Source organism: Leptidea sinapis, chromosome 7 (assembly GCF_905404315.1).
Source record: "Leptidea sinapis chromosome 7, ilLepSina1.1, whole genome shotgun sequence".
NCBI classification, from domain to species: Eukaryota; Metazoa; Arthropoda; class Insecta; order Lepidoptera; family Pieridae; genus Leptidea; species Leptidea sinapis.
Genome location: NC_066271.1, coordinates 12,315,066 through 12,459,244, shown reverse-complemented (window position 1 = coordinate 12,459,244; position 144,179 = coordinate 12,315,066). Strand labels below are relative to the sequence as shown.

The following is a 144,179-nucleotide window of genomic DNA, read 5'->3' as shown; positions in this document are numbered from 1 at the left end:
CATAACATCATCCAAAAGAGTGTTGTAATGTTGTATTGAATTTCATAACAACACTCCTATGTTTTTTTTTTATCCCTTCATGCGCAAAGAGTTTCAACAGACAGCCACATTCTTATTGCTTGATGCCTGGTATCTGTATGAATTTCAAAAAAAGAACATTTTCATTTACGCGCGTTCCACACTACTAAAACGTCGCGCACCGTAAAAAAAGTGTGTTATTCGAATCCCCGCCATTTTTCTTCGAAATTTTTATTGTTTTGTTTACAAAAAATGAGCGATTCATGTGCGTGCGAGTGAATTTTAATTATTGCACTATACAAAATGTAAATTACTATTGAAATAAATAATTGTTTCATTAATACTTACTTTATTTGTATATCATCAGAAATGAATGAAATATTAGGTTATTACTAGTAGGACTGGTGTTTTAATGTTAGCAGTAAGCTAACTGTTCCAGAATCTTTTAGAGTATTCATATTCTGGGTGTAGATAAAGTCTTGTATGCAACTGTTGATAATTAGGTATTAAAACACTCAATTTTAATAGCCCTTATTACACAACAGTTGCATAAATAACTATTACAGATTTAATTAGTATAATATACTTTTGTGGTGGTGGCCTGTGGTCTGGTCGTCGCGGCTGCCTGGTTGCTTCACGACGTGCTCGCAGCAAGGCGGGGTCCACACAGAACTCCCTTCGCTGCTGACTGCCCGATGGTCTCTCTTCCTCGCTCTCGGACTCCTCAGACACCTCCTGTTAAATATTTAGCATTAAAATAAAATTACTGATTTAAATGGGTATAATAATAACCACCTCAAAAAAAAAATTAATCTGTTAAAATACCAAAACTATATTTTTCATATTTAAATACCAGGCTCCGTGTTAGGAATGGGTGTCCCGCAGGGTTCAATTCTCGGACCATTTCTGTTCTTAGTTTATATCAATGTCCTACCCTATCTCATAAAGAACACACATGATATAGTATTGTTTGCGGATGATACATCACTATTACTCTATCGAAACAAACATAAACTCGCAATTCCATCTACTAGGCTCCGTAAAATTGCTAAATCTTTTAAAGTGGATTGTGTTGTATTTTATAATAAACTCCCAAATGAAATTAAAATGTTACCTATTAAAAAATTTAAATGTATCGTAAAAAATAAATTAACATCTAAGGCCTTTTATAGCGTGAAAGATTATTTTAATGATAAAGATAGTTGAAATTAATGTTCTAAATTTTGTTAATGAATATTGTTATACTCATTTGAATGCTATTGTAACTTTTGTACTTCATCCTGACTTGCACTAAATATATTATACAGTTTTACAGTGAATAAAAATTTTTTTGACTTTGACTTTGACTATTTAAAGTTAATCGACGTGCAACTACTATTGAAGATGTAAATAATGCTATTTCTAAGGAAGAACAATGGATCAATGTATTCGTTTCTATAACAAACTCCCCGAACAGATAGTAAATTTGTCTATAAATAAATTCAAAGCCTTCACAAAAAGTGAATTAAGCAGCAAAGGCTTTTACAAAATCCAAGATTATTAAAATGATAAAGCAGCCTGGAATTGAATTGATCTACTTAAGTGTGATTTGTTTTAATGTGATTTTAATTGTTTGATGTTTTTCATTTTATTTGATTAGTTTGATATTATTTATTTATTGTTATTAAATTATGACTTAAGCCATTGTTATTCAATGTTATGAGTTCAATAAACGTCTTCATTTCATTTCATATAGCAGTGGTATGCGGGCTCCTCCTCTATATATCTCTCTCTTTGATACTCATTTGAATTTATTTGAAGCCAGAAAAACATTTGAAATATTAGTGGAATTACCGCACAGTAATAACCCATACCGTAAAACTGAAGCAATATAGCCGCGGTATGCAGTAAGTGCAGCATTAAATGATACAGTTTGTCTGTGCCTTCTCAAAGCGAAAGTGAACTTTTTTATTTTGCCTGTCACTATGTCACATTGAGCGTTCCAGTTACAATTATTACCTAAGAATAAACCCAAAAATTTTATAACGTTTGTTTTTTTAATAGTTTGATCACTGCTAGTCTAGTTATATTTAGAGTTTTATGCTGCGTGTTATAATTAGAAAGTTGTATATATCATTCCCGACTCGTGGTAACACCAGTTTGTCACACCAGTGTGACTACGAGTAATTTTTTTTCCTCGTCGTCACACCAAGGGTTTTACTACACCCTGTTGGTAATTTATATTATAAGTGATGTGTTAATTCCTATTCTCATGATCTCGAAACTAACGAAACTTATTAATAATTATATATATTTAGGCCATTTTACGGAAATACTACTTTAAATAAGGTGCAGTTAAACCCCACGGGTTTGTGAAGACGAGGAAAAAAACATTTTCAATCCATAGTCATTCGTTACCTAAACTATCGAGAATGTCGAGATCATGAGAATAGAAATTGACACATCACTTATAATATCAATTACAACAGGGTGTAGTAAAACCCTTGGTGTGACGACGAGGAAAAAAATTTACTCGTAGTCACACTGGTGTGACCACGACTCGGAAATGGTATATATTCAGTTTTTGTCATATTACATGTCATCAGCAAATAATCATACATTTATAGTTAACAACATCAGCTAAATTATTAAAGTAAACTAAAAATAGTTAGGGTCCCATAAGACTACCTTGAGGAACTCCAAATTTACTTACTAAATAGAGTGACTTGTGTGTAGTCATCTCCAGTTTCTCATTTATTTTGTTTCTACAATTTGTTGTCTGTCGGCTAACTTTCAATCCATTTTAGAGCTTCTTCGATCCACAAAATCAAATTACACGGAATGGAAACTGTAAAGGTTTCCACAGCTTCCCGTATTACTTACGTCATTCTTAGCACGGGACTGCAAGACTCGCGGCGTGACGAACGGGCGGCGCACGTCGTCGGTCAAGTCCGTGTTCGGCACGATTCCATCCGAGTCGTAGGTGTCGTCGTACTCGTCGGAGTACATCGCCACGTCGTCGCACACCAAGCTGGAAACCCGGAAACGAATTATGATTAATTATTATTTATAATTTTTATATACATATAAAAGAAATTCGTTTCCGCGATATACTCGTAAACTACAGAATCGATTTAAACAAATTTTCACAGTTTAATCCAAATTGAGAGATAGGATAGTTTTTATTTCGATTCGTGAGATTATTTAATTTCTGTAAGTTATAACACACACACACACAAATGCTTACACATTACTGCGTCGCGGCAGAAATAGACGCCGTTGTGGTACCCATAATATAGTCGGCATCCCGTGCAAAGGAGCCTAGGCTCATAATCACGCTAAAAAAATGTCTGAAGCAAAACTCCGCCTACGCGTCTATGAGGCAGAGTTTTATACAATAGACTTTGAACATTACTGTCATGAAATAAGGTGTTAATTTGAATGAGTATTTTAATGTAAATGAATATTTTAATGTAAATATATAAGTTAATGTATACGTAATATATACGCCGCTCGGACATGTTTTGACGACTTTTAATAGGCGATTGGGAGTCTAGTTATTTATGGTACGTCAATGGTTTAGCTACATAGAGCCTCTTGATGTTTGGCAACGCATGACAACAGGCCAAGTTTATGACTTTAGCGTGCGGACAAGCTACGTCTTACACTCGCGATTTGTATGACACTTTGTGTTAGTGTGCGTGCATCCATGTGTCCTGGGTTTGGACTTAGTATCCCGTAGCATGAATTAAAAGGTAAATAATATTGTAGTTGATAGAGCTTTAGTCCACGATTATAATGATACCACTCTTATTACAAGGTAATGCACCGTTTTCAAGAAAGTAATGAAATAAAATTCTAGCCTAAAACGGGTAAATCACGTAAATCATGTAGATTAGCGCTGTCATGGCGCCAGGAGGCCTAAAAATTGCCAAAAACTTTCAATTATAAATGAAAAACAGTAAAATGAAACGTAAAAAATAGTCTGGGATAGACCAGACGGCTTCATCAATTATAATTTAGACTAAAAAGGCTAGAACCCAGGGTTGAAAATGCAGTAAAATAACAATAATTATTTTTCATCAGATTCCTATAGTGTTTATTCCGTTTTCGTATAATGTTTACACTTTATTCCATTTCTATCGGAATTGTGTGAATGTACCTGTGTTCTGTGTTTTATTTACGTGTTTTACCCGTTTAGTTTTTTTTTCGTTATTATCTTGAAAACTGTGCATTACCTTGTAAAAGGGATTAAGATTATTAGCACTAATGCTCTATCAACCACAATTTATAAAAATTGTTTAGGTTAGGTTGTTTTAGAACAGTTAAAAGAACGAAAGAAGAAAGCCAAGAACGTCAGTAACGAATTCTAGGCGTTTCCCTTTCTTTGCTCCCCATAAAAATGTCCCAATCCTTAAAAATTTCATAATTTGAGGTTGTAATAAGAGTGGTATCATTATAATCGTGGACTAAAGCTCTATCAACTACAATATTTTTTAACTCATAATTCGTGCTACGGGATACTAAGTTTTAACCTATTTCTGTATGTTGTTTTAGTGTGCGTGCTTAAAATAGAAGTTAGCAGTTCGCCGCTATCTCGTCTTATATTATCTAAGACTAGGACCAATTGTATTATTACTACTTACTTATATTTGCTATATATGTCTGCCCTGCTCTTCACATCCTTGTTGTCGTTCAGCATATCCTTCAGATCCTTATATTTGGACTTCCTCTTGCCCAGGTGTATCTTGCTGAGATCTACGTCGTCTCTGGTCATCAGGTCGAACTGGTCACCGTCGAACACGTTCAGTCTTTCCACTCCCGTCTCCAAGAACTTCTTGTCAAGTGGATCTTCAGGTACTACTGGTAGTGATTGGTCAATACCTAAAAAAATTTACAAATTAAGGTTTTGAGCTATTAACGGAATATTTCAAAGTCAAAGTAAAAATAAACTTTATTCAAGTAGGCTTAAACTAAGCGCTTTTGAATCGTCACTAGAAATATTTCTTTTATGTTCGGAAAAAGTAGAGCTCGTGAGAAGAACATACAAGAAACTCAACGACCACTCTTTTCAATCAATATTTTACAATGGCCGTAATATACAAAACAAATAAGTTTATAAGGTGCTGCGCTGCATATCCTATGTTGGATGTAACCTTTAGAGCTCGTTTTCATTGTTTGTGTAAGGATGCCTCGTGAACACGATGGTCGTGATTACTGTCATAAATAGTAGATAATCGCATCCAACAAATACATAATAATTCATGAATTTTTAAGTTACCGGATCATCAAAATTGCTTCAATAGTAATTATTAGGAGGTAATAATTATTTTGTTGATGAATCTTACACACACGCATATAATGCTAAAGCCTCATGTAGGTATACACTGCATTCTACGTCTCGAGAAAAAACCAACTCTATATAATGTCTTCTCAGCTGAGTCGCAATAGTAATTTTAGCATTTAAGCCTTCAATTCCTACCCTATTGAAATTGAATAATGTTTGTACACATTATTTTAAAGTCAAGTTATTATATAACACTCCCGTAAATATAATTGATTTTTGTAATAATGCAAATTATCTGCAATTATTTATTTTTTTAAGGACAATCAACAGGTTACAGTTAATCATCATTGAAGTAAACATAATTATTCTTAAATTGAAGACCCACTTAGAGATTGCGACACCATGCAAAACAGATAGTTAGAAGCAGAAAAATCGAGAAAGAAGGGGGGACAGTATTGTACTTAAAGCGGTGAGGGTAAGATTTTTTGTTTACAATGAGGTTGTCTCAATGATTATGCCCTGGACTTCATCTTTTTTGCGTGTAAACGAAATGAAATCAATATTTATAACTAAGCTTCTTTTTTTTATTTCTAACACAGTACTTATAACTAGCTGACCCGGAAAACGTTGTTTTGCCATACAAATTATTTTTAGAGTAAGACTGTTTCTTGGACATTGCAATATTATTTTTCTAAAATAAAAGATTTTTCTGACATAAGCGTAGCCTAACTTACTGCTTATTACAACAGCTAGCTGCCAATAAAAGTCCCGTCAAAATCGGTCCAGCCATTTCAGAGATTCGCCGGAACAAACAGAGAGACAAAAATTGTAAAAAATGCTATTTTGGTGTATATACCGTATATATATTCTCATACACATGTAGTAAAAAACGGTTATTTCAATATTACAAACAGACGCTAGTTTTATTTATATGTATCTATAGATTGTCATTCACCTGGAAAAGCTTTGATAATATTATGCACTTTCCAGTATTTATAACGTAAGCCAAATAAATACGTTCACGTTATCTTCTTATATGTTATTTTCATCTTTTTATAATTGAAAACAGTAATTGCTAATGATACGGTGATTATTTTAGTCTACATCTAATTAAGTCATTTGAATAACTCACCTCTCAATGATTCTGCTAAATTTCCCTCTAATACACTACTAATTACCCTCTCCACATTGAAATCATAATACTTTAAACATTTTAATATAAAACCGTCCCCCAAATGCGGTAAAATATCTTTCACTTCACTAATAAGAGATTGTTCTTTGATTTCATCGGGTAATTCATTGTCTGTGGATGGCCCAGGTCTACTGTCTCTTGTTTCAACATGGCCGTTTAATTGTCTATGCTCTTGTTTCTCTATGTGTGTTGGTTCAGGCTGATCTTCATGTAGGTTAGAGTAAATAGCTTGGAGAATGAAATCTGTTTTTACGGTATCTCTGATAATATACTTAAGAAAAATTATAAGCTTGAATATTAATTTCAGGTATATTAAAGATTTAAATTCCCATTTACTTAAATAGAAAATTGTTGACTATAGAATATTATTATTTAAATGATAATTCATACATTCCTCAATGAGTCCCGGCATGTACTGAGGAGGCCAGATCAAAACTGCGGCCAGATGCGAATGTTTCTTCACTAGTACCAACAAGCCAAAGCAATATATTACACCTGCTGTAGGACTAAATGGAGGACTGTAATCCCTCTGACAGACGAGAGTGACTGTATGATGATGACTTCCATGTTGTGATGCTATGCATACAACATGGAATACGCATATAGCATACGGGATCAAAACCCCTGCTATGTGACTATGTATGTGACTAAACTGCAGGTGTAGGGGGGGTTGACCCGCATTTGCTCATCAGGTCCTTACATAAATTAAATTTGAAACAAAAATTTATGATTGAATGATGAGGAACTCAAATCGTCTCGGGTTCCGTTTGAGCACTCTTACCAACCATGAAGCCACAACCTGAAAGTTGAACAAGACAAACAGTCATAAATTTTGGTTTCAAATATAATTTGTATAACTAACCCAGTTCCTTATAATTAAAGTATTTACATTATTTAACGGTAAAAGGATACATATCAGGGAAAGCTTGTTTCAACATCTCCAGGTCATCATGCACCGGATAACAAACATGGTAGTCTCTTATCAACAGATTTTCTGACAGTGCTTGCATCATCACAGAGAGGTAAGCTTCCATATTTTGGGATATGTTGCCCCTAAAAATATTAAATAATTTATTTAAGCTTAAGTTATATGAGTGAACACTGCACATGCAGTTGTTTCTACTGTTACTAAATAAAACTTACTCCCCACTAAGTATATAACTTTTGTAGACTGCCAGTATTTCTCTGATAACGTCGATGAGCTCGGACCTGCTGAGATCTATGTAGCCTTCTAGTTCGGTGTAGCTGGAACTCGACTGATCTCCAATCTCTTCTAGCTTCTCATACAAGTGTGGTATTCCATACTCGTAAAGTTGGGCTATACTGGAAAGAAAGTTTGCATTAAGAAATGTCAGTGTGTGTACTGGCTATTTGTTACATATTCTATTGTGATCGTTAGCGATAGTTGGGAACACACAATATCAAAATAATTAGTTAAGTATAAATACTAAAAAAAAATACTATAACTCAGAATAATTAATAGTGATTTGTCAGAGTATATATAGTTCGTTAAAAGGGTTAATTTTCTTCTATTCTTATTTTGATAATTGTTACAAAACAAATATCAGCTATAAGTGAAAATAACATCTTTTATAAACAGTTGACATTTAGCATTGAAAAATCTACTAAATATACGATAATCCTTAAACTACACATTCTTTTCAGACATTTAGCATTGAAAATCTACTAAATATACGATAATCCTTAAACTATACATTTTTTTCACTCTCACCTCAACACAAAATTCGTATTTCTAAAAATGTCAGCACTTTTGGGATAGACTTCCAAAAAAATCCTCAACGTCATAGCCGTATCTAACATATGTATTATCAAATCCTTCAATATATCAAGAGTGAGTTTTTCATGGTCCTTCGAGTCGGATGGCCGTCGTATCTCACCGAAACCTTTGTATGTCGCTGGTAAGTTTGGTGGCTCTTCACAATCGTAGTTGTTATTGACTTGAAGGATTATGAATTTGAAAGCCTGAGGATTATTAATAATTGAACTTGAGATTATTTTTATTTTATTTGATATTTCAACAAAACAGAATTATAAACAATGCACATAAAATAATATTGTAGGGTAAAAACGCGAAATGTCAGACAAACGTCCATCTCTCGGATTCCCCAATCTCGCGATTGGGAAGAAACATCTTGTTTCTCACAGCTACAGAGTCAGCTGTCGGTAAAATTTCAAATTTCCCTTCAAGCATAGAGTATACTCCCAGGTGTAAGTTATTCTGCGGCTTTAAGTATGACAACATACCTTCATTCAAGGCACCTTAGTTTTAATTTTCTAGCATTTCACTGCTACAATCTACGCGACGGCTGTTTTCTCTTCGGTCAAATTATGGAGTATCCATCTACTACGAAGCTTATACTAATGCAAATCTGCTGGCCTCTCTTATCAGCCTCAATCTTGCGCCGTACAGTTACGATGCTATTGCCACTTATTGCCGTTGCTGGTCATCCTCCTTGATCCAGTTCTATACAGTGGCATGTGATGGAACATCATCATAAAAGCCTTATCGAAGTCGTTCATAACTTGATGGCGAAAATTTTCTTGCGTTAGATACAATTAGACGCGCTATACTCACTTTTCAAATTGCCGCCAATTTAAAATCAGTTGAAATTCCGAAATTTAATTTTAATTTTGTTCTAACTAAATAACGAGAGCTTTGTCTGGTTTTTAGTAAGGACTTTAGAATGAATTTAGAACATAATATCAACCATAAAAAATCATAGGGTATAAGACCATAGTTCCAGAACATACCTCATGTGCAAACCGCAGCGCCCCTGCAGTTTCATCCATATATTTCGGCTGTAATGTGAACACGGCCTCCAGCATCCTTGAGACATGGCGATTGTTGTCACATCCGTATATCAGACAGATATCAAATAACAGTGGGATTGTGAAGATGAAATTGTCAAAAAATTGTTTTGACATGAACTCTTTGCTTAGCCATTGGGTCTGCAATTAAATAAAGATACCTAATTGAAATAAATTGATAGCAAAAATATTTCTTATAACAACTAAAAATTCCTATAAATAAAAACATTACATTCCTACAAAAGGGGTAGATAGAAACACGGCTAGATCTTAAGGTATTTCGTTAAATTTTTATCTTTGGTAACTGAGGCAAACAATCATCATTTAATTCGAGCCAATAGAGAATAATCCCTCCATAGTAAGAGGCTCATATCTAGTCATGTGGTAGGAAACACATGGCAACTTTCACAAAATTTTGTACCGTGTTTTTAGATAAACCATGTTGAAATAAAATTATCATTATGTGCAAAAAGTATTATAAAATCAAACACACATAAAAGGCCAACTGTGATTGTCTCAAGTCAAGTAGAGTCCAGAGTGTAGACATGAATTGCTCATCCCACCTCCAATTGCCGTTGACGAATAATAGAACATAATATATTGTAATATCAACTTGTCACTTTTCTGTTTGATATTCATGAATGAAGTAAGACATGCGCATGTCAAAATGTATTGTACGAAACTAAGTATCCATAATATTTTGTAATAAAGTATAGAAGCAGGCTATGTTTTTGAAAATAGAATGAATTTTTTTTAAATGAACTATTCATTGTTTGTTACCTTAAATTTTATTTATTTGCTCCTGATTAATCCTACTAATAACTTCCCTTTCTTGGTGTGTGTCCATGCAGAATGGGATGTTGCTATGCCAACTTAATGGCTGACAGGCAGTATTTAATAAAACCTTTAGTTGCAAATGCAACGGGCAACTACTAGTTTATAATAATATTGTAAATTAATTTACCTTACTCTCTTTATTTGTCACTAATCTGCTAAACACAACAAGCACAAGTCTCCGTATTTCCTCATACAAGCTCCTCACATCTTTCATTTCATAAGGTGTCATGTATGGAGGACGAGCCTCCTGTAGAAATGATATTATCATATCCATGCACTGGGAATGGTGCAGAACCGTACTCCAAAACCTGCAGATAAACATGATAATATCAAGTCATTATATAATATGGTAAAAATTTATGCACTTTGGTGAAACACTTTCATAGGTAGGCTGGAGAGTGATAGTGATAGTGGAAATAAATATTTTCTTCATTATTATATATTTCATGATTCGACAGATAACGAGTCTAACAGACAAGAGAATGTTAAATAAAATATTTTTAACTGAATTTTTACATTAAGTCTGTATTAAAAGTGAATCTCTTTATTAAATTATCAGTGGTTAATCATAAAAAAAAATATATTTAAATGGGTGATACTTGTGATAATCAAAGAAATTATCATTAATCTCATATCAAGTAATCTAAGCAGTAACTCTCCCCATTTCAAAACAGTACCCGTTATAAGCTGTACCATGTCTATTGGGCTTATTACCATCAGATTTAATAATGATAGGTTCAACTCCGTCAAACTTAATTACCACATTTCAGCAATTTCGGAGTTGGCTATCCAAACCCACTTGACTCGGTCATGTGGTGTCTCACCAGTATAGCACCACCCCATCTCCTCTTGTGGGTGTCTTAAGAGGCGACTAAGGGATTGAAAGAACGGAGCATGGGAAGCAGTATCTTTCCAAGAGAGCACCAACATCAACTGCAATTGCCAACCTGCCTGCCAAGCTTGGCGATTATGGCAAAATCCCCCCAAAATTAAATAAAAAAAAACAACAGATGCAGTGGTAGGCCCACCACAAGGTGGACCAATGATCTGGTCAAGATCTCTGGTATATATGTTGGATGAGGGCAGCGCAGGACCAATTATCATGGAGGCCTTTGTCCAGCAGTGAACGTCTTACAGCTGATGATAACCCACTTGACTTTATGTATATCTCCAAGTACATAAATGGTTTTATACAGCATCAGTAGAACGGGACATACACAAACATACAAAATTCACACTAATATATTGGTATAGATTAAGTACCTGTGATGCTCCAAACTTAACAACCACTTAAGATTTTCTAGATAAATTGATATTTTAGACTTCCAAGCTCCCACAGAACCGGGAATTAAATTACTGCCTGTTGGAGGCCCCTCATATAATATTAAATCTTTTTTCTCAACCCAGTACGGACTCTAAAATAAAAAAATAAAAGAAAAAGCATTACAAGAGAAACAATAGCAATTTGATGGGAGTTAGTAACACATTTATCATATTAATTTTTAATTTTAATAAAGGCAAGTTGGTACTGTATTGTTAGTATATTTTTTTAACAGTTTTCTTAATATGTATTTAAAATATAATTCTGTACAAAGTGAGCTATTTGAACTGAGATATTAAGAAGTAGAATTGTAAATGATGGAATCTCTTTAGACAATGTTAAGTTTAAATTTGTATTTTGAAGCTATCTATTACTTTCCATTTACTTGATTAAAGCAAGTCATACATATTCAAAATATTGTTAAATTTTATAACTAAATAATATTATGATCTATTATTTAGTTAAATTTAATTATAATATATTCTCTGATTAGAGATATAATGTTTTATGCGGATGAAATAACAATTTATGTAACAATTATTTATATAATTAAGTTTGTATTTTCATGGCATTTATATAATTACGTTATCGTAATACGATTAAAAGATAATATTAATAAATCTAAAATATTAATGCTGCGTTTATGTATACTTCTAACTTCTCATTAGTAAACTTACCAAAGCCTTAATTTCTTGTAAAATACCTCCATTTCTAACTGATATGGTAAGTTTTTCAGCCGGTAAATTTTCAGGATTCTTAAAAGATAAAAGATGATTACTTTTCAATTCAGAAGTTATTTAGGAAAACAAAATTCTCAACATATTTATTATATATAAAATTCACAACATACCGAAACCATAACGTAGCTAAGACTCATATACCTTTCCAATTTAATACTATGATGAATGTATAATTTATCACAAACAATTTAAAATAAAGCGCATAAATTCAAATATTCCTAATTAATTAGTACAAGAATACTTATTCAGTTTCCACGTAAACCAATGTACGTATAAAATTAAATTCTTTTTGATCCAATCAGTGAATATAATATTAAATCAATCAACACTCAACAATGCAGTATTCAGTTTTGAGCGTTTAGTTTACAGTTTACATGAAATGATGTAAAAACTAAAAATCACAATTTCTTTACTGTTCGCGAACAACCTCATCAAACACCTCATCCAATAGCCATCACGTCACGTCCTCAACTCACAAATAGGGACTGGCAGACGTCAATCTGTCTAGTGTCAAGTATGTACTATAACAGACAGATGGAACAAAACGAGAATAGACTCGAAACGACTGTCAAAAAGTATTCTGTATTTTGTTGTTTTGTTGAGTCGAGAATCAACAATTTTTTGGCGGTTGAATAGGTAGTCGTTGAGCACAAGATAGTATTATTTAACTACTCTTGTGTCATTTTGAGGTGATTTAAATAATTTATATTAAGTATTAGTAATGTTTTTGAGTTTTACTTTGGAAATAGCTAAGTCCATTGACACGACTAGGTACAACAGCGCCGCGATCAAATGCGTAGACAAATATTATGTGATCCTTATTAAAAGCCCGAAACAGATGTTTTTGTATTATCACTCACCAAAAGTCTACAACAGGCTATCAGACGTTACAGAGGATATTCTTGAAAAAGGGCGAAGAGACGTCCTGCTGAAAGAAAAGGTAAATAATAATTAAATTCAAATTCAGATATTTTTTTATTTCAAATAGGATTTAAAATCAATTATCGAAATTCAAAACTACCAACCATTCGAAAATTAACGCCAAAGAGTTGAGAAGAGCGGAGCAAGAAACCCAGCGAGTTTCTTCTTTCTTTTTAATAATATTTTGTGACAATATAACTAATTTCGTACAATAAATTTAGTATTAAATAGCCTGAGGGCAGTCGCCCCATTCTTTATCTTTTTTATTTATTTATTTGTATGGATATCCAACAGTTGTACATATTAACTTACATCTAACACATGCCTTTTAACTAAACATTTGTATGTACTACCAATTATAGGAGAACACATCATTCCATAAAAATAACAGTGGTTAGTTTGCATTTAAGGTGACTAAAAACTACTTAAGTATTTTAAAAATAAGTAATATAATAAGTATTAGTTGGAAGAATATGGTTTTCTGAACAATAACAAATGTTGAATATAATAGAATGTTAAAAACTAATTAATTGGCCAGAGCGTCGCTACATTTCTTTAGAAAAAGTGGGAGCCTATCACAACCAATGTCCAGTGTTGCTATGTTTTTTACACATTCGTTGTATACGCGTGACATACGGGCTGTAGGAGCGTCCTGTCCAAGTTTCGTTCGAGCATTATTAGTTTTAAAGAAAGGACATGGGTTGAGAGGAGGTCTCCGAGGTACGTTTATATTGAATCTACTCAACAGTTCATTGTCATCTATTTTTCCATTGAAAACTTTATAGAGAAGTTTCATATCTTGAAGAGATCTACGAACTGCCAGTGGTTTCATCAAGGTAATCGAGTTTGATTTTGTAGCACTCTCTATCTTCTATAGAATGATTAAGAAAGCCACTTATGTTATAGTAATTATTACCACATAAACGTCTTTTAAATTTCATAACACATTTGTTTTGTACATTTTCTGAGATAGCGTTATAAAACATATTTATCGCCCAACAAAAGACTTACTATACTAGCGGCACGCTATGATGGCCGTTTTGACATATTGTAATAGTTATTTGAAATATCAATGTATTCTCGAAAAAAATATAATCAAATCTATTAGTTTTTGTTGCAAGTAGTACCTGATTAAAAAGGTTTAATAAAACAAAAATATAAATGTTTACCTCATATTGGAATGAAAATGAATATACATATTTTATATGTACATAAGAAACATATGAATACAAAAAGAGACCAAAAAAAGGTGTAACAAAAGGCCAGATTTAATCAGATCGTCCATACTGCTATTTTCACTGACGTCACTGCTATCATCACCTACATTAATGATAAGTTCATTTTCTAAAATATTATCTATTTTTACATCTCTTTCATAATCTTCCCTTATTAATTTAACAGTTTATTCACAACCCCAAGGTTGTGAATAAACTGTGAGTAAACTTGCAACACACATTGTCTTTAAGCACACTTTTGCCGTTCCACTATCAGACTGCGAATGATATGTCCATATGTATAGAACGTCATTGATTAGAACAATTTTCACTTATGTCGAAAGAAATTTCTTTTTAAAAGAAAACCCCAATAAGAATAATTTTACGTGTACATAAACCAAGGAAGCATGTGAAACATTTAGATCACATCATAGAGATATTTTCGAAACAACTGTCTGATAGATGAAGAAATGTACTAAATGGACTGGTTTATTATACTATCTACTGAAAGCGAAGGTGAATCAGGGTTTGATCATCATCATCATTGTGAGGAAATTCAGATGTATATGATGTTTTATAAATCGCAGTGAGTGCAAAGGGTAGGAACCCTGAACATTTATACGCAAAATGGGCGCACAGTATACGTAGGGATACGACAAATAGCCGCACACGTTTTACCGATGTATTTCTATGATCGAAGTCGTATATCAAAAGAAAAGTGGAATTTCCACGAATCTATGTATAGGGTTATTCGCACAATATAGAAGAGTACGATAACAGTCCTTATTCATAGCTATATCATACAAATCTTCACCTTTCTCAAATATATAAGTGTCGTATTTATTTGGTCATTTGTTACTTTGGTCTCCGACTATATGTTCAGTTTAGATGATGAAGACTCTTTTCGAAGATACTTGCGCATTGTATATGTACGGCTGCAATAATTATTTAAAGCGTGGCACCGTGCTTAAGCTTGCATGTTTGCGTGCTTAGCTTATTTGTACAACTTGCGCAATTAAATCGCTGTGTGTGGATGACATTAGTTTCAATTGAGGCAGCGGCGTGTTCTCAAAGATTGTTTTACGTGCACTCTATGTTTAATTTATTTATTTTTAAATATATTGGACACAAGTTTACCACCTTAAACTTTTAGTTGAAGTATTTTAGGAATGAATTTGAAATTCATTCCTTTAATGAATCCAGCTGAGCCGACGAGCTGTGTAATGTGTTTAGTCTATGCTTATTTGTACTATTATATAAATCTGTGGTTACTTTTAAACCGAAATCATTTTCAAAGTTATACGCAGTAACGAAAGACTAGGCGGTATGGTCTATAGACTATAACCTGCCCTTGGGGCGAATTAAGAAAAAAAAAATTGTTTTTAAAATACCTACGAGATAACGACTTCGAGTAACGACCAAAGAGAATTTAAACAGTGAGTTCACGACTGTGTAGTGTGTTTACTATTTAGTATTTAGCAAATTAGCACAGGATTTTACTTTTTTTTAGTGAATTTAGACTTTAGTATTTATCGTTTACTATGTTTACATTACATTAGCTTAAAATAAATTTAGTAAATACTAATTTCTAAACAATATAACAGTCGGTATTCAAGGAATTCGCACAATGAACTATGATTTAAATAAGCCTACTTAGATTCCAAGTGAATCTATAATGATGAAGAAAACGGATCCAAGTATTAAGAAAACGTTTGTCCGTACTAGTCAGCAAAGAATACTAGGACATAATTCAAAAGTTATTTATGATGTTGAAGTTCATGCCAAGACACAAACTAGCCAACCAACTGCTACGAAGGAAGAACTGAATACACCAAAGTTATGTAGCAGTGAAGCACTGGCCACTTACTTAACAGATGCCAAGAAATCTTTACCCCAAATCTTATTAAGTGAAGTTTCTAAAGTCGACAAAATTCAACTTAGTAATAAAGTAATTTAATTTTTAATATTATTGTTAGATCAGGACTATAGACCATTAGAGAATTGTTATTACTCAAACAAAAATTTTATCTAAGTATATATAATTGTAATCCAGATAGGTAAAAAAGATATGATTTATGTGGATTACTAACTTAAGTTTCTTTACTAAATTATAAAATTAAAGGCAAGCAAGACCTAAAACTGTACATGACATGTATTGTAAATGAGTTTGTGATCTGGCATTGAAAATAAAGAACTTTCTCATATCTCCACAAAAATCTATGTTTCATAAACCTATGTAGAAATCTTCTTCTAAAGTGGGATTAACTGATTTCTTCAGAGTTTTTCTAGACTGGGATGATATATTAAGCTAACAAACTTTAAGATTTATCATTATTATTAGTAAGGTATAACACCTACACAGTTGACCTGCCTATACCAAATTTCTAAGCAATAGCATGATGTCAGTCACCTTTATCTAACTGTTTTATAATATGTCAATATTGAATGAGTAAAATATGTGAATATCATATTTGCAAACAACTTTATATACAATGACAATTGAACGAAGACTGCTAATATATAAGCTTATGATGAGTGAAACCTACTGATACCCCCACAGACTGCATCACCAGCCCTGATTACAGTAATCACAGAATAAGTAATAATGCATACAATATTAATTAGTTATTTAAAAAACAAGCCTCTTCTGTAGAGTTCTGTTTGAGTTTCAACTCAAACTTAAGCTATTCAAATTGTGCAATGCATAACTGTTAATGAATATAAATAGAAATATATTGTATTGGCCTGCACCTACATAATACTATTTTGTTTACACAATATTAAAATAAATTTATTTATTTTAATGTTGATGAAAAAAAATGATTCTATGCTTTCTATGTTTTTTAGATTTGTTACTAGATAATGTATACATAATTATATTATATTAATTAAAATGAATGTCAGTAGATTAGGATAATTTAGAGTTTGAGTTAATTAAAGGTTGTCTTTTTTTCCAGGTGACCAAAAAACTCAATTTTCACTTTGATGACCGGATTTATAAAAATTTGGTGCAACTTAATGCAGATGTTGCCAATGTCAAAAATAAAAAAGAACCTCGTTCTAAAGTGGCTGCAGTTAAAAAGGACTTAGAACCAAATATAGAAGACTTCTATCATGATGAAAAAGAAGAAGATTTGTGCCCCAAAATTCCTGTAATAAAACCAAAATTTAGACCAATAAGGAAATTTGAATCTGGAGAATTACATGAACTGACTAGATCTTTTGAATTATTATAAAGTTTAACTGTCAATTGAAAAGCACAAGTAGTGACAACGGTTTTACTATAACTTAACATTCATATTTATCTTCTTTCAGTACCTATTTTGTCAATTTTATCATCAGTGCTTCTTTATTAAATTTATTTTATGTTGTAGCTGCCAATATCCTCGGCCACTAATACTGAAAAGATTCAATCTGCAGCAATTGCAAGAAAGACTATAAAGAAGAGACTGTTATCATATAGCAGATATCACATATATTATGTGATATCTGCTACTACCTCTGGGCATCTGAATATATGCTTAAACTATATATTTTTGTTTTATTGTCTGTTAGTATCACAGTGGAGTGTTGGTAGTGTCCACAGGCGCTGTTGTTCCAAGTGGCGCCTACTAAATCCCCGCCTGTAACATAGAATGAGTTTCCGATTTTCTGCATTCATAATATGTCGATGATAACATGTGAGGAAATTCAGATTTATGTGATGTCGCATTGGTTTCAAAGGACTGAAACCCAGGAAATATATACGCAAAATGGGCGCACAGTAAATGATGGATCGCGCCAAAACCACCATTGTTTTGGGTGCGTTGATTACTATGCATGTTTAACCAATGTATCTTTATAATATCGATATCAAAATAGAAGTGGTATTTCCAGGAATATGCGCATAAAAGCACGAAATCTATCCATATCATACATATATTCGTCTTTCTCATATGATATCGAGATAATAAAAATACATAGCCCTTTGAACCCAGTACAAATTTGACAACATCACATAAATCTTGAGCTTCCTCACGATGTTATCATCGACGAGCGCCAAATAAACGTACACAAAGCGAGGGTTACACGCTAGTGGGAGCTATAAGCGAGATTAAAAATAATTAAGTAATAAAATATTCAATAGCAGCATACAGTATATTTTGTTAATCTGTGCTGCATACATCTGTAAGAAAATTCAATAAAGATAGAATTTGATAAAGTTACGTAATTGGTACTTATGCTAATAGATAACCGCAAATTGATCTCTGAAATCTTTTAAATTGCCATTTATAAAAAGCAAATTGGATAAAATTAATTAATCAGAAAAGATAATTTAGATTATGTCCTAAACTTCTTTGATAGTTGGCAGTTTTTATATTATTTATGAAACTGCAAGTGATACTAAACTAATAACTTGCTAGAAATAAGAAAACCCTACTTATCAGTAACTTGCACTGCGACCAATAACAATATGAATATATTATATAAATCTGCTTAAGTACTTATCAATTAGTCAGTTTCGTTGAACACTCGATCGAGGACGGTTTGAAAACACGCGCCGTTGCGCCGCCGACAATTTGCTCGCTTTGAAGAAAGAGAAACCATCATTACTCAGGAATAAGCCAATCACAAACGGGTCTATCCTATAATTTTGGTTTATTCATTCTGAAATTTTCCTCTTCAGTCAATTTCTGACGCCAGTTACAGTGGTTGCGAGTCCGTGGGTTATTTTTTATTTGTTATAAATTATTCAAACAAAATATAATAGACTTTCGCTATGGCTGAAACAGAAATAATACCGAATAGTGAGAATAATGAGCAATTTTTTGAAGGGGTTGAAAAGTTAATTGAAATATGGTTTACGCCGGTGAAGCATGCGGATCTGAGAAAAATCACTCGGTAAATATAAATTATTATTTAAAAATATTCTTGTTATGACAAGTAATATTATGATTGATTTTGTGTACTTCTAGTTGATTTAATAAAATTCTACTTTGTTTAAGTTACCGGTACCTTTGAACGAATAATAATCACTAAAATTACCCACATTTAAAATAAATTAAGTAGATTTGGTAAATAATCCTTATTGATCGAAACGCAAGAAGTTGGCTCACATGAGTTATATAATTCTCTTTTCTCTAGAGGTGATAAATCTGAATGGATTAAAAAAGATGAAAAATTACCTGTATTCGGAAGCTTCTAGAATCAGCTGTTTGAGATGGTTAACTGTTAGCATTACCGGATATATTATTTAACTTGGTTGGTTCACAAATCGCAAAGTACAAACTGTTTTGCATTGATTTAATTGTAGCCCGAGATTTGACAAAACATGCATTGATTTGCAGCCTTTTTTTGTTTAAAAAACAAGCATATCTCTGTGTAGATTCCTAGCTTGTAAAATAGTTTTGAAAAATGAGCTTTTGATCCGAGGTATTCCAGCAAAATCAACAGTTGTTAATTATCTTAGTAATCTCAGTGAGAATAATCAATTAATTAAAATATTTGTATACTCATGTGTATCTCTTTAACTTGATTGTATAAAAGTACATAACAGTTAAGTAACAGTATTTTCCACAAATTGCTTTGAGGAATCATTTTGCAAAAAACCACCGAAACAGCCAATTATGGGCAGAGCCAGTTCTTGTAACTGTTGACAACTGGTTTATGTTCTTAATAACTTCTGAACATGTACAATGATAATTAATTTGATTTTCTTATGTACCTGCATATTAAATATTGTTCTTTAAATTCAGTCTTATAATTCCTATCTTAAATTATTGATATATTTTGAATTATTGTACCAAAATTCATAGTAAGTGTATTCCACAATATAAAACTATATCAATTATAAAAAAATATATTATTATAAAATATACTTATTACTATAACTAAAAATTAACATTTTAGCATATTTATTGTGTGCTTATTAAAGAGTATGGCAATAGTTTTTTTAAATGTTTTCTTAAAATGAAAGCTTTTTCAATTTAAAAAATTATTTTGTGGCCCCATTTTCTTATAATCAACTTCATTGACATTTACTTCATTGTATTTTGGTTCACAATTATGGTTGTGTTACCACCACCCTAAATAAATAAAACAACAAGAATTGTTTTGCTTAAAATTAATCTAGAATGAAGAATAGAAGAAAAGTAGGCCTAGGACGTATGTACAGTTGGATACTATTGTTGGATTGTGTATTTTTCTAATACTGATACTTGAAACCTGGTAAGCATGATATGTGTCTCACAAATATGTGGACAAGAATAGGGGACAAATAGTAGGGCAGTAATGGTCACACTATGTGATATAATCAGCTACAATTAATATCAATCAATGCATCTCAAAACTAATAAAATGATGTCAATTGATTCTTCTACATTGGTAGATTGTGATTATTGAATCACAAGAAATGGTACACAAAATATTTACTTTCTTCTTCAAAATGGCAGTTAAATTATGGTACTTACTGATTATTTTTTTTGTTTACAGCCAGCAGTGGGAGAATGTTCTCAAAATAGTCCGCTGTGAGATTATCTCTTTCACTCAGAGCGAGCAAGTTGATGCCTATGTGCTGAGGTAAGTAATATTATGTTCTGTATTGGCATGTATGTTACATCTCATTCAAAAGGTATCTGAAAAGGAAATGGTAACTTTGTACCAGTAACACCCTCCCTCTATAACACAGTAGAGGAAAACACGTTATAGTGCAAATAACGTATAACGCGGTTTTACGACCTTGTAATTCGTAGTAATAATAATAATTAATCACAATTCGTTACAATATTTCCAATTGTTTGCCTAGTTTTACTATTTTATTAATGTTTTTATACACAATTTTTATAAAATAATTTTATTTTGTGATAACACAATTGACACACATGCAAAGGTATGCGAAGCTAATTATGAACTGTACAACTCATTATAAATTTCACAGTACACAAAGGTGTGTTATATGCAGTTGTTGTTAAATCCCCGCGTTATATGCAGCAATGCACATGATATATGGGTGATTGAAAACGCGTTATAATGGTTCGGATTATAGGGACAGTTGTGGTATCTAGTATATTGCCTATTATTGTTTACATGTCACACGTAGTATCCGAAATATTAAGTGTTTTCCTAGGCGCTGCAGAACGGGATCACTCACCGTTGTGACGTTACAACACAACACATTAATTATGGTGAGAGAAGTTATGACGTAACTCGGGCATTTCGAGCCGTAAATATTCGCGGGGCATTTTAATAATACGAATGCGAAAATTATCGTTACTTTAACAATAATCGCTTGATTTTGTTGAAACAAGCCTATATTATAATCTAATCTCTCCTGAGTTTCAACTGATTTGACGGACTTTATCTCTATTATCATTACCATCGAGCAAATTTGATTTAGTTAATGTTATAGCAACTCAATGATGTCTTAATTATCAGAGCATTCTATGGGAGAATAAACGAAAATTGTCTTATTTTGAAAACTTCAAACAAAATGTAGTAAAAGTTACATAAAATGAAGAAAATATTTTTTTCTTTATAAACTGGATTTAAATGTATTGTAACACTGAAGCAGGATTTTTAAATTTACGTTTTATCATGGTGAAAAAATTTCGGAATGTGACTATATATTAATTTCTTATGTCGAGCTAGCTCCATACTGAATAATTATATTGATATAAAACTAACGTCATTATTTAAAAACAAATTCTAATAATTTTTAAAACACGCTATAACTAAAAAAATCTCCATATAACACCGCTCGATCTCGATAAAACGAATTATGAATATTATGAATGAAAAAAAAACTTAAGGCCCGCCCAATATATAAACTACGTACTTAAATAACACTATATACTTACTTTATGTGTGCATATAATATTAACGAAACTTTTTAAATTTCGGGCTTTTAATTCTTATACTAGTAGTTATAGCGACAATTCTGTCCAATAGACGATATGTTCACAGGCAGGCGTAGTCGCAAAGTGCGGCAACTAATCCAACGCCCAATCGGGCTTACTGGAGCCAGTCTCGAACAATGTGTGACGTTGTCGTGCCACATGTTCTCTTTGAAACTAAAATGCCGGGTTGCGTAGTAAAAATAATACGTTATGAAATAAGAAAGACACTGGGATCACATAATATTTAAATTTAATTTGAATAATAGTATTTATCTATAGTTAATAACATCTTGAATAGCTAGAACTTAGCTAGAAAAAGCCTAGCGATAGCTTTATGTGAATGACGTAGAATACCGGCGGTTTCGCATAGGTTAGTGTCGAGGACCGGAGGGCCCCCCCACAAAATATGAGAGTGGTCCGAAAAAAGATATTACCCCAGGAGGGTACCGGCTCTGCCAGAGCCGGAGAATCTCTACCCGAGCACTCTCGCTCGGGCTGCCCTTCGTATTCCGGGGTGGTCCTTAAAGGCCGGCAACGCTCTTGTGATTCCTCTGGTGTTGCAAGAGAATGTGGGCGGCGGTGATCACTTAACACCAGGTGACCCATACGCTCGTTTGTCCTCCTATTCCATAAAAAAAGACATACAAACTTTGCTGTGCGTAAGTCATACCAGATAAGAATAATTATTAGTAGCACTTATCACTATATTTACACATTTCGCATCGTTATCTTACCATGTCTACTATTCGTGATACTAAAAATATAACGATAACATTTCTGACCTACCATTTACGAATATCTCATTATAAAACTAGTATTAACGAACCCCTGATAACTACTGAACAGATAAGCGTTCAATTTATATAAATTGAATAGTGCGGTTTTCAAGGAGCTTTCATCCTCTTACTACTAAGCTGTGGAATGAGCTTCCTAGTGCGGTGATTGCGGGACGATACGACATGGGTACCTTCAAAAAAAGCGCGTACACCTTCCTTAAAGGCCGGCAACGCTCTTGTGATTCCTCTGGTGTTGCAAGAGAATGTGGGCGGCGGTGATCACTTAACACCAGGTAACCCGTACGCTCGTTTGTCCTCCTATTCCATGAAAAAAAAAAATAAAAAAAAATTGTGTAACCAGTTGTCAGTCTGTGAAACACAGGTTTAAATAACTAAAATTCTTACTTTCATAACAGATGCCTACGATACTATGATGATGAAAAATATTACAAATCTTTACACTTAGATTGTGGATTGGTCTCCGCTGCGATCCAACTAGATACCGCACTACCTATGAAGAATAGCTTTTTTATTATGGCAACTATTAGATGCTTGTGTGCGTGACATCTTGACACTCAATGGCATCCATTCAAATTTTGTAACATACGCTTCGTGTTATTTTATATTGAAATTAATAAAATACAAAATACTTACTGATGATATTATGTAATCCCAGTGTCTTTCTTATTTCTTTCACGTCACACATTGTTCGAGACTGGCTCGAGTACGCCCAATAGGGCGTATAGGTAAAGGTATAGTATCAATTATTGATTTTTTGCCTTCTGTAACCTATTTTGATTGACAGGGCGTAAGCATTCAGCCACGCTTGGAGTTAGCTCTATAGTATTTTATTATCTAGCTAAAGCCCACATTGACAAATCAAAATTGTTCACCCTTTATCGGGCTGTCGAGTTGTCTAAACACTGGTTGGTATGTTCAGTTAAGTCTATTATATTATATTAATATATAAAATTCTCATGTCGCGGTGTTTGTAGTTAAACTCCTTCAAAACGGCTTGACCGATTCTCGTGAAATTTTGATTGCATATTGGGTAGGTCTGAGGTGGTCCACGACAATTTTTTTTTAAATTTTTTGAAGTTTTCACCCATCTACGATCAACAATTACTTTTGTATCGCGATTTTAATATCGGCAATACAACGTTTGCTGGGTCAGCAAGTAATAATATAATATTGACACATTCTTACACAAATTGTCTTGCCCCAAACTTGGCATAGCCTGGTTTAGGCAACTATATATTTAATACAATATACTTACTTAAACATACATAAATACAAATAAACATACATGACTCGGAAACAAACATTCATTTTCATCATATAAATGATTGCACCTACCGGGATTCGAACCCGGGACCTCTAGCTAAGTAGGCAGGGTCACTAAACACTGGGCTAAAGAGGTCGTCTAAGTAAGTTAAGTCGATGCTTTTGACAGATGAAACGGGAATTAAATAATCGAAAGGGAGATTCTATTTGTCTTTCTCTAGCCTCGCCAGTCGCCACACTAACTCTTTTCTTTCTTTCTTACGTTATCACTTCTTAATCTGCAATAGAGGAAGACAAATTTAAAAATTGACAAATTACTTATTAAGTAACCGCTTAGCACAATACGAAAGGTTTTTAAATGTAATTATTGTTATTATAACTTGTGCGAGCTCCGCTTGCGCGCGACTGGTTTTTCGTTTTTTTTTAATGAAAATAAGGGACGAGATGAGCCGGAGCCCATTACAATGCAGTGCCGCTCAGAATTTTTTAAAGAACCAAAAATTCTGAGCGGCACTACAACTGCGCTCGTCACCTCCAGACATAAGTTGTTAAGTCCCATTTGCCCAGTAATTTCACTAGCTACGGCGCCATTCAGACCGAAACATAGTAATGCTACCACATTACTGCTTCACGGCAGATATATGCGCCGTTGGTACCCATAATTTAGCCGGTATGTGTGCAAAGGAGCCTCCCACTGGGATTGATTAGATAGTGAACTGGTACCTTGTTAGCTTCAGGGATCCACGAGCCAATATACTTACGTATAAGTGAGATAATAAGGTTATCGAAGCTTATCATCATAGTACTACGTATTCGTTACGACATTGTTGCCGGGTGGAAGGGGTCATCCCGATATCATCCGTGTCACCTTGATAATAGAGTTTAAACTACAATGATACGGACCGTTTTTTTATCAAATAGGAGGAAAACCTAATGGTGAAGTGTAACAGACAAAGAATTACAAATGCTTTGCCGGTTTCTGGAAAGTGTAGACGCTTTTTTTGTTGAAGGTAGCCATTTTGTTATGTTTTTAAAGTGATAACGCTCACTTCTAGGATTAATGCACAAATAAAACTTAAAAAACTCGAACTCACGACGTCTCGCGTTCCGTGCGATTGCTCTTCTAACTGAGCTTACCGTTCGAGCGACGTATCGTCACAAAATCTTGTATGCTTTGTTCAATTTTGAGGTTGTGGCTTCATTTACAGGATCTACTTTACAGTTGATAACCTGCTCAACTCCAGTATTTACATATTAGGAAATTCATTTGAGATGTCGCTCTTGCAAATCTAAACAATTTTTTATGTTTTTAAAGTGATAACCCTCACTTCTAGTTGTAGATACTGGGTTGAGCAGGTTATCAACTGTAAAGTCGATCCTGTAGATGAAGCCACCACCTGAGAGTTGGACAAAGCATACAAGATTTTGTGACGATACGTCACTCGAACGGTTAGCTCAGTTGTAAGAGCACTCGCACGGAACGCAAGAGGTCGTGAGTTCGAGTCCCGCATTGTTCATAGAAAATTTTTTTCAAGTTTTATTTGTGAAGGTAGCCATGTCCTGGTCATGGCTGGCTTGTCGATTTCACCTCGCCAATTTCAAGTCCACCGTCCATATTATTCAATTTATGTGAAGTTCGAGTCAAAAAGTCAAACATTCAAATGGTGACAGTCATATTAAAAGTGGTAGTCAATGACGTTTCCATGCAACGCCAAAGGATAACAAAACAGGACTCCACTATAAAACATATACACACATCTTAAAATAAATAAAAAATACCCACAAACAGTACAGAAGACCGACAATTTTTTTTAATGAAAATAAGGGATGAGACGAGCAGGACGTTCAGCTGATTGTAATTGATACACCCTACCCATTACAATACTATGCCGCTCAGAATTCTTGAAAAACCCAGTAATTCTGAGCGACACTACAATTCCCCTCGTCACCTTGAGACATATGATTTTAATTACACACACACACACACACAGTAATGCTTATACATAACTGCTTCACGGCAGAAAAAGGCGCCGTTGTGGTACGCATAATCTAGCCGGCATCCTGTGCAAAGGTGCCTCCCACTGGTACCGACAAAAGATAAATCCTCCGTTAGTTATAGCATTTATTTCCATTTCAAAGTGTGCAAATATAGCGAAAAGTGGAGCCAATTTCCAAGGTTATTTGAATGTTTATAAACAGCCGACGCGATCGTCTGAAATACGGGAAACCTCCGTGTCCCCTCTGTAGACATCGCTGTCGGCGGTGACGTATATCCGAGGGCATAGTGCCAATCTTGAATTCGAGGTTCACGAACTTAACGAAATTATACCTTACGAACGGCCGCCTGAGACTTCGCATGCGTAGATTTTGGTAATCTATATATATAAAAATGAATTGCTGTTCGTTAGTCTCGCTAAAACTCGAGAACGGCTGGACCGATTTGTCTAATTTTGGTCTTGAATTATTTGTGGAAGTCCAGAGAAGGTTTAAAAGGTCAATAAATAGGAAAATGCTGCTAAATTAAATAAAAACAACAAATTTGTTTTTAGTTTGATGTGTCCATACATAATTTCTATGAGAGAATTTATTGACGCACGGTTTGACAGTTCTGCTGTGAAACAAAATTCGCACGGAACGCGAGACGTCGTGAGTTAGGAGTCCGAGTTCGAGTTTTTTAAGTTTTACTTGTGTATTAATCCTAGAAGTGAGGGTCATCACTTTAAAAACATAACAAAATGGCTACCTTCTACAAAAAAAGCCTCTACACTTTCCAGACAGCAGGGTGCATATTTTACGAAGTAATTTTTGATGTTATGATATATTATTGACAAATTCATATAAAAACATTGGTAACAATAAAGAGTATTGGGAACCAATCACCCCATGTAAACTGTATATCTATATATATATGAAAAAGATTTGAAAGTATTCAAAAGTATTCAAATTTCATCATTTTTAATCCTTTTCAATCAATATTTTTAACCAGAGCTAAGAGACAAGGTTCAATAAACATATTAGTTGGTGACTTAGTCTACTTTTATTATTTCCCATTATGATTCCAATTTTCCAAATATAAAATTAAGATTGATAAAGCTATTTTTATACCCTTAATGGAATATTATTCCAAAAAATTTTCGTAAAATGTCTATAATGTGAAAAAAAGTTTCACTTTTACCGTGGTTTCATAAAACCACACAATCCTTTTTTATTTATTATATACAGAACAACGTCTGTCGGGTCAGCTAGTTTATTAATAATAATTGAATCATATTTTGTGCATAATTTCATAGATTTATTGTTTCACAAGTCCTATAATATGAGCCAGTCCCTTCAAAATTAGTCCTGCTGTTTCGGGGAATAGGCGGAACGATAAAAAGAGTTTTCTAAAATATTAAATTGGTTCCACTCTAAGCATGGGGTATAAGAACGGTTTTATGTTGGGAATGACGCATGGCGGTCTATCCAGAGTAGAGCTCAAGATGTGAATTTGTTTTTCCTATGATAGGCAGGGGCGTAGCTACCGCCGTATTTGCCGCATCGATAATACGTGCGTAAGCAAAAATCAATAAAAACTTTTGCGGCTTGCCTAGGAATTTGAATTGGAATATTATGAATAAATATTTCTTTTAATTATATGCAAACACTTTTTTGCCTTTGTGAGAAATGTTTACCCTTCATAAGGGACCCCAGCAAATTTTTATAAAGGGCCCTGCCAAGCCACGCTACGCCACTGATGATAGGTATAGGTATAAGGTACCTAATACCTATCGTGTTAACATTCGTATGAATTAAAAAAAAAAGTTTTAACTGAGAATTGAGACTGTTTGTTGAAGTTAAAAGGGTCTCTAAATAAAATTAACCTACCTACATTGGTATTTCAACGTTTTCTATTCGCTTTCTGTACTGTACTTTTGATTTTAGTTTCTCTAAGTAGGCTTTCGTAACATTGTGGTTGGTCTTTAGGCCATATTTTTTAATAACCTGAGATACCTAATACTAAGACTCCGTTGCAAGTTCGTCCGTCAGTATGTCAAAAGCCTGCATATTCTTATAAACTGCAATAGGAAATCGGTTGATATCGAAAGACATATAAAATCAAGACGGATTTTGCCGCGCACTACGAGCGCAAATTCGCAGTGCTAGACAAGACACGACCGCAAACTCGCTACTCTCACCCTGAAGAAGGACCTCCGATTAGTCCGAAACTACTCGGTACCGAGACCGATTTATCGTGAGTAAAGCCGTATTTGCTGGGCACATAGTTCGACGGACAGATGGCCGTTGGGGCTGTAAAGTCCTCGAATGGCGACCACGTACCGAAAGACGCAGTGTTAGTAGGCCCCCCACAAGATGGACTGACGATCTGGTCAAGATCGCCGGAATACGTTGGATGAGGGCAGCGCAGGACCGATCGTCGTGGAAATCTTTGGGGGAGGCCTTTATCCAACAGTGGAAGTCTTCCGGCTGATGCAGATGATGATGAAAGCCGATTTGAATAAATAAAGAACAGAGTGTAATATCTCTTAACGCTTCTCGAAACCAGATGGAACACTGACACGCACTTTACCGCTTTTTTCGGCGTTCCTTATTGAATTGCTCGGCATTTCAACAAAGTGAGTTTTTCCAATAACACATACCAACTGTGTTATATGAAATATGTAATTCGCTTTATAGCGTTCTTCATAATTTTTAATGTTGCGTAATACGTTATTACCATTTCCTCATTCAATCGCTCGAATAAGTAACATCCAATAATTGAAGTGATAATCTGTACCTACGCGACGTAATGAGAACATTACCAGTTATCGTGCGTATTTATTTGAGGGTACGATGTCGTGACTACAATAAGCCTGTTTGTTCTTAGGCTCCAAACACACGAGCGATTAACAATAGTGTATTTGACTATTTTCTATACTGAGAACTATATGATTCCTTATACTTATTATAATTTGTGCATGAAACGTATTCGACGTCGATATTTTTAATATGACATAAATATTAAAATTATAATTTATAATATGGACACTAGTAATACGATTGCTTCAAAAGTTGCATGTTTCATCACAAATAAATTAACAATCCTCATCTGTCACACTAAAGTTTTAACGGTTCTATTTTTTTTTGTGATTTTTAATACAGAATGTCATCGCTTTAAGTATTACTTGTACATTTTATTCACTAGTTGCGACCGCGAAATAACTAACTTTTAAGCTATTGCATAGCTTCTATCGCGGGCCTTGAGCGTAGGCACCGAATCCAAAAATTCCGTGACGAAAATAACCTAACACTAACTTACGAGATGTATATAGATATTTCGACACGCTTTTTACAGTTGCCGTGGAACAGCGGTTATCACATATGCTCGTTGTGGTCCCAGGTTCGAGCCTGGGGTGCAACTTGTTTTGTTTTTTTTGATTTCTTTATTTTTTTTATCACGTTTTTTTAATTTTTATTATTATGACAAGCATTTTTGTCCCGTTGTCTGTCTGTAATCAAATCTTGCAAGTTAAGTTTTACTCAGTTCCCGTTTGCTTTTTTTTAAAATTAATTTTATTAAAAAAATACTGCATAAATAAAATAAATAAATAATTATAATTGCATAAGTTGATAAAAAATGCTATGCAATAGCTTCACCGCGGCAGTCCCCGAGTGCCACACGTCTTTTTCCGCAAGCTCAAGCTTGCCGAAATACATCAGTTAAAATCGCACAACAGATAGTCTAATATTCTAATAACTACTTTTTTTGCCTCAGTTTCGAATGTACAACCAGTATATTTAGTTTTTAATAATTAATTCTCATTATACTAATTGCAAAAATTGTTCTTCAGTTAAACATGCGAATGAAAATAGTTTGAAAATAATTATTGCCATCAATTGGGATTTCGGAGGAATAGCCTAGGTACATATTTTTGTTCACGTTCGTTGACGATGTTTGGTCTACTTTGGTTTGCTTTTGTATTTATCGAGAATATTTATCTAATCGTATCTTGGATCAAGGAATATTTTAAAAAAATGTTGTCAACAGACTACATAGTGAAAGTAAGTAGAAGAAGTAGTAAGTAAAGTAGAAGCAGAAAAAAGCAGCATTTTTTTATCTTCTTGAAACACTTGTGTAATACCACGCATGTTGTAGCTAAGTGCTACTCGATCCTTAATTATCACCATGCTCGTAACGTATTTAAATTTTCACATCGCTGTTTCCGAATTCCGGTACACTCTACAAAAAGTGGACCTGCAAGTCTGACATTCTATACCCCCCTCTAAAAGTCCCTGAAGGTAATACATAATTCAAGTTTCACTCGCTTTTTGATCCACCTCATGCGTTTCTGATAATACAGCCAACGTGATCGATGCCATAACGCATCATTAAAGGACCCCGGAGAGTATAAATGTAATGTCTCATTTGCATGTAAAAACATCACCACCCACAAACTTCAAAAGGCATTTACTTTTTAAAATGTATTCCTTCGAAATTCTTTTCTTAATTATTAATTAAAATACTACTATCTGTTTAGATTTAGAGAGAGAAGGAAGGGCGCTATTAGAAACTAATAGGCCAAAAAATATACTTCAGAAAAGGTTAGGTTTCATGAAAAGAAGTGGCAAGAAACTCATTGCCATTCTTTTAAATAAGTATTTACAGTTTTATCATTTTACAAATTATTTTAATTACATTCTATGTGAAGCGATGCAACAAAAAATCTCAAGCGCCATAGCTTTAATTTAAAAAATAAAAAGATGTGAATTCATTAAAAAAACCTAACATTAAAATTTACAATATAGAGCAGAGTTCTCGGTGAACAGGTTGCAAGTTGACCGATGGTTTAAATATTCTGCTCTTTAGTAGTAAAATTTACAGCAATGATTTTCTTTAATGAAACATTTTTTATTTTTTTTAAACAAATATACACATTTTATTATATACTAACTGACCCGGCAAACGTTGTTTTGCTATATAAATTATTATTTTTTTTGCAACGTTATTTTTTTTCTAAAATAAAAGAATTTTTCTAAAATAATCGTAGCCTAAGTTACTCCTTATTACATCAGCTATCTGCCAATAAAAGTGCCGTTAAAATCGGTCCAGCCATTCAGAGATTAGCCGGCACAAACAGACAGACAAAAATTGTAAAAAAGATTATTTTGGTGTATGTACCGTATATATATTCATATAGATGTTGTAAAATACGGCTATTTACATATTACAAACAGACACTCCAATTTTATTTATATGTATAGATTAATATCACCTTTTATTATTTGTTTACATACGACCGTAGTCGCTCGTCTCCCGTGAGCCTACGCTCGTAAAAAGAGGTGTGAGCGTCTTATGAAGTGTGTCTACACGCGCCTAGACTTGCGCACGCGCCGATTGCATGTTATTGGCCGCGCATGGCCACATGTGTCAAGTATCACGACTATCTATGATGATGCTACCATACTAGCCACGGGTGCATTGTTATTGGATACATAAATATAACTTAAGTATATATCGCTTATAATTTGTTCAATTCGCACGTGTTGAGAGCTAGTATAGCTCATTGTCTCAAATAAGCCTTAGTTAGTCTTTTAGCTCCTGCTAAATCGGTTGAGCTTTTTCGGAGCTTAGCCGGAATAGAAACACAAAAACCGGAGTATAATTCGCAATATTTGTCGGAGTAATTTTATAATTGCTATTGTAAATCTCACGGAACATTGTTTTTTTTTTAAACAAACAGATCGCATTTTTTACCTGTATTTGAATTTATATAATACAGTGTCCTGATGTTTGTTTCCAGTGAACTACTAAGCTAATGAACGGATTTTAATTGGGGTTACTACATGGAGTGCTGTTTAGTCCAACTTGAGAGATAGGATAGTTTTTATTTCGATTTGGGACCCATTATTATTTTTATTTCCAATGTTTCTTTTTCCGGTCATATTTTCTATGAGAGAATTTATTGACGCACGGTTTAACAGTTCTGCTGTGAAACAATTTCATTATAACAACAAGGAGCATATTTTGCGATATAATTCTTGATGGTATGAAATATTATTGACAAATTCAACTTGGCTTAAACGACCAAAAAATATGTATGGAATCGCTGCAATTTTGTTCTCTTAAAGACCACATTCCATTATGCATTTGTCTGTATAATAAAACGAGTGCTGTTAAATTTAAAGTTAAAGTGAGTTCTAATAAGGAGTTCTAATGCCCACCTTTCGGCACCGTCAACTGATTAGTTGGAAACTATTTTCATTTACTTCGAATACGTTGAATGTGATGGTTAGTGTAATTGTTCAACTTGTCAACACACGTGAAATACTTTTAAAAAGTTCCGTTAGCCACTTGCGGTCTTCATCATGACTTCCACTTCACCAAATGATACTTTTTGTTTTTTCTGTCAAATTTACTATAGCGGTACGTAAACATTCATAAATGTGTCGGGGACCCAGTGCTCTGTGAACGGCTGGATCACTTGGCGTTGCGTAGAGACGTGCGTCGCTTCATTGTGTGTCTTCTACCGCATTTATCACGGGGAGAGTGTTCCGAAGAGCTGTTTAACCTGATTCCTGCCGCCGATATCCACCTTCGCATGACACGCCACAAGTTAGGATACCATCCCCACCATCTGGATATGTGGCGATCCTCCACAGTGCGGTTTTCAAGGAGCTTTCTTCCTCGTCCTACAAAGCTGTGGAATGAGCTTCCTTGTGCGGTGTTCCCGGGACGATACGACATGAGTACCTTCAAAAAAAGCGCGTACACCTTGCTTAAACGCCAGCAACGCTCTTGTGTTCCCTAAGGTATTGCAAGAGAATGTGGGCGGCGGCGATAAAAAAAGAAGTCCATTCAATGAAAAAATACAATCACACGTTACTATCACTATACGGTTGTTATCTCAGTGCATTGATTCATCATTTTTATCGGATTTGACACGATTACGTTTAATTCGTATATTTTGCAACTTATCATGCATGCTTATCAGGTCCTCTGAAGTTTTACATATATATACATTTTACTATACTATCTCCACAAATACCAGTGTCTGAAAACGAAGGCTTTCAACCATGGGCTATGCTCGGAGTTTCCCTGCGAGATCCAACAGAAATGAGGAGATCCGTAGGAGAATGAAAGTCATCGACTGAAAACTTAAGTGGCAGTGGATAGTTCGACGACCACGTACTGGTAAACGCAGTACTACCAACAGTAGGCCCCCTACAAGATGGATCTGGTCAAGATCGCCGAAATACGTTTGATGAGGGCAGCGCGCAGGACCGATTATCGTGGAGATCTTTGTGGGAGGCCCGGTGTCCAACAGTGGACGTCTTTCGGCTGATATGATGATGATGCTTTCTCAGCATCTAAAGTTCGTGTATTCTTATTTCCGATTATGTTATCATTCATTACAGGGAAGCTTCTTGGCACAGAATGGCTTTACGAACCTTTTCTGCGGCAAAGCAGTAATATGCAAAGATTATTGTGTTTCGGCTCGAAGGGCGCCGTAGCTTGAGAGTTACTCAAGTAATGAGACTTAACACTGCCTACTGCACATGTATTCGAATTTGATACATGTGAATGAGGCGAGCAAAGGTAATTAATGTAAACTTTTACCCCCTTATTCATAATGGTCCGCTAACTTTTAAACAGCCGCTAAGGAGTGTTTTTTCTCATTCTGAGTAAGGTCAATAGAAGAAGACAGAGTGAGAATTAGCAATGCTTTAAGTTAGCAGACTAATATGAATAAGGGGGTTAGGCGATGCGGTATTCAGAGATTTGAACAACCATATTATCAAGATGTATGGATAATGCGTCATTCGGACGGCCCTAGCACTATAAATTATCTTTGGAGACTTTAATTGAAATGATTTTTTGCGTCTTTAAGAGCTAGGGCGTATTAGGCGCAGTTTTGAAGAAACCATTTTGTCAAGTAAATTGTGTAATAAAGTGAGGGAAGTCATGTGAAAAACCACTTAAAGCCCTATGAATATTACAGTATCGATAATCGCGATCCCTGCTTGTAACCCTTGGAGTTGTTCTCAGGTTACAGCGGTGGAAGTAATACCTAGGTATATTATAGGGGTGGCGTGGGGCGCATGCGCGGTATGCTCCACCTTGACCTTGCAATGCCCGACCCCTCCCCAAACCTCAGCCCTCCACAGACGATATACTATATACCTACGCTTAGCTTTATCCATTGTCGTCAGCGTAAATAACTTCTGGAACACTCATTATAAGCTGTTGCGCATTATTTATTAAAAAAAAAATTTTTTGGCGAATTATGAACTAACGTGTCATTGTGTTTTATTTTATCCTTAGATAATTTATACGTCTAGATACAGCTTCTTCGCTGTTAGGCAACTGAAAGACCAGTGGGAGGCTTCCTCCTCCTTTTCCAGGATGCCGGCTAGATTATGTGTACCGCAACGGCGCCTATTTCTGCCGTGAAGCAGTAATGTGTAAACATTACTGTATTTCGGTCGGAAGGGCGCCGTAGGCCGTAGCTAGTGAAATTACTGGGCAAATGAGACAACATCTTATGTCTCAAGGTGACGAGCGCAATTGTAGTGCCGCTCAGAATTTTTGGGCTTTACAAGAATCCTGAGCGGCACTGCATTGTAATGGGCAGGGCGTATCAATTATCATCAGCTGAACGTGCTGCTCGTCTTGTCCCTTATTTTCATTTAAAAAAAAGGTTGACGTGGAATTAAATTGAGTTGCTGATTATTTTGAGTAAGTTTATTAAATTGGCGACAAATATATATAAAGATTGATGCAGGAGTGATAAGCTAGGTTAGTGGTTAGATAATGCTTCTACTGGTACGTGCAAATCTTTTGAGAGCCTTGGATTTCTTTCCTTTTTTTTTAATTTTTTTTTATGAAAATAAGCGACAACACGAGCAGGAAGTTCAGCTGATGGTAATTGATACTCCCTGCCCATTACAATGCAGTGCCACTCTCAGCGCTCAGAATTCTTGAAAATCCTGCAAAATTCGGAATGGCACTACAACTGCGCTCGTCACCTTGAGACATAAGATGTTAGAACTCATTTGCCCAGTATTTTCACTAGCTACGGCGTCCTTCAGACCGAAACACAGTAATGCTAACACATTACTGCTTCACGGCAGAAATAGGCGCCGTTGTGGTACCCATAATCTAGCCGGCATCCTGTGCAAAGGAGCCTCCTACTTTATCAAGCGATTGAGTGTTTATGTTGCAATTTTGATGTAAAATGATGAATGAAATGTGTTAATGAGTTCTGTGCCACTTCCTCTCGTTGTCAAGGTCAACTCTCCGACGTGGCGCAAAACATTTGTTGATCGAAATGAAAAAAATTGTCAAGGTGTTGTGTTTTGTCCACAAATTCAAATTACATGCAATGCGGAAAATTTCATAATGCTATCAATGATGTACGTGACGTCACGCGTACGTCACGCCAACGTCACGTGTCACGTAACGCATTACGGAGTGTTGATCGGCTTCCATATGTTTATTTATAGAGATTGTCTCGTGGAAACTGCGCTTGTAAATGTTACAATATATACGTTGTCGGGTTTGTATTATAAAAATAAGTTAATGAGAGCCGTCTTGTGTTAATCTGCAAGAACATAATATCCTGTAATAGGTTTATGAACACCATTCATGCCATCGTTTGGTCTCGGGGAAACTATTGCTCTTATATATATCTAGAATATTGTTGTAATTCACATTTTTTTCTGGCTGTACAAAAATAACATTTTAAAAAGTGGGACGAAACAGGAATAAAAATCAACGTGGGACGAAACAGGAATATGGGACAAAAACCCGGGGCGAAACAGGAACAACATTATAACATCAGCGTAAATAATATTTTAGCTCCTTATCTTTTTTTTTTATGAAACTAAGGGACGAGACGAGCAGGACCTTCTTTCAGACCGAAACACAGTAATGCTTACTCAAAACTGCTGCACGGCAGAAATAGGCGCTGTTGTGGTACCTAATCTAGCCGGCATCCTGTGCAGGAGCCTCCCACTGGTAATATTGAGTGAGTATAGTGTAGTACGTTACTAAACTTCTCGTTGAAAAAACTTATAACTCGGAAAATATGCGGTGTAATCAAAATATTTTTACATTTCTATTTATTTTGTTTTAATTTGATACTGTGAGGTAAAATAAAAAAAAAAACTCATACAATTTTGTATTACCTATGGTAGATGACGTCAAACTATGATGGGCGACCTCAATTATAAGACGTTTAGGTGCCTACTCTAATAATGCGGCACGTGGAAAGCTCTTTTGCTCTTAATAGTGATTTTCATTACTATAACACTAGAAATAATGTATTGCTTGTAACTAATTCTAGTAGGCTTCATAAGATACATAATAGCTTTAAGGGTAAATGTATAATACACTTCTATTATAAAGTCCCAGCCACTGTTCAAGCATTAGTTATAAATAAATTTAAATGTTTTATAAAAAAATGGCTCTGTCGTAAATCCTATTACTCCACTGCTGAATATCTAAAAGATCGCACAGCCTGGGACTAGATTATGATGTCTTTATAGCGATAGAAATGACTGTACAATATTGTATATTTTTATAGAAAAGAGCGCAAAAAAAAAGAATGCTGGGAGAGTTTCTTGCGCCGCTTCTTCTCTCTCAGAGCGCCATTTGTTTCCGAAGCGGGTAGTAGTATCTAGTAGATAACTACTAATAATAAAAATGACATCAATAAGAATTCTAAAGGAATCAATTTTGAGAAAATAAATGCCTTTTATGCCTTAAGCAAAAGCATACACAAATATGTAAATTAATTTTCAATTTATTGGGAAAACATGGTAATCTTACCAACACTGCTCAATATCAACTTTGCAATTCAATTCAATCATATTTGTATTCATGGACTGTCTGGCTAGACATCATTGTGGCAGTACAATAAAAATAGTTTAAAAAAAACTAAAAATCACGCATTGGTTGAAAAGAAAATGGTTGAAATTTAAAATGAATATCAATTCACTGGTAAACTATATAATGCAATTAAGTTAAAAAAACAGATTAAAGTGCTTTATTAAAAAGATTTGCTCCGTTGATGAATTCTTTGGTATTATAATGACGAAAAATCAATGAAAAAATCCGGGTGAAGTGAAAGAGTATTTATTTTTCTGGAAAAACTATTATAGAACATAGAACAACAGAAACTATAAAACTATTAACAACGAAAGTCAAAACGTAAGTAAAAACTTCAAAACCAAAGCAATGAAACTGCAAACCGTACTGACGCAATAGGAGGGGCGCCGGGGTAAAAAGGGAACGGGAGGGGGCTTCACTTTTCAAAGAGGTCCAGAGATAATGTAGCCGTATAGTAGGTATATATATCAAGTAATAACAATAACCAGTACCCTCGAATAGAAATTGTCTGTCACTAACTAGCCTTGAGAAATGTTTTAAAATATGGTCTCGACTCGAAAAAATAGACTCGAGGCCGAGGAATCGCGCGAGATGCTGCATATTTTTACAGTTTTTTTTTTGCTCATTGTCAGTCAATCATTATTTTCTCTGTATAAGAACAAAAGCTACGTGGTAATTTATTAATGAATATATTATGTAGCTTATGAAAATATTCTGAATAAGTAATGATTGTCGTCGTGGTGAATACTTTATAGGCAAAGAGATATTATATTTTTCTTAGATAATTTATAAGCCGATGAAAACGGGCCAGGTTTATTACTTTAGTGTGCGTGACAAGCTACGTGATACACTTGCGATTCGTATGTCAATTTGTGTTAGTGTTTGCTATGCTCAAAAGAGAGGTTAACAGTCAACCTTTTCTTCGATGTTATCACAGCTCTCACAGTCTATCTAGACGTATAAATGATCTAGGTTGTAATCGAATATACAAAATTCTCGCGTCCCGATGTTAGTTACCAAACTCCTGCGAAATGGCTCCACCGATTTTTATGAAATTTTGTGTGCATGCGGGTACGTCTGAGAATCGGCCAATAGCTATTTTTCATATCCTTTATTGAAAAGGGTAATAAGACCCACCCCTAAATATATATTTTTCTAGATTTTTGACATTTTTTTATTTTTATTATATTATAATTCACCATTGAAAAATACATACAACCTTCTACGATCTTCAACAATTTTTGTATAGCGATTTTTATATTTTTCTGTTCGATCCACAAATCCACTAAAGGGTTGCAAGATGACAGTCGAATACAATAATTATAGTACGATATATTAGGTAGGTCTGGGAATAGGCGGCATCTATTTTTTATACCCCAAAATTGTTTTTTATTACTTTATATGGCAATACAATATTTATATACGTTTGCTGGGTCAGCTAGTTTTATTATAATTTTGACATTACCCAGTAGCGCGTTCACTGCTGTTCGCTGATAGCTGTAATGCGTTCTACTTGATTGTTTCAATACAAGCAATATTGTAATGAAATATATCTTTATTGCACACCACAAAATAATTAAACATAACAAAAATCGAGACTACAAAAAGCAATAGGCGGCCTTTTATCGCTTAAGAGCGATTTCTACCAGGCAACCTGTAACGAAGTAGTTTTAGTTGAAAAGATAACAGACGCTGGTGTTATCGATATGCATATAATTTAAACATACAGTAAATAATTCCAAGAAAAGAACTAGTATTGAATTTGTCACAGTAATAAATAATAACTATGGAGCATTGTTTTGAAAGATTGGAGAGTTTGAGCCTTTCTGATTTCAGAGGGAAGAGAATTCCATAGGTTAACAGCTTGCACAGCATTTGTAATCTAGGTAGTGCCACTGTCAAAATTATTGTGTGAAACGTTTGCCAATTGTTTACACGTAATTTAACACCTTGCCATACCTTCTTGGAAAGCGAACGATGTCACAACTCACACAGCATTATTCTTACGAATATTTTTGCATAAACACAAATATAATCACTGTTACCACCACGTTTTGCGTTATTCATATGAATGTTACAAATGTTACATTATACGCATTTTTAAAGTGAAACTTTTATAATATCGTCTCGTGGGGCTATCGTCGGGCGGTGCCTATAGTTCGCAGCAGCTGACCGTGTAGTGTATAGACTATTACTCATTTGTGCCAGTGCTCCACGCTGTTTTGTTTGTTTTTGTCAGTGTTTAGTGTAAATATTATTCCAAAAATTTTTAGTTAAATGTCTGTAATGTGAAAAAAAGTTTCACTTTTACCGTGGTTTCATAAAACCACACAATCCTTTTTTTACCATGTTGAGCATAACTGGATACTGGAAGGATGGAACTGTATCAAGTGTTTGCCTTTTTATTATAATTTCATGATCCGGGTTTGATTTTACAATAAAATATGGCCTGTTGACAGTAATTAATTAGTTACATTTTTACTAGCATAATACGATTAATAACATCACCATATCCAGTGGGCCCAAAAAAAATTGACAAACTTCTGACAATCTTCCACATGGGACAGTTGGTAATCTCGACCATTCCATCTTTGAATTCGAACGCTTTACTCTCAAAAGTACTCGAAAAATGTCGATATTTCATTTACATAATATTATGTTATAGTAAACGTAGCTGACCTGTTAAGACTTATGTGACTGCCTTCAATAGTAAATTCCCCAAGAGTTAGGAATTCCTGCAAGGGAGGGTAGGTACGAGACTAAGTCGAGGGCCTCAAAGGACCCGAGAAGTGTGATCATGCTTAATATATTTGAAGTTTGATACCATAATATATAGTAGGAACATATTCGAGGAAAGTATAAACTATAGACTTAGTAAATACTAGCGTATAGACGACCCCAATTTTAATTTGTCAATGTGTTTAGCTGGTGTTAATTCCAAGCGTGACTGACTGCTTATTACGACCTGTCAAAGTGATTTACTTTGACAGATCGTGAGCAGTCAGTCAGTTAGAGAAACAATTGATTCGTTTTCGTTTTAAATATCTCGCTGTACATCCGTTAGTGATTTTTTTTGGAAAGGAGGAAAAACGAGCGTTCGGATCACCTGGTGTTAACACTTAATCCGCCGCCCATATTCTCTTGCAATACCAGAGGATTCATAGGAGCGTTGCCGGCCTTTGAGGAAGGTGTACGCGTTTTATTTGAAGGTACATGTCGATACCGCGTACCGTAGTACCGAAAATTGGTACCGTATGTCGGTACCTACCAATTTTCAAATTTTCGTCTTTCCGCTTTCAATTTCTTAAATTGATATGCTGTTTTTTTTCTTGAACAGTATATGGTTCACTAGGGAGAAAGTGTGATTCCCCTACTCAGATTTACCGAGGCGATCGGCTTCGCCTCGTCCCTTCAAACTGAACCCAAGTAAAGAAAATAAAAGATCATAGAGATACCAGACTTCTCAAATGCCATCATGTTTTTTTTTGGAACAACAACATCCAACTCAATTTTCTTGAAATTTTTGCTGTAGTATTATTGACTATCAGAGCAGAGATTGAGGACGTCCTCAATCTTTGCTTCCTTTGTAAGTACAAAGGACTTCCACAGAGTATGGATTGATACTTACGTAACAATATTTTTTTCGCTCGTCACCTTGAGACACAACAAGTTACGTCTCATTTGCCCAGTAATTTCACTAGCTACGGCGTCCTTCAGACCGAAACACAATAATGTTTACACATAACTGCTTCACAACAGAAATAGGCGCCGTTGTGGTACCCGTAATCTAGCTGGCATCCTATGCAAAGGAGCCTCCCACTGGTTACTCGGAGAACTCGCAACAACGACGAATTTGTCACTAAAACTACACGATAAGCGCCATTTATGTATAAATAAACTGCCGGCTGCGCCCATAGTCGTGCCGTTTGCCAAGTCCAGGCGAGTCGTCACTCCTCCGCGTGGTACGGAACGTGACCACATAGTGCGGAGTATCTACTAATGAATTATACAATTATATTGTATAAATAAGGATAGAAAATAGGCTTCAAATTATGATATAATCATCACCATTTGGATGCGGTTTTCAAACAACTTTCTTCCACCTTCAACCAAGCAGTGGATGAGCTTTCTTGTGCGGTGTTTCCGGGCGGTTAAATCTGCGTAGCCGATTTTTAAGGACTGAGTAACAAATGGAAACATTAACTTTTGAAATAAAAATGAATTCTGTTTGTTCGCATGCGATACGATACCGTCTATCCGTTTGCGATGAGACTATGGCATAGTCGGTCAAAAATTTAAATCTTACTTATCGAGATCAATCGAGATGCTGATAATTTATGATTACTTTACTTTTTACTTTATTATATTACTTATGCTATAAAATTAGCCAATTTAGCAACTTAATAATAAAAGTAGAAATGTGTATGCAAGTACATTCAAAGCACAGGAATCACTTTAGCCGACACGGATCCTCGTGAGCAGATTTTTTGCTCAGACTTAAGTTTAATGAAGCTGAGTGTAAGCTTAGTATAAACTTTGATTTCGTTTTTATAGTGAAATCAAATCAAAAATAATTTATTTCGTAGGTTAATTGCATTACACTTGAAATATGTCATCTTTTATACAGTTCGTTCAGAAGGCAGATTTCCTCTTGGAGAAGAGCGAGCAAGAAACTCTAAGGTTGCTCTTTTCAAAACGGAATGGTATTACAGGTTCTTATTTTCAATTAAATTTACAAATCATTTCAATTAATTTATACGCAACGTGTTGCAACAAAACACTCAAACGTCAATTACTAAATGCCTTACACGAGTAAGTCAAAAAAAATGTAAATTAATAACTAAAAACATATTTATAGTTATTGAGTACATACTTAAAGTACAATACAGTTGATGAATCAATCCACACATACATACCATAAATAAAATAAAGGCATTATGCGAGCATTTAATAAAAAAAAACATATAATAATTTTAAAATTCATTTAATTAATTCAAAAAAGTCATCTTAAGCTAAGACAATACAAAAGTCAAGTTCTCATTTTATTTATTCGATAAGTTTAACATGAGTAAAGTCTGAGCAAAGTGTAAGTATAGATCTCAGCCTTAGATCGGAGCTGTATTTACAGGATTTCCTGCAATAGTAACTGCGTCACAGTGAGCCAGCGCGCAGACTCCAATCGATTTTCCCCCGTCTCCTCCAATCCCGACACGTAATAAACCTGTGCGATATCCGTCAATCGCATTCACACTTGTTATGAGTTATTTTTTTTTTAGGTTTGAACAAATCAAACCACAGTATTCTATTCTTCCTACTATGGCTCCTGTGGAAGGTATACCACAAGTTTGCCAATGTCACGTTTAAGTAGAACACAAAGTTTAGAGTATATTTGTATTCTAATTTGATTGGTAGGATCGGTGCTAAAGATTGAAACAAGTTTTATTTTCTTATACCCGAAACAAATATACATGGTGTTACACTAAAAAGGACCTACACATGTATAATTACATAAATTATTACAAGTACTTAATCATATTTACAACTTAATATTATTATTTTTAATATATTTACAAAAGGAGTGAAAACTAGGGAGAGGAGATATTTAAATCAAGTTGGGCGGGGAATTCATGTAGGCCAAGGAAATAACACTTATGAATGTCAAAAGTTTTCATTCCTTTTTACATTTGCCACCACTTCGGAAAAGGTTGAGCTTTGATAAGAAGGAGTGGCAAGGAAGTCATTGCCACTCTTTTAAATCAACATTTAAAAATTAAATGTAAAATAGTACGTAAAAACACAAGAGTTATTGAGTACCACCGTAAATGAATGAAGGTGTTATGCGACCATTTTATTACTACCTATTATACTAACGTAATATTTTAATACTTATAATAAACGTTTTTCGAACTTCGTCTACTTACTATTTACGGATATATTAAAAATAAGTCTAAAATGTTAGTGTAAAAATGAAGGCTCCTTTGCACAGGAAGCCGGTTAGATTATGGGTACCACAACGGCGCCTATTTCTGCCATGAGGCAGTAATGTGTCAACATTACTGTGTTTCGGTCTAAAGGGTGCCGTAGCTATTGAAATTACTGGGCACATGAGACTTAACATCTTATGTCTCAAGGTGACGAGCGCAATTGTTTTGCGCTTTTCAAGAATCCTGAGCATTATAATGGGTAGGGCGTATCAATTACTATTAGCTGAACTTCATGCTCGTCTCGTCCCTTATTTTCATAAAAAAATATAACATTAGTGTTGGTGTAGGGGTAAAATCTTCTCATTGTAAACGTCTGTGTGACGTAAGCAGACAATTTTGACATTTCACAGGATCATTTTGATTCGTGATGTTAAAAATGTATGTTCCTTGGCCTGACGTCATTAAAATGGCGCGCAACGTGCAACCATAAATGTTTTACACGGGCATTGTACCTTGGAGATTACCCGACAAGGGTTGGAAGAACCCGTAGCGATTCTATCGTCCTTGGAAATAACTATTTTAGATATTTACATGAGTGAATATCATGCTTCTATTCACTAAAGATTAGCTATAGCGAAGTAGGGGTTAATTGGATGATTCAATTTTAATAAGGTCACCATAACACTTTAGAAATCTTTAATCAAAAGTACCGTCTGCATAGTGGCAACTACGTGCCGACTCCAGACAGATATTTTAACTTCAATATTTAGTTGCTGTTCCAACAACGGTTTGACGACAAGCGTCGGTACGAGTGTGTCAACATAATAATCAAATGTGTCTTAGCAAATGTACTCCGCTCGTGTTATTTATAACACCTAGATTAATCTTACTGTATGACTACTATCTTAGAACTTCCGCTTACTTCAAGGTTGTATTCAAATATATGTCTGCTTCAATTAATGTCTCTCACATTATTCATATTGTATTAAACTAGGCACTTAACGCGATTTTTACGAGTTCAAAATCGAATTAGGATAACGAAAGTAGTATTCGAAGTTAGAATAAATGGGATTGGAAGGGTCTTCCAATTCGTCCGTACTTTTCCTAAATTGGTTCTAATTTAGGAATGTGTAAATGTGTATGACTGCGGTTTATTCAGCGTATATCTGTGAGCCTGTGAGTGTATGTATGTATATAAGACTCTTCGTCTTGAAAGTGGTGATAATAAAATCGTAATATGTAAGATACCATTACATAATATATACAGGTGTTTAAATATGAAACGGACAGTACCAGTCTTATTTCTTGTTATCGGCAATGGTAACGAACTTTCTGTCAAATTTTCATCTAACTATTGCGGCTTAGAACCTACAGCGCGCTGATAGAATCAGGATGGACAGCGGAGACTAGATAGGCATCTTGTTGGTTACCCTTTAGCTACGGAAACCAAAAAGGGAATGATGGTGAAAGTGTGTTGAATTTTTCAAAGTCAAAGTCAAATAAACTTTATTCAATTAGACTTAACCTAAGTGCTGTTGAATCGTCACTATAAATATTTCTTTTACATTACTGAATTTATCATAAGTTCGGGAAAAGATGAGCTCGTGAGACGAGCATACAAGAAACTCAACGGCCACTCTTCAATGAAATAGAGTATTTTACAATGGCTGTAATATACATAAATTAGTTTGTAAGGTGCTGCATCCAATATATAAATCGTGTTTAAATAATATAAATTATTTCATAAAAAGTAATAAAGAATAAACTATCTATATGAATAAAAATGAATTGCTGTTCATTAGTCTCGCTAAAACTCGAGAACGGCTGGACCGATTTGGCTAATTTTGGTCTTGAATTATTTGTGGAAGTCCAGAGAATGTTTAAAAGGAAGGTTTGAATAAATATGAAAATACTCGGAATTAAAGAAAAACAACAATTTGGATTTTCCTTTGATGTGTCCCCAGTTGTTCAGAAATCAAATAAAAGCAATAGTTTAAAATGAATAACTAATTAGAATTTTTATATCTTTCTAACTTTCTCAGGAGGTAAAGAATAAACTTCCTTAAAACACGGATAAATAACACTTAAAAAGGATTCCTTTTGTTTATTTTAAGTTTATTTAATACAAAAGTTTACGTCTTTTATTTATCGTTATTGAGACAGTACGAATGCTGCCGGGTCAGCTAATATAAATATAATTATCGTATATTCAATGTATCAACCTTTACAGCTTGAATTCATTGTTAGTGTAATTATGCTTAGTGAACATGATGGTCGTGATTGCTGTCACAATTAAAAGGGTATAATAGCGTTTAGCGTAAATATCCTTGGTCAGGTCATGGATATACTGGCGACGATCAAGTGAGGTAACAGCAATTCAGTATTTGGTGTACCTGATGCAAGTAGAAGACGCTATAGAGTCAAGGATGCAATGTCAGGATCGAGGCTAATTGGGGTCCGTAATTGAAACTGTTATGAGCGCTGATTGGTTGATCGCGAGCATCCGGTATTGCATGATTGGTTCGCCACCCAGTGACCGATTCATCATATTTATCTTAGACACTCGGTCAGGCCACGTGAGAAGAGATCTGATAGATATTCCTTGAGCAATCTTATTTTATATAAGAGAGGGGAAGAGGCTCACGTGGTGTAAACATGGACATCCGCAACACTAGGGATCAAGAGATTGGGAGAATGCTTTAAGGCTCCCCCACACAGGCACGTTATTATAGGTCGAAAATATCGCATGCGTTATTGCGATATCTGTTTTCAGTACATGTTGTATTAGGATGGCCATGGAGTTACACATTGCAATGGAAGTAGGATGCTGCGTTTCTCTGTCCTGCGATATTCCGATATGAGTTCTTTAGAATGTTTTGTATCAGGACGCAAACTCTTTACACACTCCTGCGATAATAACGTTAGTACCTGTAGGACGTCTAGTTTTATCGACAGTTTGAAAATTGTTACATGACTGTTTGTGTCCTAAAAACTTTTCTAATATATGGATAGTAACGTATCAGACATCAGCCTTTTTTGCATACCTGAGATGGTACAGTGCCGGCGCGGCGCTCTCTCGTAAGAAATATCGGACAGTGAAAACGCATGCGATATTATCGACATATAATAACGTACGTGTGTGGGGGAGCCTTTAGTCTTGAAGGAATTGAATTGGAAAGGAAAGAAGGGGGTATCGTGATGAGTCAATATTTAGGTGGAAACCTCGTATATATAATATATATATGAAATTTAATCACTAATCTGTAGGGCTTACGTAACAGCGCCGCAAATTATTGGAATAACAACAATATTGTGTCGTCAGTTGACAAGTAATGGTGCTCCCACACTGCTGTTATAAAATAATAATATAATATTGACACACTTTTACATAAATTATCTTGCCCCGAACTAGGCATAGCCTGTACTATGGGCACAAGACAACGATATATTTAAAACAATATGCTTACTTAAACATACATAAATACATATAAACATCCACGACTCGGAAACTGCAAACATCCCTATTCATCATATTATAAATGATTGCACCTACCGGGATTCGAACGCGGGACCTCTAGCTTAGTAGTCAGGGTCACTAACCATTCGGCTATATGGGTCGTCCTTAAATTAACAAAGATTTGATCACTATGTCGCAAAACGTTTTGTTTAACAACTTTTTACAACATTGTAACAAATAAAATCATTTGTTTGTAAACATAATATTGCCAGGCGACAGCACGGTATGCGGAGAGTGTGGGGCCCGTTTTAGCTTGCGGTGTCTTGATGTCATTTTTAAACATTTTCCATTAGTGTGAAGAGCATTAAAACATGTAACAATTCCTAACATTTGTCAGCAAGTAATAGTGTTTGAAAGCTCATGGTCGTTTAGAGGGCAATGTAGAGGGCTATTCTCGGATTCCCTGCGAGATCGAAAGAGAAATGAAGACATCCGTAGGAGAACCAAAGTCACCGCCATAGCCTAAAGGATTGCGAAACTGAAGTGGCAGTGGACAGGACACATTGCTCGACGGACAGGTGGCCGGTGAGGCGGTAATGTCCTTAAATTGAACGTACCGGAGGGCGCAGTGTTGATAGGCCCCACACAAGATGGAACAATGATCTGGTCAACATCGCCAGAATACGTTAGATGAGGGCAGCGCAAGATCTAGAATCGTGGAGATCTTTGGGGGAGGCCTTTGTCCAACAGTGAACGTCTTCCGGCTGATATGATGATGATTATTAGTGTTTGAAAATGTTGTTAAACATTTTATAACAGCAGAATGGAAGCACCATAAGTAACACTGACCTTCATATCGCGTTTTTGCAGGCCGAAAACAGTACAAAAAGTCTGATAGTGTGTGTGTAGAAACGCACAAAATAGCATATAGGTAGACCTACTTGCGGCCGGTTTGGAAGAGCCGGCCTTGGTGTTATTAGTGAGTAAAATAACCTGCGTACACTAAAATCATACTTAATATATTCCTGTTCGAATACTGTATAGTTTCAACAGATAGACTTAATATTACAATGTCATTAATATCCACCTTATGGTACAGAATATAGGATGTCTACCAAACTGATATATGATGTTCTCTAAAAGTATAAAATATTAAATTTTATACACCATTATCTTTGTAAAACCACTAATCAATATAGAACTCCAACAGATCTCAGGGTGACGAGCGCAAATGTAGTGCCGCTCAGAGGTTTTTGGGTTTGTCAAAAATGCTCAGCGGCACTGCATTGTAATGGGCAGGGTGTAACAATTACCATCAGTTGCACGTCCTGCTCGTCTCGTCCCGTATTGGCATAAAAAAAAGATCTTGGTAAAATAGAGGGAAAGGGATAATTGAAAAATAACATAATAATAACGGTGTCAGATAAAAATAATTTATAATAGTTTTCAAATTTGTCCGTTACGCATTATAAACATAAAAAAAAATCAACAAGTTTGAAAACCAGCGTTGGTCTTCCGTTGGGCCATGTTGTGTCGCGATAAAGATATTAAACAAAGTAAAAACTTATTTTGGCTTTTAACCTTATAAAATAAAGTGAATAAATAAATAAAACTTATATGTAAGAAGAGCTGTTAAACCTGATTTGTGCCGCCGAATTCCATCTTCACACGACACGCCACAAGTTAGGATATCATTAGGATGTGTGGCGGTCCTCCACAGTGCGGTTTTCAAGGAGCTTTCTTCCACGTACTACAAAGCTATGGAATGAGCTCCCTTGTGCGGTGTTTCCTTGACGATACGATATGGGTACCTTCAAAAAAACCGCGTAGAAAAAAACTCGTGTGAATTCTCTGGTGTTGCAAGAGAATGTGCTGTGATCACTTAACACCAGGTGACCCGTACGCTCTTTTGTCCTCCTATTCCATAAAAAAAACGTAACTAATTTATTAAATAACCACAGCGCATCTCGGTCTGTTGTAACAGTGAGATTTTTAAATATATTACTGGTTAGCATGATGAGTACGTCCAGGATCCTGTTCGTGAAGACGATATCTGAGTTAGTGGCGACTCTCGTGCGCTACGAAGGTTAATTTTAAGTTTGTGTTATCGTCTCTAACGATATGACCTTTGGCACATAGCTTATCGTCAACTCGTTCAATATTTGTACAACAATGTAATGTAGTTTACTTTGTATATTTATTGTCGGTGAGAAATATTACGAAATATGTATACGATACAATTATTATATTGAACAATATGGTTGGTCAAACAGTAGTGCTTTGTCAAAACGTGTTTATTGTAATAAGTAGGCATGTAACAATGTCAAACTGCTAGTGGCAATAAATGATGAACTGGCAATTAACGGGAAGGTGCTATATATACATTATTTAAAATATTAGCGAAATTATTTAATAATTAAAGTTAACAACTCGAGGTGATATATTATTTAACCACTTCACATCTTCTATCTCATCTTAATATATATAAATTACGTGACACGTTGTTTGTCCGCGATTTACTCCTAAACAAATGAACGGATTTTAATTGGGATTACTTCATGGAGTGCAGTTTAGTCCAACTTGAGAGATGGGATAGTTTTTATTTCGATTTGGGACCCATAATTATTTTTATTTTCAAAATTTGTTTTGTATGGATATATTTTCTGTGAGAGAATTCAGTGACGCACGATTTCATTATAACAACAGGGAGGATATTTTACAAAATAATTCTTGATGTTTTGAAATATTATTGGCAAATTCCTATAATACAGTATTTTTTTTATAATCTACAGAAGAACGTCTGTCGGGTCAGCTAGTATATACACATATATAATGAAAATTGTCTTTGTTTGAGGCTCAATCACGCCTAAACCACTCACTGATCGTATCGACATAAAACTACCACCATTCGATGCGAAATTTATCCTAGATTAGGTTTATGGCTACTTACTTTTTCGAATTCCAACGTTCCTTCCTTTTAAAATTCGCCTAGCGAAGCGGGCGGGAACGGTTAGTTTGTTAATATTAATATTTACATTAAGAATATTATTATCTAGTGATTTATGATCCTGTTTGTTGATTGAAACATTCACAATTAGTAATGGACGACAAAATTATATTAGCAAGCGCTGCGCTTTGAATCCTAGAAGCAAACAAAAGTCGTTGATTGTGACATCATTATGTAGACAACAATGATATTCAATACTATAATATCATTGGTAGACATTTGCTGCTGGGCTTGTCGCGGCTTTGTTCGGCATCAGGCATATTTGCTGATGCACGAACGGATGATTTCTATGCCGATAGGGCAGAACCAGCTCCTGCGTCCCGTAATCCCAGCGACGTATATCTACGTCTCTCGTTTTCACCACACCACCAAGGCCTCCGACATTGTTCAGTACTTGGTGGAGAAGACAAGCTTCCGGTTGGGGGTCGAAAAGTTGGTGACGCGTCACGCAGTAGACTTCAACTCTTTTGTTGTTCGCGTCCCGACAGAACATATATCAACCTTCCTGGACGTGCAGCTGTGGCCGAAGGGGGTCGTGTTCCGCAAGTATCGCGGACGTCGCCGACCGCCGGAAGCTACCGAACCCGCGCCTCACATCGCCGCGAAAATGTGACGTAGATTTAAGTTATATATCATATGTATGTTAGACTATAAGGTATTTATTTTATGGGCCATGTAGCCTGAAATAAAGGAATTATTATTATTATTATGCCATCATAAGGAAAAGGACGTCATCCGTCCTGGCAAGGCTGCGTTCCAGCTCAAACAGTATCCTGAATATGATAGCGGGAAAACTGGATACGCCAATACTGCAACGATTCATTCAAGTTCTTGTCCGATAAAAACACGATGTCTCAGATTGTTACCAAAGTTATTATGTACTACGAATTAATTATATTAAGCAAATCGTAGCAATCGTAATATACTAACATAGTTTTTAAGCCTGTAACTAACAAAATATGGGCCTCTGTTGCCCCAATAAAGAAATTTATTATTATTAATATCCTTAAAAAGTTCTCTTTTTAAGGATCCAGAAATTACATATTCTTAGGCTAGCGATCACAAGAAAGTGTCGGATTTAATTCGTGCATCTACATAAGCAAAATTTAGTTATTAATATATCTGCCTAATGAGGCAAGGTGTAAAATTTAAAGTAAGGTCAATCTCTCTGGGTTCGGTCCCTCATGTCTGAGGATCCTGGTCAGCATTAGGGTTGCATCTGGAGCGGATGATCTGCCTCCACCGGATTCTATCCAGCGCATCTCTTACAACCGTGGAGAATTTCGATGATGAGTATTTAAGTGGGAGGCATCCTTTACACAGGATACCGGCTAGATTATGGGTACCACAACGGCGCCTATTTCTGCCGTGAAGAAGTTATGTGTAGGCATTACTATGTTTCGGTCTGAAGGGCGCCGTAGCTAGTGAAATTACTGGGCAAATGAGACTTAGCATCTTATATCTCAAGGTGACGAGCATAATTGTAGTGCCGCTCAGAATTAAAATATTTGATTCGACTTAATTGTTTTGTTGCAGTGAGAGCAGCATGTTCGTGTCGCGGCGTCGCTGGATCCTGAAGACGTGTGGTCGCACTACGCCCCTGCGCTGTGTGCGCTCAGTGCTGGCGCTGGCGAGCGAGGCGGCCGGACACCACAGCGTCCAGAACGTGTTCTACTCGCGCCGGGAGTTCGCCCGCCCGGCCGCGCAGCTCAAACCGCACGACAACTTTGATTCAGAGGTCAGCTTCCAATTAATAATGTAATACGAGGTAAGAGTAGTACTGATGGTCATAGGCAAGGTGGAGTGCAAAAGACCACGCGGACAATCATCGAGCCGCTAGTCGGACCAGACTACTGGCCTACCGCTTTTGACCGCAATAAGGAAGGCCGAGGACTGAAAGGAATGGAAGGCTTTAGTGACACGATCTTAAGAAATGAAGAACGCGACCTAGAAGAAGAAGAGAAGTAGAAACGGCAAGAGAAATAAACATGTGGTCTTATTTGTGTTAAGTATGGCCGTAACAAATCCAACGCGCGGGAGCGCTAACATGCCTTAGTGAACTTAACCTACTCGGTTAAGTCGTAAGGCATTACAAGTTTATGTTTGTTCTACATTAAGAGGAAGAGAAATCTTCAAATAAAACTGCAGAATACTTAAAAGAAAATTCTTTATTTCAAACAGATATAGTAGACGTAGATACAAAAGACAATATTTAACTGTGAACTATTGAAATTACGTTACAAAGTGGTCCCAGACTCGGCATGTTTTGTTGGTTCCAAAACCAGCGCTGCTTTGACAGTTTATATAGCTTACTTGTCAAATTTTTGTCCATGTAATGCGATACCGCATTGTCAGTGATTTCATTAAAATAACAACCTCATACTGATATTATGAAACAAATATTAAATGGTCATTATACTCGTGAAATGTTGATACGAGTTGAAGAATCGTGAATGCGACGCGTGGCTTTGTGGGAATCGATTCTGAGGAGATCGAATTTCCATCGATCGTATCGGGAATTTCTCATAATATCAAGAACCTTTTTTTTCATCAGAAATGAATAATGCTGTTTATATAAGCATGAGGTGTTTGTATAGACAATCTAAGGGATTCTTCTGTAAAATGAGCAATAATTTCGTGATAGCAGATAGAAAGACTTACTCCGCTCTCCTGTAGCTTGGACGTATGGAAGAGCTAAATAGACTGTTTTATCGGGTCTTCTGTTTGCCCTGATAATACCTGCCTCCGTGGCTGCGAGGGTATTTCTATTGTCCCAGTAATTTCACTAGCTACGGATCCTATTACTGCCTCACGGCAGAAAAAGGCGCCATTGTGGTAAACATAATCTAGCCGGCATCCTGTGCAAAGGGGCCTCCTACTGGTACTTAGAGCGACCTACTGGTCCCGAGTATGCTTTTCTCACTCCACGATTCTTTCCCATGCGAGGCCAAGGCCGAGCCGGCGAAGATGATGGGCCTTTACTTCTTCAACCATCCATTAATAAACAGAACGTACTATTTTGTATTCACTTGTACTCGAGTGTAAATTACATCATCTCAGGCTCCTGCCTACTTAAATTTTTAGAAAGTATTACTGTGAAACATTAGTCTAAGAAACATTGTCTAGAAAAAACACGAAACTTTTAACTATTCTATAAAATAATATTTAGCTATAGTTCGAGTTTTTTGTGGTAATAAGCAAAAGTGGTGTATTAATACCTAGTTTGTTTCCGAGTCATGGATGTTTAAATGTATTTATGTATGTTTATATGAATTTATGTATGTTTAAGTAAGTATATTGTATTAAATATATCGTTGTCTTGTAACCCATAACACAGGCTATATATGCTTAACTTGGGGCAAGATAATTTGTGCAAAAAGTGTGTCAATATTATTATTATTTTTATTATTGTAGGGCCAGGTCGACCTGTTATAGTAAATCAATCAGAGTATTTGTTGGATGCTATTACTAATTATGACGGTAATAATGCTTACGAAGAATCCTTACACGAACAATGAATTCAAGCTTCGTCTCTGCATCCAATGTAGGATAATTTATATATTTTATATAGTTTTACCAGTGGGAGGCTCCTTTGCACAGGATGCCGGCTAGATTATGGGTACCACAACGGCGCCTATTTCTGCCGTGACGCAGTAATGTGTAAGGATTACTGTGTTTCGGTCTGAAGGGCGCCGTAGCTAGTGAAATTACTGGGCAAATGAGACTTAACAACTTATGTCTCAAGGTGACGAGCGCAGTTATAGTGCTGCTTAGAATTTTTGGGTCTTTTAAGAATCCTGAGCGGCACTGTATTGTAATGGGCAGGGCGTATCAATTACCATCAGCTGAACGTCTGGCTCGGCTCGTCCCTTATTTTCAAAGTTACTAATTTATTACTTTTTATGAAATATTTGATATTTAAAACGCTTTTAATTTTGAACGCGATTCATATATTGGATGCAGCATCTTACAAACTAATTGAAATTGAAGCCATTGTAAAATACTCTATTTGATTGAAAAAAGCAGTCGTTGAGTTTCTTGTATGTTCTTCTCACGAGCTCCACTTTTTCCGAACAAATGGTAGATTCAGTATTTAAACGAAATATTTATAGTAACGTTCAAGCCTAATTGAATATAGTTAATTTGACTTTGACATTGAAAAATATGCAGTAGGACTTTATAAAATGGTGGTCTACTTTTGTCGTAGGTCGAACTGCTGGATTCTTACTTCGGCGACGGACGCGCCTACATCATGGGCCCGGAGAAGGACTGCTGGTACCTCTATACACTGCTGCCTCTTGAAGGTACGTGGCATCTGACAGGGACCGTTCACTGAGCCCATGTCCTCTGGCTTTTCTTGTTTTTAAATAAGATTTCGTTACAATAAAATTTATTATCTTATCTTAATATATATAAATTACGTGTCACGCAGTTTGTCCGCGATGAACTCCTAAAGTAATGAACGGATTTTAATGGGGATTACTTCATTGAGTGCAGTTTAGTACAACTTGAGAGTTAGGATAGTTTTTATTTCGATTTGAGACCCATAATTATTTTCAATATTTGTTTGGTATGGACATATTTTCTATGAGAGAATTAAGTGACGCACGGTTTGACAGTTCCGCTGTGAAACAATTTCATTATAACAACAGGGATTATTTTTTACGAAATAATTCATGATGTTTTGAAATATTATTGGCAAATTCCTATTAAACTGATTTTTTTTGTTATTATCTACAGAACAACGTCTGTCGGTATCATTACCTACACTCATTATTAGAATGAGCCTGTCTCATGGTACCTACCTCAGAACAAGTAAAAGGGATTTCTTTGATTTATTGATACCTACGTTATTATTAAGGATTTCTGATACCTACCTATCAGCTTGATGACTACTGGTGACAAAATGGATGGTTCAATATTAAAAAAAATATCATATATGATATGATAATATTAATAAAAAAAAAGAAAAGAATTCGAAAAAGACTTGAAGATATTGGGACGTTTCACCTTATGGGGCTAGTTATGCTGCCATTCAATAAGATCTCAAGGCTGACGGTGCTATTGCAAATAATCAAAATGTGTGCTGGGACACATAGCATAAGTGAAACTTCAACGGACAATGTTTAAAACAAATATTTCGAAGTTCATCAAAATGTTCCCGTCAATATTTTAAAACAATTATCTTAAAGAAAAATTATTTCCAAAAAAAACATCAATAAAATGTTGTCTAAAAATATTTAAATATAATGAGATAAAAAATCTTGATCAGGGGTGTGGGGTTCAAAACTACTCTCCCTCCCGGGAGCCAGATCATAAATCTCGACAATATCCTTCCTAATTGCCATTCTTAATATTGATTATGAAATTGGATGGAGATTTTCGAATACCCTCCGTACCTGATGATTTATTATTATTAATGACAGGCACGGTGGACGCTCTGGAGAAAGAACAGCGGGAATCGAACCAGAACCGCGGCCTCCCCGAGCCAGACCAGACCATCGAGATACTAATGTCGGACCTTGACCCCGAAGTCATGGACATTTTCACCAGGAACAACTCCGCTGACGCAACAGCTGCAACCAGGGTAAGCCAACGAGTCGAACATGGTGAAAATGGCATCTTATAATACTTGTCGATTAGGTTATCCTAAGATCATTTACGGCCGTTTTCAATAACCTATCTATCCTTAGTTTAACTTAAAAGAGGTAGACAAATCTATCCTTTTACGCTTACTTACATTTCAATAAACTTTCGACAGACAGCGTTGAACTATAACTATGGATAGACAAGATCTTGTCATTGAACGGTGAGAGCAATATATCCGTAACTAGAGATAAGTTATTGAAAACGGCCGCAGATATTGAGGTTGACATTTAACCCCCTATTTCAACCACTTAACACAAAGTGACATTATAAATCGCGAGTGTAAGACGCACACTAAAGCAATATACCTGGCCTGATTTCATCGGTTGCAAGTGGCAATTATCTAAGAGGTTATTAGTAGTCAGTAGTCTAGTCACATACAGAGGATTGATTGAATTCACACTAAAATGTGTGAACATTGGAAGTGTTAAATGGCCTTTTACGATCTAGGCGATTCATACATTCGATGTACTGAAAATGGATAAGGTGAGGAGTTCCAAGAAAAGGTTGATGCATTATTTAAATTATTGTTTCAATAACTTTAAGAAGTAACTATTTAAAAGCGTCGTTGACCCAATAGTTCTACTTTTGACTCTCACCACGGAGCCCCCAGTTCGAACACCGCCCGACACGTACCAAATTGTTTTCGGTATTCGAATCCATGTGTACCTATGTATCTAAGGCTGAGTTCTATAAAGTGTACTTAGACTTTGCCCACACTTAAGGCGACACTAAATGCCGGCGACCTTGAGCGATGTGATTTCACGGCGCCAAATCCAATATTTTCAAAATTCTTGGGTCGAAAATGTAACATTTTAACAGGCGCAAACTGCTTAATTGCTTATAATCCTCATGATTGATTACTAATCTGAATAAATGTACCAACATAAAAATGTAAAATCTATTAGAATAACTTTATGATAGTAGTATAACTAAACAAATGAATGATGCCGAGAAAAAACTTGTTTAACTGCAAAGAAAACTGGTAGCAACCTACAAGTAAAACTTAAGGGTATGTGTAACAGGATAAAGTAGTGTTCATAGCTCCAAATCCTATATTCTCACCACAAAACTTGTCTAAAAACACCTTGTTTGCATGTATTCTGTTTGCCCTTCAACCTTAACTTACGTAATACTCTGCTGAGTATAAGCTCAGTATAATGTTTGATTTTGTTTATATGGTTCGTTTGAGCCCAATGCAAAAGTCAAGTTCGCATGTTATTCATTTTAAAAGTTTATTATTTTAGTACAAAAATATATAGAAAGGACATTACTTGACACAGTCAAAGAAATTACAATCTTCAATTTAATAAAATGCAATACAACGGCAACATTGCCTTATAGAAACGATGTGGACAATGCGTATGTTTTAACATCGGAGGTTTATAAAACTTAACTTAATAACGGATATTTGATTACTAAAATAACACTTGTTTACTAAAATATTTAAAATGTTTAGCTTAGTATTAAGCAATCATTAATTTATTAGTGATGGCAAAGGTAATAAGTTAATCCCGATAATAATTGAAGGTAGATTGAAAATAAAATACTTGTAACGATTTGTTCAAAGCGTTTTAATACAACCAGCTAGTTTTACGTGAGTAAAGTCGAAAGTGAGCTCTAAAGGTCTCAGTCAGTCAAGTCTAGTTTTCTTTTGTTGACAATATTAGCTTAAATAACATTTAAGATTACTTTAGATATATTCACGACATATGAAACACATTTCTTACCTGTTACCCTAATAATGTATTGTTTGTTTTATATCGCAGGCGTCCGGGATAGACACGATAATCCCGGGCATGGTGATAGATGACTACCTGTTCAATCCGTGCGGGTACTCCATGAACGGCGTCGCTGAAGATGTAAGTTGCCTCAAATAATATCTTTAAACAATCAATTCTTGTGTAGGTATATATAATCTGAATCTCGGAAAAGGCTCCAACGATTTACATAAAATTTAGTAAACAGGGGATTTCGGGGGCGATAAATCGATCTAGTTTCAATTAAAAAATATAGTTTAATCCGTGTTTTATTGAAATCAGCTATATTAACATTAGAATACAAAATTTAAGTAAATTTCGCCACTATATACAAGACTACAATAGCTCAGATGGGACATTGGGTGATCCGGAAAGCAGAAGACCCCGATTAGAATCCAGATAACCTGTTAGTTTCTTTTTGTCCAAGTTTTGTACATTCTTAAAAATCCGAGCAAGGCTCGGTCGTCCGGATATTATAATATTAAATATCAACAAGGTACAACATTGTACCTGTTAGTTTGACCTGCTTACAGAAGCTAACACTTCACAGGAATCTAACATTTTTTTTGTATTCCATTTCTTTATGTATTCATCGAAGCGGAAACTTCTTTAGCTCTGTTACCTACTATCTATTCTAGAAGGTACTCCGTTTTGTGGGTATTCAATAAGGTTTAGTTGTCATGGTCAGCTCGAGTCGCTAGAGAGCGCAATATTTACTTGTATACTGTGATTACTTTAATGTACAACAAAAAAACTGAGTGAAATTAGTCTGTTTGTTACGGAACTATGACGACATTGGAATCGAAGTTACAAAGTCATTGTGATTTTTATGGAACTGGAACGACAGTCACGGTGATAGTTAAATAACGTTTTTCCTCAACACTAAATCGCAGCCTTACATTGTGAGTTCAATAAAGCATTTTGGGCGGCGCCGTTACGTAATAAGCAGGACGTGTCACTTACTTTATTGGTAAGGTAAATCTTTTTAGAGAAAATAGAATAATAAGAAATAGTTTTATTACTTAAAGTGAAGTCTGTGCGGTTCTGTACATTTTTTTTTTGTTTGACAATTTTCAATCTTAAATTGACAATCTCGAAACACGATCCCAAAGAGGATGTAAATACTAGTGTTAAGAGGTGGGACTGCCTAAGTAAATGTGGTAGTTTAGTTTTAGTGAAGTGGTAGTTTTTGACTTTGATGATGACTTTTTAGTGATGTCACATCCTATTTTGATATAAAAATATTTGAATTTGAAAAATTGAAATTTAGTTAAGTATGAAACATGCAGTGAGATTTGACATAAGTTTGGAAAAAGTAATTACAATATGGCGACGAAGTATAATCCGGCTAAGTTGCTTAAAGAGTAGTGTATTATATCTCCGTTTTTTTAAAAGAATATAGCCGTCATCTGTCAATCTATCAATGACTGCACGTTGCATACAATCGAATTAACCCCTTTTTTTGGAGAGTTCCGCTAGGCTGCAACGATACGATTGACATTGGCTGAGTCTGTTGCCTATTATCTCACCCCGCATCCCGCTCCTACAGCGTTAGGGCGCGTTTATATGACTGTCCTCTAGGGCAGTGGCAGCTAACCCTTCCTGGACAATGAGTAATGAGGTGTTGGGTGTTGGCTCTCAGGGCAGCTACATGACGATCCACATCACGCCGGAGCGTGGCTGCTCGTACGTGTCGTTCGAGTCCAACGTGCCCACGGCGCTTTACGATGGCGTCATAGAGCGCGTGCTGGCCGCCTTCCGCCCCGCCAGGTTCATCCTGACCGTGTTCCACACGCCGGCACCCGACAAGGTACACACACACACACAGGGCTGGCAACACAATGGCCCAATCAAAGGGCCCTCCACAAATTATGTCACACGGATTTAATGATTTTTGACCCCTTGTCACATTTGTGAGAGAAACCACCGAGTGTTATGTTTTTTGTGTTATTATTAAATTGTTTAAATTTAGTTTTGTAATGTTTAGAAACAAAATAGTGTAATTGTTTTGAATAAATGTGATGTCACAATATTTGGGCCCCCTCCCTCCCCCTTAACATTTAATTTTTTATGGATGGCCACCCAAGTACGTATAGGTACAGCCTAATAAATCTAACAGGTTGAATTTTTTTACCACTTCTTCATTGCTTATTGACTTTCATCCATCGTCTAAGAAACAAAACCACTGTTTCAACAGTTGATCTTCATCACGCTGATAATTATATTTAATAAATGTTTTTACTCTAGTATTAATACATAAATATAAATTACTATTTTTTCTAATATTTCAGTTATTAATAAGAATAATATTAATGACCAATTGAACATGATATTTACCACTGAGGAAACAAGTGTGTTGTATATTTCTATTTGGTAGTTGTTATTAATTAATACAATTAATAACTTTCTTTATTATTTATTTAACACCACGTATATGTATAGAACGTCATTGAAACACCACTCATAACCTGTTGGGGAAATCATAGACCGGCCTTTGATGGCTGAGCGAATGACAATGACAACTCTACAACATTCAACGCTTACACTATAGGTACGCCTCTTGCAGCAAACTTCTTCTTCAGTTCAGACAGTACTACAATAGTCCAATCAATTAGGATTGATTGGTGAATAATAATTTTATTAGTAATAATTTAATAATAATTTCACATAAATTAATACAATAATCAATTCATATTAGGATATCATCCCCACCATTTGGATGTGTGGCGGTCCTTCACTGTGCGCTTTTCAAAGAGCTTCCTTCCACGTACTCTACAAAGCTGTGGAATGAGCTCGATACGACATGGGTACCTTTAAAAAAAAGTGCGTACACCTTCCTAAAACGCCGGCAACGCTCGTGTGATTCCTCTGGTGTTGCAAGAGAATGTGGGCGGCGGTGATCACTTAACACCAGGTGGCCCGACGCTCGTTTGTCCTATTCCATAAAAAAATCAAAAGGTCAACTATAATAGAGGTTTAAAAATGATTCAAATTGGGCAGGACGCACCGACGGGCGAGTCGGCGAGCGAGCTGAAGAAGTTCCGCGCACTGTCGGCGTACCAGCAGCAGGAGGCGCAGTTCTGCCGCTTCTCCGGCTACGACCTGCACTACGCCCTGTTCGCCAAATTCCCCAGCTGAGGCCCCGCGCCGCCCCGTCCCGCCCGCGCGCTCGCACACCCTCGCAGACACAGGTACCGCACCTACCACTACACAGGCACCGCACTTACCACCACACAGGTACCGCACTTACCCCCACATAGGTACCGCACTTACCACCACACAGGTACCGCACTTACCACCACACAGGTACCGCACCTACACTACACAGGTGCCGCACTTACCACCACACAGGTACCACACTTCCACCACACAGGTACCGCACTTACCACCACACAGGTACCGCACTTACCACCACACAGGTACAGTACTTACCACCACACAGGTACAGTACTTACCACCACATAGGTACCGTCCTTAACACCACACATCTACTGCACTTACCACCACACAGGTACAGTACTTACCACCACATAGGTACCGTCCTTAACACCACACATCTACTGCACTTATCACCACACAGGTACCGTACTTACCACCACACAGGTACCGTCTTACCACCACACATCTACTGCACTTACCACCACACATCTACTGCACTTACCACCACACATCTACTGCACTTATCACCACACAGGTACCGCACCTACTACTACACAGGTACCGCACTTAACACCACACAGGTACCGCACTTACCGCCACTCAGGTACCGCACTTCATACCACACAGGTACCGTACTTACCAGCACACAGGTACTGTTCTTACCACCACATATCTACTGCACTTACCACCACACACGTACCGTATTTACCACCATACATCTACTGCACTTACCACCACACAGGTTACGTACTAACCACCGCATAGGTACCGCACTTACCACCACACAGGTACACCCGACACCACCACCACCACCACCTGATCTTACTCACCAACTCTTCAGGAATGCCCTGTGCTTTCTCGAGGCATCAAAAGAATTGGAAAGTTCCAGGCCCAAGGGTGTTGTCGTAAGAGGTGACTAAGGGCATTTCCCAGTAGGCTTCTTTGTACAGGATGCTGGCTAGATTATGGGTACCACAACGGCTCCTTGTTTTGCCGAGACGCAGTAACATGTAAGCATTATTGTGTTTCGTTCTGAAGAGCACCGTAGCTAGTGAAATTATTGGGCAAATGAACTCAATATATGTCTCAATGTGACGAGCGCAATTGTAGTGCCGCTCATAACTTTTAGGTTGTTCAAGAATCTTAAGGCACTGCATATTGTAATGGGCAGGTCGTATCAATTACCATCAGCTGAACGTCCTGCCCGTCTCGTCCCTTATTGTATTAAAAAAACCACAACTGTGCATTCCAGCAGTGTTTAATTAAAAAGATAATAGGCATCTACTAAAGGTACATATACTTACTCAAGTACTAAGTTCCGTTTATGTTATGAGAAAAATTCCACAGCGAAGACAATTTCGTTGGGACTGTATTTTTTTTTTTTTTTTATTTATCAAAGATACAATGTAACATTACAGATTAAATCTAAAGAAAAAACAAACAATGAAAAGTATAAACTAGTTATTTTATTTTATAGAGCTTACAGGCATCAAACTCTCAAATCTTTTCTTACATTCTTTGACCAAACATTCCATCGAGCTGGCAAATAGATAACATTGTGGTGCTACTTCAAGTACAGAGTTTAGAAGACAGATGGCTCGTATTACAGGCGTGTGCTTATGCGCTTGAGTGCGTGCAGGTGGCTGCGCTAATAGTGCGTGTCGCCGCGCGCGTACGTACGAGGTCGGTACAAAGAAACGCAACAAACGTTGTAATAAGTATACGCAGTCCACTCTGCCCCGAATTATTTTGAGAACAAACTTAGTAAGAGCTACGTACCTACGTAACTGCAGTGAATCAAAGCTCAGATGTCCTTGTAAAAAGAGTGTTGGGTACATAAATGGATAGTATCCATATTGCCTCCTATACAAATGTCTAAGGAATTGTTTTTGGACTTTGTATGTTTAGTAGTTAATGTTTGTATGTGTCAGGTCCGTTCGCGAACTCCGCCACATTCTGGCGAGCACAACTCGCGAGCTGCGGCCCACTCGCGTCCCGGCCGCGCGGCCCGGCTGCCTGCGCCGCGTCGTCACGGCCATCCTGGGCAAGTGTCGCGCGAGCGGCGCCTGACGCAGGTAACACACGCTCAACACACGCTCGTGCACTCCGGCCCCAATAGAACACACACCTTCTATAATGAGGATCTATTCGCTATTACAAGATCTTTTCAGTGGTCTCATTCGTACTGTAAGCAGCAAATTGAGGAGTTTTGGCGGAACTCAGTAGGAGCAAGTGCACAAACTTTATTAACTATGTGTGTGTAAGCGCAACATTTTTATCAGTGGAAATGTATTATTGACATCTAATGTATTTGGCTCTTGGAAATTTCAGTATTTGATCATATAAATGTAAAAAAAATATGTACTTGTTTCAAGCACGTAAATGTACCTCATTACGGGCAGGAAATTGGCAACAACGTCAATGTATCCATTGTACTTGGAATAATATATAGCGTACAGTATAAACGCATTTAATTGATTTAAAATTACGTCGATGTTCGATGTACCTAATTTGTCATAAGTGACGTGAGTCTATGGCAGCCATTTTGTTTATAAAGGTAGCAACAAAGAGTAGGAGTAGCTTAGACCGGGGCATTTGGAGGCCGCATTGAAAAATTAACATTGAATTAACAGAAAATGTCAAATACTTTTATTTAATTTTACGACATTATCGGAATTATATTATCACTTTTAATTGACATGCGTCGGCACTTTTATAATTATATAACATGCTTATTATCTACTATATGTAATTACTTAGCTTAACCCTAAAAATTACATTTTATATTTTCTATAAATTGACTAAAATTGTACCATTAAGCCTATAAATAGAATCAATATGACTATATATGTTTAATCAGTAGTTTGATCATTCCATGAAACCGTGATAGTAGTGTAGATGAGTCGAAAATGTACGCAATCAACTGACTCGTGAACATTGGTTTGTAGAATTAAGTAGATTTTTGTAGTTTGAATGTATGTTTCATTTGTAATCTGTAGCAATATATTGGTCGTTCTAATTTGTAGAGTGTAAACAAAGGGGGCGGGGCCCGATAAGTTTGAGACTGATATAAAAGTTTAAAATACAAGTATGTATTAAAGAGAATTTATTTCACAAATCACAACTTGTAACCGTTTCAGCACTCGCAAATTTTTATCATTTTCTAGTAAGGGGTCATCCATAAAGTACGTCACACGAATTTCATGATTCTTTGAGCCCTGATGTCATTGTCACAGCTGTGACACATTTGTAAGATTTTGTCACATTAAAAAAATGTGTTGACACAAAATTTTGTACCCCTCAACTTACCGTGTGATGTAAGTTACGTTTGGCCGCTATTATAAACAATAAATTGACAATAAAATTAATAAGTGGACAGAGTTAGAAGTTGAAGTAAGACAAGAGCATGCTGTGGAAGTACTAAATGCTTCAATGTACCATGAAGGGAATACATACTTGTATAGCGAAGTTGGTTTTGCCCACAAAATATGAGCTCCTTTGATTTTCCTCTATCAGTATTTCGTACAGTGTTGCTGTAATAATATCGCTTGGACTATACGTGTTTAGACGGAGTAATGACGTAATTAAAATAGAGAAAAGATAATTGTTAGTTGACTACAGTTTTATATAGGATTGCCAACTTTTAACAGAAGAAATAGAGTATATCTGATTTCAAAGGATGTTTTTAAAAACGTATTTTTTGCAACACATTACTATTTTTCATAGTTTTTAAATGAATTATGTAAAAAAGAGTATTTTAGCATACAGATATAGAGTATAAATATATAAGTAGAGCGCGTACACCTTCCTCAAAGGCCGGCAACGCTCCTGTGACTCCTCTGGTGTTGCAAGATAATAAGGGCGGCGGTGATCACTTAACACCAGGTGACCCGTACGCTTGTTTGTCCTCTTATTCCATAGAAAATAATCTATTTAAGAGTAAAGTTGGCAACCCTAGTTTAATATAGTGTGAATCAATTTATGTAGTATGTGTATAAGTATTTGTTAAGTCAAGAAAAAAATTTGACGTGCCACTGTTCTTTGGGGCCGTTTATGTTCAATTTAAATGATAGAGGTTTCATTGTCAGATGATCTACATAAACACGCATGTATTAATTGACGTAAATTTGTTTAAGGGCAACGAAACAAGATAAATAATTAATATATTATGTGCTCTCTTAAGAAAGACAATGATAAAAGTATACCGCAGAGTTTTGACATTTAAAATAACAAATCACATGATTTGATTTAACACATTTAATGTCATTTTAGTTTTTGTCTCATTTCGTTTGCCCGCTTATAGAAGCTTCCAAATATTATTAATACAAGGGTGACCGGCACAAGTTTCCATGTACAAAGTTATTCAGATTCAAATGTTTATGTAAATACGTGCGTAGTTGTTAATGTCAATTTGTTAAGAATATTTGTGTTATATAACCGATCAATGGAAGTAAGTGTAAATTAGATATTAATGAATATTTTTCTGTCTGTGTGTGAGGCGGTGTGGCGTGAGAGAGCGCGCAGTGGCGCCCTCTGGCGGGCTGTTTAACATTCTCAGAGATTTTAATAAATGATTACTTCTCGATATTTTAATTTATTTTTCCTACTCCTCTACTTTTATCTGATATTTATACAGCCACGATCAGTAATATAAGCGCAAACTACTGTATGGCCATTGTTTACAGTGCCACAGACAACTAAATCTAGGTTAGGTATGGTTGGTTCATAGAAATATTAGGTAGTACATACTAATATTATAAACATCGTGTCATGTTTATATGAATAGACTAAATATTTTAATGTCAACTTAAGAAAAAACTTGTTTTGTGCTTTTCAATTTTTCCGCGTTGTCTGTATGGGTGTACCTTTGCCATTCCTTTAAAGAAAAATTAAACCACTCACCAGAGATAAGTATAGCACAGTTTTTTGGTGCTACATACAACTAAATCTGGTACATTCATAGAAATATTGGTAATATGTTGTACATACTATACTACTGACATATATAAAATATTTTCATGTTTGAATCAATAGACTAAACATTTTAATGTCAACTTAAAAAAAAGGATTGTGTGGTTTTATGAAACCACGGTAAAAGTGTAGCTTTTTTTTCACATAATAGATATTTAACAGAAAATTATTAAGTATTTAATATGTGTTTTATTTTCAGGTAAAACACTGATATAAACACTAGACCGTTATTTGAAGCTTACCAAGATTGAGACGTGTCTGTTATCGCCTGGTGACGCCAATTTGAATAATGCAGGAAGTTACGATTATTGGTTCTTGCTTATATTACATAAAAAGTATTCAAATCCACTATCGGGATGACTAAATTATAAGAAGGAAAACAATAAATGTGCTAAAAGTTATTTATTTATACATAAATGACTACATGTGTTACACATCACATAGGTGTTCTACCTATGTGATGTTGTCATCTGGCCAAATACCATCATAAAGAATCATTATTTATAAGGTTTAATGAATGTTATTTTCGTCTATGGAATAACTATTTAAAAAGGACACTAATGTTTCAATGTTCCAGATTGCAGCCTTTTGAGGGACTGTTTTTTTCAATGCAATCGATTTAAGAATATGGCTTACTAAAACATGTGAATCCAAATTACTGGCATTATACGCATTCCACTATGTAGAAACTACCATCTACAATATACAAATCTGCTAGAAAGCGAGCTAAAATTGGTCCTGTCACTTGTGACGAGTTAATTTTATGTTTATTTGCCCACTTGAGCCATCGCTTCCATGCTACCTTGTATGTTTTTCTGGTCGATGGTCGCCAAGAAGATTGTAAGAGCTGAACTTGAGGTCTATTCCAATCGCTTAAATTTTGAGACCACCTTCACATTTCCATATTTCCATTGTCATTTCTTGGACTTTGGGTGGCGGGAGATTGGTCACTGTATCTATTAGACGTAAATAAAGTTTTTTGATTGTGTATGGCGGTGCTAACGCCCGGGATTTTAGGTCTGGTCGCCAAAATACTTTCTTCCATCTGGGGACTACCAGAAGAAACACACCGGTTGCTGTGTTCCAATACCTTTGGAATAAGAAACGGTGGTGGGAACACCCAGGCTCGTGTGTAGTTCCAGGTTTGGGAGAAGGCATCGTGGTATAATGCTTGTGTATCGTTTTGATCTAGTGTCACATAATTTGATACGACTCTTGCTCGTTCCGACGCGAACAGGTCTATCATCGGCACTCCGAACAATTTTAATATTTTTGTTGTACACGGGGAGAGTAGGTGCCATTCTGGTGGAATTCGATGCCGAGATATGTGATCCGCATGGCTGTTGTATCGTCCCGGAATATGATGTATCTTCAAATGAATCTGATACTTGTCTAGAAAGTAAAAGATCTTTTTTGTCAGCTGCATTAGAGGGACTGACTTGGTGCCTCCCTCGTTCCGAAGGTAAGCTACCACTGTTTTGTTGTCGCACTGTATGAGAACTGTCGACTTGATCAGGGTAGCACCTATCTTTTCTAGAACTTTCAGTATCGTATAAGCATCTCTTTTTGTTTGCAGTGTAGGCCCTTTTCTTGTTTTGTCCATAGTCCCGACAATGTGGAACTGTCGAGATACGCTCCCCACGCTAAGTCTGATGCGTCTGTCGTCAGAAAATGCGAGGAGCCTGGAAAGTGAATCGGGAAAGTCTAATGATAGTTCAGGAGCCACCAATTTAACTCCTCCGTTACATCTATCGGTAGAACATAGGCTTTGGAAAGTTCTCTTAGAATATTGTTTAGAAACATCAGCATGTTGCGAGAGTGAAGTCTGCCTTTTGGTACCGCAAAGCTCGCAAAATTCAGAATACCCACGAGACTTTGTAAGTCTCTTAAATTCGTCAAGTCCTTTCGTAAAAAGCCTAGTGTTTTCTCTTTTAAATTGAGACGTTTTTCGGGTGGAAGCGATTTGTCGTTCAGCCACGTGTTCCATAGAATTCCCAAAAATACTAGGCTTTTGCACGGATAAGTAATCGATTTTTTGCGATTTATAAGCCATCCTAAATAGTGTTGTCGTTTTAGTACTTTTTGGGTATGGGGTTGAAGAGTCTGATAATTTTGGTGAGCGATCAAAAGGTCGTCCAGATAGACTAGTATTCGAATGCCTTCCCCTCTGAGTGTTTGTGCAACCCGGTTGGTCAAAGACGCGAATACGTTTGGCGCTATGCTGAGGCCAAACGGGAGGCAGGTCATTTGTAGCAGCCTCCCTTGGTAGATTAGTCTTAAAAACCGTCTGTGTGCCTGGAAATCGGTAGATTGAAGTAGGCCTGTGACAGGTCCACGTTGCAAAGCCAATCTCCTGGTTGGAGAAAGTCTGGGACCCGAAAAATGTTTATAAGTTTGAAAGGTTCTGTAAGAACAAACTCGTTTAGGTTCTAAAACACCCTGCGTTATCATTTGTGAAATGACACTTGACATGACCTTGGATTCCGTTGTTTGGTATTGATTTTGTACAATTGGCATAACAAGGGGTGGTTTTTTGTGAAATGGTATGCGATTCCCCTTTATTATATGAAGAAGCGCAGTTGGCGCCCCAAGTTTCATCCAACGTTTGACATATTTTGCCAGTTGAGCGGCTTTGAAGCAGTCAGAATCTTCCCTTTCAACCATCTGCGCGGTAATCGTTGGCTGCTGGGCGTCTTCGGGTAGTTCATGACGGCTAAGCTCTGTTTTCTCGTTGGTTAGCACCTCGTGAACGAAAAAGCCCACGCGCATGGTGAATGGACCCACGTGCGCTATTATTATTAGCCATTAGACCTGGGTCGGTCGGTTATGTGAACAGCCCTGCAAGGGCTGATTTTGGTATGGTACTCTACCTGTTTGTGGGGCACCCTGCGAGGGTACGTCAAATTTGGCTGGCCCCTGCGAGGGGTAGCAAATAGGTTTTTTACTAGGTGCTTGTGGAGCAGACTTGTAACTACTCAAAGGTAAAAATGAATTTTTACCACCCCCGGCCTTTTCTAAAGCAGACGCTAGCTTCTCAGGATTGAAAATATGTTGATTCGATGGTGGGATCTTACGTAAATTAGATTTAAGGAAAGGGTCACGAACAAAGTTAATTACACCATCTCTGCGCATTTGAATGGTCTCAGCACGGTGGCCACAGATTATCTGAAGCATATCCGAAGACACTCTGATATTCCCCTTCCGAAAACAGCTCAGTAATTTTAACACGCAGCTGCTCAGATGTTAGACCTACATTATCATGAGCCCAGGTGATTAGATTATCTTGTAATACTTCACGTTGCTTAAGTGAGCAGAATGTTAAGGCAGCATAGCTTTTGTCGGCGTAAGCTAAGTGACGTTGAGAATCGTAATGCCTAATTTCTTCATTGGCCTCTAATTCAGTAAAACCCGGGCTGTGATTATATCATTTTTGAGTGTCTGAGTACCTTACCTCACACCATTCACTTATCAAAATGCTGAATACCATGTAATAAATTAATATAACTTTCAGGAGCCTTAGGTACAGAAGGTTCCTTAAGTTTCACTTGAATATTAAAATCAAATCTTGATTAGTTTGTTTCTTGAACGTCCACATCGTCATTATGTAAAGCCTGATCATCCATTAAGGATATTTCATCCTCACTATCTACAAGATTAGTGGGCCCTTCATCGTGTTCTAAATCGCACGTGGGGACCACGTAGATGGAAGCACTGCGTAGCTATCATAAAAACGTTACGCAATCGTTAACTTCGCAGGATAGTTTGTATAGCAACCCATGCAGTCGTAACTACGTTTGCCCCCCCCCCCCCCCTTTTTTGTGATTGCGACAGCGATGGCGCTTTTTATGGGATGACTCAGAAGATGACGTAGTGGACGTAGAACTAGAACTACTACTATTACTAGACGAAGATGAGTTGGTTCTTTTTCGTTTCTGACGTGATTTAGGTTCATTGTTTTGTAGACCCGAGGGCCCCGGAATAGGATCCGCAATAGTATTTTGAGCGTCCATCCTGACAAAGAAAATTATCGTTCAAATAACGTACGAACGAAGTAAACTATCACTTTAAAAATATAGATATTTTCTAAATCACTAAACGAATTTACGAACCAACTCTAGAGTGAGGGTAAAATGAAAAGAACAAAGTATTTGAATTTTACATTCGTCCTAACTCATTTAATTAGTTGTGAATAAACACACAAAAAAGAAAGAGAGCAAACGAGGGTAGACTGAAATAATAAACTTATATTTTGATATCAAGATATACTTAATTAATGATAAAGGTAAAGACGAACGGTAACACCGCTTAATATTTGAACTTTACCGAAGATTATTACAGCTTTTAAATAAAGATTTCAAGTGTACTGCTTACTCAGATGAAGTAGCTAGATATCACTTAATTTCTTGAACTTTTTTTAAAAGATAATTAAACGGACTATTTTTAATAACTTGATTACATATGTAAAATAATTATTGTCTTGCCGACGAGACAACTGTACTCGGCGGAAACTTTGACGCCAAACGACAACGAACGATCCCAAACGACAAAATTCGGTTTGGTAGATCTACTGCTGGTGGTAGGTCGGATGTGAGAGAGAGATAGGTAGATAGGAAACAGGTACAAAGAGTAAAAAGGAGGGAAAATAAGGCGGAAACAGGGAGTGCCAATCTCAATCTTGGTAAGCTTCAAATAACGGTCTAGTGTTTAATATACCATTAAGGGTATAAAAATCGCTTTATCAATCTTAATTTCATACTTGGAAAATTGGAATGATAATGGGAAATAATAAAAGTAGACTAAGTCTCCAACTAATATTTTTATTGAACTCTGTGTCTTAGCCCTGGTTAAAAATATTGATTGAAAAGGATTACATTAAACACTGACAAACAACATTACATTACGCACTGACAAAAACAAACGAAATTGCGTGGAGCAATGGCACAAATGAGTAATAGTCTATACACTACACGGTCAGCTGATGCAAACTATAGGCGTCGCCCGACCGTCATGCGACATACAACACAGACGAAAAAGTTTGAGACGATGTAATAAGTGTTTCACTTTAAAACTTTTTAGTATAATTTGCCAAGATATTCCTGGGTATATTTTTTAATTTTCCCGCGGTGGCTGTAGTAGTGCATCTTTGTCATTCCTTGAAGGAAAAATGAAACCACTAACCAGATATAAGTATGGGTTAACCCATATATAAATAGGAGATAAAATTTTTTTCGCCCATAAACCTAACGGGGTACGTATTCTCTCACTTCTTGGTTTTTTCCCCCAAAGTCCAAACCAAAAGAGTTCGTGGAACCAAACATTTTCTAACCTGGACTCAGATAGGGTAATTAATATAAAAAAAATCTGGAAATAAAGGTATTATGTTTCCTTAGACGTTCGAAGTCCTTTAAAAGAGTGTATCGCTTTTTCTGTGCATAGCCGCTAGATGTCGCTACTTTTCCGTCATGTGACTTTGCCGTCAGCGCAAAACTGATTGAAAGGAATACAGGCTGAGGTTATCAATTTGAGAATTGATTTGGGTGGCTGTAATTTTACCCAAATCTCAAAACATTAGACAGCCGCCGGAAAACCCTCGAGTCATTTGTGTCTGTTCCTGTGAATGTGGTCTCTTCGCACTCTCTTTTTCCCTTTGCCTTGTTCATCGAAATACCGCTTCTTGTTTTTACCTTGCTTCGTTTTATTCTTTTGTAAACGAAAAACAGGTTTATAATCAGATTCGTTACCATAAACAAAAAGGTAAGTACTTACTATATCTTAAATGAAACAGTTCTAATATTATTACTTTTATTACATAGTAAAATACTTAGAAATATTAAACAATGAGTACAGTTTTGCTCGTAAAAGTTTCTAATTACATAAAATACTTATAAAAGTAAATAATATAATATTCAATATAACCATTTCTCTATCATTGCGTGCACGTGGTCACTCGTTATCTGCCACCAGCCACCCGAAAAATCCATTATTTTCGACTTACGGTATGTAGGGAAGTATTGTGTTTTCACTAAGTTTCGAGTCAATAGATGGCGCTAGAGGGCGGCGGACATTACTGTCGCTACATTGATCCTTTAAATCTGTTATCTATACTTTTAATAATAGTAATATTACATACGTGACTTTTAGAGTCTAGTCTGTTACACTTTCACGACAAAATTAACGACAAGAGTTACAATAGTGGAGTATCATCTTAGACACAGTAGGGCAATGATACCACACGCAACAAAATAATAATTATTATATTATTATTAATAAGGCACATAATAATTATTAAGTATATCAAATAATTTTTATAAAAATATAATTTTCTTTCTTAATACATACAACAAATATCTCCTTAAAATTCCTTAAAAAAAATTGCAAATAAATATTAAGTACCGAAAGAAAATAGATCCATTCTTCTGGCATAAATAAAATGTGTTATGAGTATTATACGGATGTAGGTAGTTTGCGAGTATACAATTATTATTCCTTGGTCCCCATGAGTATATAATGTTATAAGATCGTGAATAATTAAAAGTCAGTCTATTTATATGCAGCACAGAAATACATTAACTACTTTATTGAAATAAGGAAAAAACAACTATTCATTATCTTTTTAAGTATGTTTATATATAAACAATTTGTTATTATTTAAAAGTGATATCCCATACATCTGGGATTAAGAACACAAATTAAATTTAAAAACAAAATATATGAACGATGCGGGATTCGAACCCGAGACCTCTAACACACGCAATCTTACAGAACGTGAGAGGTCGCAGGTTCGTCTCCGCGTCGTTCATAAGTTTTGTTTTTTACTTTAATTTGCGTAATGTCTATATATCATACTTTATTAAATATTAAAAAAAAAACAACTTATCGAAAATATTAGTCATTATAGCGAATTCAAGATTCAGATTTTGCTGTGCTATCTAAAACTGTTGGTTAGCTATACTCCGTAATTTGTGAAAATTCTCAAATAATCACAGTAGTAAATATAATGAGTAAAATATAACGTAGTTAAAACAAAATTAATTAAATGCTTGAGAGTGATCATTAAGAAATAAATGCTGTATTAAAATACTTTCTGAATATACATGTCTTCTATTTGGTATAATATAATTTAATAAACTATAAAATTTGAAAAACAAAATTTTATGAACGATGCGGGATTCGAACCCACGACCTCCGGCGTTCCGTGCCGGTGCTCTAACCAACTGAGCTAACTGTTCGAGTACCGCCTCGTTATAAAATTCTGTTTGCTTTGTTCAACTCTCAGGTTGTGGCTTCATCTACAGGATCTACTTTACAGTTGATAACCTGCTCAACCCCAATATTTGCATATTAGGAAATTGACTTGAGATGTCGCTCTTGTAAATCTAAACAATATGTTATGTTTTTAAAGTGATAACCGTCACTTCTAGGATTAAAACAGAAATAAAATTTGAGAAACAAAATCCCGCATCGTTCATAAAATTTTGTTTTTCAAATTTTATTTGTGTATCAATCCTAGAAGTGAGGGTTATCACTTTAAAAACATAACATATTGTTAATAAACTATGTTTTGCTTAAATCTCACATGCGTTTCATAGTATATTATATCGGTAGATCATTTATACGTCTAGATAGACTATGACAGCTGTGAAAACGTCGAAAAAGATTGATTAGAACTAACCTTATTTTGAGCGATTCACACACACTAACATAAAGTGTCATACAAATCGCTAGTGTAAGACGTAGCTTGTCACGCACACTAAACTAATATGCCTTGGCTGTTTTTATCGGTTGTCTAACAGCAACAGACTCTATCTAGACGTATAAATTATCTAAGATTATATCTTTTAATACATTTGCTGACACAGCAGACATTCCATCCGAGTCATGTGGAATTATTCTTCTCCGCACTAGTGCTGTTTTTTTAATTATTAAACTGGTGTTTTTTAAGTCTTTCAATACATTTGCTCAAAAAAATACTTTTCCACGAGTGTTTTAGAGCGGAACGTTATTATTTTCTGCACTAGTGACTTTTATCTAATGAAATTGGTGTTTTGTATTTTTTTAATACATTTGTTTCAAGGAGAGACTATTCTGGACTACAAACCAATAACGAATACGAAGAAAAACACTTGACCGTGAATTATCTATTCCGGACTACGAACAAACAAAGAAAAACACTTGACCGTGAATCACCTATTTTGGACTACGAACCAATAAAGAACACGGAGAAAAACACTTGACCGTGAATGACCTATTCTGGACTAAAAACCACAAGATATAACTTCACTTCACATATATTGTAACTTAAATGATTTGTAAATAGATGAATCTCTAAATGCTGATTTACAGAGTGGCAATGAGTTTCTTGCCACTTATTCTCATTACATCTCAACCCTTTCTGACATAGCGGAATATATAAAAAGAAAATAATATTTTTGACATTCATAAGTGTCATTTCCGTGACCTACATAATAAAGTGATTTTGATGGATGATTTTACAAGATGGATGGTTCTAGTAATGGTATCGGAGTATTGCGGTGTTACTGTAAGATGGTGCATGGTGGTACAAAGCCCCCAAACATATTGTGAAGGTGGTGCGCCGCGGAGACACAGAGAGCGTCGTTGCGAGGCGCCGCCACCACTTGCAGTCCCAGGGGAACCCCGTCTGCATTCACTCCCAGCGGCACCTGATTTTAATACAACCAAATATAGGTAAAACAATTAAGTACATAGAACATATTCATTTCTATCCCAGATTGTTATAGCTGTTCTATACGCAATTTGTTTTTTTTAAAAGTGATGAAAACGTAAGCTTTCCGTGCGAGTGCTCTTCCAACTGAGCTCACCGTTGTTTTTCTTTATAATTTGTTATTTTGATTGATTAGATTTACTGTAAAGTAAAAAAACTTCAGTTAAAAGATTTAATAATTTTAAATTGAAATTAACATTTTTCCACATTTTCCTTATTGTCTTCAATTTTACAAAAATACTTTATAAAACTTATACTATAATATAATATATACTGTTATTAAATAAATAACCTAAAATATTTGTAATCAAAGTTAAAAAAATCGTAGATAAAAGCGACATGTGAACGCGCCTTTAGTACCTAAGCAATGTTTAATTCGCCCTTTCCATATTATGTATATGATTTATGTAAAAACCAACGAAAAACTCCGCAGTTTAATAATAGATACACACCTGAACGGCCGGCATATGCAGAACGTTGAGTATCCCCCAGTAGGAGAAGTGGAAGGGGCGCAGGTAGAGGGAGTAGTGGTATGGCGCGGGGGAGGGGGCACTGGGAAGCAGTAACACGCCGTCATCGCCGAGCAATCTCTGACAAAACATATTAATTTGATTAATCATGGTCTTTTAGAGTTATAATAATTTACCTGAAGGTTTTTTTATGAAAAAACGGGTTGAGCTCGTCTCAAAAAGTCAGGATACTTGAAAAACCCAAAAATTCTGAGCGGCACTTCAATTGCGCTCGTCACCTTGAGACATAAGATGTTCAGTCTCATTTGCCCAGTAATTTCACTAGCTATGGTGCCCTTCAACTTCTTCTGCAATAATGTTTACCCATAATCTAGCTGGCATCCTGTGCAAAGGTGCCTCCCACTGGTAATATTCATGTATACCTAGTTCTGGTAAATAATGGTTAACTCACAATCAGATCGCTGGCCAGACTTCTCGTAAGCTGCTCCGCCCACTGCTTGTTGACAGCTGGCATGACCTGATCGTCGAGCAACTTCAATATTGCAGCCAGTGTGAAATCCGACTTGCCTATAATCTGCGAAATATAGATAGATTCATTACAAAGATGGCAAAATAGTTATTTATGAAACTGTTGTATAATAAGGGGTATTAAAACTTGAATGTGAGTTATATTTGTATATTATTTAATCCCAGAATGAGGGATATCACTTAAAAATTACAAACTGTGTTGTCTTTTTTATATTGGATATGTTATAGTTATTTATGCAACTGTTGGAGGTATTAAAACACGAATGTGGGTGACAATAGTATCACAGAGTGTTTTAATACCTAATTATCAACATTTGATGAATGATTGAAACAGTAAGCTTACTGATAACATTAAAAAGCCAGTCCTAGTATCCATAATGTCATCCAAATGAGTGTTATTATTAAAACGGTTGATATAATGTTGTACTGAATTTCATTACAACACTCGTTTGGATGATGTAATGGTTATTAGAACATTGGGTGTTTTAATGTTGGCAATAAGCTGTTTATAATATTTTATAGAGGATTTAAAGCATGGGTGTACATAAAAAACATTTACTGCCTAACAAATAAACTTACTATAAAGTTTATACCTGAGAATAAACCAAGAATATGTAAAATGTTTAGATATTTTGCTTATGATTGGTTTGTTCGGTCGTATAACGTTTCCCGCGTTTATTTGCATGACATTCTGAAAACGTCAACATTTTTTTTTAAATTTATTTACGGTGGTTCCCAATATAATATCTACAGATAGAGATAAATTACTACCTTCTACTGTCAGTAATTAGCTGTCAATTATCTGAAGATGTCCCAATATACCCGATAAGTCATTCTTATCGCCTTATATTGGGACGCGTGAATTGCAATATCCATACAAACTTCTATCGCTGGTAAGCTATACGTCGTCCCATTGGCAGACAGCGTGTACGGATAAGGTGAGTGTAACTAAGGTGACAGTAACTCACCTTGAGTTACCGTCGATAAGCTTATTGGGACAGAAAAGTAAACGATAGTTACGATTTTTATCTCAAGTAAGAGAGAGACTGAATATTGGGAACAGCCGTTAATGGCACGGGATGCAAGTCCATAGGCCAAAGAATTACCACTGTATGACAGTGTGGTCAGCGATAGAGTCAACATTTTGCTTATTTTTGGTTTATTCGCAGGTATAGCTTTATGGCAAGTTTATTAGTAAGGCCAAATCATAAATGCGTTACATATTATTGAAGTTATATTTCTTTAGGCGCGTTATGATAAAATGATGAGAGTGAAATTTTAAAATGTGCGCGCTTCACTGTAACACAAAAGTAACAGGTTGAAGTTGGTTCCTAAAATTTTCTGACGTTTACGTCATTCGTTATTTTTTTTTTGTTTCTTCGTCCATTATTAGGACAGGCAAAGGGTTCAACAGTCATTATTTAAGGACGCGTTCTCAAAACAGAGAGGTATCGAATCGCACTACTACACTGACACCGCTCAAACACATACACGTACTTAAAGTTAATTGCGGGAATCAAACGAATTTGATACTTTAGCAAGTTTGAATTTTATTTTTTTAATACCTATGTATTTTTGATAATTGGTTGATGTATTCGTTTAGTAGTTAAATATTAGAATTTTAGATGCCAATTCTGTCGCATAACGTCGTGTCCAGTAAACGCAGTTTTTTTTAAATCCAAGATGGCCGGCGCGAAAAATTATGATTTCAACAATATGGGTATCGTATCCGAAGTTATCGAGGGTGCAGAGAACAATTAGATAGGTCTTTCAAAATCAAATTTTGAGATTTTTTAATTAGATTGGTAACGGAATGTGTTTTGTACATATTGTGAGTGAAAAGTCGAAACGTAAATATTTCTATATTTAGGGAATGAAGAATTAATTTAGCATGAGGGATATTGTTAGACAGGCCTTTTATAAGATAATTTAAGTTTATGAATGAATTCTAATTTTGACGATGTAAATGACACCCATGAAGAAAATTTTGTAGATTTCATAGGCGCCATCATGGATTTCGATTTAGGCCCGCTATTCGTTATTTTTGACCCCAAAATCCATGAAAATAACACCCATGTAAAGGAGTGGGTAAGTTTCATAGGCTTTTATGTAAAAGGCATTAATTATTTTCTCAAAATTGATTCCTTTAGAATTCTTTTTGGTGTCATTTCTAATAACTACTAGATACTACTACGGCTTCGGAAACAAATGGCGCTCTGAGAGAGAAGAAGCGGCGCAAGAAACTCTCCCAGCATTCTTTTTTTGCGCTCTTTTCAATAAAAATATAGAATATTGTACAGTCATTTCTATCGCTATAAAATAATCACAATCTAGTCTCAGGCTGTCCGATCATTTAGATATTCATCAGTGGAGTAATAGGATTTACGGCACAGTCATTTTTTATAAAACATTTAAATTTATTTATTTATATGTGTATAGAACATCATTGGGTTTTATAGCTGATTTATTGATGTCTTATGGATATATTTTATTTTGTTTAAAAGGTCAAAGTTATGACTTATCTAGTATTTATTCAAACCTATTGTTATTTTACTTATAAGAAAAAAAATTCCGATTACTTACCAATGTTATGATTTAATGTAATGTTATTAATATTTTACCAGCGTTGAGAATTAAAATTCCCAACATAATGCTGACTAGACACCATTTTGGTTCTGTAATGTCCATAATATTGTTATTAGTAATAAGATTTCTGTATTTTTGAACCAAATAAAGTATTTAATTATTAATTAATATTATTAAAAAAACATGAAAATGACACCCATGAAGAGATGTTGGTAAATTTCACAGGCGCCATCTTGGATTTCGATTTTGACCCGATATTCGTTATTGTTGACCCCGAAAACCATGAAAATGACACCCATGAAGAGAAGTTGGTAAATTTCATTGGCGCCATCTTGGATTTCGATTTTGACCCGATATTCGTTATTGTTGACCCCGAAAACCATGAAAATGACACCCATGAAGAGAAGTTGGTAACTTTCATCGGCGCCATCTTGGATTTCGATTTTGACCCGATATTCGTTATTGTTGACCCCGAAAACCATGAAAATGACACCCATGAAGAGAAGTTGGTAAATTTCATTGGCGCCATCTTGGATTTCGATTTTGACCCGATATTCGTTATTGTTGACCCCGAAAACCATGAAAATGACACCCATGAAGAGATGTTGGTAAATTTCACAGGCGCCATCTTGGATTTCGATTTTGACCCGATATTCGTTATTGTTGACCCCGAAAACCATGAAAATGACACCCATGAAGAGAAGTTGGTAACTTTCATCGGCGCCATCTTGGATTTCGATTTTGACCCGATATTCGTTATTGTTGACCCCGAAAACCATGAAAATGACACCCATGAAGAGAAGTTGGTAAATTTCATCGGCGCCATCTTGGATTTCGATTTTGACCCGACATTCGTTATTGTTGACCCCGAAAACCATGAAAATGACACCCTTGAAGAGAAGTTGGTAAATTTCATCGGCGCCATCTTGGATTTCGATTTTGACCCGATATTCGTTATTGTTGACCCCGAAAACCATGAAAATGACACCCATGAAGAGATGTTGGTAAATTTCACAGGCGCCATCTTGGATTTCGATTTTGACCCGATATTCGTTATTGTTGACCCCGAAAACCATGAAAATGACACCCTTGAAGAGAAGTTGGTAAATTTCATCGGCGCCATCTTGGATTTCGATTTTGACCCGATATTCGTTATTGTTGACCCCGAAAACCATGAAAATGACACCCATGAAGAGATGTTGGTAAATTTCACAGGCGCCATCTTGGATTTCGATTTTGACCCGATATTCGTTATTGCTGACCCCGAAAACCATGAAAATGACACCCATGAAGAGAAGTTGGTAAATTTCATTGGCGCCATCTTGGATTTCGATTTTGACCCGATATTCGTTATTGTTGACCCCGAAAACCATGAAAATGACACCCATGAAGAGAAGTTGGTAACTTTCATCGACGCCATCTTGGATTTCGATTTTGACCCGATATTCGTTATTATTGACCCCGAAAACCATGAAAATGACACCCATGAAGAGAAGTTGGTAAATTTCATCGGCGCCATCTTGGATTTCGATTTTGACCCGATATTCGTTATTGTTGACCCCGAAAACCATGAAAATGACACCCATGAAGAGAAGTTGGTAAATTTCATTGGCGCCATCTTGGATTTCGATTTTGACCCGATATTCGTTATTGTTGACCCCGAAAACCATGAAAATGACACCCATGAAGAGAAGTTGGTAACTTTCATCGGCGCCATCTTGGATTTCGATTTTGACCCGATATTCGTTATTATTGACCCCGAAAACCATGAAAATGACACCTATGAAGAGAAGTTGGTAAATTTCATCGGCGCCATCTTGGATTTCGATTTTGACCCGACATTCGTTATTGTTGACCCCGAAAACCATGAAAATGACACCCTTGAAGAGAAGTTGGTAAATTTCATCGGCGCCATCTTGGATTTCGATTTTGACCCGATATTCGTTATTGTTGACCCCGAAAACCATGAAAATGACACCCATGAAGAGATGTTGGTAAATTTCACAGGCGCCATCTTGGATTTCGATTTTGACCCGATATTCGTTATTGTTGACCCCGAAAACCATGAAAATGACACCCATGAAGAGAAGTTGGTAAATTTCATTGGCGCCATCTTGGATTTCGATTTTGACCCGATATTCGTTATTGTTGACCCCGAAAACCATGAAAATGACACCCATGAAGAGAAGTTGGTAACTTTCATCGACGCCATCTTGGATTTCGATTTTGACCCGATATTCGTTATTATTGACCCCGAAAACCATGAAAATGACACCCATGAAGAGAAGTTGGTAAATTTCATCGGCGCCATCTTGGATTTCGATTTTGACCCGATATTCGTTATTGTTGACCCCGAAAACCATGAAAATGACATCCATGAAGAGAAGTTGGTAAATTTCATCGGCGCCATCTTGGATTTTGATTTAATATGGACCATTATTAGAGATGAACTTATAAATCACTAATTCTTCAAAAAATTACAGACACATAATTTATTGAAAATCTGACTGCGTACAAAATATGTAAAGTACCAAAGACAGTATTGTATAGCTTATAAAAAATATTCATGTTCGTACAGCGATCTTTCCGAGTACGAGCTGCTGCTTACAACCGACACAGAGTCTACCCACGACGGCGGCCGAGCGCGGACTGAGGTTATTTCGATAGATCTTTCTGTGCAATGCGTACGGAGTGACAAAATAAAATAACCCTTAATACCACACTTTAAAGCTCATGCTTATCAGAAATATATATGAATTTTAGACGATTCATTTTTATTTTTTTCTGAGATTATTTATTAGATATTCATTAATTCATTTTCCGTGTTTTTGAAAATATTATATCTGCTTTCCTAACATAATTTTTAAGAGCCAAAATTGTGTAAGTGGTAGCAGAAAACTGATCCTGAATGAAGCCCCATTTCGTCAATTTTGTGTGAAGAGGTAACGGATAATTGTTTTTACGACATAAAATATCAAATTTTCAAAGCAAACAATGGCAATTTTTAGTTTTGTTAGACTTAGTTTAATTTCATCACTAACTCTACCGAAAAATATCTTATTTTTGTCGGATTCGAAAACGCGTCCTTAATATTTAATTGTCAAAGCCATCTTGGCAAGACTTTTACAAAATTGTTCTTTCTAAAAACGTAGAATAGCACGAGGATAAATGATAGCATATATCATTTTAATGATTTTTGCTTCATTAGGCCAAAGAAGTATAACTTCTTGCGTGCATACATAAGTAGACACAAACTTTTTTTTTATGGAAGATGAGGACAATCGACCATACGGGTATGTGTATGGACCTGATGGTATGTGATCACCACCACCCACATTCTCTTGCAGCACCAGAGGTATCACAGGAGCGTTGCCGGCCTTAAAGGAATAATAATTGTCAACAGTATTAAGGACCTAGGTGTAACCCTTGATTCTCAATTAAACTTTAATCTTCATATCAACAACATTTCCTCTAAGGCTTATAAGCAATTAGGAATGGTATTACGTCTGTCAATACCATTTAGGCAACCAAATACACTCAAAATGCTTTACTACGCTTTCATCCGCAGTATCCTCGAGTCTGGTTGCGTTATTTGGAACCCTCAGTACGAGTTTCATATCGCTCGTATTGAAGGTATACAAAATAAGTTCTTAAGATCATTGGAATACCGGACTGGGCATATTTTTATCGAGTATGCCATATACGTTACAAAGGCACAGAATATCCCCACTAATTAACAGAAGAAACTATATCGATCAAATTTTTCTATTTAAAATTATTAACAGTAAGCTTGACTCACCATCCTTGTTAAATCTAATTAATTTTATAACAACGCGAATCTCCTCTCGTTCTAAGATTACATTTTATGTATCACCTTATAAAAGCAATTATGCAGGAAATACATTTGTGAGGCGCTCTTGTAGTTTTTACAATAAACTTCTTACTGAAACTGATATATTTTCATTAAATATACAAAAATATAAGAAAATAGTAGGTAGGATATTATACTCAATTTAAAAAATTAGTAACTCTAAATAATAAAATCATTGTTGTTGTGTCCTGTTCTTTACTATACTCTTATAACTGTTTAAATTTTCGTTTTGTACATTGTAATTTTGTAGTTTTTACTTTTGGTTTAAAATATCTATGTAGTTTTTTGTTTTGCATTATTGTCCATTGTAAACATATTTAGTATTTAATTTATGGAACTGTTTTGTCTTCTAGTTTATGTATATTTGTAACTCACTATTGTAAAAGACTGTTTTGTTCCTGAATAAAAATAATTAAATCTATAAGAGATATCTGGCTCCCTACCTTCCGCCCCAGCTCGGTCAGTCCGTGTACCTCTTCCACGTTGTTACTCAACATTCTGGAGAAGTTCTCCGATTCCTTCGTCATGGCATTCTTCCACAGCGCGAACATGTGGTCGAAGCCTTCATGATGGTAGGGCCGCGGGCTCTTGCCGGCGGGGGCCTCGTCAGACAAACGTGTTATTACTCTGAAAGGTATTATAGTTGGAATATTTTTTTATGGATGTAGAAGACAATCGAGGGAAACCGGTCACGTAAACTTAAGTGATCTTTTTTTTTATAAAAATAAGGACAGCAGTGCGTTCAGTTGATAGTAATTGATACGCCCGGCCCATTTCAATGCAGTGCCGCTCAGTATTCTTTAAAAACCGAAAAATTCTAAGCGGCACTACAATTACGCTCGTCACCGTGAGACGTAAGATGTTAAGTCTCATTTGCCCAGTAATTTCACTAGATACGGCGCCCTTCAGACCGAAACACAATAATGTTTACATATTACTGCTTCTCGGCAGAAATAGGCGCCGTTGTGGTACCCATTATCTAGCCGGCACCCTGTGAAAAGGAGCCTCCCACTGGTAAACACCGCCGCCGGCACTCTCCTCTAACACTAGAGAATACACAGGTCTTTCTTAAATTTAACGTGACAGAAAGTTCCTTGGAAACCACACTATAGATGCACTCGTGACCCATTAAGCTGGTGACGATGAAAGATAAAAGTTTGTAACGCATTGTGCGAAGGTGGGATTCGGCTGCAGGTATTCAAATTCAAATACTTTTATTCAAAATAGGATTCAAAATCACCTATTGAACGTCAAAAACTACCACCCATTCAAAATAGACTGCCTCAGACCTGAGAAGAACGGGCGCAAGAAACTCAGCGGGCTTTTTTTATATTAAAATATGGATTACAATGTAATATCGTACAATAAACATTTATAATTAAAGAGCCTGAGATGGTGTTCGCTTCGTTCCCAGTCTATGGTGTCATTAACATTTCCCACACAAACGTTTAACAATATTTATAAATTTCGCAACACATTTCAAAACTTGGGCTTGTTTTTCTTATAAAAATATGGTTACAATGTAAAATCATACAATAAATTTTATTATTTAACATCCTGAAACCTCGCTTCATTGCCAATCTGTATCAGTTCAAACAACTGTACGGAACCCTCCCCGTGGTAAATGCAGAAGTAGGCACACAATGAGGCGTTTAGAAAGAAATTATCAAGATTAAAAGTTCGTTTGTTTTTGAGGACTATAGTAGACAACTATTACCTCTTCATAACTAATCTGAGTTCCGCGCACACAGAACTGACCCGCAGATCTCTCGCGTTCTCCAAGTAGAAGTAACGCACATTCTGAAACATCAAAATATAATAGATTTTATAAAGAGCAATTGTCTCTGGCGGTAGTTGAGCGAGCTGGAGAGGAATATATGATAATAAAATTTTTTTTTTCAGTACATTATTACATAGTTTGCTTATTCTATTCATTCATACACTCACGCCTTGTTCCCGTCGAGGTAGGCAGAGACAATAGAATCCCACTTGCTCCTATCCTAACAAACCTCACGTATAGCACTCCCATTGCTTCCTGGGTTAAATCACAATCCCTATCTCGCCGCCATACGATATACCTGTCGTCAAATAACTCTGAACTAAGAATACTATCTACCAACCACGTTTCCGTTAATATAATAATATCATACGAATTGAGACAGAGATTTCGATAAAAGGCTGCTGTTTTCGTGCGTAATCCCCGAGTATTTTGATAATAGATTTAAATTTTGCCCGTGTTATCCGTATTTAAAGCTATAGTATAGAACAAGAAAAGTAACAGTGTATAATAGTGCGCTTGTAAACATTATGAAGTTTGCGTTTCGAAAAAATAAGTATAAAATATAATAAGAAGCTACTAGAATAATAGAGTCTAGAGCGTGTGGAGGATATGAGCTTAGTAAATTTACACACAGGATAATAAACTATTTTGTATATAATATGTATTACATTATTAAAGGCATTTGTAACAAGAAAAGTGCGAATCATTGAAATATCGTAAGTATGCATGCGTTTATAACAATACTAGTCGGCATATACCACGAGTGTGAGCGAGCTGGCAGATATTAGGTAATTAGCAATAGAAAAGGTGCTGAGAACAATACCGCATCGGCCGGACAACAGTCGAGGCGTAAATTAACATTATATGCGATAACAGTAAACACGTATCATAAGACCGGATTAAGATTGAATAAAAGTTACACTGAACAAGTATTTGTAAATAATAAGATTTAAAACAAGAGGCTAACGAGCTTAGGTATACACATACAGTTTGAACACATTTTAAGACAATTTGTTTAAATCACTCTCATTGGATATTATGATTATTGGTGATGTATAGTTTTTACGTATATGGATTTTTCCATACTTCACCCACACATAGCTGTAGATTTTGTCTTTAGCACTTGTCTTAGCTTTTTTTAACTGGAACTCTGTATAGATAATTGATTTGAGATCTAGGAAATAAGCAGCTGACTTTCTTACTTAGGGACTCAACAATGGCGAAGAGGTTTTCATCCTTTTTTAATGGCACTCCTTTTATTTCGATATTATTGAGTCGAGATCTTTGTTCAGTTGCTGATAAAAGTGACTGATAAGTGGCTACCTCGCTTTGTAAGGACAGACCTTTACTTCGAGTTGTTTGATTTTTACAATCCTCGATTCCGTTGCTGATACCCTGTTCGACAGTTCCATAATTTGGTTGTTCCTGAACTCGTTAGCAGCCTTGAGGTCTACGATCTCTTCTTTAATAGTGTGAACATCTACAATAAGGCCAGGTAAACCAGACAGTTGGGTTTTGATGCACTGAATCTCTTTGAGTAGCATCTCGAGGGTCACAGGATTAGAATCCACGATAGAAACTGATGGGGCTGGCGATGATACCCTGCAACTGTAACACTTCCACGAACTACGCTTTAAGGATCCGAGCTTCCTTCACGAGACTTCCGAGATTTGTGCACACCCGAAATCAAGTTGCTTTTTGCAGAGGCTGCATACAACTCCATCATTGAAATCACATACACAAGGAGCACTTCATATTATTAATCAGTTAGTATGTAAAACGCGAAGAGTAAGTACTAATGAGTTGCATATTTATTGGCAATGTTTCGACGCGCTATAGGTATATCTCGTGCGACAATCTGCGATACGTACACACTTTGAAAGCGCTCGACACGACTGATTATGACTTATATGGTTAAATACATTTATTTATTGCGCTATCGTATACAAAAATTACAATTTATATTACATAAAAATTTAACTCTTCAGAACTATTGCAATTATTTTACATTAAAAAGTTTATCTCCCAGAAAATCCATAATTTGAACGACTGTCTTACGAATTTTCGAACAGGTCACGTGTCCTGACGCGAGTTTAACATTTTATACCCATTCCAAGAAGTGCTCAACGCCGCTAAAAGTATTCACTTCACACAAGTGAAAATTGAAGGACGACAAACGAGAGCATGGGTCACTTTGTGTTAAGTGATCATCGCCGCGTACATTCTTTTGCAACACCAGAGGTATTACAGGTGCGTTGCCGGCCTTTGCAGAGGTGTGCTCTTTTGAAGGTACCCATGTCGTATCGTTCCGGAAACACCATGCACGGAAGCTCACTCCACATCTTTTTACAGAGAATTTTCTTAATTACCCTCGTCAAGCTAGACCAAGCGGTCATTTCAAGGTGGGAAGCTCTACTTTTACCATGTTTAACGGCAAAACTATCGGAACGAAGCTAAGCACTAGCTTAGCATAGAATTAGCTGCCCGCTAATTCGTTTCCAGTTTATAGCTTTTTTTTTATCAAAATAAGGGACGAGACGAGCAGAACGTTCAGGTGATGGTAATTGATACGGCCTGCCCACTACAATGCAGTGCCGCTCAGGATTCTTGAAAAACCCAAAAATTCTGAGCGGCACTACAATTGCGCTCATCACCTTGAGACATAAGATGTTAAGTCTCGTTGGCCCAGTAATTTCACTAGCTATGGCGCCCTTCAGACCGAAACACAGTAATGCTTACACATTACTGCTTCGCGGCATAAATAGGCGCCGTTGTGAGTCTAGCCGGCATCCTGTGCAAAGGAGCCTACCACTGGTAAATCACAGTTGTTTAATGTTAGGTAGAAGTAAGTAAATACAGTTGTTTCAGCCTTAGATCATTTATAAGTCTAGAATCTAGATAGAGCCTCTTGCTGCTAGACAACCGATGAAAATAGGCCAGTATACTTAGTCTAGCCATAAATACTGTTACAATTAAAAATAAACAAAATATTACATTTGAACCACGGACGAGTAAAAAAAGAAGGACTCCGCGCCGTGACATTAGCAAGTGAAACACCGTTATGCTAGTGTGTGTGCGGTTACGGGGGCTACTAGTTACACAAATTTTTCTCCCTTAAATAATCACATATGACCACAAATACTTATATAGTTACAGTTTTTACACTTTTTCAGAACGCTAGACGGCATTTTTAAATATTTTATTGAGACGCAAACTGATCTGTCACAGACGATGACAATTCTCATAATGGCCGCGCGTCGGCCTGTAGTATAAGTGTGTGTGTGGGGCTATGTATTTACACGTTAATCGGCTTGTTTTGGTGCTACACTGTTATGTAAAGTGACACGGAGTCCTTATTTTTTTACTACTTCGTGATTTGAACGTGGAATCTGTCATTTTTATATGATTGTTCATTGAGTTTTGTGTCATCGAGTGAACCAGCCTAGCGAAACTCTCTAAGAAAAAAGCCATTCACTCGATTTTATGAAACATGCAGTCATTGACAGATTAACAGATGGCGGCGTTAATCTTGTAAAACGGAGCTATGTTTTTTTTCACTACTTTTAAGCAACTTTTCGCTTTCAAACTTTGCCGGATTATACTTCGTGTGGGTAATCGGGATACTGTAATTACTACTATTTCAAACTTATGTCAAATGACTGCACGTTTCATACTAAACAAAATTTCAATTTTTAATTAGGCAGTCCGGCCTCTTATTACGTAGTATTTACATCTTCTTTGCATTGTACAATATTTTGCGATATAATTTACATAAATGATCAAAGGTTTTGGCTTAGAATGGAAAGATAAAGAGTATGAATGACGGGGCGAGTGAAAGAGAAGTTTCCTTCACTATGTTTGAAGTATCATCATTTATACGAGACACACATATACCTTTATATCGATCTCGCGGTCTAGGTTCAGTTGTGGTGCCATGTCACCAGCCACAACGCGGGTGAGAGGTGCCAGGTCCCCTAAATGCTTGCTGACGAATCCAATCGACGCCATTGTGGGGTCCAACCCAGTGCGCAGAGCCGATCCTGGAATCATTACCAATCATAGGTGAATCATGCTATCGTAATTTTTCAACTGACAGAGAAAGAAGTTGGTTCTCATACTGTTTGTACATTAATGAGTATGTCTAAAGGTAGAACTATGATAAAAATAGTGTTATAGTTATCTATGCAACTGTTGTGTAATAAGGGGTATTAAAACACGAATGTGGATTTATCTCACGAGGCGAAGCCGAGTGTGATAATAGTATCACATGAGTGTTTTAATACCTAATTATCAAAGCGTTTAAAATGAATCGCTCATTTTTTGTAAACAAAACAATAAAAATATCGAAGAAAAATGGCGGGGATTCGAATAACCTACTTTTTTTACGGCGCGCGACGTTCTGGGAGTCTGGAGCCCACGTAAACGAAAATGTTCTTTTTTTGAAATTCATGCAGATACCACGCATCGAGCAATAAGAATGTGGCTGTATGTTGAAACTCTTTGCGCATGAAGGGATAAAAAAAACATAGGAGTGTTGTTATGAAATTCAGTACAACATTACAATACTCTTTTGGACGATGTAATGGTTATTAGAACATTGGGTGTTTTAATGTTGGCAATAAGCTAACTGTTTCAGAATCTTTAATAGAGGATTTAAAGCATGGGTGTTGATAAATTACGTTGTGTTCATCATTTGTTGCATAACCTGCATTATTAGACGCCTTAAAATATGTTGATGTTTGTTATTTAGACATTTTACATTGCACACCTGGGAAGAGATTGACCCCCACGTCACCGGCTGTCCTAGTTTGGGGGTCGAGGGTAATTCAAAAAGCAAAATTGTATTATTTTTTTGCAACAAATAAAGATTTATTATTATTATTACGTAATTTAATAGATAAGGTCATGTTCTTTCATGTATCTCAATATTTTTACAATTTGGAAAGGGTTTTTAACTTTTTATACGATATTTGTAGTTGGTTTCCCGAGATATACGCTACTATTATCAGCATAATGCACGTTGGAGGCAGCCATAATATCATTTAATAGGTGACCCGATAGACGATGTTGTGTTCATAATAAAAATTTGTGGAATTTTGTATAATCCGCTCATAGCTGACCTATATTCGGTGAAAGGAATATTTTTACCAAATTTCAAGTTTCTACGCCTTATGGTTCCAGAGATACCGACAAAAGTAGATAGGTGGTAATCACTTATCTTAATATATATAAATTAGGTGTTTCGTTGTTTGTCCGCGATGGACTCCCTAAACTAATGAACGGATTACTTCATGGAGTGCAGTTTAGTTCAACTTGAGAGAAGGCATAGTTTTTATTTCGATTTGGGACCCATAATTATTTTTATTTTCAATATTTGTTTTGTATGGACATATTTCCTTTGAGAGAATTTGTGACGCACGGTTTCACAGTTTCAATGTGAAACAATTTCATTGTAACAACAGGGAGCATTTTTTACGAAATAATTCTTGATGTTTTTTAATATTATTGGCAAATTTCTATAAAACAGTATTTTTTTTTTATTATCTACAGAACAACGTCTGTCAAGTCAGCTAGTATATATATATTTATTTAGATATGCAGAAGAAATGAAATTTATTTATTCCGTCGAATACAGTATACATGATAGATATTAAATTTATTGTAGTGTCTTCTATTCGGCTAATTTAAATTAATTTTATACACATTGCGAAGCTACTATTGAGGTATAATGTTGTTCTGGGACAGTGGCCATAAACCAGTCTATCCGCTAGCTGCTATCTGGGGGAACGAGGATTCAATTGAATGGCTCAAACATACAACGACCTGTACAGTGAGGAAGTTGGCGGTCAACTCACAGATTTTCACGATTCAAGATCAAATTGAAGTACCCTAAAAGTTCTAAATTCGTTGCCTATTAAAATAACAGATTTTGATAGCAGTCACTTTCATTTAGAAGATTATATTTATTTCATCCTATTTTCGGTCTCGCCCGCAATGTTGATATTAATTGATAAATAATTATTAGACCGAAATAGAAGTGAGCCACATATACTTATTTCAGAGGACAGACACCCAAAAAACATATTTTTGACAACTAATCATATAATTTGTTATGTTTTTAAAGTGATAGCCTCACTTTCCAGAAGGTTGTACGTGGAAGAAAGTTCCTCAAAAAACCGCACTGTGGAAGAACATATACTTAGTTCACAAATAAAATTTGAAAACGAAATTTTATGAACGATGCGGGAATTGATGAAGCCACAACCTGAGAGTTGAACAAAGCATACAAGATTTTATGACGATACGTCACTCGAACGATAAGCTCAGTTGGAAGAGCACTCGCACGGAACGCGAGACAGCGATCGTGCGCGTGGGTTCGAGTCTCGCATCGTTCATAAAATCTTATTTTCAAATTTTATTTGTGAACTAATTATATGTTCTTTCACAGTGCTGTTTTTCAGGAACTTTCTTCCACGTACAACCAAGTTGTTAAATGAGCTTCCTCTGAGCGGTGTTTCAAGGACGGTACGAAAAGGGTACCATGCAAAAAAGCACGTACACTTTCTAAAAGGCCGCCAACGCTTCTGTGATTCGTCTGCTGTGGGCGGCGGTGATCACTTAACATCTGATGACCCGTACGCTTGTTTTCCATAATAAAAACTAATTATACACAAATTAGGATGTCATTTCAAACATCTGGGTGTGTGGCGGTCCTCCACTTTCTTCCACGTACTATAAAGCTGTGGAATGAGCTTCCTTGAGCGGTGTTACCGGGACGATACGACATGGATACGTTCAAAAAAAGCGCGTACACCTTCTTTAAAGGCCGGCAACGCTCGTGTGATTCCTCTGGTGTTGCAAGAGAATGTGGGCGGCGGTGATTACTTAACACCAGGTTTCCAGCTCGTTTGTCTTCCTTTTTCCATTAAAAAAAATACATGTTTTTTTTTATTTATTAAATGGCACGAGATATCCCGTACGCTCGTTTGTCCTCCTTTTTCCATAAAAATAATATATATATACCTTTAAGACTGGTGTGACCAGCGGTGGGGTTGAGGGCATACAACCCACAGTAAAATGCAGGCATGCGAGTCGACCCGCCTATATCTGAACCTAGATAATAAAAACAAATCAAATTCAAAGTCAAATAAACTTTATTCAATTAGGCTTATCCTAAGCGCTTTGGAATCGTCACTATACATACTTCTTACTAGCTGACTCGGCAAACGTTATTTCGCATACCGTTTCTTGGACATTGGAACATTACTTTATTTTTCTAAAATAATAATGAAATAAGTTACTCCTTATTACATCAGCTACATGCCAATAAAAGTCCTGTCAAAATCGGTCCAGCCATTTCAGAGATTAGCCGGTACAAACAGACAGACAGACAAAAATTAAAAAAAAAAAATATTTTGGTGTATTTACATGTCGTAAAAAACGGTTATTTTATTATTAGAAACAGACACTCCATTTTTATTTATATATAGATTTAGTAATACCGCTTTACTCACGATTTATCGTTGTTGGTACCGACTATTCGAAGGGCCTTCATCAGGGTGAGTGAAGTGGGGCGCCGGTGATGATAACGAGCATTGTATCACTGACACTGTGTCACTATTGGTGTCCGCGGGTTTTTGTTTTTTATATGGGAGGGGGCAAACGGGCAAAAGGCTCACGGGATGGGGAGAGGTGTGGCAACCGCCCATGGACATCCGCAACAACAGGTGTGTCAAGAAATGCGTTGCCGGCCTTTAAGGAGGGAGTATGCTGTTTTCTTGAAGGTCCCTAAGTCGTATCTGTTCGGGAAGACCGGTTTCCAAGTAGATGGCAGGCCCAACCCTTGTCTCTATTAAATTTAGGTCGACGGTCAATTAGTCGGTACCCACACCGATAAATCGTGAGTAAATCTGTATTAGGTACTAAATAAGTTAACAATGTCTCATGAAAGTTTAAATAATTTATAAATATTTCTTTTTAATTACTGAATCTATCATATGTCCGGAAAAGGTAGAGCTCGTGAGAAGAACATACAAAAAACTCAACGTCAAAAAGTCTATCCCCTTTATGCCTCAGACCTGAGAAAAAAGGCGGAAGACATTCAGCCGGCTGCTTCCTATTTTTCATTAAATTTCAATGCAATCATATTTATAATGTAAATAGCCGGCGGTCGCTCTATTCCCAATCTGTGGTACCTATCATTAAGAATGTCATTTATGTTGTAATAACTTTTAATGACTTAACACTTTAACCACAGTGTTGGTAGGCCCCCACAAGATTGTCCGACGATCAAGATCGCCGGAAAACGTTGGATGAGGGCAACGCAGGACAGATCTTCGTGGAAATCTTTGGGGGAGGCCTTTTTCCAACAGTGGACGTTTTCCGGCTGATGATGATGAACCTTTAATACATATTATTAATAATTGCAGCACATACTTACAGAGTGATATGGGACTAGCTAGCGCTGCGCTAAGTGCAGCCTCGCCCCCGCTGGAGCCTCCCACTGTGCGGCCTGTGTGGTAGGGGTTGTTGGTCTGGCCGAACAACGTGTTGCGAGTCTCCTGCCTTTGACAAACATGAGCTATAAAGCTTTTTTATGATAATAAGGGACGAGACGAGCAGGACATTCATCTGATAATTATAATGCAGGGCCGCTCATGATTCTTGAAAAACCCAAAAATTCTGAGCGGCACTACAACTGCGCTCGTTACCTTGAGACATAAGATGTCAAGTCTCATTTGCCCAATAATTTCACTAACTACGGCGCCCTTCAGACCGAAACACAGTAATACTTACACATTACTGCTTCATGGCAGAAATAGGCGCCGTTGTGGTACCCATAATCTAGCCGGCATCCTGTGCAAATTAGCCTCCCACTAGGTAGGCCTGCGCTACGTGCAGCCTCGCGGTGCAGTCATTGTGAGGCCGTGTGACGACGTCACTCTATCCAACCAACACAGGGCTGCTCGAATTGCCGGGGACCCAGTGCTCTGTGAACACTTGGCGTTGCGTAGAGACGCCGCTTCATTGTGTGTTTTCTACCGTATTTATCACGGGGACAGTTCTGAAGAGCTGTTTCGCCTGTTTCCTGCCGCCGAATTCCACTTTCGCACGACACGCCACAAATTAGGATATCATCCAAGATCTGGATGTGTGGCGTTCCTTCACAGTCTGGTTTAAACTTTCCTCCACGTACAACAAAGCTGTGGGTTTAGCTTCCTTGAGCGGTGTTTCCGGGACGATACAACATGGGTACCTTTAGAAGAAAAGCGCGTAGCCTTCTTAAGGCCGGCAACGCTCCTGTGATTCTATTGGTGTTGCAAGAGAATGTAGGCTCTTTTGTCCTCCTCTTCCATAAAAAAACGCATCATACTGGTTCTATAGTTTGGTTCATGTCAATGAACTTAAAATACAAATCTATGTTCTTTTTTTGAGGAAATAATGTGGGTTATTTAACTATTATCTCACCACTTGTTGATTTCGGGCACGTTGGTGACCGCGACAGGAATGGCCCCCGCAGCCCGCAACAGTCGCACGCACTCTGCGTCCTCGTGCGCACGCGCATCACGCCTCGCGACTACACCGAGAGTGTGTAGCATACCACTTACTGCATGACTCTCTTTGGCTGTAAACGGGACACCTGGAATGTTTGGAACTAATTACTAACGATGCCTTTTAATCATTACATAGAATAAATCAAAGTTGCTTTCCGCTGTCTGTCTGTATAGGTACACTTATCCGCTAACTCCCCCTTAACCACGAAATGGATTTTGATGCGGTTTTTACCATCAGTTAGATAATAATCTAAAATAGAAATGTAATTAAAAATAACTGATCAAATAAGGCGCACGGCATGTTCTGTTACGTTCCCACGCAATTTTTTGTAAACTTTTGTTAGTGTTCAAAGCTATTATTCATCTTTATTCCATTATAAGTTCAAAGGGAAATAACACTTCTTAAAACCAGTAATCGAATGAGGCGTGATAGACTCACTTGGCTTTCCGGTCGAATTTCAAAATTCTTCAGATTTACTAACTCGGCACGCCATGGGACATATATATATAGGCTTGATGATTGGTACGTCATTCAGCATGATACTGATTAATAACGACATTACTTGATATTGGACGTCACAAATTGCTGAATTTTTCAAATAAAATTATAAAGCGCATGATAAAGTGTTGTAGAGTTCTGTTTGTAATAGTCGGTATACATGGAGCCAACTTTCTATGATGATGTTTTTGGCAAATTTAAAGCAAAACCATATTATTCTACCGTAGTTTTTGGAATTATACATTACCTAAGAATGGCTTCTTTGTGAACTCTTCTTCTGTGAGTCCATTTTCTATCATCTTGTCAACTGCTCTAGCGTCCTTAATGGCATCTTCATATCTCTCGTCCGTCACCGCATTCAGGTATGGGTTCACCTGAAATTACAATTTGTACGTCGTGAACGTATTATCTCTTATAAATCGTGCCAATAAAGAAACGATTCTTAAATGGCAACCGCCGACCACTTATGATTTCCTCTCAATTGTACATGTAATATCATCTATCTGCCATCCCTGTTTCGCTGTCAGTCCCACCTGTTTCGCCGCCATTTTTACATAACATATTTTATTTGGTTTTTATTATGGAAAAGGAGGACAAACGAGCGTACGGGTCACCTGGTGTTAAATACCGTACGATCATCGCCGCCCACATTCTCTTGCATCACCAGAGGAATCACAGGAGCGTTACCGGCCTTTAAATGTTTGACCTCCAGCGAAAGGTTTCGTGATGTTAAATATCACATTGTCTGTGGCCGCATTGTGGAGCAGCTAAAATACGGCTAAACAAAAAAATATACAAGCGAAGGATTTTCTATTGCGTCATGCTCAACGGGCACTACTTGCGGTGACGGATCGATCATGTTATGTCGAAAACTCCGCTCTCAGCAAAGCACACACAATATCTATATTAATTTAAAGTTTGTAGGCTAGATTGTATTATAAAAAGTACCTAATTGTGGAAGCTGCAAATATGTTCATTTTAATAGAAGAATAATTTATTTTTTATTTGATGTTTTTAATTTACACCACAGGTCCAGGTAATACTTTTACTTTATACAAATTAAATATATTGAATTGAATACAGTATATCAAAATTCTTTGGACATTAATATTAGATTAAAAAATGGAATCGGATGTTTAAAAAACTTAAAAAAAGCAATAGTTTTATCATGAGATATCAAATCTGCGTTCCAAATTTCCTGTAGGATTCTCTACTGTACATACAAGACATGGCATAAGTAATTCTATACAATCAAAAAGAGTAGAACAATCACAGAAATACAAATAAAAATTGAAAACAAAATTGATGAACGATGCGGGACTCGAACCCGCGACATCTCGCGTTCCGTGCGAACGCTCTTCCCCTGAGCCAACCGTTCGAGCGACGTAAAGTTCGTAAATCTTGATACGTCTTCGTTCAACTCTCAGTTTATGGCTTCATCTATAGGATCTACTTTACAATTGATAACCTGGCTCATCATACTGTCCCACATTGTTCATAAATATTGTTTTCAAATTTAATTTGTGTGATTAATCAGAAGTGAGGGTTACCACCTTAAAAAAAATAACAAAACACAGAAATATCCCTACTGATAAGAATATTTCACCATTGAATATCACCCTCCTTGCATCATGATTTTGTGGTTGCTGTTTTATGAAAAAGTATCAAAGCTTCAATTTTCAAAAAGCAGTAAAGACTTCACCCAAAGTGCATCAATAAAATGTCTTCTATCATGAAGTACCTACCTACATCTCACCTATACACTTTCAAAAATGTACTGTGTGAATTTCAGCTATTTTTAAAGTACTTAACACTCTAGCCGAGATCTAAACCCCATTGACTAGAAATTATGGTTTTCCTAAGCTAATCACCAAAATTATATCTCTAGAAATTTCAGTGGACAAACATCCCATGGAAAATGTGGGCAAATCTATAGATTCCTGGCCACACAGCATATGCTCTGTGTTAAAGGCAAAGCAGGCCATTTTGAAAAGAATTTTATATATCTTAATATATATAAATTACGTGACACGTTGTTTGTCCGCGATGGACTCCTAAACTAATGAACGGATTTTAATGGGGATTACTTCATGGAGTGCAGTTTAGTCCATCTTGAGATATAGGGTAGTTTCGATTTGGGACCCATAATTATTTTTATTTTTAATATATGTTTTGTATGGACATATTTTCTGTGAGGGAAGTTAGTGATGCACAGTTTGACAGTACTGCTGTGAAACAATTTCATTATAGTTAACAACAGTGAGCAATGACATTCTATACATAATCTAGAACGTCATTGTCAGGGAGCATATTTTACAAAATAATTCTTGGTGTTATGAAATATTATTGACAAATTCATAAAAAACTGATTTTATTTATTATGCACAGAACAACTTCTGACGGGTCAGGTAGTATATATATATTCTTATATATAGAAACTTAAATAAATATGAACATGTAATATTAATAATTTAAAATAATATTAAAGACCCAACTGCAATAATTTATGAAAAAATTGACGAATAATTACTTAGCAAAATAAATATCAGAAAATGTTAAATTAAAATTCAAAACCTAATCATCAACTTACTGTCATACAAAAGCTTGTTTGCATACATTAGTATTCTGCAGTCAGGTACAAAGGTCTGTTGCCAAAGTTTATAAATAATATGAATAAATAACAAGACAACAGACTAAATATACATTTTCACACAATAAACAATAGCATTTAGCATTAATTTGTTAACAAAGCGCAGTTTTGTGAGTTCTGTTAATATTTTGTTTAATTTGCAATGCAAATCAATCTTTATACAATATAACTTTAGATGTAAAGTTAATCATTAGCAGTTATTTAGTGTGACATCCACAAGTTACATTTCAATCCAAGATATGAAGGATGTGGGCTGAATTTTCACTTTCAAGATTATGAAAATTCACAAACATAATTCTGTACATTGTATGAATTGAAATTTCTTTATTTAGGTAAAATCTGTACACTTATGAGTCAGTTAAACAAGGCCTCTTGGTATTTAGGAGACTACCAGGAGGCCTTGTTCTGAGAATACTGGCAAGAAACTCAGTAAGTTTATCCTCCGTTCACAGTTTTCATAGTATCCATACATTTTTCATCATCATCATCACTTCAGCCAGAAGACGTCCACTGCTGGACAAAGGCCACCCCCAAAGATCGCCATGACGATCGGTCCCGCGCTGCCCTCATCCAACCTATTCCAGTGATCTTAACAAGATTGTCGGTCCATCTTTTGGGGGGCCTATTAACACTACGCCATCCGGTACGTGGTCGCTATTCGACGACTTTACTGCCCTAACAGCCATCTGTCCGTCGAGCTATGTGCCCCGCCCACTGCAACTTCAATTTTGCAATCATTTGGGCTATATCGGTGACTTTGGTTCTCCTATAGATCTTCTCATTTCTGATTCGATCTCATAGGGAAACTCCAAGCATATTCCTACATATCCCTCTCTATTGCCCGCTTAGCAACAATGAGCTTCTTCATAAGGCCCATATTTAGCGACCACATCTGCGTTCTGTATATCATCACTGGCAACACACACTGGTTAAAAACCTTCGTCTTCAGACACTGTGGTATTTTGGACGAGAAGATTTTATGGAGCTTCTCAAATGCTGCCCATCCAATTTGGATTCAATGAGTGACCTCTTTCCCGAAATTGGTCTTGCCCAACTGGATTATTTTTCCAAGGTGTACACCTAGTCAACAATTCCCAACCCATGCATTTTTACTATCTATATATGTTCCTGAACTTTATAATACACTTTCATCATTAAAATTTCCTTGATATGAAGTTAATTTAAGTAAATTTATATACTGGAAGACCAGTAACATGATGTGGGACTTTATTATATATTTGTACATATATTTCCTCATAAATTAGTGAAGTTTTATGAAGTTTCAATGTTGGAACAGCAAGTCTGTTTCTAACTCTTGTGATAATTACAATTCTTCAAAAATGTATCTATATTTTTATGAACATACATATTATGTGAGTGGTGATTGATCATTCAGGAAATATTTGAACAGCAAATACGTAAATTAAACTTACAACAGAAGAAAAGATAAAACATCAATTATTTTCTCAAAAATGATTCATCATCAATTAAGTGTTGACCAATGCATTCAATTAACGGCTGTTCCCAATATATTACTACCTACTAGAGATATATTACTACCTTCAACTGTCCCAATATACTCGATAAGTCATTTTTATCAAACTATATTGGGACGTGTGAATTGCAATTTCCATACAAACTTCTATCCCTGGTAAGCTATATGTCCTCCCATTGACAGACAGCTGTTGTACAGATGAGGTGACAGAAAAGTCAATGATAGTTACGATTTTTATCTCAAGTAGGCCACAAGCTGAGATAGACTGAATATTGGGAACAGCCATAAGTGTTTTCCTCTTTTGTTGCAAGAGAGTGCGGGTAGGGGTAATCACTTCTCATCAGATGACCCATACCCTTAATTTTCCTTCTCTTCCATAAATAATAAAAAAATGGTAATAAAAACTCATTTCTGCAGTCTTTTAACAAAGAGCATGATTATTCCAAGAATTGATCTAAAATAGACATAAACTACATAGACAGGTAGTCTTATCATTTTGATAATTCACAGTTGAGTAATAAATATTTACAGTGGAGCAATACTTAATTATTATTATACTACAGAAGATTATTCATATATAAGACACCTTATACCACGAGCTTCAAAACTACAGTTCTTATACTTACAAGTTTGATCCTCTCAATACAAGCACAGACAAGTTCCTCAGACTTCAACTCCTTGTTTCGTATCATAGAAGCCAACCTTACAGCACTCTCTTTAAGAATAGCATGCTTCTTCTCTAGAGGAGGAATAGTCTTCCTGCGCCCATCCCAGTATAACCCATACACAAAATCAACAGTCATATCAAACAACATGCGTAAATAGAAAAAAAATTGCTTGAGTAAATTCATTAAAATCCCTTTAATAATCTTGCTTGATTTGTTGTTACAGCCCTGCAATGTGAAAAACAAACATTTTTGAGAAAATAATAAATAAAATAAGGCGAATAAAAAGAAATCATTGACAAATATCAATAACTTTGTGTTGATATATAGGAGAATATATATATACAATTCACATTGTAATTCATGACTTGCTATGCAAACTTCACCTTGTGATCCCGGCCTCTTTCTAACACTTCACTAATAAATTATACCAGAACATAATATACAAAGTTTAAGACAGATTTTTGAAGTTTATTATGGAATAATTCCGTAACTGTGCAGTACAAGCCTATTTGCAATCTCTTAACTATTCAATTGTCAAATTTTTTTTTTTATTAAAATATGAAACTATTGACATTAATTAAGGCATCATATTTAATTTATAAAAATAATTCTTGAGGGTCTACTGTTGTGAATTTTGTAAGATTGAGATGGGTTCCCGAGGTTTTTATTAAATTTAGAAAGTTGTAACGAACAGTAAGATTGTAACATTTATAACAATAAAAAGTTTAATAAAATATATTTTAAAACAGATTATGTTACCTCCACCGTGTTCCTATTGGAATTATTTTCCAATTTCTTAGACATAGTTGTAGAACTTAAAAGCAATATCTAAAATATAAATGTAACGATCACAATTAATACTATAGTATTATTGTAGTGGTTGTTTTTATCATCAAAAACCACACAAAAAACAGTACTTTGTACTTTATTTTGCCTCCTGTCTAATATATTTATTAGAATCTCTATAAAATCCAATATTTAGTGGTATTTTTAATTTTTTATCATAGGTAATAATGTTTTTCACAATTCACAACTCTCACATTCACATTTCACTTCTGTTTACATTTTCAATTTTCACTAGTAGGTAATGAAGTATGAACATCTACTTCTGTCAAATGTCAAATCAAGTTCGCAAGTTTGACCGAAAATAATGACATTGACAAGATTTCGATATGATACAACCCGCTGACAGACAGACTCTTGTACGATTACATATTCTTTGCTCTTAGCAATAGGATTCGCGTTGGTTAACCTTTGGGTATAGAACGATAAAAACTCCTCGAAGGATATTGAGCAGTCCGCAGCCATAGCCGGCAGGCTCATATCGAAAGGTACATTTGCATTAGAACTCTGGGAAGCTGGACTCAACAAACTCTTAGCATTGCTTCTTTAGAAGAATTTTAAACCATGTTGAAAAGTTGTCCAAATCGCGGAAAAATGGTAGTCAGTTGGACCCAGGTTTTGAGAGTACGGAGGATGTTGTCGTCATCCATCATTAAAGAATTGTTGATGAATTTGACCTGGAGTCAGCCATGTTCGATTGCGATCCGATTCATTATTAGTTACCTTAATGGCTTGTCTTCCTTGGGGTTCATTCTTCATGTGGACGTTTTCTCTCCAGAAGAGATTAAACTGGAAACTTACGGTGCGTTCATTAGCCGCATTTGTGCCAAACACAGCATTGAAATCTGACAGCTCTATTGCGGTAGTTCCACGTAGGAAATAGTATATAAAAAAAAGCCTTCAACAGCACTTTTGGATACTCCACGAATATTGAAAAGTCCACGTACCTAAGCAATTTTACTTCCAAATAATATGTTATACAGTTTGGATAATGCTAGTACCCAACAGAAGTAGTTTCGGACAGGAGCAGGAAAAGTTCCAATGCTTAGGTAAAATATCAATATCGACAACTCAACATACATAGAATCGCCACATTCCTAATTCCTATACACGTCATCATATTAGGACTGGCAACATTAATTGGCACGAAATTAACTTATATTGGTATAAAATATCATTGCACGTTTCATATTTACTGGATTAAAATTTTTTGAAAGGAGTCTGTCTTATTACGTAGCATTTACATCCTATTTTCTAGAAAATTCTTGTTGTCATGTGGAAAAAGTTTCACTCTCTAATCTCGCACTTATGAGGTTTTATTTTAAGCCGAAGAATCCAGTATGCCAATATAGCACTTTAATACTTAAATCCACATTATTTCCTTTAACATTTATTTGAATTCTTCAATCCATTCTTTAAAAAAATTGATTACCTCTAATCTAAACTAACACGATGCACCCTTAAGTATGAGAGAGAAACTCGTGAATATATAGTTAACTATGATGAGATTTTATAAAGTAATTGCGTTAGATTTTTTAATAAGCTTCCTGAGAACATAATGGAAATGTTCAAAGTTCAAAGCCTTTATTAAACATAAACTTATAGAAAAATTGTATATTTAGATGATACGAAATATTGTGTGTGAATTGCTCTAAAAGATTTCAGCTTTAACTACCCTTAATGAAATATAATAATATTAATTATAATAATTATGAATTTTTAGTGAGTATTGTTGAATATATTGTAGATGAACATTCCTTCTTTTGCTATTTGGTTGAGTTCTTGTGACAATTTTCATCATGCTCGCTTAAATGTCACCCCTTGTGGTGGCGACGTGGGAAGGGTTGTTCCCTTCCCTAAAATATGGTGGAGGGACGCGATAGCTGGCCCATACGTCATTCTCGTGAACGGGCGCTACTTGTGGTGGCAGGATGATCCTGTAGCTGAAAACTATGCCTCATTGTTTTAAAATTAAACATTATATATATATATATATATTTACGGTGTGTGTGGATTGATGGCATCTACTATGCCATGGCCTACTATTATTATTGATACAGTAATAGTCAGCCATGACTGTACTCAATAACTCTTGTTTTTACGTATTAATTTACATTTTTTTGAGTATTTGTAGTTTGAGTGAGTGATTGTCACAATGAGTTTCTTGCCACTTCTTCTTCTTAGTAAAGATCAACCCTCAAAGGCGCTGGATATAAAAAGAAAAGTCATTTCCTTGACCTGCATGAATAAAGTGATTTTGATTTGATTACCCTAAAGGATTGAGCTTTTGATTACTGATAGTAAAAATGTAATAATTATAAATTATATTAATACAGTTATAATATTAATTACAAGTTTAAGCAGAATAGTCAAATTGTAAGTAGAGGTATTTTGTGAGTATTGCATGATATGTAGATTAGAATTATTTTATTGTTGTTTGCTGGAGTTCCCGTAAAAGGCTTCGTCATGCTCGCTTAAATGTCACTGCCTGTGGCGGCGACATGGGACGAGTCGTCCCCTTCCCTAAAATATGGTTGAGGGAGGCGATGGGTGGCTCAAGCGTCATGCTTGTTAACGGGAGCTGCTTGTGGTGGCAGGATGATCCTGTTGCCGGAGGCTCAGCTTCAGATTCTTAAAAGTTATTGTATATATATTTTTTTTTATTTGCTTTTAATCGCTTATAAAATGCTCACATAATACCTTTATTTATTAGCGGTGTGTGTAGATGATGCAGCTACTGTACCAACTCAATAACCTTTGTATTAATTAGCTTATTGCCAACATTATAACACCCAATGTCGTAATAACCATTACATCATTCAAACGAGTGTTGTAATGTTGTACTGAATTGCATAGCAACACTCCTTTGTTTTTTTTTCGATCCCTTCATGCGCTTCAATAGACAGTCACATTCTTATTGCTCGATGCGTGGTATCTGTATGAATTTCAAAAAAAGAACATTTTCGTTTACTCGCGTTCCACACTACCAGAACGTCGCGCGCCGTAAAACAAAGTAGGTTATTTGAATCCCCGCCAGGTTTCTTCGATATTTTTATTGTTTTGTGTAAAAAAAATGAGCGATTCAAGTTTTGACAGCACACCGCCAGATATTTTAAACGCTGCAACGGACATTTGCAACAAACTATTACCGAAAAAATCAAGAAAGCGTTATGAAAAAGCGTATCAAGATTTTATCAATTGAAAAATATCATAGGGTAGTAAATAGTTTCTGAAGAAGTACTTTTAGTTTATTTTCAAGCCCTATCAGAGAAATGAAAATCTTCATCCCTATGGACCTACTCAATGTTCAAAAGTACGCTGAGTATTAATCACAACGAGGATATCTCAAAATATCCCAAATTAATTATGTACCTTGTTAAAACGTAAAGGAGAAGGCTATACAGGGAAGAAATCGAAAACGTTTTCACCTGATGAAATAAATAGGTTTTTAAGCCAAGCGCCTGATTAACTATATTTAGCGATAAAGGTATCTACTTTAGTTACTTAATTATAATGTTAGTTTTCTTCTGATATGATGAATAAATTACAATATTATTCTTTCAGACTGCGCTAATATTCGGAACCATGGGCGCATGCCACCGTCTAGAATTATACGCTTTGTTATATACCGACTTACAGATAAATGAAACTAACTGTGGTCAATGTTAATAATACAAAAACCAAGACAAACCGCACATTTACTATTACGGGCAAATATTTAGAGATTTGTAAAAAATATATAGCATTGCGTCCGGATCCATGCAGCAATCCGAGTTTTTTTTACAATACAGATCTGGAATTTGGGTAAAACAATTGCTAACTATTTACAACTTCATAACCCGGAGGAGACATGACAAGCTTAAAACGGCACGGCGGATGGTCTACATCTGTTGCTGAGGGCTACATTAATGACTCTATAGCCAACAAAATCCACGTGTCGAATGTAATTTCGAATTCCATAGAAAATAAGAATAGTGAAGTGGTAAATATAAATATTCCGCCGAGTACATCGGGATCGGGACCTTCCAACATAATATTCAAGTGAATTTTAATAATTGCACTATACAAAATGTAAATTACTACTAAAATAAATAATTCTTTCATTAATACTTAGTTTATTTGTATATAATCAGGAGGCTGTTTAAATGTCAGCAGTAAGCTAACTGTTTCAGAACCTTTTAGAGGATTCATATTATGGGTGTAGATGAAGTCTTGTATGCAACTGTTGATAAAATTAGGTATTAAAATACTCGTGTAATACTTTTATCATACGAGGCGTAATTTTTATATTCTTAGGTGTCATTTCCGTGACCTACATGAATGAAGTGATTTTGAATTGAAAAATGAATTGAATTCAAACCTGGTTGGATTTGACACGCTGTGTAACTTCAGCAGCCCAATAGTACGAGTATACTAAGTATATTTATATACGAAGTGAGACACGTAGTTGAAAAAAGCTAAGAAGTAAGAAGGACCATATTGTATGGATCTGTGGAGGTGTTTACTTTTTACAGATATGCATGTGTGACATGATCGCAATAGGTCTCAACTTATTGTAAACAGGCACTGAATATAGAGTAATTAGTTAGTAACACATAGGGTAATAAGACAGGTACCGAGGCATAAAAAGCAAAAGAAAAACAGTAAATAGGTAAATAAATATATTGTTTATTCAGATAACAAAATCACATAAGTATAAAAACTAAAATATAATACGCTATTTATGATCATATACAAATAATATACTCTTAACATCCAACTTATCGTTATAAAAAATTGGTAGGTACTTATACAAAACTCCGTACGTCAAGAATTTAGAGTTTGGACCCAGTCAAACAATTTTCATACAAGATTTAGATAACCTAGTAATTCATTTGCATAATAATTTATGCAATAATGGATCCATTGTAATGGCAAGGTTATATTAAACTGTCGGTTACTTTAAGCATATAATTTTTTTATACTAGCTACTTATAACTAATCTGTGAGGTAAATCAATGATGTTATATACAAAAAAGAGGTAAATACATTAGTACTACGTAGTTGCTTAAATTCAAAATGAAACGTGTAGGTAAGTAATTATGTATAATCTAACGACCGTTCCCAATATAGGTACTATGTACAGTTACAGATAAATTACTACCTTCTACTGTCAGTAATTAGCTGTCAATAATCTGAAGCTGTATAAGACATACTTATCGATTTATTTTGGTACGCGTGAATTGAACGTACGATTTATATTGTACGTATAAGGTGAATTACCGGCGATAAGTTTATTGGGACAGAAAAGTCAACGATAGTTACGATTTTTATCTCAAGTAAGAGGTAGACTGAATATTGGGAACGGCCGTTAGAGATTTCCATATATGTATCTCTCGATATATCTCTGGAAGCATAAGACCCACAGACTTAAAATTTGGTTGGTTTTTTTATGGAAAGCCATCTATATCCGCTCATGCCAAGTAGGTAACACTGTCAATGACGGTACAACGTCCGTCGGGTCGGCAAGTATATTACAAATAATATGTTCTCTGCTTTCTCATCTTTAATAGCTGTTTGAAGTAGGTAGGTTCTTTCCTACCTTATCAAAATAGGCAACATTAACATTACACATTAGACAACATGATTATATTACAAGATATTAAATATTATCTACCTAATGCAAAGTAGGCAGGTTGAGTTAGACTTATTACCTATTATGTGTAGGTAATTGACTTGCTCAACCCTGTCTGGCCGACTGTGCGGATATCGTTACGAGCTACTAGCTACTAGACAGCAAAGGGTTACACTAGGATTCTGGTTAACATTATAAAGAAATTTAAATGAATAGGTTAATGATCGAAATACAAAATCATAAAATGAAATCAGAAGAAAAAATTTCCAACAACAAAAATGATCCGAGTGAATTTGTATGAATAGAACCGTGTCCGACAATGAACACCCCGTTAAACTAGTTATCCTGGGACGTTTGAACGAGTTCGTACAAAAATTGGGCGATTTCTATTTCTGTTTTACCTTACACGCCATGATAGATCCACTGAATTCTTTTTCTAAATATTTTGCGACCTCCAAGCAAAGAGCGTCATTGTATGGTGTTGATAAGACTTGGATACCAATAGGAAGTCCTTGGCCATTAGTGCCCAGGGGTACCTGTCAACAAAAGGCATCATTAGATAAAATTATGATATAGTTTGGCCTGAATATCTGGTGAAAGTTGTGCAAAACATTGAATAAGAAGAATTGGTAATTATTCATCAAAAAATACCGGCCAAATACGAGTCGGTCAGATCATGTAGACTTCCCTATAGTTTACCGTCATAATGTGTATTGCATAGTTGGACGATGGCAACTTGATGGTTGTAATTGCTTAAACACATATTCGGATTCCGTACGGCGGAACCATAGCATGCGGATCGGTAGCGGACCATATTTTTTTTTAATGTAAATAAGGGACGAGACAAGCAGGACGTTCAACTGATGGTCAGTTACTCCCTCACCATTACAATGCAGTGCCGCTCAGAATTATCGAAAAACCCAAAAATCCTGAGCGGCACTACAACTGCGCTCGTTACCTTGAGACATAAGATGTAAACACAGTAATGCTTGTACATTACTGCTTCACGGCAGAAATACGCGCCATTGTGGTACCCATAATCCAGCCAGTTTTCTGCGCAAACGAGCCTCCCACTGGTTAAATATTCGATGATATGTCGCGTTGTCTATCATAATTTTTAATAAAAATTATTAATATTACCAGATTTTAGGCATTATATTAGATTGCAATTGTAACTGGAAAGCTCAATGTGATACAGTGGCAGGCAAAATAAATAAGTTCGTTTTCGCTTTAAGAAGGCTCAGACAAACTGTATCCTTTAATGCTGCACTTACTGCATACCACGGTTATATTGCGTCAGTTTTACGGTACGGGTTAATACTATGGGGAAACTCCACTAATATTTCAAATGTTTTTCTGGCACAAAAAAAATGTATAAGAGCTTTATGCAATGTCAGTCCTCTAGAATCGTGTAGACCATTATTCAAAAAGCACCGTCTGTTAACGCTTACTGGTCTATATATATTAGAAATTTGTATGTTCATTAAAAAACATGGTGAACTTTTTAAACCAGCAAAGGACTATTCCATATTAGGATTAAGAGATAAAACTCGCCTTCTGATGCCATACTGTAGAACAGCGCTTCATCAAAATAACGCAAATGTTATGTGTATTAGGGTATTTAACCACCTTCCAAAGAATATTAGAGAGATGCCTAAAACATTAATGCATAAAAAATTAAAATTATGGCTAATAGATAAATGCTTTTATAGTTTAAAAGAATTCTTTAGCCAAAAATAATAGTATTCAAATGTAATTTTTGAGAGGTACCTACAAACTAATGTTTATTTTATATTATCTCATTGAATTAAAGCTATGTAATGTGTATTAAGAACGTATAAGTATAAATTAAATATGATATTCCAATATTGACAATCAAATATTTGTATGCCGATATATTGGCGAATTGTGCTGTACACCAATTAATTGTTAACAACTATGTTACCACGATTCATACAAATAAATCATTTCATTTCATTTCAGATTTTGTACCATTTAATATGGTCCGGTACCGGACGGAGTCCGATGGTTTGGTCGGACCGAATGCGACCATGTGTTTAGATTAAAATATTGTACAAGAAAAGATTACCCCTTTTTTTGTCCATACTTTTTTCAAGAATCCTGAACGGTCAATACATTGTAATGGGCAGGGCGTATAACTTACCATAAGGGTAAGTTACTTATTACTTACCATCTGGCTCTTCTTGCTCCTTTTTCTCATAAAAAAGAACACCAAAGTAAACCACTTCTTACTGCTATAGTACTGAACTTTACCTTTACTAATTAAAGTACCTCATTAAAGTTTCGTGAACTCTTATTTTACTTTGCCTATAACTTTACAAGAAAATATTATTATGTTTATAGCTGTTATTTATGCAACTGTTGTGTAATAAGGGTTATTAAAACATGAATGTTGGTGATAAGTGTCACATGAGTGTTTTAATACCTAATTATCAACAGTTGCATGTAAGACTTTATCTACACCCATAACATGAATCCCATAAAAGATTCTGAAACAGTGAGCTTACTGCTAACATTAAAAAAGACAGTTCTAGTAACCATAATATCATCCAAATGGAGTGTTATTATGAAAACGGATGATATAATGTTGCACTGAATTTCATCACATCACTCGTTTGGATGATGTAATGGTTATTAGGACATTGGTCGTTTTAATGTTGGCAATAAGCTAACTGTTTTAGAATCTTTAATAGAGGATTTGAAGCATGGGTGTAGATAAAATACTATTACAAAAAAAGATTGTATGGTTTTGCGCACTTGCTATCTCTTCGACTTGTGCTCGGGTGAAAGGGATTACCTCGCGATGATGTCACTCTATTATCAAACAGGAGCCGCCCACTGTCATGCCTCCTTTGGACAGACCGGGACTGCAGCCGGCGCTCGATGACGATGAGAAGGCTGAATGCCTCGCCGATAGTCTCGAGAGTCAGTGCTCTCCAAATGCAGCAGCCGACCCGACACACGTTGACGAAGTTGATCGTGAAGTTGAACGTCGCTCCGCTCTGAGCCCTTCAGGCGACGTAATAAAACCCACCTCTTACGAAGAGGTGAAACTAATCATTAAGGAGCTTCACTCCAAGAAGGCCCCGGGGCCCGACACTATAAACAATAGGGTTCTTAAAATCCTACCCTCGACCCTTATTACTTTATTGGTTACCATTTTTAATATTCTATTGTCTAACAGCGCGTTCCCCGAACAATGGAAGGATTCCATTGTTATCGGTATCCCAAAACCCAATAAACCTAAAGCTAATCCGAGTAGCTATAGGCCTATTAGTTAATTAACTCGATCGGGAAACTTTACGAAAGATTAATTCTCGCGCGTCTTAATCATTACATCGCGGAGCTTAACCTGATACCCGACATACAGTTCGGATTCAGAACCGCTCACTCGTGTCCCCAGCAGGCTCACCGACTCACCGAGTACATTCTCATACCGCGTCAATTTCACGCTACCACGGCAGCCGTGTTTTTCGATGTCGCGAAGGCCTTCGACAAGGTATGGCACAACGGCTTAGTATTCAAGCTGTATCAACTGGGAGTGCCAGACAGGCTCGTGCGCATCATTCGAGCCTACCTTACCGATCGCTCCTTCCGATATCGAGTAGAGGGCACCCTATCCTCACCCAGACCCATCAGGTCTGGCGTGCCACAGGGCTCGGTCCTCTCTCCCACTCTTTTCTCGCTCTTCACGAGCGACATTCCCAAGTTTCCGAGTGTCCAGCTCGCTCAGTACGCTGACGACACGGCACTCTACTTCGGCTCCAACCGCTCAACCTTGAGCAAGAACATTAAAGTGCTTCAAGCCGCCGTCGATGAACTAGGCAACTGGTTCAGAAAATGGCGGATTGAAGTGAACCCCACCAAGAGTGCAGCGGTACTCTTCGGTAACGCGAATAGCATCCGCGCTAAAAAACAACCGACTGACGTTATTAAACTGTATGAAACACCCATACCGTGGGTGAAGGATTACAAATACTTAGGAGTCACGTTCAACAGCAATATGAACTTCAAGAAACATATTGATACGGTATGCAATAGAGCCAGATTTGTCCTCAGTCGCCTTTATCCACTTGTGTGTGGGCGAAGCAAACTTCCGCTCAAACACAAAGTGACGCTGTACAAAACCATCGTACGGCCCATACTGTCATACGCAAGCGTCGTTTTCGCGCACACCCGACCGAGCTACTTACGTCGTTTGCAAGTAGTTCAAAATAAATTCACGCGCATGGCAACCGGAGCCCCGTGGTTCATCCGAAACGTTGACCTTCACCGCGACCTAGAGCTTCCGACAATAGCTCAACACTTTAAAGAGATCTCGCGACGCTTCTTTGACAAGGCGCCTAACCATCCCAACATCTTGGTTAGGAAGGCATGCGGGTACACCCCCCTTCACCATAGTCTCAACCCAATAAGACGTCCCAGACACGTAACGGTAGACCCGGATGACGACATCACCATTGCGAACGCGACACCCACACAAACACCGACACAGACACGCACACACCGCCTTCGCAGGCGTAGGCGCGGTCAACCACCGCAAACCACTGGCACTCGTCACTCTGACGATGGCCAGCGGCCCGCACCCTAGATACACCACACATTCTTTTGATACCCGACGAGACGTTAGTCCTCGTCCTGTAATCGCTTCACTACACTCACTCACACACGGAATGACTGACGGACTGACATACACCACTTACACAATCACAAACACACTCCACAAACAGACACAAACACAAACATACATGCACACAAACATTTACACTACGTACATACATACAAACACACATACTTGCAATCATAAACACATACATACACACTTACATACATTACACAAAACATCACCACACTCGCCGGCGAGTGTGCTCTTATCACCTTTTCATCTTCCATCTTCATTTCATCTTCATTTTCATTCTCTCTCCTTCCCACAAGCACACAGCCGGTCTGAGGTTCGAGTCTCCTTAGGAGACGCCCCGCGACTGTTGTTGCGTAGTCTTTGCGGCCTCCACGGCCCACGTCCTACTTCGCTGTGAAAGCCAGAGCTGCTAACAGCACAGAGGAGGTTTTAGTCGGTATGGGGTGTCCGCTTACGCGGACACTCGAGTCCGACATATTACGCCCCGTTCCGGGGCGTAAATACGTAACAGTATTTCCTCCTCTCAAAAAAAAAAAAAAAAAAAGATGTCACTCTATTGCCATTTCAATATGTTTTAACGCATAGTGCTTAATACCTGTGTCGCTGGACATTTGAGAACGTTGACGATACCAAAGAAGCCGAAGTTGAAGGGTCGGAGATAGCAAGAGTAGTGGTATGGAGCTGCCTGCGGGGCGCTCGGCAGAAGCAGAACTCCATTGTCACCAAGCTTATTCTGAAATCAAAACACGAGTGTCTAACTCAAAGTTACCCTAGAAAAATAGCAAATACGAAGGCTGTAATATATTTTTTTTTATATGGAATTGGAGGACAAACGAGCGCACGGATCACCTCTTGTTTAGTGATCACCGCCGCCCACAATCTCTTGCAACACCAGAGGAATCACAGGAGCATTGCCGGCCTTTAAGGAAGGTGTACGCGCTTTTTTTGAAGGCACCCATGTCGTATCGTCCCGGAAACACCGCACAAGGAAGTTCATTCCACAGTTTTGTAGTACGTGGAAGAAAGCTCCTTGAAAACCGCACTGTGGAGGACCGCCACACATCCAGATGGTGGGGATGATATCCTAATTTGTGGCGTGTCGTGCGAAGGTGGAATTCGGCGGCAGGAATCAGGTTAAACAGCTCTTTTAATTTCAATTATAGCCTTGAAAATATAAATAAATCAATTCATCGGCAACTCAGATCATTTACGGCCGTTTTCAATTACGTATCTCTAGTTAGGGATACTTTCCTTTCACCGTTTAATGACAAGATCTTATCTATCCATAGTCATGTCCAGTATAGGTAGTTATAGCCCAAAGCTTTATGTCGATAGGTTACTGAAATGTAAGTAAGCGTAAAAGGATAGATTTGTCTTACCACTAGTAAGTTAAATTGAGTATAGATAGGTTATTGAAAACGGCCGTTATACGTTAGATACGATAGATAGAATCCGACAGCTGTGAAAAATTTATAAAAATTAAGGTTGACTGCTACCCTCTAGTTTGAGCAACGCATGCACACTATCACCAAGGGACATACAAATCGCGAGTGTAAGACGTAGTTTGTCACGCTCACCAAAGTAATAAACCCGGCCTGTTTTCATCGGTTGTGTACCAGCAAAAAGCGCTATCTAGACGTATAAATTATCTAAGACCGGCACCTAGTTCAATATTTTTGTTTTTGAATTAGAGAAACGCAAAAAATCGTCTTACTGTTCCGCAAATAAATGAGTTTTGCGCACACGCATCGAATTATACTCACGCGTAAGTCAGTTTTCATACTATTTGTAACTTCCTCAGCCCATTTTGCGTCAACTAAGCGCGTTATATGTTTCTCTTCTATGAAGCGCATGATTGAGAATAGGTAGTACTGGCTCATGCCAACCATCTGAAAAGTGAACAAATTGATAAATTCAATTTCAAATATTTTTATTCAAAATTCTGACTTCAGAAATACTATTCCAAACAAATAGATATACTTAATATGCACTAAAAAGTATTCAAATAATTGCGTATTTTTATACAATCTAATTAATAAATCTAATTCTAGTTACGATTATTGTTATTTTTGGAATCAGATGATTTCCCAGAATGGCCAGAGACTTGTAAACTCTTGTCAACAATAAATAGAGCAATAATTGTATTTAAGATATTTTCAGCTCAAGAAAGTTAGCCCCCCAGATTTTTTTATATTTATTTTTTAATTTTTTTTATTATATCGTTAGTTCGCCATTTGTTCTTGATTGTTCTCTATAAACATGTGTTTGTTCTCGATTTATTTATTTAAAAAAAATTGCAATTCATTAAAATTGGCTAGGTTATGTTATGTTAGAACAGTTAAAACAACGCACGAGCCGAGCGTAGCGTGCCGCGGCAGCGGCTGGCGAGTGCCAGAACCAAATAGTAGGCGTTTCCCCCCATTAACAGGGGGCGGGGGCTAACTAAAGGGTATGTTTTTAATTAATTGTTTTTAAATAAACAACAAAAGAACAAACAATTATTTATAGCGAACAATTAAGAACAAACTACGAACTAACGATATGCTATATTGAAAATTCAAAAATAGAAAATAAAATTTTTTTGGGGGGCTAAGTTTGATGAGCCGATATTTTCACTATGAGTTACCGATGTGTCATTTCCAATGGTCGTTCTTAAAGCAAGATCGCATCTCGAATGTCACTGGTCATTTTACTTCAAGGCACTTTTATGTCACATAGGGAGTTTTATGTTTTCATAATATTTTAAGAAGAAAATTGACCACATTTATTATATCATACTTTGAATTTACTTAGAGCATAGACATCTGAATATATAGGTGCTGTAACTGACATCTAGCGACATTAAACTTGTCGTCACTTATTGACCACCACTGTTGTTCATGATAAAATCTTATAGGATAGTGACATTTTAATAATAATATAAGAATCATAGTTTAAAAAAAAAACTAAAAAAACACGCTTCCATTTGAAAAGATAATGGTTGAAATTTAAAATGAACATCAATACCTGCCTTATCGACGATAGATGAAAAAAACTACATAAATTAACAAAAATCTTATTTTGAAAATTGAAAAATATTATCAAATTAATGTATTCCATCGGTCCTCAATAAATCTACGAAGTTTGAACGAAATCTGTCCGTTTAAAGTGGGTCAATTCGCGCCCAAATGAGCTTACGTTTTTACAGATGTTTACGTGTTTCTTATATATTTCCTGGTAGAGAAGCTACGAACAGAAAAGATCACAATAGAAGATTTGTTCGTAGATCTAAACCTGCGTGAATCAACGCAAATAGACAAGATGGTTTACTAGACACAGACCTTTTTCAAGAGTTCCATCCATCCATCAGCTTCGCCCTTGCCATTGGTGGCTATTTTGGAATATTTCTCCGGTTCCTTACTCATCCAGTACGCCCACAGCTGGTACATGTTATTGAAACCTTCGTGGCGATACGGCAGCACTTCCACGTTCAATTTGCTTTTCAGGTTTTTGATTACCCTGAATGACAAGTAATAAAGATTTCAATACAATCAAATCAAATATCATTTACTTATTCAAAGTCAAAAAATTACACTCAGATACGGAAGCTATTCCAAAAACGAGACTCGATAAAATACAAAAGTCGTTTGTATGTCTCAGTGTAGAGTAAAATTGAATTTCTTTATAATTTTTTAAATTTAGCACATCCAATTATTTTAACGCTATAATTGCGACCTGAGGTCAGGCGAGTTCATAATATCAAACAAGATTTTGTAACAATATCCAACTTTATTATTATAAAAATGAGGCGTTATGGGAAAGTGGGGGAATTGGGAACACTTAACTTCCAACGCTCAAAAATGATAGAAAAATGTCACTGAGATAATCCACTTTCATTGCAACCTAAGCATTGCTTATTTCGCTACTTTTAGGTGAACAAAAAATTAAACAATCAACTTCTTATTAGAAATATGAATGAAAAGAAAAAATGTTGTCATTCCTTTTTACCCTATGGGGTAATTGAGATCATCCAGTGGGGTAAATGGTATCAGTATGATGTAATTAGGAACAAAAATTCAAACCTTTATAAATACACTACAGTTGTTTTGGTTGACACACATCACACATGTAAACTTTACTAGTCTCACCAGCAGCGCAGTTTTCATGTACCCAGAGTTTACAGTTGGCCCAATGTTTTTTTATTTTAGATTAAGAATTTCTCCCTCTTTCATTCCTACTATAAAACTTGTCACCGATTTATTTCAGATCCTAACTATAATAAGAATATTTATAATATTACTAGCTGACACGACAGACGTTTTTTCTGTACATAATAAATAAAATACTGTTTTTTATGAATATGTCAATAATATTTCAAAACATCAAGAATTATTTCGTAAAATACGCTCCCTGTTGTTGTGTGATATTGTTTCACAGCAGAACTGTCAAAACGTGCGTCAATAAATTCTCTCATAGAAAATATGTCTCTACAAAACAAATATTGCAAATATAAATAATTATGGGTCCCAAATCGAAATAAAAACTATCCTATCTCTGAAGTTAGACTGTACTGCACTCCATGAAGTAATCCCCATTAAAATCCGTTCATTTGTTTAGGAGTTCACTGGAAACAAACATCAGGACACTGGATTGAAATCGAATGAATTATGTTTGTTAATTATTTTAATGTATGTACAACTACCTGTTGGCTTTCTTAAAAATATTAAAATATACATATAAGATGTAGTAAGTATTATTCTATTTAAATAAGCAGAGTTCTCGAGGACAGGATCATCTAACCACCACAACTTTTAGGTACCAAATAGCACCAGTTCACTAACATGACGCATGGACCAAGCATCACCTCCCCCCACCATCATTTAGGGAAGAAAATGGCCCTTACCTGTAACCCGACCATGTGTTATTTTACACGTTATTACACACACATTACCTGTCCATGGCTTGTGTCATCTCAGATCTCAACGGGCAGATCAAACAATCATCACTCCCTTCCAAATAATAGAACTTTAAATCCTAAAAAGAAAATATTGTAAATCAGATTTAAAAATTACAATATTAAAACTATTCGGAGTGAATGAGACTTAGCTATTCTTGCTATTTTAGTGTTAATTATTATAATGGTGAATGTTGTCAAACGAATTTGCAATTTAATCTTTTTAAAATGATGTTCTATAACCGCTTGCGGTGCCGGGTGATATAAAAAAAAAAAACATTTTAAAGTTACTGATGGCCTTTTTATGTTTTCAAATTGTTGCTTTTTTATTTTGATCTTGTAGGTGCTAGGGGCTGTAGTAATTAATACTCTTTTTTTTTTTTTTATTCTTCTTTTGGCAATAGCGTTTACTTTTTGCCAATAACGGAAATTAAAAGATTGGGAAACTAAGTTAAAAAAGGATACGGAACACGGGAAAGGATCAGATAAGTAGAAAGAGGATTGAAACGGATATTAAAAATTTCATAAATATACATATATACTTGCTACTTACACAACATTACAAATATTTAAACTTTAATATGATTCTGAAGAATGAAAGATGACAATATTTTATAAAATTTACATGGATACATAATTAGACAGGATATACAGGTAGGAACATTAAGAGATATTAGATCATTCAGGAATGAGGAGCGGTCGTATAGAGAACATGAAAAGAAAATGTGATCTAGATCACATTTATCGGATTCACATTCACACATGTCAGTAGATACAATGCCTAATCTATTAAGATGAACAGGAGTGCAAACATGACCCAAACGCATTCTTATGATAGAAGAACATACTAACTTATTGCATTTGGCACGGAAAAACCATGGTTTAAATGAAATAAGTGGCTGAAGGTTAAAATATTTCCTGCCTTTTGATTGACCAGTTTCAGTCCAAAGTCTATTCCAACAATCCTGAAGGTGAACTATAGGAAGAGCACCTAGATCCTGGCAAAAAACTTTATAAGGGAAAATGTCGCCATCGACCACGGCTTCATTAGCTAGTTGGTCTGCTTTTATATTACCAGGAATGTCGCTATGGCTGGGGATCCATACAAACAACACAGAAAGACAAAAGTGATTGCATTTATTTAATAGATTTCTTATTTCTATGACAACAGAAGAAATGTTTTTTGATTTAATTGGGAACCTATTGAGAGACTGTAAGGCACTTTTTGAATCAGAGAAAATTATTGTTTTTGGAAGTTTAAATAGAATAATATATTCAATAGCCTTAAAAATACCATAACATTCCCCAGTAAACACCGATGTTTCTGGAGGAAGTTTAATTTTCTGTGATATTTTAAATTGAGCGTGATAGACACCTACACCAACGGGATCCGAGGAGGAATGTTTAGACGCGTCTGTGTAAATATGATGGTAATCAACCCAAACAGTATTTTTAAGAAGATTAAACGAAAAATTTGTACTAATATCGTGCTTATTTAAATCTGAGTTAAAATTAATTTCTGGAAGCAACATTAATGCTTCAAAGCTAGTACTGAAAAGAGGATAATTAATGGATCGATGAATAGGAGCTTTTATGTTGATAAATTTCTTAAAACTATTGATTAGACAAGGTGGTTTTTTATTTGACCAATATGCAGATGAATCTATATAATGAGAAAGTTTCTGAAGTTTGTTATAAAGAGAGTGGTTAAGAAACTGAAAAGATCGGAATATAAATTTGTCTGCTAAATATTGACGACGTAGATGTAGTGGAGGATCACCACATTCTACTTGAAGAGCATTGATAGGACTTGACTGCATAGCACCAGAAACTACTCGTAAAGCTTTGGACTGTATGAGATCTAGTTTTTTAAAAGCCTTAACACTACCAGGCTCCAGCAAGAATGTACCATAATCTAATATACTTCTTATAAGAGCATTATATAACAATTTCATGCAAAAAGGGTGCGCACCCCACCAAACACCTGACAGACATCTTAAGATATTAAGAGTACGCTCACATTTAGCATTTAGGTAATCACAATGTGGGATACCAGTTAGTTTCGAATCTAAGACAATTCCCAAAAACTTAACATTATCTTTAACTGGAATCTGATAACCCTCATAAAATATAGAAATAGGAGGAGGAGTTCTTGATCTCGTGAATAAAACTATTGTACTTTTTTCAGGTGATAGATCAAGGCCGTTTAAGTCCAACCAAGTTTTTAAATTTATCAGCGGTTGTGTTATAGAAGAACTAGCTTTTTCAATAGAAATATCACGACAGTAAATTAATAGATCATCAGCATACTGAAGAACATTTACACTATTAAGTGATGATTTTAAATCGTGTGTATAAATATTATACAATATTGGGCTAAGTACTGATCCCTGGGGGAGGCCCTTTGAAACAAGTCGAGTAATTGACTTCCTGTCATCTACTTTCAGGGTTATGTATCTTTCGGAAAGCATGTTTATGATAAAATTTGTTAATAGCAGAGGTATATTAAGTTGTAAAAGCTTACTCTTTAAAATACTTATTACGACATTATCATAGGCACAATTTATATCTAAGAACGCAGCTATTACTGATTTATTATTTGAAAATGATAATTGAATTTCAGAAATGAATATACTTAAGCTATCAATAGTACTTTTCCCACGTCTGAAGCCGAATTGGGATTCACATAATAGACCGTTATGCTCAAGAAACCATTCTAAACGATTTTTTATAAGATGTTCTGTAATTTTCATCAAAACAGAAGAAAGTGCGATTGGGCGATAGGCAGAATGGTCTGAAGAACACCTATTAGGTTTCAGTAAGGGAATTATTTCTTGACGTTTCCACGTGGAGGGGATGTTACCAGATGTCACTATGGAATTTATAAGAGATAAATAATAAAATAAAGCATCATCATCTAAATGAGAGATAAAGGAATACGGAATACCATCCAGCCCAGGAGCAGAATCCTTAACATGAGACAATACACCTTTTAGTTCAGCGAGAGAAAATATACTGTTTAAACCAAAACAGTTATCATTATTTATATTTATTACAGGGTAAACAATTATTAAGTCTTCAGGAACGAAAGGTGGAGCCAATTTATCTAAAAAGCTATTAACTAAATGAAAAGGGATTGATTTTGGAGATGAATCTTTGTATGCAGATCTAAACCTTCTTATATTTTGCCATACAAGAGATGGTTTGACATCAGGTGATATTGAATAGCAGAAATTTTTCCAGCCATCAAATTTCTTTTTCTTTAGAAATTTTGAAGTTTCTGACATACTCTTTGTAAGAATTTCAAAATTCTCATCAGTGGAAGATTGACAGTATGTAATTTCAGCATATTTTCTTCTCTTTACTGCCTCAGTACATTCGTTATCCCACCAAGGAGGAGAAGGAATAAAACCCAAAGAGCTATTTTTACTTGGAAATATCTCATTGGCAACCTCAATAAAGATTTTTGCTAAAGAATCTGCACACTGAGATTCTGTACCTGGATTAATTTTTGGAAGTGTAATAATTTTGTTTTTTATTAGATCTTTATATAAATCCCAATCAACATCATTAAGCTTATATTTTAAACGAGGAGAATAAGTTTTATGTAATACTTTATTGTTATTATTGCAGGTTGGAAATGATAATAATAGTGGGAAGTGATCACTACCAAAAGTAGATCGTAATGGATCCCAGGACAAAGAAGAAGCAAGATTAGGTGTAGTGACTGTTAAATCTGGAGCACTTGGGCCCTCGTCAGGATGAGAACGTCGTGTAGGATGACCATCATTTAATATACACAAATTCACTGAATCAAATATATCTATTAATGTGTTACCATAACTATTAGAAGATAAGTAACCCCAGGATTCATGGCGACAGTTAAAATCACCAAGGATCATAAAAGGCTTCGGAAGAATGGAAATAATATCTTTAATTTCATTTAAGATTGCAGAAGAAGGATGAGGTATATAAATAGATACATAACAGATATTTTCAACTAAAGCAGCAATAATAGAAAAATCATTACTGTGAGAAGGAATAGAGAAGAGAGAAAAGGAAAGAGGGTGTTTCACAAGCATGGCTACTCCGCCATGCCCATCCACACGATCTTCTCTGAGACATGAATAACCACGAATCTTAAATAAAGATCCTGGTTTCAACCATGTCTCTTGAAGAGCACAGATATAAGGTTTATATTTATTTAATAAATAAATAAGATCACTTTTTTTAGGAGTGATGCTTTGACAATTCCATTGAAGAACTTTGTCCATTATTTGGTTTATAAATTTGAGTAATTGCAGAAACTAATAAGGCAGCGTTGGACGGTGAAAATTCATTTGATTGACTAAGAGATTTTATAAGAGAAATAATTAAATCAATTACTGAGGATTCCAAAGGATTTTTATTTTCTTTGTTAATTAATGCACATCCATTAGAGGGTTGGGGAATATTAAAATCCCTTAAAATTTCTTGGTGAGCAGATTTGTCATATCCTTTGCTAAGTGTAGGTGGAGGCTTTGGTTTAACAAAAACAGTTTTTTTATATGAAGTATTGTTTATAGCTTTAGGTGTTGAATGTTGATGCTGGGTTGGAAAAGTATTAGGAGTGATGTTAGGTGATGAGAGTAATGTATCTGCATATGAAATTCGAGAGACAGATGGATGTATCTTTGAAGCTTCTGAATAGGAAATACAGTTTTTAGCCATTGATTCCTTTATAGCTCTTTGTCTTTCATATTCTAAACATTTTTTATCAGTTGCAATATGGGAACCTTTACATAAACAACAAGATATAAAATCATCTTGAACAGAGCAGTTGTCACCACTATGTCCTTGACCACATCTAAAACATCTTGGTTTAGATCTGCATTGAGATTTCACATGACCAAACCGACAACAATTGTAGCATTGAATAGTAGGATATATATACAAGTCTACAGTAAGAGAAGTGTAGCACATATATGCTCGTTTAGGCAAAAACTGCCCATCAAAAGTAAATACCACAGACTCAGTACATTTAAGATGGTTTTGTCCATCAATCATCATCTTTCGTTTTATTCTCCTAATTTTTATGATTGGGCCACAGCCAATAGGAACAGAAACATTATCTTTTATTTCCTCTTCAGACCACTCAGCTGGTACTCCTCTGACTATTCCTATTCTACTCACAGAAAATGATGGAATAAAAGCCTTATATTTTTCATTTTCTAAATTTTTGTTTTCAACAAAGTCATTTGCATCTTGGTACTTACAAAAAGAAATAGATAACCTATTCCGGCCTATCCTTTTTAAACTTCCATTCACAATATTTTTAATAGAATTTCTTTTGAGAAAACGACCAAATGTAACTGGATGTAAAGTAACATTATCATCGGGAGATGAATACTGTTTCTGAATGTGTACAACAAAAGGAGCAGCATCTAATGAGTTATATAACAGCCTTGCAACAGGGGGCTGTGGCTGTTGTGGAGTGTCTGTGTTATTTTTTTGTATGGTCTCTACTACTATAGAAGAATTATTGCAGGAATCGACTTTGGAAAGAATTTGTTTGTCACTAATGTCTACACATTTGCAATCACTTTCCTTAATATCCTTTTTATCACCACGGTGTTTTCGTCGTCTTTTATTACAGTGTCTGCATATTCTGGGTCGAGCTGACACTCTTTTACGGCCACTAGATGTCTGAGACACAGAACCATCTGTATCCATCGTGCTACCTTCGTCATTATTAGATATTGTCACTACATGACCTATATCAGGGGCTGTCCCCCCAGGATCATCCGGTGGGTCCATCATATCATATAAAAGTGAAGAAGAAGAAGAAGAAGACTTACCAATAGGATGAAATTTACACAAATTAACACTTTAATAAAAACTAACTACTAAAATATATACAAACTACAACTTATCTGATCAAAATATCTAAATATTTACATGAAATTTAAAAATAAAATGAAAAATTATTAAAATTACGTGCGACCGATCTTAAGTTTCCCGCCCTTTTTGAATAATTAACACTCGTACATACCTACTCTGTAGTTTATGGATACAGCCAGCAAACACACTTAAACATGATACAAGTTCCCACTACGTTTTCATTACGAAAAAAGGTCGGGCTATGCAAAATAGAATATCGTAAAAAATATTACATACTTAACTTTGCAAAAATCCTATTTAAAATATAGCATAACATAGGAGAGCAAATATTTTGAATGAAATTAGTGTATATACTTGTCGTCAGATAATTTATTGCTTTTTATCTCATAAGTGTATTGGTAACTGATAAACTAGTTTTTTTTTGTTATCTAAAAGTAACAGTCAATAGAAACCTTTTTATATGTTAAAATGTGCAGTAGAAAATTACTATGGGTGATTATTTTAAGACATGCATAAATCCGATACGGTAGATGACGTACAAAAAGTATGTCATTAGAGTTAATTGGTTGGTCAAAGTGCTTGGTTTAAGTTTGAAATTTATGTCATGGTGATTTTTGTTCTCTGTAATTGTTATTTAATTGGTAAGTACCTACCTTATCGAGAACCCAATTTTAGATAAGATTATAAAGATAAGCTTCTGAACGATATTTAAATTAGCTGTCTTTTATTATATTATTATCTCCGGAAATATCAAAATTATTTAAGAACTGCACTTTACTAGTTCTGTAGATGCCTTAATATTACTATCTATGTCGTAGGTATATTGTCAAAGCCGTGATATTACAATTTCACTAGTGATTTTATTATAAAACGGTAGATTGCCAATTGACTTCATTTCTTACAATTTAACAACATGGTTTTAGTGACATTGTAATGTCTAAGGGTTTAGTTGAAAGCTCCCAGGTGGCTTATTTTTTTTCGACACCTCCAACAAATATCGTTATATTTTAGCAAATGTATAATCTTAACATATTATATACTAAAACCTTCCTCGAGAACCACGCTATCCATTGGTGAAATCAGCAAACAGGTGCAGTAGTTTAGGACTTTATCGCGAACAGACAGACGCGGCGGAGGACTTTTTTGTGTGGACAGTTTTATAATATGTAGTGATATCACTAGTGAAATTGTAATACCACGGGTTTGACACTAACTACCTGCGATATCTATAACATTAATTTTAGCACGAAAACATTTTCTCACATTGAATTTTTTCAAAGCTGCTACATAGATAAATATATTGTAATAAATTAACATACAAACGCCACGTCACCCGGGTCGATCTTTTCTAAAAATAGTTCCAGACAACAGTGTCGTTACAAAAAGTTATGTAATTTATATCTATATTATTTATATTGAAACCGCATAAGGAAGTTCATTCCGCAGATTGGTTGTACGTGGGAGAGAGAGTTCTTTGAAAACCGCAATGAAGAGGAACGCCAGACATCCATATGGTGGGGATGACATCCTAATTTGTGGCGTGGCACGAAGGTGGAATTTGGTGGCAGCATGCCCCATAAGAAATGCGGTAGAAGACACACAATGAAGTGACGTCCTTACGCACCGCCAAAAGATCTAGTTTTTCACAGAGCAGTGGATCCGCGATAATTCAAGCAACTCTATGTTGCGGTCAAATGGTTCGAGCCGATACGGGGTGCGTCAAACCGGAGATGAGAGCAATACTCCATCTTATGTGGCCCGGACCTGCGCTTTGTAGAGCGCTAGAATGTGAGCCGAGCCGGCTTAAAATAGTGTCTCGCTCTGTTGATGGTCCCCAACTTTCTTCAAAGCCGATTTGGCTTTGCCTTCCAATTCACAAGTCGTATTTATTAAAAATAAAAAGTATAGCACTCACTTTTATATTCCGTTGAGAATCAAGTTTCATCAATTTGCCTTTGTCGCCAGCAATTACTTTAGTAAGAGGTGCCAAGTCTTCGACGTGCTTGGATATAAAACCCAAAGTAAACATGGATGATTCGTCATTACCTTTGCGGAACAGCACACCTATTTCAGAAATTGTGAATTTTAAAGAATTTTTTTTATTAATTTAATCTCTGCAATGACGCGACGAAAGAGAAAAAACGGCGCATAAAGTTTACACAGTAGGTATTCTGTTTGCGCTCTTTAAAACAATAATACTTTTAATTCAACAATTCTAATGCGATTCAAAAAGAATAACCACTATGATCTGTCAACAGTCAAAAGTCACTTGAAAAGTACCTACAAATTACTAAGAAACATATTTGCATGTCTATAATAATAGTCTTACATCAAACTAAAATATATTATAATATTTAATATGTTTTGGTTTGAATTGAAAGCTATGACTTCACAATATGGCGCAAAGTCGCTCCAATGAATCAGTTTAGTTACTTCAGTAGATAATAATAGTATTAAGATCTACCACAGAGCGTTTTTACACTTACACCATATAGGTACCTACCATACGCATCGGTGAAATTTTAATGAGTTAAGAGGCCAGTTAATAACTAAACCATGGATGATGAACACCGAGAAACATATTGTAAGACAAATAAGTTTTTGACGTATAATTAAATCTTACAGGGATTAAGTTGACCATGGTTAATTAAACCCCATTCCCCAATCTTCTCGTGAGAGATCTATTAAGACAAATAAGTTTTTGACGTATATTTAAATCTTACAGGGATTAAGTTGACCATGGTTAATTAAACCCCATTCCCCAATCTTCTCGTGAGAGATCTATTAAGACAAATAAGTTTTTGACGTATAATTAAATCTTACAGGGATTAAGTTGACCATGGTTAATTAAACCCCATTCCCCAATCTTCTCGTGAGAGATCTATTAAGACAAATAAGTTTTTGACGTATATTTAAATCTTACAGGGATTAAGTTGACCATGGTTAATTAAACCCCATTCCCCAATCTTCTCGTGAGAGATCTATTAAGACAAATAAGTTTTTGACGTATAATTAAATCTTACAGGGATTAAGTTGACCATGGTTAATTAAACCCCATTCCCCAATCTTCTCGTGAGAGATCTATTAAGACAAATAAGTTTTTGACGTATATTTAAATCTTACAGGGATTAAGTTGACCATGGTTAATTAAACCCCATTCCCCAATCTTCTCGTGAGAGATCTATTAAGACAAATAAGTTTTTGACGTATAATTAAATCTTACAGGGATTAAGTTGACCATGGTTAATTAAACCCCATTCCCCAATCTTCTCGTGAGAGATCTCGATAGAGGTAGCAAATTGATGTGTGATACATCATCTTTATCAGACCGACTATCCAGTTTATATTGTCCTTGCGAAGGGGACTTTAGTGAATTCCGACTCCTGTTGGTATGGAGCCAAGAGCGTAGCGAGGTAAGAGATGAAGAAGATAGAAAATGTTGGAATGGTCACAAATCATAAAGTAATAAACAAAAACAAAGTTGGTTCTATTCGCGGCGAAATTTTTAATTCTTGGTTTGTATACGCCTGCCCCCTCTAACAAAATTCTAGCTATGCCCTAATGGATGGCGCAATGCATTCGCTAAGAATATCACAGAGTAGGTATTTCATCTGAAGGACACAGTGTTAAATAATATTACAGTAACTAAGCAAATTTTTATCTTCCTATCTACTCTTTATCTTGTAAATTTTTTTAAATGAAAATAAGGAACGAGTCGAGCAGGACATTCAGCTGATGGTAATTGATAAGCCCTACCCATTACAATGAAGTACCGCTCTGGATTCTTGAAAAACCCTGAACGGCACTATAATTGCGCTCGTCACCTTGAGAGTTGAGAAATAAGATATTAAGTCTCATTTGTCCAGTTAATTCGCCCTTCAGACCGAAACACAGTAATGTTTACACATTACTGCTTAACAAAATTCAGAAATATGCGCCGTTGTGGTTCCCATAATCTGGCCGGCTTCCGGCGCAAAGGAATAGTGTCCAGAGTCCCACTGGTGAACTTATCTTGAGAGTAATTTTTGTCATAGCCTTGAGAAAAGTCTTGGTAGTTTCTGGTTTCTCGCAAAGCTTATTACTCCAGGCCAAGTTATTAAGGTAATTATTACTTTTTGGTATAAATCGGCCGCCATTCAGATCCTATGACAGGTCAATCTGCACCGTTAATAGCTATCGAATAAGCTGCCTTTGATTTCCCCATTTTCTGTCCACTTTAGTGTCCTCCTGGTCTCACAGAGAAGATTGGAGGGATGTTAAGCGATTTTGAAGCAGTAAACTTAGTCCCCCTGACTGTCCAACTGTATTAATATCATAGAATTACAATGTAGCAGCGTAAAGACCAACAAAGCATGCGAGAGTTAACTTTTAAATGTGCATTGTTTTGTCAACTAAAATCTAGAGAAAATAAAAATTGCTTTAACTACCAGGAATACATAAACTATAACAGTGTCAGTTCCGGCACAAATCGTGAAAGGTGGACGAAAACAATTCGCAGCTTGCAATCGCGTATATTAAACTAGTGGCTAATGTTGTTGTACCTACAGTCTACACTAAGGCTGAGAGAGAGAGACTTTGCTCAGATTTTACTCTGGTACGTAAAATTTAGCCAAGTGTAAGACTCGCATAATCTTTGATTTAGTTTTGATCGTCATTTGACTTTATTATGCTGAGCTTAAGCTAAGACAGCCCAATGCAAAAGTCAAGTTCTCGTTTTATCACACTAAGTTTACGTTAAGTTACGTAAGTAAAGTCTGAGCAAAGTTTAAGTATGCTCTATAAAGGGTGGTTTTTTGAGAGGGGCCGTGATGGCCAAGTCGGAAACTACGAGTTTTAGAGAAAAGTCGTAAAAGGAGTCATGCCCTCAATTTATAAGAAAACAATAACTGCATATTTAGATTTTTTAATTTCTTGAACTTTTGACGGAAATCGACACGAATGGGATGACTCCTTTCACGACTTTTCTTTAATAGTCGTAGTTTTCAACTTGGCCATCACCGCCCTTCTCAAAAAACCACCCTGTAGATATCAGCGTAAATGCATTCCGTGTATGCGCTACCTTTCGCTCCTGAGAGTTAACTTTCATGACATATGAGACACATGAAGAAGAACAACAACATCTTCTGAGAATTGAATGACTGCGCTCAAAGACCGAGGAGCGCGGCTTTTGTATATTTGCTTCTTTCTGTTCCTACCTGTAGTGTCAGTACTTCCAGCAGTGGGGTGATGACCGAACATGCCACAGTAGAACGCTGGCATACGAGTAGAACCGCCTATGTCCGAACCTAAAATAAAATAAAAATCTTCACTAAAAATATTAAAACTTAATATGGAACTTTATTGGAAGATATATTTAAACTAACTGAAATACGTTGACAACTTGCGAAGATATCGAAGTAATAAAAATGTAAAGTTGGTTAATTATATGAATCCCGCATCATATATCCCGCATCGGTCATAAAATTTTGTTTTTCAAATTTAATTTGTATATTGATCCTAGGAGTGAGGGTTATCACTTTAAAAATATAACATATTGTTTAATTATATAATTTTCTTCTTTAACTTATGCACCCTTAGTAGATTTTCTTTCGATAGATATCTTAGATTTGTACGGTGGGTAAAGACCGGTGTTACGGGGCGTCATGTAAATGTAACGCATATTTGAGTTTACAATGTATAATGTATTACGGAATAATGCTATGGAAGGAAAGAGAAAAAGTAGCGATGCGAGAGAGAGCGTTCGCTATCATTCTCTCTCTCCACTCTCCGCCCGCTGTCAGTTTTATGGCGAATCGATTGATTGCTTAGTAGTTACGAGTTAGTAGTCAGTGCCAACTATCGTGTCACTACACACGCCTCGACTAGTTGTCAAGACGATTGTCGATTTTTGGCTGTGATTATTTCTTGTACAAACATGTAGTCGGACAAAAAAATAACTATACTTATTTAATTTACAGAATATTTTTTTTGATTAGACAATAAGTTAGTAGATTCAAAGAATCCGAACACAATATGACATGTTGTATTAAATTAGAGAGCTTACGAATGTGAAACACGTGTGACCAAAGGGTTCGCGATCATGTTAACCGCAATATAACATGCTGGCAGCGAATGGTGCAATACGGCCCGAAAAACCGATTTATATCCTGTATAGCCGAGTGGTTAGCGATCCTACCTACTAAGCTAGAGGTCCCGGGTTCGAATCCCGGTAGGTGCAAGCATTTATATGATGAATATGGATGTTTGTTTCCGAGTCATGCATGTTTAAATGTATTTATGTATGTTTATATAAATTTATGTATGTTTAAGTAAGTATATTGTATTAAATATATCATTGTCTTGTAACCCACAACACAGGCTATATATGCTTAACTTGGGGCAAGATAATTTGTGTAAAAAGTGTGTCAATATTATTATATCCAAATACGGCCTGACAACTAAACTTGGTATTAGTTATACCGGAGAATAAACCAAAAATATACCTACTTAATGTTTACAAATAGACATTTTGCTTATTATTGGTTTATTCGGACGTAAAACGTTTCCATAACTTTAGATGTTATATTTACACAGGCTGATGGGTGTAGCGTAGGTGGCAGTGAGGGCTGCCTCAGCTCCGCTGGAGCCTCCAGGGGAGCGGCCCGTGTGATGGGGATTCAGAGTCATGCCGTACACAGGGTTGCGAGTCTCCTGCCTGAAATGGAATAAATCATAAATTTGTGCAAAGACTCACAGTTTGACAGAAATCATAGTTCGGAACCTGAACCTATAGAGAGAATATTTCCGCTCTTCGATTAATTTAATTATATTTTATTTTAATATACATGTGTACTTATTGATAGCAATAGCATAGTATATATATCAGCTAAAGCAGTATGGAAACTACGTACAAACATTCGAAACGACGCACGCACACAAGGCTAGGTCTCAACAAGGCCACTAAGCGACTAACGGCCGTTTTCAATAACGTATCTCTAGTTACGGATGCATTGCTGTCACTGTATAATGATAAGACCTTATCTATCCATAGTTATGTCCAATATAGTTATAGTTCAATGCTTTATGTCGATAAGTTATTGAAATGTAAGTAAGCGTAAAAGGATAGATTTGACTTACCTCTAGTAAGCTAAACTAAGGAAAGATAGGTTATTGAAAACGGCCGTAAGCGGACATTGCAGTGCTGTCCCCCTTTTCTACTTCCCGACATCAGATGACCCGTAATGTATTTTTCACCACTCCAGCACGAAAAGGGCGCTATTGCTACGTGAAAACTTGTGAAGCAAAGTGATCTAAATTTCGAACCCCACGTGACCATACATCCGGGAATTACTCCGCGTTAAGAAAATAAATAATTCTTCAATTATAGACTACTTCTCCAATACGTGATTTAAAGTCAACACTAGTAGCAAAAAATAACTTTGCACACTAGTTATACAAATAATGATTTTCTTTAATTTTTGTTATATTTCCATGTATATTCCTTCCATTTTCAACGTTATATATATATATATATATATATATATATATATATATATATATGTATGTATGTAGTTTTCATACTGCTTTAGCTGATACACATATATGTATACTGTGAAAATAGGGTGTGAGTGAGAAAGAATGGTAGTAATGCCATATTAGATTATTTCCTCACCTGAAAAGGCGTATAATACCACATAATAACTTGCAAATGATTTGATTTAAAGTGTACATCAGCTTCAATGGAATAACAGAAACGCTCATGCCAGATGGACAGAAGTACAAAGAAGATCTCCTACGAGGGAAAGTGTAAGTCTCTAAAAATAAATACCTGTTGTACCACAGAACAGTTTAAAGAGATGTAGTACCTGTAGCATAATCATTAACCTACACAAATTTAGCATCTAGTTCAAAGCCCGCACATGTTGTTTTGCCATATAAATTAAGAAGGTATCCCGCGCTCGCTCATTGTATGATTATGTAATGAAATGCCATTAACAGATACTCTATTATATAGAACAAAGCGGCCAAGTGCGAGTCGGACTCGCCCATAAAGGGTTCCGTAGCAGCAAGTAACATAATATAAAAGTTATACAGAAAGGAAAAAGATATTTAATTATTTAAATGGAAAAGGCAAAGAATCTTTGCTCAAAATCAACATTTTAACACTTTGGAAGTTTTCTCACGCAAACTATTGAGTTTAGAAAAAAATGATATTAAGAACCTCAATATCATTTCTGAAGACCTATCTACAGATACCCCACACGTATGGGTTTGATGAAAAAACAATTTTTGAGTTTCAGTTCTCAGTTTTATACCCCTATTGTTATATCATATCATTGTTTTATTTTCTATTTTTGCTAAAAATGTTAATGCGGTTCACAGAATACATCTAGTTACCCAGTTTCAACAGTATAGTTCTTATAGTTTTGGAAAAAAGTGGCTGTGACATACGAACGGACAGACAGACAGACATGAGTCTACGGAACCCTAATAAAGAAGTGAGCGTTACAATATGCATCCTTCAAGACACTTTTGGCACGTCACTACATAAACAATGAAAAAAGTGGCTGTGGCATACACGGACAGACAGACATGACGAATTTTTAAGGGTTCTGTTTTTTGCCTTTTGGCTAGGGAAAAAGGCGACCATCCATAACATTATCTACTATATGTATACAAACGCGATGACAGCATCGCGATGTCTCAAGCGTCGGTGGCGGAATAATTAGAACCTCAGCCTCCCCACTACTCGATCTTCGCCTACGTTTATACAACGCTTTACGGCCGTTCCCAATATTCAGTCTATCTCTTACTTGAGATAAAAATCATAACTATCGTTGACTTTTCTGTCTCAATAAACTTATCGACGGTAACCTTATCCGTGCACGCTGTCTGTCAATGGGACGACGTATAGCTTACCAGCGATAGAAGTTTGTATAATAATAATAATAATATTGACACACCTTTACACAAATTATCTTGCCCCAATTTAAGCTGGCTAATTTAAGCTGTTTATGGGTTACAAGACAACGATATATTTAATACAATATACTTACTTAAATATATATATACATACACATAAACATACATAAATACATTTAAACATCCATGACTCGGAAACAAACATCAATATTCATCATATTAATGCTTGCACCTACGGGCATTCGAACCCGGGAACTCTAGCTTAATAGGTAGGATCGCTAACCACTCGGCTATACAGGTCGTCAAATGGAAATTGTATGGAAAAAGGCAATTCACGCGTCCCAATATAAGGCGATAACAATGAGTTATCGAGTATATTGGTACAGCTTCAGATTAATGACAGCTGATTACTGACACTAGAAGGTAGTAATCTATCTCTATCTGTAGATAGTATATTGGGAACGGCCGTTATATGGTCGACAACGATCTTGTGACACTTCTATTTGTCGTTTACGTTATAATCATGCTTGTACTCCAGTATTTTTAACATAAACTAAGAATTAGGGAATATTCCCTATGAGAATGTGGTCTAGATGAGGGAAACGTGGATCATTTATTCTTCAATTGCCCTTTAACGCAATCTTAGTAAATATATTAAAATAAATAAGATTTAATTGTAAATATCACTAAGTACTTATATATATAATAAATAATTTAAGTAATTATATTTGTGTATGTCCCTTATAGTCTTAACAGCATGTATATTTGTTTCAGGTATAAGAAAATAAAACTTATTTCAATCTTTAGCACCGATCACTACCATTAAAATTAGTAAACAAATACTCTAAGCTTGGTGGTTTACTTAAACGCGAAAATGGCAAACTTGTGGTATACCTTCCACAGGAGCCATATTAGGAAGAATAGAATAGAATAGGACATCTTATCTCTCAGATGACGAGCGCAGTTGTAGTGCTGCAAAGAATTTTAGGGGTTTTCAATGGGCAGGACGTATCAATTACCATCAGCTGAACGTCCTGCTCGTCTCGCCCCGTATTATCATAAAAAAAATGATCAAATAACCGACATATATACTTATTTGTGCTCTTCAATAAAAAAAAATCATTGTCTTTTGGACAAACTTTAAGTATTTAAGACATAATTAATTTCAATTTAGAAGTCAGAAGTCAGAACTCAGAACTGTCTAATATATAAAATTTTCGTGTCATGGTGTTAAACATTGAACTCCTCCGAAACGGCTTGACCGATTCTCATAAAATTTTGAGTGCATATTGGGTAGGTCTGAGAATCGGACAACATCTTTTTTTCATCCCCATAAATGTTTAGGGTGGTCCACACGATTTTTTTTTAATTTTTTTTTGACATTTTTTTTTAAATTTGTTTGTTTATGAGTCAGCATTAAAAAATACATACAACTTCAAATTTTCACCCATCTACGATCAACAGTTACTTTTGTATCGCGATTTTAATATCGGCAATACAACGTTTGCTGGGTCAGCTAGTAATTCTATATAAATGTAAACCTAAGGTAATTTACATCTCTTTAAAGACTGTGACAGTCGTGAACACTTCGAAAAAAATAGCGGCGATCTGTTAAAAGCTATATTCAGCAACTGCGTGCGTTGCATTAAAAAAAAAGTGACAAGGATATCGCGAGTATAACATTTTATTGTAATTGTGTATTGTAGAGTCTTAAGGTATTGCTTTACGTTGGTTAAATTAAATGTAGCGGTAATTATTCGTTGTGTTTGGTGTATAATATTGTGAAGCCTACCAGTGGGAGGCTCCTTTGCACAGGATGCCGGCTAGATTATGGGTACAACGACGGCGCCTATTTCCGCTGTGAAGCAGTAATGTGTAAACATTACTGTGTTTCGGCGTGAAGGGCACCGCAGCTAGTGAAATTACTGGGCAAATGAGACTTAACTTCTTATGTCTCAAGGTGACGAGCGCAATTGTAGTGCCGCTCAGAAGTTTTGGTTTTTTCAAGAATCATGAGTGGCACTGCATTTTAATGGGCAGAGCATATCAATTACCATCAGCTGAACGTTCTGCTTGTCTCGTCCCTTATTTTCATAAAAAAAACATCTTTACTTGTGAATGTTTCTGGAAAATAAAAGACTTTGATTTTAGCTTCTCATGCACACTAAAGTAATAAACCTGGCCTGTTGTCATGCGTTGCCTAACAGTAAGGAAAATACTCTATCTAGTATAAATTATCTAAAATGTAAATAAATCTAAATCTTCCTTATTTAAGTATGATGTTTTCATTATACAATGGAGTTCTAAAATATCTGATATCTACAACTTAAAAGATTACCATATCAACAATTCCGGCAGGTTAGTGGCGGCCAATGGTATTGCTCCGGCTTTTTTCATGAGGACCACCGCCTCACTGTCTTCAACAGCCACCTCGTTCTTTTTGGTCAACGTGCCCAATGTCATAGGCATTCCTTTGATTGCCTGGGATTCTTTTGTTGTGAATGGGACGCCTGGTTCAAAGAAATTGTTATACAAATTCATGACTCTACAAATTCAAGTTTCAATTTAAGACTATACAAATTCATCGAACTAGCGCGAACGAAAATACTTAAATATTTTGACAAATTATATTTGCTTTTGAGACTAATTCGTCATAATCCGTTGGGTCATTTAGTCATTATAAAGTAATAGGCCCGTATTCCAGAAGGAATCAATATGTAATCATTGATCACATGTCTTTTTTCACTGTCTTCATAAGCGTGCATAAAAGAGGCAAAATAGACTTGTGGTGACACATTACATCATCGCATGCGTAGTCTGCCGAGTATAGTAACCTAATATAACGATAAGTTGCTCAAATTATTCGTTTCGTGGTTGTTCCATAACACTCGTCGCGGATCCACCTTTAGGATCGAGCTCTCGCTTTATAATATTGTCATCATCATCACCATATCAGCCTGAACGGCTGCTGCCACAAAGGCCTCCCCTAAAGATCTCCACTACGTAAAATGTCGGTGATTCTTAGCCCCTCTACCCCGTCGCTTATGTGGCTGCTACTTTGGCCACCACGATAGGCCGACGACTGGGAGTCGGGGCCTTACATTGTCTGTTTTAATTTGGGGCGGAGGGGGGGTCCTATAATCTCCACGCTTGTCAAGCGGTTTGACGATTGTAGTAGATGGTGATGCTCCCTCGGAAGTATGCTAGTAGTCATTTGTATCTCTTAGTAGCCTCTTACGACACCCACGGGAGGAGATGGGGTGGTGCTATTACGAGCGATATGGATTGACTAACATAATATATTGCGTAATCCAGCAGACAGCCTACTCGATGACGCAATGTGTCACGATTATGGATCGTAATACGTATGTTGAGACACATTTTAGAATACAAATCTTAGACTGTTAGAAAATAAAAAGATTGATTGTCTTACGCCTTGTCTATGTATCTACAGATAAAGTTCTTCCCTTCACTCTCGTCTCACACATACTCGTTTCTCTTTTGTTCTATAACTTTCTTTAGTTTGCCATTGTTTATTATATCTGAACCTGGCATTATGTGCGGGTGTGCCTGTAGCTTTACCGGCACCAACACTCTTTAAGCCGGAGAACAATTTTTCTGTGGTACGTTACGGTGATAGGTACAGTTTTAGTTGATAAAACTGTTCAATAGGTGGAAGGACTACATTTACATTTAACGTACGTATTTTTATTTATTCTCACCAAGGAATGGTTTCTTAGCCTGCTCCTCCGACAACCCTTGGGAGATTTGACGGTCTACTTCTCTTGCATCCTCAAGTGCCTCTTCGTATCTTGCAGTTGTGATTGCATTTACAATCGGGTTCACCTAAAAGAATTATTCATTAGTTTCTTTAAGTCATGAAATTATAATTTTAAGACCCTAAGTAGTTGTTTGTTCCTCTAATACGTAGATTTATGAAAAAATTACTACGACTTTCTGGACGAAATTTGAAAATGATTTCAATAATAACAAAATACTTCATTCTTGATTGAAGTCGGCTAGAATTAATTCAATATTCGTGGGTGTATTAGCTAAACGCCGCGCCGTTTATAAATATAAAGTGAAAAACATCTTTGCTTTTTTAAAGTTATTTTTGTCTTGAGCATTGCGCTTTCAGCCAATTGCATTTGTTAGAACCAATAATACTGTCGCTTCATTGTGTGTCTTCTACCGCATTTATCACGGGGAGTGCTCCGAAGAGCTGTTTAATCTGATTCCTGCCGCCGAATTCCACCTTCGCACGACACGCCACAAGTTAGGATATCATCCCCACCATCTGAATGTGTGGCGTTCCTCCACAGTGCGGTTTTCAAGACAATTTCTTCCACGTATTACAAAGCTGTGGAAATAGCTACCTTGTGCGGTGTTTCCGGGAAGATACGACATGGGTACCTTCAAAAAAGCGCGTACACCTTCCTTAATGGCCGGCAACGCTCTTGTAATTCATCTGGTGTTGCAAGAGAATGTGGGCGGCGGTGATCACCTAACACCAGGTGAGCCGTACGCTCGTTTGTCCTCCTATTCCATAAAAAACAAAAATACTATGGATTGAACTCCCTTGCAGTCGCATGGCCGATTGAAATAAATGCTTAAATGTTTACAGGTAATATGACGTGATATGGGCAAATGAGTAGTACCTGTAATTCTTCTTCTCTTGCATTATTACTAAGCTTCAGGTATATTTTACGGCACTAAAACTCTTTTGAGTCTAGAATAATTCCGGTAGCTAATCAATACGCTCGTGTGACGCTAATCCTATTAAAATTAAATTTCAAGATGGCGTGAGGCGTCCTATGAGGATTAATTCCACAGATTCTTGACTCTTGTACTTACCAATTTAATCCTTTCTATAACAGCTTTAACAAGTTCTTCAGACTTCAGTTCTTTCTGTTTGATTTTCCTCGCCAGCGTGACAGCACTCTCCGCTAGCATGGCGTGCTCTTTGTCCAAATCTGGTATAATCTCCTTTTTATCATCCCAGTACAAAGAGAATATAAAGTCAATCAGTTTATCGAAGAAGAGGCGGAAGTATGCCAGAATTGTTTTGCACACCGACATCTTTGGTCTTCAAATCTGTAGGACATATTATATGATTGATGTACTATCTTAGTACACAGTCACAAAAAATTGTAACATTAATATGAGATTAAGAGAGTGGGAGGACCCTTTGCACACGATACCGGCTAGATTATGGGTACCACAACGGCGCCTATTTCTGCCGTGAAGCAATAATGTGTAAACATTACTGTGTTCCGGTCTGAAGGGCGCCGTAGCTAGCGAAATTACTGGGCAAACGAGACTTAACATCTTACGTCTCAAGCTGATGAGCGCAATTATAGTGCCGCTCAGAGTTTTTGGGTTTTCCAAGAATCCTCAGCGGCACTGCATTGTAATGGGCAGAGCGTAAAAATTACCATCAACTGAACGTCCTGCTCGTCTCTTCCCTTATTTTCATAAAAAAAGAAATGATTTATTACTGCTGTTTATTTATTATTATATTGCTAAAAGGAATATAAGCATTGTGCTAGTTTTGACAAAATTATTATACGGACGTGGAAAAATTCACACCAAAGACAAGGAATATAATTGTAATATTAGAAGTAAGAAAAGTTTTGTTTTTTTTTTTTATGATAATGAGGGACGAGATGAGCAGGACGTTCAGCTGATGGTTATTGATACGCCGTGCCCATTACAACGCAGTGCCGCTCAGGATTCCCGAAAAACCCAAAAATTCTGAGCGGCACTACACACAATTGCGCTCGTCACCTTGAGACATAAGATGTTAAGCCTTATTTGCCCAGTAATTTCACTAGCTACGGCGCCCTTCAGACCGAAACACAGTAATGCTTACACATTACTGCTTCACGGCAGAAATAGGCGCCGTTGTAGTACCCATAATCTAGCCGGCTTCCTGTGCGATGGAGCCTCCCACTGGTGCGATATACAGATATATATCTAGTAATGCAGCAAAGTCATAAACTTATTTTGTTACAAAAAAGATGATATTCAAGAACGTGATCTTGATACTGTCATGTAAGTCCTATTGATATCATAATATGTATAAAAACATTAGGGAACGAAACTGTAAAACTACAAAATATAATATTGCCGCCACAAGAACTGCACTGTGACAAGCTTCCTGTTATATTAAATTACCACAAAATAAACTAATAATTAATAAATTTAATTAAACAATACGCCCTATTCTTTTTTTTTGTCGGCTATAAAGCACAACCTCGCCGCTTCGCGTTCGAGGCGTGCAATTTTTATCACTATTAAAACTTACACAGCGCTTTCTAACCAAGAATATGATGATGAAATCATGAAAAATGTCAGCTAGGAAATAGGAGTGTCGAATTCGAGTAGGAATTATGGTAATTTGGATAGTGATAAAAAATATATGAGTATGTAAGCATGTTTATTGTATTAATTAATATCGTTGTTTAGCCATATTTAGTGTGGGACTAGATAATTGTGTGAAAGTATGATAATATTATACTTGATTTATGTAAAAATATCATACTGTGTAGATAAGTTATACCGTAAATAAATTAAAACATTACTGTTATTATTAACGTGCTAAAATATACAATAATTAATATGAATGAGTGTGAATGTAAAATCACTGTTAAGGAGGTCATTGAACTGTGTGGTAGTAGTTAGAAGGTTGTGCAATAGTTGCTTCATGTGCGTTAGTTACCAGCCTAAACACAATCGGATTTGGTAAGGCCGGACCATCGGACGGTCCGGTGGGCGGCACGCACCAATTGGACTGCCGTCGAACTCGGTACGGTTCGGACGGTAATAATAACAATTTTGTGTTGGGGACCCATCGAATAGGGTCTGCTACCAGACCGCATCCGATCGTTGGGCCGTACCAAATCCGATCATGTGTTTAGGCTATTACAACTAACAAGTTGCCATCGTGCATCTATGCAATACACGTTATTACGTTATTGGCCTATTTTGTATTGTTTAACATTTGGTTCCAGTTACATTATGAAATATGTAACAAAATCATTGTATTTCTTTTATGCGAGTACATATTAATAATTATGTCAGTAATCACGAAGTTCGCGTAGAATCCTTACACAAACAATTAATTCAAGCTCTTAAAATTGATGCATCCAATATACGATTTATATTTATACAATTTATTTTCTATTACTTTTTGTTTCTATGAAATATTTAATATTTAGAACGCTTTTAATATGATTCATATATCGGTGGCAGCACCTTTCAAACTAATTTGTTATGTCGGTATCACGGACTAGTAAAAAAAGGAAGGACTCCGCGCCGTGATATTAGCAAGTGAAGCACCTTTGTGCTAGTGTGTGTGCGGTTACGGGGTATACAAGTTACACAATTTTTTCTCCCTTAAATAATCATATATCCACAAATACTTTTATAGTATTGTTTTTACACTTTTTCAAAACGCACGACGGCATTTTTAAGATATTTTATTGCGACGCAAACTGATCTGTCACAGACGATGGCAAATATCATAATGGCGGCCGATCGGCTTGTATTAGTGTAAGTGTATGCGTGGGGCTATGTATTTACACGTTTACCGGCTTGTTTTGGTGCCTTACTGTTGTGTAAGGTGACACGGAGTCCTTCTTATTTTACTCGTCCGTGGTCGGTATGTGTATATTATTATTTATCACTGTGACAAATTCACTACTTCTTTCCTTGGTATTATTACTGTATGTGTATGCTTAAATTATATGTATATTGATAATACCACCTACTATTATCTTATCAACAAAATCTATTTCAGTTTAGCCAGTACAGGTTGCCTGGAAGTAATCGATCTTAATCGATAAGGCCGCCTGTTGCTTGTTATGAATTTTAGATTTTGGTTATATTCAATTATTTTGTTGTGTGCAATAAAGATATATTTCTTTCTTCATTTTTTTATATTACAATAATTACTATTGTCAAATACTAATTGATTTAAAAGAGTGGCCGCCGAGATTCTTGTGTTTAACAAGTGAGAGGCTCCTTTGCACAGGAAGCCGGCTAGATTATGGGTACCACATCGGCGCCTATTTCTGCCGTGAAGCAGTGATGTATAAATATTACTGTGTTACGGTCTGAAGGGCGCCATAGCTAGTGTAATTACTGGGACAATTAATTACAAATGAGACTTAACATCTTATGTCTCAAGGTGACGAGCGCAATTGTAGTGCCGCTCAGAATTTTCGGGTTTTTCAAGAATCCTGAGCGTCACTGCATTGTAATGGGTAGGGCGTATCAATTACCATCTGAACGTCCTGCTCGTCTCGTCCCTTCTTTTCATAAAAAAATATGTTGTCACGAGCTCTACTTTTTCCGAACCTATTATGGTAGATTAGATTCTGTATTTTATGTTATATAAAATATTTTTATCAACGATTCAAAAGCGCTTTAAGTATCCATCCTATGTGATTTCAGTCAAGACTTTGATTAATAAGTCAAAAGTTTTTCTGATGGAATGACGCTGGTGGCTTGGGCACGGGCAAGGGCGCTGGTGTGGGACGCGACTTGCGTCGACACTCTGGCTTCTTCTCATGTCCAAGTTACGTCAGTTGGTGCTGGTGCTGCTGCTTCGACTGCCGAATTTTAACATCGAAGCACTGCCGCCGCTTTGGAAACAAAATATAGCTGGCTGAGAGAGAAAAGAAACGGCCCATAAAACTCTCCCAGAACTCTAACAAGCGCTCCTTTTAAAAAAAAATCACTTTGTACAAAATCGACTGAGTATGTTAAAATATAATTAAAAACACATTACTTCTAGTTATACAATAATGAAAGTCACAACGGCAAATCGGTGACGATTTTTGAGAAAGTTTATTTAATTTTCATAATAAATTTTCAGAAAGATTATTTAATTTTCATTATTATACTGGCAATAAATTGTCATAATATTTTTTTTGTATGTCTGTCTATAAATCAAACCGGTATAATGAACGAACTGGCAGCCTGTAGCGCAAAAACCATTTATTAATGTTAGCAGCATGATCCCATAGCAATATGCGAGATGCTGTGAAAATTACTTACTAATTTGGCCGTAACAACATTAGTTTACTTTCTAATCGTTCTAAAGGCATGTGCAGCAGTACTGAGTCTATCTGCTAGTTGGGCCATATTATATTATGTGGACCCCATTGAAGCTTTCATCTAACGTGATACCTAATAAGACCGTAGTGTCCACAAGCTCCAATGTCTCGTCTTTTATAAGTATTGTGGCTTGTACTTTAAAAATAAGATAAGTATCGTTATTCATTAGCATCCAATTCATTCGACGGCTATCGTTTACCAAAAAAGGTTAGTCGTTAAGATAGACAATAAACATGAAAGAACCGAGAATAGAACCCTGCGGAACACCTATCGTCCTACAGGTGTACCAGAAAATAGATTGTGAATAACATTTGTGAACGGTGATTAACGCACTGTAGAAATTTATTTAGCAAGAATAAGAATAAATTTATTTAAATCGAATAAGAATAAATATATTAAATTGTTATGATATACATAATCGTTCGATTACCATAATTTTAAGATGTGCATTGTGCATGAACCTCTAAGCTGCATGTGAAGTCCTGGTACACGATGCTAGGATGACATATGATTTCAACCGCTATGAAAGACATTACAGTCACCGCTACCATCTGTATGCTCTCCTGATGTCTATGTAGTAATGCGTCGTGCACATGACGTAAGAATATATGAAGGTATACTCGCGTCATACATAAGATTAACCCTTCTTCAACTATGATCGCTTGGTACTGACAAATCTTAAAGCTAAAAGACTGAAGGCTTTCTATCTCATTCCCTTAATCCGCCGGCTTAATCTTCTATATTTACTCGTTTGTGTCTCATCGAGTTTCAAATCACAACGATTCTAAAGAAGTTTCACTACAATAATTATAATAGATTTTACAAGATGTTAATATGTATAACTAGAATTTGTTTGTCAGTGAATCACCACAACGGACAGAAATTGTAGGTATCGTGGGATCACATTAGATTATGAATAAATTATTTCGCTTGGCAGTGACAATTGAGACGGTGCCATCAGTAAATTTGAAAATACTGTAAAAATCCCATCACATGATTTCTTGCACATTTGCTCCCTTCATATATAAAAATATCGATATCACATTATCACCTACTAATTAAATGAAAAACACCGTATTACATTACAGTATATTTGTATCATTTAAATAAAATACTTTTTAATGGATTAAAATGCGTGTAAGTTACACTTTGTCTTTACATTAGTTTTTGTGTTTCATTTTAATTTTTACCTTTTCAGAGCATGTTTTCAGGGGGACAGTCTATAAAAGAAGAATGCAAAAACACAGTTACAGTTACACTCGTCTTAATCCTTTAAAAAGTATTTTATTTAAATGAGTAAAACTCGCGTGAATCAAAGAAAATACTATGTCTATGTCATTTATATGTACTACATATTGGCATCAAAAGAATTTTGTGATAGTCCGTTAATGGTTGACATAAAACATCATCATTAATTTATTCTTACCTCATAGTGAAAAAAAAAGCCGATAATTATAAATTATGCAATGACCTCATCTTTTACTTTATTACTTAAAATGTTTTTTTAATGTATGTTAATGAGAAGTCATTAAAACATGAGAAACAACATACTTAGTCAACATAGTAGACGTCCTTGTATAGGTTCATTGAAGTTAACGGCTGTTTCATCTACGCATGCATAATATAAATGCTTATAGCCCAAACACATGGTCGGATTTGGTTCGCCGTCGTACTCGGTGCGGTCCTTACGGTAATAATAATCATTTTGTGCTATGGACAATGCGACATACCATCGAATATGGTCCGGTACCAGGGGGCCTACTCCTAAAATCGATATTCGATATATCGTGGCATTATTCGTGTCGAATTCTACTCTTAGTTACATCGTATTCAATGTCGAAACGATGATTGAACGAACGAAACATTATTCGGTATTATCGGTCCTAACCCTACTCTTAGTTGAAAATAGCAGACACGATTAATCGAATTTGACAAATAATCAAACGTCACTTTTATGATAATATCAACGACACCTTCTAGGCTGTCGCTGCTATTATCGTTTTAAGTTGTATATATATATTTGCCATATAATATACATACTTAATAAATATTCTTAAAGTAATTATATGTGATTTACTATTCAACAGGATTTTTATACTACCAAGTAATTTAAGTCATTTTGTTGATCGTTTATGCGTAGAAAGTAATGCAAATGGCCGCCTGAGCAATAGGAAGTCAACGAGAAGGGTGGAGTTACTTTTTCTTACATTTTATTATCCGCAAGTTTTGGATTATATATTCAATTTTAAATGGACATATTATATTCATAACATAATTTTTGAATATTTATATTTTGTGTAAATGATGCACAGAGTCTGTCATGGTCCTTAGCGCCTAAACTATGTTTTGACTTTTGACACTTAGCAGCCACATAGCACAGATAATATTTAGTTTTTCAAGGTTTGCGCATAATTCATTCAATCTAACATCGTAATAAAAATCTAAATATAAGTCTATGGTTACGATGTTGTTACGATAAACGATATGGAATACGAACATTTGTTAGAGTAGGGTAGGTGCGATTTATTCGGGGTGTTATCGTATCGTTCCGAATATATCGCAGTCGATTTTGCGAGTAGACCTCGAGCCCGCGTCCCATGGTTTGGCCGTACTAGATCCGATCATTTATTTAAAGCTTTACTCTATGACAGGACCGTCAATTAATATACATTTATTGATAACTTAATTATTTTGTCATCTGCTGCCTATTTGATAACCAATTCATGATAGGTATTTGTGGCTTCAGTGATTATTGACCGCCCGGGATTTGGGGTTCTGGCGTTAGTTCGTCAATAGACCATTTGTATAAGTTCCAGCTACCATAAGCCTCTTGTAACATATTTTTACTGAACCATAACCAACGGAGGAGAATTGAAAGCTAGGTAGCTGAAGCACGTTACGTTATGGATACTTCTGAGGGCGTGAACTTTAGTCAACTACAATGAAGAGTTCGTGGAAGTTTACTTTTCGCATAGTCTAGCGGCGGCTTAATAGCCGGATCCACACCGAACGATCCAAAATGGATCGGCGATCCCGCGATCCGCGATCCAGATCGTGATGCGTGGAGCGTGGATCGTACTATGCCGATCCAACAGCAATCTTTTGCGATCCTGACTGTGTGCTCCAACACGCTCCTGCCGATCCATACTGAATCAGTTGAACTTTGTCTAGCTATGGAGTCACATGTGCAACGACGACGGCGACAAATAGCTCTAGCAGCAACAAGCTATATTTTAGGTCTGCTCTAATATTGCTCATTTCGCGAATAATTTGCCGCCAAGAATCTTCTCTTACACCTCTATTGGTGTAATTGGTATCATTAGGATCCCATAAACATTTATTCTCCCTATAAACGGATATTAACCGGATACATTGCGAATTATCCATGGCGCGCGGCGGATCACGCAATTAAAAAAAAACAACCGTCCACACCGCATGCGCCAAGCGGGCCAAGGCCGCGGGCCAGGCCCCTTTGAGCGTGACCAAAAAACCGACAACAAATGGATCACACGCGGCGGGGAGCGCGTGCTCCCCGCCGTGAGCATGTATCGCGCGCGGCATGTCCTCCACCGCCTGCACATTTGGATCGCGCTCAAGCCGTGCGTGATTGGAGCGCGGTGGATCGTTCGGTGTGGATCCGGCTAATGATATAAGGATGTTACAAGACCGTTAAGGTAACACGCTCGGACTAGTAAAAATAAAACGCCTCCGTGTCACCTTACATAACAGTGTAGCACCAAAACAAGCCGATTAACGTGTAAATACATAGCCCCACGCACACACTTACACTACTACAGGCCAACAGGCGGCCATTACGAGAATTGTCATCGTCTGTGACAGATCAGTTTGCGTCTCAATAAAATATTTTAAAAATGCTGTCGTGCGTTGTGAAAAAGTGTAAAAACGATACTTTATAAGTATTTGTGGCCATATATGATTATTAAAGGGAGAAAAAATTGTGTAACTAGTATCCCCCGTAACCGCACACACTCTAGCATAACGGTGCTTCACTTGCTAATATCACGGCGCGAAGTCCTTCTTTTTTTACTTGTCCGTGGGTAACATAGTCTGTGTTCCCCTTTGTATATGTATATGGTTTTCAAAAATTAAATTAGAGGAGTCAACAAGTAGGTGGAGTGCGAGGCTCCTTTGCACACGATATCTGTATTGAAGCAGTAATGTGTAAGCATTATTGTGTTTGGGTCTGAAGGTAGCCGTAGCTAGTGAAATTACTGGGCAAATGAGACTTAACATCTTATGTCTCAAGGTAACGAGCGCAATTGTAGTGCCGCTTAGAATTTATGGGTTTTTCCAGAATCCTGAGCGGCACTGCATTGTAATAAGGCAGGGCGTAACAATTACCATCAGATGAACGTCCTGCTCGTCTCGTCCCTTATTATCATAAAAATAGAAAGGTACTTACAAGTTACACTGCTTTAAGGAAGAAAAATGGTTTGAAAAATTATTGCTCATAAAAAGCATTACATTTGAAATAAACCAGTAAGTACAGGTAATTAAAAGACCATAAATCAAAATAGATTGTTAATTTATGGCATAGATATTATTAAATGATTGTACTAAAATTAATATTATACTTTAATATGTCTATGATCGTCAATTATCTATCTGTGTGCCAAATGCAATCGACTTTTCATCTATCTAATATATATAAATATATATTTACGGCCATTTTCAATAACGTATCTCTAATTCTCTAGTTACCTTAGTTAGTTGTTGTCACCTTTTAATGACAAGATCTTATATATCCATAGTCATGTCCAATATAGTTATAGTCCAATGCTTTATGTCGATAGGTTATTGAAATATAAGTAAGCGTAAAAGGATAGATTTGTCTTACCACTAGTAAGTTTAACTAAGGATAGATAGGTTATTGAAAACGGCCGCTAATCTATTTTTATACGTTTGTCACCTTACATCTTTGCTGTTTACAAGGACCTACCTACCTATATCAAGACGTAAGTTTATATATTTCAATAATATTAAGTATTTATTATTATTATGCCAAGAATATGCATGGATTACATCATAAAATAACTACAATATACGTCATTCACATTTGACAGAAGTGAAATAGCAAGGTTATTAATTCGAATTTAACTATGCTCAGCGAGCCAGTGTCCCTTAGCCCACGTGAGCCAACTTTATGACGACTCCGAAAAATATTTTCACTTAAATATATATATACATAAGTAACGTAATAATTAAAAAAGACAATATACCTATATACCTATTTAAAATATAATTAGTTAGGTAGTAGTAGTAACTAACTACTAATTATTATGATTACTTCATAGCCAGTCATGTTTATGCAAGGTTGCGTAATATGTAGGTACCTACACTAGATATATTTGTCTATTAATTTATATTTTTAACTTTATTAATCATCAACTATTTATTATTCACCTATCGTAATAATATTATGTCGTCCCGACCACTTGATGGCATAATATTGATTCAATATTTGAATATATAAATAATGAATTGCCTAGACATATTCAAAATAGGATGTAAAATCACATATTGACCGACAAAAACTACCACCCATAAAAGGAGACAGACAAAAATTCTATAAACTACTTACCTATTTTGGCTTTCTTTAATATGTGTAGAACACAATGCAATTAGTATGATTTTAGAAAAATATTCAATGTATAATTTATACTTTGAAAGAATTTTATTACACGTATAGAATAGATTTCTTAGATAAAGTATAATATTATGTAAGTACTCACTATGAAACGTACGAATAATGTTTTGATAATCCTAAAGATAAAAGTGCATAATATCCGGTAAAACACACACGGAGGTTTGACACTAGCGTTATCAACGCCGGCTCGCTAAACTGTGTAAACTAAAACCGAGTTATAGATGTAATGATGGAGTAAAGCACGTGTAGGCTACACGCATGAAGGCGGAATGGCGAAACACACGTACAGTTAGAACTTGAAGACTCACTTGTCATTTGTAAATACATACACACACATATTTACACTTGTACATATAGATTACACAATATCGCCGGCGAGTGTATTGTCTCTTATTGTCAAAAGTCCACCGGACTATAATATATACAATATAAAACCGAAAAAGTTGTCAATGAGGTGAAGTAGTAAGAAAGTCATTACCACTCGTAAAATAATAAGCTTTGATATAGGTACCTATAGCAATAATGAAAATGTAAATATTATATCGTGTAATAATCTCAAGGCTCAAATGTTTCCATTATTCGAAAATTTAAAATAGATAAATTTTAATTGAACAACAAAAGCAAAGTTTTAAAGATAAGATCGGTCAGT

General features: G+C 36.0%; 5 protein-coding genes and 2 long non-coding RNA genes across 12 annotated transcripts in view; 4 read left to right on the top strand and 3 right to left on the bottom strand.

Moving 5' to 3' along the window:
• The window catches only part of LOC126965230 (activating signal cointegrator 1 complex subunit 2), a 16,956-nt gene extending 4,290 nt beyond the window's left edge, over positions 1 to 12,666 (bottom strand). Inside the window, exons 1-12 of the mRNA XM_050808706.1 lie at positions 12,314 to 12,666; positions 12,141 to 12,218; positions 11,406 to 11,557; positions 10,270 to 10,450; positions 9,249 to 9,446; positions 8,209 to 8,459; positions 7,620 to 7,799; positions 7,389 to 7,529; positions 6,417 to 6,736; positions 4,644 to 4,881; positions 2,881 to 3,028; positions 605 to 753 (exon numbers count right to left, since the gene is read on the bottom strand). Coding sequence (XP_050664663.1) covers positions 605 to 753; positions 2,881 to 3,028; positions 4,644 to 4,881; positions 6,417 to 6,736; positions 7,389 to 7,529; positions 7,620 to 7,799; positions 8,209 to 8,459; positions 9,249 to 9,446; positions 10,270 to 10,450; positions 11,406 to 11,557; positions 12,141 to 12,218; positions 12,314 to 12,340 — 2,063 coding nt within the window. The 5' untranslated portion in view covers positions 12,341 to 12,666. The remainder of the gene's footprint in view (positions 1 to 604; positions 754 to 2,880; positions 3,029 to 4,643; positions 4,882 to 6,416; positions 6,737 to 7,388; positions 7,530 to 7,619; positions 7,800 to 8,208; positions 8,460 to 9,248; positions 9,447 to 10,269; positions 10,451 to 11,405; positions 11,558 to 12,140; positions 12,219 to 12,313) is intronic.
• A 3,114-nt stretch (positions 12,667 to 15,780) lies between these two features.
• Positions 15,781 to 17,869, top strand: LOC126965264 (uncharacterized). The gene is made up of 2 exons (XM_050808766.1): positions 15,781 to 16,286; positions 17,296 to 17,869. Exons 1-2 carry the CDS (start codon positions 16,014 to 16,016, stop codon positions 17,572 to 17,574), a joined length of 552 nt encoding a protein of 183 aa, XP_050664723.1. The 5' UTR covers positions 15,781 to 16,013; the 3' UTR covers positions 17,575 to 17,869.
• A 961-nt stretch (positions 17,870 to 18,830) lies between these two features.
• On the top strand, positions 18,831 to 64,678 carry LOC126965254 (S-adenosylmethionine decarboxylase proenzyme). Its single transcript, XM_050808753.1, has 9 exons — positions 18,831 to 19,219; positions 20,810 to 20,896; positions 51,065 to 51,266; positions 53,736 to 53,832; positions 54,955 to 55,115; positions 56,944 to 57,036; positions 58,577 to 58,744; positions 59,935 to 60,125; positions 62,025 to 64,678. The coding sequence occupies exons 1-8, from the start codon at positions 19,098 to 19,100 to the stop codon at positions 60,070 to 60,072; spliced, it is 1,068 nt and encodes a 355-aa protein (XP_050664710.1). The 5' UTR covers positions 18,831 to 19,097; the 3' UTR covers positions 60,073 to 60,125; positions 62,025 to 64,678.
• Positions 64,679 to 70,849: 6,171 nt separating this feature from the next.
• Positions 70,850 to 98,973, bottom strand: LOC126965239 (fatty-acid amide hydrolase 2-like). Of its 5 annotated transcripts, none has more exons than XR_007729501.1 (13): positions 98,668 to 98,973; positions 97,867 to 98,133; positions 93,343 to 93,469; positions 92,511 to 92,682; positions 91,483 to 91,607; positions 90,066 to 90,155; positions 86,937 to 87,082; positions 82,980 to 83,062; positions 81,706 to 81,889; positions 74,729 to 74,851; positions 74,260 to 74,397; positions 73,252 to 73,745; positions 70,850 to 73,144 (listed from the first exon to the last, which is right to left on the bottom strand). XR_007729501.1 is itself a non-coding variant. In XM_050808734.1 (13 exons), the coding sequence occupies exons 2-13, from the start codon at positions 98,710 to 98,712 to the stop codon at positions 73,599 to 73,601; spliced, it is 1,647 nt and encodes a 548-aa protein (XP_050664691.1). In that variant the 5' UTR covers positions 98,713 to 98,736; positions 98,826 to 98,973; the 3' UTR covers positions 70,850 to 73,598. The 5 variants fall into 5 exon arrangements, 4 of the variants coding, with proteins under 4 accessions (XP_050664691.1, XP_050664690.1, XP_050664692.1 ...); XM_050808734.1 differs by having other exon boundaries at positions 70,850 to 73,745; positions 98,668 to 98,736; positions 98,826 to 98,973; XM_050808733.1 differs by having other exon boundaries at positions 70,850 to 73,745.
• Positions 98,974 to 102,106: 3,133 nt separating this feature from the next.
• LOC126965270 (uncharacterized) lies at positions 102,107 to 102,858 on the top strand. The gene is made up of 2 exons (XR_007729510.1): positions 102,107 to 102,238; positions 102,316 to 102,858. It is a non-coding gene; the product is annotated as an uncharacterized LOC126965270 (long non-coding RNA).
• A 541-nt stretch (positions 102,859 to 103,399) lies between these two features.
• On the bottom strand, positions 103,400 to 143,800 carry LOC126965241 (fatty-acid amide hydrolase 2-like). Of its 2 annotated transcripts, none has more exons than XM_050808737.1 (12): positions 143,616 to 143,800; positions 133,594 to 133,833; positions 132,462 to 132,585; positions 131,078 to 131,249; positions 126,408 to 126,532; positions 125,034 to 125,123; positions 121,754 to 121,902; positions 113,956 to 114,038; positions 112,346 to 112,523; positions 110,789 to 110,914; positions 109,621 to 109,758; positions 103,400 to 104,901 (listed from the first exon to the last, which is right to left on the bottom strand). In XM_050808737.1, the coding sequence occupies exons 2-12, from the start codon at positions 133,816 to 133,818 to the stop codon at positions 104,752 to 104,754; spliced, it is 1,560 nt and encodes a 519-aa protein (XP_050664694.1). In that variant the 5' UTR covers positions 133,819 to 133,833; positions 143,616 to 143,800; the 3' UTR covers positions 103,400 to 104,751. The 2 variants fall into 2 exon arrangements, with proteins under 2 accessions (XP_050664694.1, XP_050664695.1); XM_050808738.1 differs by lacking the exon at positions 143,616 to 143,800 and adding an exon at positions 143,465 to 143,608.
• LOC126965267 (uncharacterized) lies at positions 116,061 to 118,357 on the top strand. Its single transcript, XR_007729507.1, has 3 exons — positions 116,061 to 117,172; positions 117,305 to 117,477; positions 117,592 to 118,357. It is a non-coding gene; the product is annotated as an uncharacterized LOC126965267 (long non-coding RNA).
• Positions 143,801 to 144,179: the final 379 nt, after the last annotated feature.

Coding starts and splice junctions, on each gene's coding strand:
- LOC126965239 (XM_050808733.1), bottom strand. CDS start 98,712: ATGTCTAAGAAATTGGAAAATAATTCCAATAGGAACACGGTGGAG. Junction 93,470..97,866: donor GTATTGAGAGGATCAAACTT/GTAAGTATAAGA, acceptor TTGTAATTTCAG/GTGAACCCATACCTGAATGC. Junction 81,890..82,979: donor CTCAGATTAGTTATGAAGAG/GTAATAGTTGTC, acceptor AATACCTTTCAG/AGTAATAACACGTTTGTCTG.
- LOC126965264 (XM_050808766.1), top strand. CDS start 16,014: ATGATGAAGAAAACGGATCCAAGTATTAAGAAAACGTTTGTCCGTACT. Junction 16,287..17,295: donor AAATTCAACTTAGTAATAAA/GTAATTTAATTT, acceptor CTTTTTTTCCAG/GTGACCAAAAAACTCAATTT.
- LOC126965254 (XM_050808753.1), top strand. CDS start 19,098: ATGGCTGAAACAGAAATAATACCGAATAGTGAGAATAATGAGCAATTT. Junction 19,220..20,809: donor GATCTGAGAAAAATCACTCG/GTAAATATAAAT, acceptor TTTTGTTTACAG/CCAGCAGTGGGAGAATGTTC. Junction 58,745..59,934: donor ACACGCCGGCACCCGACAAG/GTACACACACAC, acceptor CAAATTGGGCAG/GACGCACCGACGGGCGAGTC.
- LOC126965241 (XM_050808737.1), bottom strand. CDS start 133,818: ATGTCGGTGTGCAAAACAATTCTGGCATACTTCCGCCTCTTCTTCGAT. Junction 131,250..132,461: donor GGCTAAGAAACCATTCCTTG/GTGAGAATAAAT, acceptor TCTTTGAACCAG/GCGTCCCATTCACAACAAAA. Junction 110,915..112,345: donor GGATGGAACTCTTGAAAAAG/GTCTGTGTCTAG, acceptor TTCACTTTTCAG/ATGGTTGGCATGAGCCAGTA.